Below are 144,179 nucleotides of genomic sequence, written 5' to 3'. Positions count from 1 at the left end.
AAGAATCAGCCCCATAGAGTTCATTACTGCCATACTCTATCATACTATGAAAATATGGCCTATGGAAGGACTTTGCAGATGGTGAGACGGGCAAAGGATGCAGAATTAAGTTTAAGCCTGTGCAGTGTAATGATTTAGCATCAAAGTGACTATATAGTACCCAATAAATGCCGTTAAGATTTCCAGGGGTTCTTATTAAGAGCATATTCAGCAACCCAAGAGTATAGCTAACTGTGTGAGCTCGAAAAACACAACAGCCATGTGTGTCTGGCTGGCTGGCTATCTATCTATAGATATATCATATTGTCTCAGTGAGTGATATTGCCCTATATTTTGTTGTTTCAGTTTTTAATGAGTTAGAATCCTGCCAGCATTATGGGCCTGCATATTTCTAAATAAGTAAATGATTGTTTGACCCAGTCCTTCAGCCTCATAGTCATGGAAGTCAACATGTAAAAGGCGTGGAAGATCAGACTTTTAAGTGAAGGCGATATATGAACAGAACTCTATATTATTTCAGCTCTGATTGACTTTGGATTTAAATGAGCAACCCCCCAGTTGACTTTAACTGAAGTTTCACACAATTCACTATTGTAGAACTGCCCCCCCTTCCTGGCCCCCAGATTACATGTAGTGGATGTGACCCAGCAGTGCTTCCTCTGGTAAAACTCATCATGAACTTCAATGGGAGATTAGTCAGTAAAAGGATAGCAACTGCAGGTCCAGAGTGGGTGAAATTCATCCCTGTGATGATGGCCTACTCAAAGCCTATAGACCAGTTACATCCCACTGAAGTGATGTATAAGCTTTGTATGGGCCCTCTACAGAGGGGGAAACTTCACTCTATGAATAATGATCATTGATAAAATTCATTCCAGCGCAAATGCTCCATAGCCCTAACACTGGTCCTCTGCACAGAGGTGAATTTCACTCCATTTAATCCACTGACATGACCACAGTATAAGTACTGTAACAGAGCGTTCGCCCTGGGATGCACGCGCACATCACTGCTCAGATCTTTAAGACTGAAGGGACTGAGTTCAGGGACCACGTGACAGGGTCAGGTTGCAAGCAGCCTTTGCTGTAAACGGAGACAGCCTACCCTTGAGTAGAGAGAGACCCAGGGAAGTGTCTGTAAATTCAGGTGTCACTTGAAGCCAAATAAACAAGAAATAGAAACAGCATAAATTATGTATTTAGCACAAAATAACGTTTCACAGTGAATTCATATTTTACTAAGTAAAAATATTATGGCTTGATCGTCATACATCTCAATAACGACAGAACCAGTTTGCAGTCACCTGGTTTGTTTTGTTTTTACCAAGCAACTGTAACTAAATTAATTCATTTTCTAATAAAATATTTCAAGATGTTGAGAAAATACAGATAAGTAGACAGAATCCTTCTTACGATCATCAGCATTAACATGAAATCTTTTTCTGCTCATTAAAGAAAATACAGTCAATTTAATTAATACACATTAATCCCTAGTTGACATTAAAATCAGCTAAAAAACAACATTGATATAGATTATTAAAACTGAGGCATAAAAAAGTGTTAAAGGTGGCCACTATGGAGAAAAAAATAATTTCTAAAGATCTATCTGTCTCTCTTTGATTCCATTTTAAATAAGTCTGTAATCACATTTGCCAAACTCCTGTTACCCCAAGGAAAATTTACATATAGAAGAATAGTTTTCCTGTGAGATTCAGTAATGGAAAAGTACTTTCTTCTTCTTCTTCTTCAACACTTAGCCAAATGGTTGGTTGTAGCCATTGTTTGCCATTTGGTCCATTCCTGTGTGGCCACAAGGGCTTGACAGACCAAGAGTCCAATGTCAGAACCCATGTAATAGCAGGTCTTCCTCGAGGCCACCTCCACCCCTCAGTTAGTGGAATTTTATCCCGGATGTTGCAAGCCACCTGGAGAACAGCGTTTGCTGGAACATCATGTGGCATTCTGGCGACGTATCCAAAAAGTGCAAGACACCATCTATGCACAATGGCCCCAGTAGCCTGTAGACTGGAGAATCTGCAAACATCTGCATTACAAATGAAGTCGTTCCAATTTATGCCCAATAAATGACATTAGTATTATGTGTGGAAAGCCTCCAGCTTTGCCCAATCTGAGCAGCATAGGGTCCATGTTTTGCAATTGTACAGCAGTATGGAAAGGATACAGCTCAAATAGATCCTGAACTTGGTTGTCATCTGGAGATGATGTTGATTCCATAGCAGACTCTGTGATGCCAGTGAAGTACTTCCATGTGAGAGTTGGAGAAACAGGTGAGTATAGAACCCAAATAGCAAAAGCTGGAGACTGCTTTGGCAATTTCTTATTCAAAGAGATTGGAGTCATGGGTGGACCTGATCATAGGTTTTGCAGCTTTGTTTTTGACCACAAAACATAGAGTCCAATCTTGGCTGACTCCTCCTCCATTTGCTAGAATGCCTCATGAAACTTGTCGGGGCTGTGTACTGGAAGAACCATGTCATCAGCATAGTCAAGGTCCAAGAGCAAGAGATCATCGATCTTAAATGCCTGTGGATCTGATGGAATACTGTATTATGAAATCTATTGTCCAATGAAAGAGTTCAGGGCCCAAGACACAGCCCTGCCTGATACCAGATACTGATTTAAAAGCTGCCAACATCTGATTCCCAAGACGTACATGGGCAGTGGTTGCATTCTGCAGTATGCTAATCAAGTCCAGCAGTGATTGGGACACCTATACCCTTGGTGGCCTTCCATAATCCGACACAGTCAGCTGAATCAAATGCAGCCTTAAGATCGACATACACTCTGAGCAGGACCTTCTTGAACTTATGGTGTATCTCCAACAACAAGTGGAGGGTCAAACTGGTGTCTAATATGGACCCGTTCCTCGTAAAGCCCGATTGTTAGGGGCGATGCTACTGATGTAGCAGGTGCTCCAAACGCACCAGCAGAACAGGGGCAAACACCTTCCCTGGCCCAGACAACAAGGGGATTGGCCTGTAACTCTTACATTCACGGCGCTGTCCCTTGCCCTTATAAAATGAGATCACAATACCATCCTTCCAGGTGATTGGCAAGGTTCCAGTTCTCCGCACTGGACGAAAGATGGCCAGAAGTAATTCCGCTACAGGGTCAATAGCGCACTTTAGGAGCTCTAGGAGGATGCCATCAGTGCAGGTTGTCCGTCTGTTTTTCAGTTTGCAGATGGCACACTTCACTTCATCCAGCGTTGGTGCGTCAGTGCAAGTGTCTGGGTCCAGAACCCCCGTGGCTGCTAAATCATCCAGCTCTCAGCAAGCAGCAGCTGAAAGATGATTCAGGGCATTGTGATAATGTTCCACCTAGTGTGAAAGTACTTCGGCAGGCTGAAATTTGTGAAACTGAAGGGGGGCCTGTGGAAAGTTCTATGCACCAATCACACTCTTCTATAGTGGACATGAAGGCTTGTGCAGGACTTTGCATAGGACACCTGCACTGGGTGAATTTCACCTAAAGGTATGTATATACTGCAAAAAAATAATAAAATCCTGGAGCAGAAAATGTAGATGTTTGGGCTCAGGCTGGAGCTCAGGCTCCAAGACCCAGCAAGTAAGGAAGTTCTCAGAGCCAGGGATCCACATGGAGCCCAAACATCTGCACTTCTATTTTTAACCTTGTAGCACAAGCCACACAAGTCCACACACAGTGGACCCAGGCTCTGAGGCTTGCTGCCATGGGTCTTCTTTTGCAGTGTAGACATACCCTAGGAGACCTTGGAATATCCAATATATCCCTTTTCTCCTGAAATCAATGGGAATTAGGTGCCTAAATACCTTTGAAGATCTGGTTTCAAGTGACTTAGCAGTCTAAACCCCATTTTCAACTTAGGGCTTGTCTTCACTACCGGGGTAGGTCGACCTAAGTTACGCTACTCCAGCTACATGAATAACATAGCTGGAGTTGACATAGCTTAGGTTGACTTACCCCAGAGTCTTCAGTGTGCCGTATCAATGGGAGATGCTCTCTGGTCGATTTACCTTACTCTTCTTGGGGAGCTGGAGTACCGGAGTCAACCGATACTCGATTTAGCGAGTCTTCACTAGATCCACTAAATCGACACCCGCTGCATTGATTGCAGCAGCATTGGTCTCCCTGGTAATGAAGACAAGCCTTTAGACATTTAAGAGCCTATGTCCCATTGACTTTCAATGAAATTTAGCCTCCTAAGGGTATGTCTACACTGCAAAAAAAATCCATGGCCGGCTGGTACCAGCTGACTTGGGTTCCCGGGACTTGGGCTGCAATGCTGTTTCCTTGCAGTTTAGACTTCTGGGCTCAGGCTACAGTCTGAGTTCTTGGCCCCTCCCAGCTCACAGGGACCCAGCGCCTGGGTCCCACCCTGATCCCAGAAGTCTACACTGCAGTTAAACAGACCCTTAGCATGAGCCTGAGTCAGAGGGCATGGGTCAGCTGTAGGTATCTAATTTCAATGTAGACATACCCCAAATGCCTACATCACGACTGAAAATGAGGCTTAGGCTCCTAAATCATTTATGTGGTTCGGAAAATGTTACTTTAAGTGCTTTGAGGGCATAAATAGTATAATTGTGGGAGATGTGTATTGGCTATAGAGCAACTCATCTTGCACCTGTGACTTAAACAAGACTCCAGCTGAAGCTGACAGGGGTGTTTCCTGGGAAAGGAGATATAGTACGTTTTGGTTTTGCATTCCACTGTGTCTAATAAAACAGAAATATTTTAATGGAATCAGAAATCAATATTCTGTTTTCAATGCTCTACAAGTAGTTAAAAATACTTTTAGCTTACGGTGGGCCAAATTAAACCCAATGAGAGTTTTGCCACTGACTTCTTGGAACCCAGATTTGGCCCTGTATGCAACTTTAGATATGGATTTTCAAAAAATAAAATGAGTGTTCTTATTACACACAGATTTTAATCTGGAGAGTATGGAAAAGCTTAATTTCCCTTTTCCTCCCTGATTTTTTGCTCTCCTTTAAAAACTTAGCCACTCCCTTATCAAAGGGGATTACACTTACAGAATCTTATCTTCAGCTTATAACTTATTTAATTCACTGTTTCAAAGGGTTAGATAAAACATCAAAAGGGGAAAGTGAATTGTGTGATTATCCCATGAACAGCGTGTTTCAAGAACTTACCTTGCTGCTAAGAAAATGGAGAAACATTGATTTTTATTGCTTGACATGTTCCAAACTATGATAAGGTTTTGGGCTAATTAAATAAGATGCAAGATTTGTTCGTGTACTGTTTTGTGATAAATGTAGTGTGCTTCAGTATTTACTTCTGTTTCCCTTAATATTTTAAAGTTTCCTTTTAAGTGCGTGAAAAATGGGTAAAACTGTCAGTTCTTATCATACATGACCTTGCTTTTTGGCTAGCCTCTTTCCTCTTATCTATCAAACGCATTACTCTCTCCATCATCATGTGGCAGTGCAAACAGTGCAGCTAGCCAGCAAACATGACCAAAGCTACTTTTAAACTGCCTCTAGACTCTTTAAACTCAGCTAAAAAGCTGATTAGGTTCCACCTCTTTGGACATTATCTCATTCTGATAGCCACACTACGAAAAAAAAAAGTGATCTAGCAAAAAGCTGCCTCACGGGAAAGTCAAAGTGTGTGCTTACTTAGGAAAGTATACTTAAAGAATAATGAATTGATTAATTAATTCATTAAGACACCTAATTCGTTTGTCATAACCAACTGTGTAAACTAGTCTGTCTATTTGCTGAGGCTTGGAAGGAGCAAAAGTTTTTAAAAAAATATTTTTTGGGGAAGTGGAAGCAACTTAACATTTCCCAAAGCGAGCATCCCAATAACAGAAACTGACAAGCCTGCCTGGTATATTAACCTTTTCATCGTTTTTGTTGGTTTATTTGTTTGTTTCCGTTTTAAGATTCTTTTCCTGTGGTGTGAAATTAACCCAAATCAACGCAGAAGACGGGGATTTCTACCGTAGGCTTGACGCAAAAGTGAAGGGGCAAAGTGAGGGAAAGTGCGTAGGCGTCCCCCCTGCTAGCTTTCCAAAGGATAAAACAATATTTAGGTCTAAAGCTGCAGAAGAACACGAGTATATTTTATTTCCTTTATTGTCGGTAAAACACAGCAGTTAGAGGAGAACATAATTGTGTTCCATTGTTTTCTCATTGATGGTTAGCCACATTTACCCCGGTTGACTAGAAGATGTTTGATCTCTCCGATTGCTCTTTGATCCATACACCTTCACACTGGATATCTTTTTTTCTTTTTAAACCAATTTTAAAAAGAAGAGATTAGAAAGGGGAGGGGAAGACTGGCTACAAGAGAAAAGGGTGTGGTTTGATGTGGGGAGGTTAAAGTCAGCATGTGTAGGAAAACCACAAACCATTGTTGAGGGTTGTTTGCATGATTTACTTTTGCGAGTGAAATACAATGGCCACTATTCAGAAAATAGTCAATAGACTGTAACAAGCCCTAAAAACATATATGCTTCATTATAACAGAGCCTAGGAATCATGTTTTTAAGTGTGATTTGCTTAACTTTGTCAATAAAGCAGCAGGCAATGTGTCAAGTCTCTGGCACACAATAAAACTGTGCACTTTTCCTCCCCTCTAAAACCAAGCAGTTTGGGGCCAGAGACTTATCTTGTTTCCCTTTCTTACCAGCTGCATAGATTGTAGCCGATCGAATGGTTACAACAGCCTGGATTTATCTTTAGCACAAATGCCCCCCAAGACCTGTAAAGAGAGACACGATTAGCGGCAGCTGATAAAAGGATTTAACACCTAGAGTGGGCATCATTTTCCCCACCGATTTCCCAATATCCGGAATACCTTCGACTGATTTGACCAGAACTGCTTTTAAAATCGAGATTAGAATATGGCAGATTAATTTCCAAAGTGTTATAATGAACATCCTCAAGGCTCTGTTTCACCCCTAAACCTACCTTTAGCATCTTCATTAAATTCCCCCTAATTCCAGGTACAAGCGAAAGTGCCTGGAAATGGCCCTTCTCGCTGAGAAAAGGCTAGAAATGGAGAACCATCCTAAATCTTGAGTAGCAACACTTCAGACACGGTCCTGTTATTATGTGGTTAAAAGGATGCGGAGCCCAAACCATTCTACGCAGCTGGATGGTTTACCCAGTGGCCTTTGGGGGGTCTTGATCGCTTTCTCAGGCGCCTTTCAAAACAGAAGGGAAGGGAAATGATTGCAAGGAGAATACAGTCTTGTACTTGTATCATAGGAAAGTGTTGCTGGCCTGGGAATATCCTATTATTGCATGTACACATCTCTGTTAAATAATAGGATTTAAGGCGGGAAATAACTACTGCAATCAGCGTTTTAGAGATCATCCTAATTCACAAATGGATCACAGGCTGCGTGGCTCATCACAGACTGATGCTCTGTTTGTAGTCTGTCAAGAATGACAATCTATCGAGTGAGTATCAGAGCATCTTTATGCTAGGGTCCCTCGCTGGCCCAAGAACATCGAAGAAGAAGGACATCCTACCTAGCTGGGACTTTGCCTCCCCTTCTTTGTCCCCTGGTGACTGAGATTTTTCTATTCGTTTGACTCCAGCCTGTGAGGATGTGGCTTGAACCCCAGGGCCAGCGTTTCTCGGGAGCCCCTTTCTTTTAGCGTGTGTTCCTGGGGCCCAGCTGAAGTGAAGGAGAGTTTCTCCATTGGGTTCAGGGCTAGCAGGAGAGTGTCCCCTTGGGTCGCTGAATCTGGAGTGAAATATTCCTGGGAAATACTAAACCCTCCCTTGAAGGCCAGGGGAAGGGTTCATAGCCAGCGGACAGGAGGATAAACGCATATAAACCTTGGTCCTTTTCCCTCACTAGAAGTCAGGTCCGCAAGTGTAAAAAAAAGATCACAATTAAGTAATTGCTTGGGATGAGGGGGGGATATTTTTTACATATATACCTCGTTGGAAGAAATACGGTGATGAGGGGGTTAAAGAAAGGGCCTCCTCTGAAGACCAGGGACCCACAGATATCTAACAATAGGTAACATTACCGATTAACATGATCTGTCAACACTCCTTTGACCCATGTGACTAGAGCAGGTCTATTAGCTGGCACCTACGCTGCCCTCTCAGTCACCTTGGTAAGACTTTGCACCCCCTGGTTGCGCCTGAGTCACTGGTAAATATTTTCTTACGCCAGGCTGCCCTTTCCCTCTCCCTGATCCCGGTGTGTGTACTTACCTTGATAGCGGCTGTTTTCTTAGCACAAAGATGGCACTTCCTGGAGCCTTGCAAACATTTTTGTTATGGAATTAAGATCTGCAGGGCAGATAGGACGGGTGCTTTCTGGACAGAGGACGGGCCAGCTTTGGGAGGGAGGGGGGGCAGTGGGCAAAGAAAGCGGATGTTAGTATGGACCGTGCAGATGATGGTCTGTATTCAGTGCCACCCAACAGCAAATAACGCTTCCCCTCTTTCTTTGGGGACAGGATCCATTTCTTTCCGTCTCAGGCCAAGTTTGGGGTTTTTATCTGCTCACAGTTATGTGGCTTGTTGATTTCTTCCGATGTTGCTGTATGTATCACTTGAGCCAAAAGTACACTTTTGGGGGACGGGGGCGGGGAGAGGGCTTGTTACTTACAAAACAACCAAGTATTTCATATTAAAAGGGCAAGAAAACTCTACCTTCAAAGATGGGAAAGATCAGAAAGCAGAGGGTCCGGATGGACAGACCTAGGTTTCAAGGTGACTAGTCTAGAGGGTGTTTTAACAGATAAGTCACCGATTTGTAGACAATTTTCTAAAAAAAAATGTTTTTCACCATACCCGCTGGAAAATCGTTTGCTAGTTCGTTTGTTACGATCTCAACCAAGCTGACAGTCTATCTGTGTGCTCGACTTACTAGCCATGACGGTCAGTGGGAAGAAGTCTCTCTTTGACTTTAGTGGGCTTTGGGTCAGAAGCTAAAATGTCAGTTCTCCATATGCAGTAGATTGATAGATAGCCAATTACCTACCTAGCTTATTCCCTTTGAGACCGTGTTAAGAAAGACTCTGTCCTGGGTCCCTACCATTGACAGTTGATCAGGTAAACAGAGGTTGCAGGCTGTATATGAAAACTTTGCAGTGTTGCAGTCGGAGGGTGCTGTCGAAAGTAATGACCTGCCTCAGTGCACATTAGTTCATCACAATTTGCAATGCTGGGATGTTGTGTTTTTCCCTCCTGGGACAATCTACACTTAACAGCCAAAGGACTTTCTGAACTGAATTTAATCTGGGAAAAGCCTCATGAGAAAATTGAAGTCCGACTTTCTATTCCCCCCTAAACTTCTTTGCTGTAACTCAGGGGTTCTCGAACTGGGGGGTCAGGACCCCTCAGGGGATCGTGAGGTTATGGGGGTGGGGGGGGGTGTGGCGAGCTGTCAGCCTCCAACCCAAACCCCGCTTTGCCTCCAGCATTTATAATGGCCTTAAAGTGTTTTTAATTCATAAGGGGGCCGGGGGTGGCACTCAGAGGCTTGCTCTGTGAAAGGCGTCACCAGTACAAAAGTTTGAGAATCACTGCGATAACTGATCAACCGCAATTAACTATTTGCCACGGGTGATTGTGTTGCATACTCGTGTGATTTGCAAGTGCCAGGCAATATGTATGTCCAGGCAGATTTTTTTTTTTAAGGATCTGAATTCATTTAAGGGACTGACGCCATTGGCTTGTGTGAGTTCGAGTCCCATAATAAAAGGAAATATGCTTTAAAGACTATAGATAGTCAGGAAAACCAAGCAGCCCTGCCGTCCTAGTTCACAGAAACCCTTCACTGTATTTCCCGAAAACCTAGTCTGTGCAGTAGGACCTGCTGTGTTAAATTATGATCCAAAGGCTTTGGGGTGGGAACAATCAATCAGAATACCTGGGGTAGTGTGTAATGTGTGTGCTCTTGCCAGCAGGAGCAAGCTGCCCCCGAACACAGTCCCCCAGCAGGTTAAATAAATATCATACTCTAGACAAACCGAGAGGATCTCATGGCAGCATCAATCAGCTGTTGATAAAGTACAATCTTCCTTTAATACACGCTGAGAAAGTTATTTAACACTTACAAAACCTGTATCCACTGCTTTTCCCTTTCCGTAAAGGGGGCCGAGGGGGAGGAAATGTTCTTTGAAAGTATAACTCTTTTAAAGAGACAGGAGGGGTGACGGTTGCACTTTCCTGGGGGATATAATAGAAAGCTTTTAATGAAGCCACAGACAGACACTGTCTAAAGTACATGAGCCACAGTGCTGACAAAAAAAAAAATATGGAAGCGGTTCAACGAACGAGCAAATGCAGAAGTGGCCAGAGCCAATATCATGCTGCATATCAGGGTGTCTTTTCATTCATAACTGCACAAAGCTGGTGTTTGAAAGGCTCAAGGAATTAAGGTAACTGATTTGCCATTAAATAATATAGTGCCAAAAAAGTCTCCTAGTCGCAATATACAAATCTCTCTTTTATTTCCTATTGCAATGTCTGAGAAACTAAACAAGGAATATATAAATAAGTGCTCGCCTAGACAGTATGCCAGAGAAATTGGAAGAAACCTATAGGACTGAATTAATATAGGAGTAATTAATTTCCTCGGGACTGTGTGTGGAACGATTTGATCGTGCGCTGTGAAAAGAACTGGGAATATTTTAATGCGCTGAATTTTCAGTGCCCGCTTTTCAGTCAGGTAGGTGAAAATGGAAGTAGGTTGAATATTCAGGGGCAAAGTAAGAACAAGAGTATCATACAAGTGCGTTTTTGATCCACTGTGTTTGTTACCATTCTGCTTTCAACTTTGCACTTTTAATTAGCATAATACACCCCAAAAGTCCCTTATCCTATTATACATGAGGTGATAGGCCCCGATCCTGCAAATATTTACCCCCCTCCCCCCCCCCCCCCCCCGTGCTTAAATCACGAGAATACTCCCACTGAAATCGGTGGTATTATTCAGGCACATATAAGTTAAGCACCTGCCTAAATATTTGCCTAGGCACCTAGATGTCCCTGCATCTACCCACAAATCCGAGTGCCAGAGAGAAAGTGAGAAGTTTAATAGATAAAGCAAGACACTTTGCAGCTACAAATACAGGGGAAACATGGTTCAGTCACCACGAGTAAATTCTGACAAGTCTGCTCTTAACAAATGAAGATTAATGTCCACTCTAAAGGGAAGCTGTTCTAAGTGCTGTTTATACAAGAGAAATGCTGGAAATGGAAAAGGCAGGCTGATAGCGACAACGCTGCTGCTATACAAAGTGTTGAAATAAATGGCTGCTGATCCAAAAAGTGTTGACATGGATGCTTTCCCCTACCCTGTACACCGCCGGCCATTTCTTGCAATGCTTTAGGAGCTCAGCGGAATACAGGAAAGATCCCGTGTTCACAGAATTGCACCGTTGTGCTGATAGTTTCAGCCAATATCGTTACATGCTAAAGTTGATATCTAACACTGCTCTGCAGACCTCTGTTGGGATATGGTCGGAATATACGAGGTTCCGTCGGTGGTATGGCACACGTCTTATTTACTGCAATTGGGGATGATCACAGACCTCTCAGGATACCCACATACACACGAAAAATCACTTACACCTCCAAACAACATAAGTCAATTGTGTTTGTGTGGCATCAGGCATTCAGCTCTCTATTAATGTTTAATATGACCTTTTGGGGAATATGGAATGTAACTAGATAAGGTGGCAAATTCTGAACTTGTATCAGAAAGATAACAAACAAATCACAGCTAACACACACACACACACACACACAATGTGCAGTTCGTTTATGGTGTCACCAGGTGCTATTGATTATACACAGATCACGTACAGATTAGAACTGCACAAAAAATGCTTTGTATTTTGTAGAGTGTGTGTGAGAGAGGGAGAGAGAGAGAGAGAGAGCCACAAATTTACCATTTAGGTGGGTGTGGGTGTGTGTGATGGGGGGGGGGCTAAATAAGACACCAAAAGTAACCTAACTTTCGGCTAGCTGTCCATTTGCTGTGCTAAAACGGTTTGGCTTAACTCCCTGAGGGTTGCAATTTCGGAGAGAACAAAAGTGGCTTTCAAAAGTCCCTGCCCCCGTAGGTGTGAATAAGAAGCTCCGCACCGTGTCCAGAGCATTCAGTGATTTGTGACGGAGAGCCCTAACTGTAGGTGTAAGGCAGACTCTCTCCACTTTCCCTTGGCCACCAGGACTCCTTCAAAGAAAGGGGAGCCTGCTGGATCTTTTCCCCCACACACGTTCGTTTGCTGTGGGCGTAGCCGGGGGGTTATGGGCTCACTCGATTTGTGTTGACTTCTTGATGTTTGCTTAAAGTTTGGGCTGGGGATGAGGAGTCGGGGGGCTATCTTGTATCCAGGCCACAGAAGAGCGGCCCAGAGCTTTTTAGCCACAGCAGCAGGAGCAAGTCCTGAAGTAGCGTCTCCTTCTCCTGTAATGCGTTTGGAAAGTTGCGCTAAAGATCTCTTTCACCTGTAACAGACACCCTCAAGCTCTCTCCAGGGGCCTGTTGGGCAGATGTAACGGGAGGGCCAGGGGGGCCTTGTTTGGCTAGACATGGGGACATTTGTCATGGGTGACCTGTGCACTTCAGCTTCTGAGCTCAGCACTGTACGGAGGGGCTTGGGCTAATGTAATAAAGCGAGAGAGACAAGAGGAAAGGCCTATCTCGCCCCAGGGCCGCCACATGCTCACTCCGCTTTACTGTCAGTGCTACATGGAGACGGTGGCTTCATTTCATATTCCATTAATATTTACAGCGGCGATTGAATTTCCCATTACAAAGTTCACCATACACACACTGCTAATATGAAATATTAATCCTATTGTGCGCATTATGAAAAGTCTTACTATTAAAAAAAAAAATCCAATCGCCAATTTGCACCAGCAAATTCATTTACTCCATTCACTTGGAATCAGAGGTTTTCATCCAATATAGAGTCTTAAACGCCCTTTCCATGCTCACAGGTTTGATCTGCATTGTGGACGTGTTTACACATCTAACAACTTTGCGCCTGAGTTTTACTAATACGATCAAGCTCGAAAGGGCTATAATTTTCCATCTATATAATTTATAAAACAGAAATGGCAACTTGTCAGATTGTTGTTTGTTTGTTTTTGCTGAGTCGTAAAATAAGATGCCAAAATCATAATAATATATGCATACTAATCACGAGATGTCTTAACCCTGGATGTATATGAGAACTTTGGTTATTTTCTTTTAATAAAAACAAACAAAACAACACAACAACAAAACAGGTTTTGACCAGTTTGAGAATATAATCAAGCCCTGTACGTTTTAAAGACGAGTCATCAACTTTGCAAATTGCAACGGAGTCATTTTTCATTGCTGATTATAGAATGAGCATCAGCACTAACTTCTATGAAAGGATTGTTGTCAGTAAAAAGTCACAAAAGTGCACTGGGAATCAACTGAATTGAAATCAAACTAGTCATTTCACCAGCCGGGGTAACAAAAAGAAGTGTTGAATTAAACTTGTGCAACCATTAAAGTTAGACCAAGAGAATAACTGACAGCGATTCTCCCCCGCCCACTGGAATATGTTATTGCTTTTTGATTTTAGAGGTGGCATACCTACCATCACTCTGCTTTTTGCCCTGAATATATCGTCTTATCTTGGACGAAGTGCAAAGCTGCAAATCCTTGACAAAAAAAAAAACCGTAATGCTTTCAGCCTAACACAGGTATATAATCTAACTATTACTCAGAGAAATGGGGCAATCCTGCACTACGAATAACTGGTTACCTCTTTTTGCTCTTGACCGCTATTGATTCATAGTAATTGCCTTAGAAGTTAAAGAACTGTCAGAAACTCGGTGCATGGAATGTGTGTGTGTTAAAATAGTTGGGAGAAAGTTGTAATTATTTGTAATTTCCTCCCACTGTTTGTAGCAGTCTTTTCCTGGGATCACACTTAAATGACACTGGTGTAACCCGGTTTTTAACCAGCTTTTGTCAGGAGCTGGACTGTGTTGATTTACAACAGTGTTGACTCTCTGTTGTCAGCAATAACTAGGAAGCCTCTGTAGAGACAGTCTCTTCACCTTGAATCCCAGGGATCTCTGCTTAAGGTTGAGCTTGAATTTATCTGGGACAGTTCCACCTTTGGCTCTGCTAAATATAACGGTTTCCTATCGGTCTGGGCCCTTTCTAATCTCAGCTTGTCCCTGGTTTTGATCTTGAAGTATTTTGATCAAGTGGGGCTTATGATTTTTGCTTTTTTTATTTCTTTCTTTGACCAGTGCCTCCTCGACGTACAGAATAAGCAGGAACGCTTTCCTCTATATTTATCATTCTGAATCGACTTGTATTAAGGCCGTTTGGGAATATTTAAGTTAGTTTTTCAGTGCAGGGGAAAGACACAGGCTCTAGAAGGTATGGTTGGGTGACATTTTCACGATGAGATCGGCTCCCTCTTCCCCCCCCACCCCTTTTTTTATACAGCCCTAAATGTGTCATGCTTTGTCACATCCTCTGTGTGTGTGTTTTTAGAGAACATTTGAATAAAAGGCTCGATGCCAGGTATTGGTGACACAGTGGGTGGAATTTTCAGCCTTTCCACAAAGAGTTGGAAGCCTCTATTTGCATAAGGTCAGGGTACAGCTTCTGATAGAACTTTAGCAGCATCTCTGTCTCTTAGCAACACTCTTGCACTCTTGGTCCCTGCATTAAATTGACTGGTCCTTTCCTTTTCTTCCTTTCATAGGGAGGCTTACAATAAAATGTCACCCTTCCAACCTGTGCCTGTCACCCAGTAGGTCATCTGTTTCTCTACACCTCCCCCCTCAGCCCCCCCCCCCCACTCTTCATCTCCAATTAGAGGATGAGATTATTCATTTGGTACCTTCCCAAAACGGCTTCATTTTTTATTTTGTTAATTAATATTAATAACATTTCTCCTTTTGTATGAATAAAAAGGAGCCCTCATAAACAGAGAGGAGATAAGGAGCAAATTGCAGGCACCTGCAAAACAATGGGATTGGAGAGGGGTAATAAGGCGAGTTGAGATAGAGAGAGCAAGGTTTAGGTCATCCTCTCCACCCATTTAGTTGATGCAGGGTTGAGCTCAGCATGGAAGCCTTCAATGTGCTTAGAATATTAGAGTCACCCCTCTTGGCTCCGGGATGGGAATTGGTGACAGAATACAGATGCTGATAGGTGGTGTTAATGGAGGGTCAGATTTGGACAATGGTATCCATCACTTGCCTCATGGCTCTGCTGTCAGATGGAGTCATTTCTGACTGCTCTATCACCAAGATTTGGGAGCGATTCAATTATTACATTCAGCCTGGCAACGGTGTATACAGATCTACGCCCAAAGGACGGAGAAAAAAATCGACTCCATCTTTCTTGGTCTCCCCCCCCCCCCCCCCAAATTATAAAAAGCCTTAACTGTTCAATATGCCCCTTTGCTCCTTGTTTCTAAAAAAAACAGCTGCTGAATTACTCGGTCTCCGAGTAACTTGGCAGCTAAATTAGCACAAAGAAACTTTTGTTGGGAAGATTATTGCAGATCTGCTAAAGTTTGAACCATGGACAGAATGTTTGTATATTTCATCCTAGAACTTCAACGACTGCCGCTGAGCAGGGCTCAGTGAGCCGTTTTCATAGCAAGGCTGATAATGTTTGCACAGTGGCGTACAGAATATATATGTCTGCAGAGAACTGATCCAAATGAGAAGTAATTCCTACCACCCCCACAAAAACTACAAGTGGGCTTCTTCACCCACGCGGGATTGGATTATTATTTATAAAGTTGTAGTGTCCAGAAATTAATTAATTTAAAGCACTGGGCTGAAGGACAAACCTTAAAAACGGAGAAACTTTGCATTGTTTTCTTTATATTGTAAAGGTGTTTAAGTGGTGGCAGCCCTTTTAAATTCAGTCCGGATTTTATTCCCCGGCTCCCTGTGGCGAATTGATCCACTTCTAAGGAGGCATGGCTTGTTTTCGCTAACACGTTATCCATCTCTTGAGTGGTGCAAATGCTGAGGTGAAATCTGGTGCTTTTCTTCAAAACTCTTGTCTTGGGTGTTTTCTTCCTGGCCTCTTCCTTTCCAGGTTTTCAGACACCGTCATTCCTGCAAGATAAATTCTCAGGTAATGGGTTCTGAGAAAAAGCTACAGAGGTTAAAAGTCAACTGCTTCCTCTTTAATAATTCACATGTCATATTTCTTCCACTTTGTCAAGTTGGCTAAAGAAGATGGACAGGGCTGAGACAGGCAGACACTTGAGTTTATTATCCAAGGGCTGGGGAATCCTTGGAAGGGCGATCCCTTCTTTACCTATGTAACAGGGGCAAACCTACTTGTTGACTAGCTCCATCAGATTGCCATCTGTTCGACTCTCCTCCAGCAGTTTTGCAAAGAAACAGCTGTTTACAGTCAGACAGTTGTATGTCGCGTTTTCCTAATTCTCGTAGATTTTCTCAGAAAGTAGCTTTCTCTCCCTTTACTCTCATGGAGGTTAACCAAACTGTTCCTTCGCACCTTTTGCTGTTACAAAAACCCACTGCCCAACTGTCCATCGAGTAATAGTGTTGAATAGAAGCCTAATTTTTCTATTATTATTATTTCCCTGCGTTAGCCAGAGCAATGTGACATTGATCATGCCTCCTACGTGATAACGCACCTTCACGTGGTTTGTTTTGCTGTTCACATTTTTGAGAGTTTGGGACTAACTCAGCAGCCTGCCGTGTAAAAGCAAAAGGTGGTGATGATATAGGCAAAGTCTGAGGAAAGCAAAAAAGGTAGGGACAGGCTCCTGAAATGTGTCTGAACCTGGAAAAAATATCAGAGAGTGCAGCTTCAGGCAAACAACATACTGCCTGCATCCAACATACAAACACTGACTCATCTGGAGCGTGGTATAGTTCCTCACATTTGCCTTCTATCTATTTACCTAAACAGAAACAAAGTTTAATGAAAAAAGAAAAGGAGGACTTGTGGCACCTTAGAGACTAACCAATTTACTTGACCATAAGCTTTCGTGAGCTACAGCTCACTGCATCCGATGAAGTGAGCTGTAGCTCACGAAAGCTTACGCTCAAATAAATTGGTTAGTCTCTAAGGTGCCACAAGTCCTCCTTTTCTTTTTGCGAATACAGACTAACACGGCTGCTACTCTCAAAGTTCAATGAATCACACTTCGACTAGTCCACGCTCATTTGTCTTTCAACATTGCTTGCCTTCGATTTTTAGGAGAACTTTTATGATTAAAACGTTTTATAGAAGATCTCCTCTAGCCCTCCCCTAATCCATAAATTTAGTGGCAGCCTGAAAAATCTAGGCTCTGTTAGTTTGCGGGCGGAATAATATCATTTATTGGTATATCTTTAGTTATATTCTGAAATAAATTTATAACAAAAGGGGGAAAGAAATCGCTTCTTGTAGTATATATATTCACTGGGAAACATACATTCGGGTAAATCAGTGAGTGACAATAGAACGGATAATATCAGTATTATTCTGGTTGCCGTCTAGTTCCTGCTGTATCGCTATGGTAAAGTTTTCCTCTTGATGTGGTTTAAAGGAGTATAATATTTTAGCATTATTTCATTTAAGAAATAACCAATTTTTTTACGTCTTCTTTTTACTGTAGTTTGATGTGGCTTAAGTTTTATCCGAACAATAGATAAATACCTTTATCTGTCAGATTTCCGGAACTTTGTACACGAATGGAACATCAGGCCAACTTTCAATAATTTAGCAAAAGGACTTATCTGTACAAGTGAGAATAGGAGCAGCCCTTCAGGCCGTTGGGAACTTTGCCTGTGTGTGAGTGTAACTCTGTTACCTTTTCGATTAGAACATGGGCTGCCTTGTAAATTTCCCCTTCTCTGTACTGCATCACTTCGGGGGTTTTTTTGTGTTTGTTTGTTTGTTTGTTTTTGCCAGGGGAAACTATTTGCACTAAGGAACAACAGCCCAAGAATGAGAAACCCCAGAGGAAGACCCATCACCCAAGCTGGGCTAGCAAGAAGCAATCAGTTCGTGGTAGCCACACGGCCAGCAGGCAGGCAGGGTCTCTAAGTTTGAAAAGGAGCGTCAGTTTGGGATAGCAAGGTTGAAACTCTAAAGCAATCTGTGCAGAGTGAGTCCTGGGAGCTGCTTCTGACTTCAGCCTTTCTTATTTAAGAACTGATGGCATCGCAGCCTGGCACAAAGAACACCCATAGGGCATGGCAGAAAGACAAGGGGGGTGAGGAGGTATCCTTCATTGGACCAACTTTTCTGCTGGTGAGAGAGAAGCTTTGGAGCATCCACACAGCTTCACAGGGCACGTCCTCATTCTATCTTTGCTTGATAAAGGCTCATTTGTTTGGATTCACACTTGCCAATCTAGCGAGGTGCCCCTTGGGGGTGGCTACTTCTACATTCTTCGTGTACCTTCGTTCATTTGGGATAAAGTTGCCCGGACAGAAGAGTGTAATTTACACCCCAGGCCGTGCGAAGCTTTTTGTTTTGTTTTGTTTCAAACTCAAGCCCTGTGTCCAACTCCTGAGATTTGGATCTCTTTGGAAACGTAGCAAAGTAGAGGCTCTAGTTCCCAGGTTGTTAGGAGAGAGGCGAATGCAAGTGGAGAGCTCAGTTAGGAGGGAGAGATAGAGTCATCTTCCACTGGCAATCAGCAATGAAAGGCATTTGAAAAGCTGCCAGCGAGAATTAGAAAGGGAGCCCTATCCTGCAAAATCAGATGGTTTAAAGTGTCCCTGAGCAGCTGTTAGGCTTGGGTTTTTTTTAACACCTGCGAAGTCTACTTATGTGGATGCTACTAGGGACAGAGCTAGGGAGAGCATGACAGCCTCTGTAAAGTCCTGGGTATAATTCCTTCACTTTCCGGAGACGTGACAGGCACTGCGAGGGGTAGGGATAAAACCACTGCCCAGGGAAAATACATGCAATGATTGATAGATATTCACACACCTATATAAGTCTATACCTATGGTCTGATTCTATACATATGATAACCACACAGGTAGTATACATATGGACCTCTGGATATACCCAGCAGGTGACCTCCTGACCCCCAAATGGAAAAGAGATGGAAGACTGTTGAACTGAAAACTTATTAGTGTTGGTTATACAGAGTCTCTGTGTGTGGGTTGCACACGGTGTGTGTAACTCGAAAGGAGAAAGCCTAGCACACACAAGCAAAAGCCCTAAGAAGTTTTAAAAGCCCATTGAAGAAGAAGAGTCGCCAACTCTAGCGCTCTCGAGTCATTGCTCATTACTGTATGACGAAGGGACGGTATTAATAACGAAGCATGCTCAGGGACACTGATATTAGAGAAAGGGGGGGTCGGGGGGAGAGAGAGGGCAGGCGCCGGACTGCTGGTGAGCAACCCCTCAAGCCCATAAACCCTTCCCGGCGCTTGCTAAAGATGCGGTGTTTGAAATCCTGCTGATTGCATCAAGAATTCTGCTAACACCTGTCATTTGAAGTCATCTGCGCTCTGTCTTCAAAACATCTCGAGTATTTTTTTGATTCCACTTGCTGCTGCTTCTTATTGAGTTCTCCATGTCTCTCTGCAACTTGTCATAACCTGTAATAAAATGCCCTTTTGGTGGGGAGTTAAAGTCCAGAGGGCATCAGATCTATTTCCAACTGACAGCAGAGAAAAGAAGCAGGGCAGCGGTTTGAGGTTCTCTTTTGTCTGCCTCCAGGTTTTTTAACTGTTTCACAACTAAACACCACAGCACACCGGCCGAACACCTTGAGAGCCAGCAGCCTGTCAGAGCATCTCAGAGGGTCATTTGTTAAACAACGAGGCACTGTATAAGGAAAACGTTACAGCTTCAGAGCTGACAAGCTATCGATTACAATATTTAATGGGACACTATTTCCCCCCTTCTAGCCATGTGTTTGGCTTCTTCTTCTTCTTTTAAGCCGACTATCCTGTTTTTATCAGTGTTCACTTTGACAGTGTGAGAAGTGGGGGGGGCAATGAGCCAAATTAGCCTTTTTCATTATACACACAGACAGTTGGACTCTCTTTTTTAACCCCCCGAGTTTCAATCAAAGCTGTAATGAACCTCCTCTGGACAACGCTTTTTTTGTGGCTGTATTAGTGAGAATCCGTCCCAAGGTATTTATTATATTTATTATTAGTAGTAAAGTGCACTGAAAGAAACAAGGACACGCACACACACACACACACACACACACACACACACACAGGATCAAGAAAGGTTAGACGTGACCATGTAGGAGGTTAGTAGACGCATATTTAGTGAATGATCGGGGCATGAGGAGGAGACTGTGAGGCCAAGCAGCATTTGAAGGGCTAAAGGGGCACGTTTCAAGACCAACAACCGCAGATCCAGCTAAACATAAGCCCTGCAAACTGAAATGATCACCCCCCAAACTGTCCTCCCGAAAGGCCAGTCTCTGCGGAGCTCACTGGCTGAGACTGGGCTGCGATTAAGTATTTATGGACGCTGTATTTTTGCAAAACATTTACTCTGCGTCCTGTAGTGTTTTCCCCTGCTTCCTCCTAGCCTATTTCAGAACAGGCTGGATTCAGACACAGCCTCTGTGATGATATCAAGATTTTTTTTTTTTTTTAATGGTCAAGCCAAAGCGAGGTCATTCTAATAATACCCAAGGTCACTGGTGGGAGCCACTGAGTCTCCCAGTCATTTTTCATTTGCTTGCAGCAGTTAATGACAGTTACAGGGGACGGGAACTTGGAGCTGATGGCCATGTGATGTCACCAGCACATGCGAGGGGATTATAAGGGCAGGTAGGGGGCAGAGTTGTGGGTTAAAAACGGTAGGGAAAAAACCCCCAAACTATTAACTGCTTCGCTTCGCAGTGCTGTGAAGAAAAAATAAATAAATAAAATAAACACACAAAACAAAGAGGAGGGGAGTGGAGGTGGATTTTAAAAGCCAATCCTCCAAAATGCCAGATCAGGTGCTAGAATTGTTCCCCAGACTCAGTGACTCAGCAGTGAACTGCAAAATGTGTGTGTGTGTGTGTTGGGGGCGACGATTTACTACACAACCCAGCAGTCCAGAGGTTGCAAGATAAAGGGGATGGGGGTATTTTAATAAGCAAGGATCATTCCTCTCCTTCCTTTCAAAATAAAAGCTTCTCATTCTGCTCCCACAGAATTCAGGAGCAAAACTCCTCTTGACGTCAATGGGATCCGACCTGGACAAATCCATCAGCTGTTCTCTTCTATATTCTAGCCGACCTCTTAAAATGTGCTGTCCCCTCCCACCCCCCCGTCACTATCTCAGTCCCAAGGTCCACCCTGCCGCTTTGCTTGGAGCCCTAACCGAGATGGGTATTGATTTAACCACTTGCACCAACTACAAGAAGGTTCAGGATCCAAGATGCCCCTTACACACACACACAACCACACACACACACATCCCCCTCCTCTGTCACTCCAAAGAGTAAAGCCCTCCCCTGCCCTTACCGACTCTCCTAATAGTTAGGGCTGGAGCAGAACTGAGTTCCACATTTTCTCCAGGCAGGAATATATAGCCCTTCAGTGAAACAGTGTTTATTATACATTCAAGTATTACACATTGGAAAGCCATGAATTTGCATCAAGCATTAGAAGGGAGGGAATTCTAGATCAAGATCATTTTAAGCCATTTGAAATTTAGGCTTTTTTTTTTTTAAATCTATTCCATTTCTCTATGCAATATTTTTGAGATGTAATTATATTCCTTTCTCCAAATGTAGGGCTATAAGAAGTAATATTTAACCACTAGGAGAACTTTAATAGTTACAACCATATATTCTGTCTCCTTGAGAAGTAAACTGAAAGAAAGATAAAATACACTTTTGTCTCAACAACGCCGCACAAATAACCCACTCATTATTATCTAGCACATTTTCTTGTTTTGCTCATTAAAAAAAAAAGTTTACTTCACGCTGTACAGTTGCTTCAAATTCCTCAATCAGTTCCCTTGTTTCCACATTTCTGTTCCCTTCTAAAATATTAACTGCCTTGTCAATTTCATTTTCACTGGATTTTATTATTACTGTCTGTCTATTGTAAAAAAAAAAAATCATTTGCCTGCTCTACTTTTGCAGAAATCATGACACTACAGCTATTGAAAAAGGGTTTCCTAAACAAAGCTGAATACCTGTTTAGAATTCTTATCCAATAACATGGACTTTACCACTATGGCTATCAAAACAAATACCATCTATCCAGATATGGTGGGCCAGAATAAAAGAATTAGGAAAATAATGGAATGATTTAGACCAATAACTGAACTCTGGGTTTCATCCACAGCCCCGTAAAATTGGTGGCAGTCATTCCATTAACTCAGTGGGCTTTGGATCAGGACCGATCTGAGGAAAGGCAGATTAGATGGGAAGAAATGCTAAAAACCAAACTGATAATAATTTGTGTAATACTGATTGTAACTCATAATCCCTCCTCTGTATTCTTCTATCTTTTGAGTCTGTCACACCTTCTTAAGACTTATGTAAGATAACTTTTGCTGTCAAAACTTCCCTTTATCTGAAGCAAAAAGTTAGTCGCTAACCACAGTTAAGGAAAAGGCTGGATCTGGGGCCAAATCCTTTATTGCTATAAACTGGCATAGATGCACTGATGTCATCAGAGTCATGCAGATTTACGACAACTGGAGATCTGTCCCAAAAAGATAGTGTTAAGGATCTTCAGGTAGAGCCTACCATTTTCTTCAGTAGTTCTGTAACAACCAAAAGGAAGATTTTGTGGGGCAGATACAAGCCCTTTCAGTACTCCTTGTAACAAAAGGAAATGGGGCTTCCTTCCTATTTTCCTGTTTTTCCTCAAAAGTGAATAATGTGCCAGTTATAATTAGGCCTGACTTAACTTATCTTAGTTAATAGGATTAGTATCAGCCTCTCTCAACAATATCCAAATGCACAGAAAGACTGTTACCGACTCGCTCATGTCTTTTTTCTCCTTCTGTGATGGCCAGAGTGACGCACCTACAAGCAGAGCAGATTTGTCCAGTGGGAGCAGGAAGATTATCTGTATCTAGTGAAATAAGGCGTGTATGGCAACCTTTGCCAAGGCTCAAAGCCAGAACCTACTCACTATAAAATAATTGTGTCACTATCTTCCCAATGCACTCTTCATGTTTCATTTGTCTTTTGACTGTAATTGAATGGTTGAAAAGCAAAAAATGTAGACAAATTCCAGCTGTATTGAGATCTGTTTCTTTCTCTGCTACCATGGCCCATCATTAGATAGTTTCCCTCTCTGTGCAGAAGGTCAGAGAGTATAAATATAAATTGCATTTTGCATTACTTCTAGATGAGTGAAGCTGTCAAAGCAATAATATAAGCTTTCAGTCCCACATTCTACCACTTCTTTCCCATTTTTTGGCCAGGAGGTCATGTGCAAATTGAACGTGACAGCCCAGACAACATGTCCAACAGACTTATATTGTTAGACTGCTCTGCCCTGGCACTCATCACAGCATTAAACCCTCATTGGACTTAGAGCTCTTAACTAGCTACCAACAGTAGCCCAGACTTCTTGCAAAAAAAGTTCACTCCATACCAAATATACATCACAAAAGCATTTCTTCTTTGAGATCTCACCTAAAAGTATTCAAGGAGAAAAAAATGGAAACAACTGATAATATAATAGCACACTTTACATTCATATCCCTACAGAATACATTTGTACAGGATATGCATAGACCAGTCATATCAGTAAAATCATAGAGTTTTAAAAAGTTAATGATTGTGCCCTTTTACTATAGTAGAAGAAGCAAGCACTTGTCTAGTATATATTCGCTGGAACCATATGCAAATATAAATAAGTAAGTATTCTTCCAAGTGTCTACCTCCTGTTCTATACAAACAAGTTCTGCTTTATGTGCATTGGCTAGATAAGGCACCATGTATGGAAAGGAATAAAAGTGACTGTCTTGGAGCATGCCTGGAAATAAAGATATATTTATTATGTACATACCAATGAGAAGTTTCCCCTAACTAGTATTGGGATGATGTAACTGGAATCTATTGTGCAAATACATTATATTAAACTGGGGGTTTTAGATTAATTTGGCCAATAAGGGTCAAATCTAGAGTCCACTGAAGTCAGTAGGAGTCTTGTCATTCACTTCAAAGGCAGATGCACCAAGCCCTAGAATGGCTTTAAAAAATAAATCTGTCACACTATGTACAATGTTGAAGGAAGGATAATGTTCAACGAGAGAAAGTAAATGTCTATAGAAACATTTAATGGAATATGGAGACTTTCACGTTTAGGTATGTTAAAATGCAGCACAGGCTGGTAATGACTGAAAGGTGTTAGCGTCAGACAGCTGTTGAGTGACCTATGTGAAATGAGTTGATGGTCTTGGTCCAGCTCTCAGTAGAAAGGAGTTCACATTACAAATGGCACTAAGCTAGCAAGCCTTGTTGGTAGGTTGAGCAGAGAGGCCAAGGACTGAATTAGCATGAAAATGATGCTATCCTTTTATCCATAGAAATGGTCTCTCCAGGTGAGGGTTGAGAGGTATGGGTGGGTAGAGAGGAGGCATTGTTGCTGTCCCTGACATCGCTCTTCCATGAATAAACAGAGAATTACATTTTCAAAGGCTGCCAGCCTGTCAATCTGTAGGCTTTATTTATTTAATAAATCAGCATAGTTCCACAGACTTCAGTGGAGCAATGCTGATTTATAGAGGATGGGGATCTGGACCCAAATATTCAACAATAATTGTAAAAGGGTCTTTGATCATGAACGCACAAGTATTATTTATATTTACATTCCAGAGATTTGCATGTCGCACAGTGGGGAGTATTTTATCTCTTCAGAACATTGCACCAGTATAAATAATCCATTGACATTCAAAAGCAAAAATAAAATGCCCTCTATTTACCACCAGATGGACCAGAAAGTTTTTTCTTCAGCATCTTCCTCAAACAAATTTGACAACAATATTGAAATTCAAAGTTCAGTCAAAGGGAAAAGAAAATGTGGGAAGAGAAGAAAAGCAAATGTTCTTGACTAGGTGATTGTATTACAGGCAACTACAAACCCACATGCTTAAATGTGACCTAGAGGCAAACCAGAGAAGAGCTCTATGTAACCTCAAAAATCTGTCTCTCTCACTACAGAAGTTGGGCCAACAGAAGATATTACCTCACCCACCTTGTCTCTCTAATAACCTGGGATGAACACAGCTACAAGAACAATTCTGCACTTCACAAATAAGAAGATAGGATACCACACCAAAGTATGATATAATATACAAAAACAATTCAGTCCCTCATTTGATAGTGCTTTCATAGCATTTGTGTAAACCAGCACAAATCCAGAGTGAACTCTTGAGGCAATTGGACCTAAACTTATCAAAGGTAGAGATGGAAACTATCAACAGAAATTACTAGTAGTGAGGAAATCATGTGAAATTTAAGCTTGCAAGATGGAAAACTTAAAATATGCAGCAATGTGTTTTACCATTGACTCACAAGAGAAAAGGAAGATGAAAGCCAAGATAATATTGCTTTGAGATCAGAACTACATGTGTTGGTCTTTCTCTTCCAGTTCTTTTCATCCTGTTTTCTAATTGTCCCTCCCAGTCTCTTCTAGTGCTGTTTATACACTTGCATATTTCTTAAAGTATCCCATTGCTGCATTACCACCAATAAAGCTCCACCGTTGACAACAATGGTGAGAGTAGCTACTGGCGTTTTAGCTACCATTGTCAGAGAAGGGCTAGATGACAAAGTGGCTAACTTATCAGTGATCTGTCTGTCTACATCTACCCTAGCGTCTTTCTGAAAATTTCCCCTCACTGGCAGCAAGAGCGGGAGTGCTAGTGTAGACTTATGGCCAGAATTTTAACCACCATGTCTTCTAGTGGTACTCATGGCAGAACTGGAAAACACAGTGGTTAAAACTCCAACAGCCACTGCTGAACTGTCTATAGGCCTGACTCAAAGCCCTTTGAAATCCAGAGGAGTCTTTCCAGTTATTTCAATAAGCTTTGGATAACACCCTATTTGAGTGCTTCATTGTTACCACCAGTGAAGTTCCCGTGGTGGTAGTGCAACAATGGGGAATCTTAAAGAAAAATGTTTTTATAGTCAAGGCCTTAGTAGAACCTTTTCTCTCACTCAACACTTTGTTTTATCCATTTCGCAAAGCTTAGCCCAAGCTATTCCACTTTTCATCATCAATATAAGTAGATTTTGCCTGGCATGGAAAAGCACAGCTTCCTGAAGATGTCCTAGAAATACCCAGGGAGAAACTGTCATGCTTACAACCTTAAAGTGCCAGGTGGTCATGTGGTGAATCAGACAAAGGTATAAAGTTTTATCCTTATTTTAAAGTTAAATTTCATGAGAGAGAGAAATAAACCTTTAGGAGACTAGGGCCATTTACAGATTACAAGGAGACCTTCTAATAATGAGTGGAAAACAGTTGAAGACCAGTCACGTAGCAAGAGAAGCCACCCTGCCTAATTCTTTGAGCTTTATGGCCCAAGCACATTCAGCATAAGAATAAAAGCCATGCACAAAGCATGTTCTCACAGCAAAGAGAGTGAGAGACCTTAGCTAAATTTTTAAGTCAAGCAGTCTGCACTATGGTGATACTGTATAGCAGAAGCTATAAAAGCCAAATTCTGGCCGGGGGTATGTGTATGTATATGTCTGTGTGTGGGGGGGGGTAGATAGATAGATATATATACACACACACTTGAATAACCCTATTTTTAAGGCTAATATTATCTGACAGAAGAACTGTTGCAATATTTTCAAAATCCTGAATTTAATCCTTACAGGTAGCCAAACCTCTAGGCAAACTTCTTGGCAGACTTCTTAGTACAAGATGAACCTATCTTTGTAGTAGAACCATATTGGCTACATTTTCAAAGATGCTTCTGATATGATACCCACAAATCTGGAAGTCAGCCATAAACCACTTTGTATGTGTGGTTTGCATTTCAGCCTTCTCTTACTGTGCTGGCTTAATTTCTTAATGTTCATAAAACTCCTTAACACCTTTAAGGGGAAGATTTATGGCAATGCAGAGTGGATCTATCCTACAAGTCTGCTACATAAAACCCACCCATTTGGCAACATGGACAGACAAAATGGAGATGTTGTCTTTACCGTAGAATCTGTTTTAATGGAGGACCTTGACCAAAATCAACTGAAGTCCATGTAAAGACCCAGAATGTGAATCTAATATGTCTTTGATGTGAAAGGCCCAATTATATGAGGACTTAATTCACTTGAGATTCAGGTTTCCAACCTGATTTTGATAAAGTTAAAGTATACCAAACAATTGGCATGCTCAGAGTGTCCTACCATGGCTTTAGGTTTTTGAATAAATGTTTCTCCTAACATTCTTCCACTCTGAGAAATGTTTTACAGGTATCATGAATGAAGATCTGTTATAGCCATTTCACCTAAGACCATTGATTCTATATACATAACTCTCATCACTTTTAATGGGATCTTTGCACAAAGATTAAGGATACACTATAGTCCTTCAAAATCTTCTCATTCATTATATAAAATGAGGAGAACCATAATCCATGCAAGATCTTTAACTAACAGTCAAAGTGTAGCCCTCACAATAGACTCTTATTTGTGGCCTATCAAATCTTTCTCAGTTGTCCTGTCTTTATTTTTCCTTTTGTTAACCAGTTTATGGTCTTGTAGCTCACAACCTGGACCTCGAATTTGTAACTTACTTTAAAAAAATTGTTTGACATAATTGATGACAAGGTAATTTTCTAACAAGTAAGGTTTGGGGTCCGTGATCTAAGTCCAAGGATCCTTCACAAATAGTAACTATAAAAAACTGTAAAACATCTCTTCCCTTTGGTTTATGCTATCTGCCATGTTCCTGCTCAATTCACAAGCATTGACAAGGCAATGCTGTTGTACGGTTTCAGTTTAGCTGTGGATTGATCTCTCTTAGCAACACCAGATCTCCAAGGCTGCCAGAACAGAGTGAATGTGGTTATAAATGTGGTGGTTATTTGTCTCTAGATCTCACTCTCCAAGGTGCTGTAGCAACCTGGGTAATGATATTTCTCATTCCAATGCTTCTTCTGCAATATTTGCTGTGCCTCTTTTTCCCTCCAACTTACACATTCTCTATTTGATGGCAGTTTTAGTGAAGTTTGTAGATTTAACCACTTTTCCACAGACTATCATCCATCATGGCATGTATTTAATGTTCTCTCCACTGAAGTGTTCCATTCACACCGTTTTCTGATGTCAATATATTTTGTCTTTTCCCAGTCCCCACAAGAGATGCAGGATGTATCCACGTAAATTATGTTGAATTATCCATTCAATATTATTTCCTAGATTGACACATTTCTTGACTCTGCAATGCAATTTCAAAACAGTGTCTATTTATGTGATTATTAGAATTACATGAATGTTTCGGGTCAGATCCTCAACTGGTGTCACTTGGAAGTCAAATGGAGCTACCCGGATTTAAAGCATCTGAGGATTAGGCCCAAACTTTAAAGATTGCTTTCCTAGTTGGTATTGTTTGAACTTGAAAAAAGGCATATGTGTGAGTGCGTGTGCATATCAATATTGATATATACATATATATACACCATATGGCATGGTATAATAACACTGGAAACAGTTGTACCTTCTGATGAAAAGTGCTATATAAGAGTTAGGTATTATTATTAATTATTATTAATATTATTATTAACTCTATTTAATCCTGAAACTTCAAAACAAGCAAGTCCTACTAATCACATCAAATCATTATTTTTCACATGAGCTTCTTTATTGTAATGTCCACTCCTACTGGAAATCAGGCTTGCTTTTGCCCAGTTTCACCTCTTGTAGCAGAAGGAAGAAAAAGTCAAATCTCATCATGCTTAGAAGACCCCAGTTCCTGCAGATGATAAGATGAGAAATATCCAAGATCAGCCATGACTCCAGGTTACAACCTATTTTATGAGGTAGCAGCCGACAATGATATGCCTCTTACATGGTGTCCATCGCAACAGAAGCTTGTGGCACTCAGCATCTCCAATATAACCTTATTTTGCCTTTTGCAATAATAATTTCATTTTATTGCTAATTTTTCCTCCGTGCTTACCATGTTGTGAACTAGGGCTTTATAATGAAGTTTTACAGGGGAAAACCATCACTTCAGTCAAAAAATCTGTGAGAAGAAACTCGTCTGTGTTTCTTGAGAGTAACAGAATTGTGACCAAATGATGCCCCTGTTTTTATACATCTGGAAAAGCTGTTCTAAATTAGCAGTTCTAAACTTGTTCAGTGTTTTATCTACATGGGCCAGATCCTCCACTGGTATAAATTAACATGGTTGCATTTGAAGTCAATGAAGCTGGATAAAGTGATTATCTGAAGTCAATGGAGATGAGCTGATTTACTCCAGCTGAGGATGTGGGTATGCATAGTTGAATAAATACCATGTTCTTTGTTATGACTGATCAATCTGGATAAATCACCTGATCATTTATTTCCTTATACAATATGAAAAAGCACAGTAAAGGCAATTCATTTTTAAAATATTGTGTATCTATGTCGACATCTATTACTAAGAGTGTCTTTCTACATCTTTATAATATAATTGTATAATATATATGCACATGTAGAGCTCAACCCAGGGCCCCAGCTCAGCAGGGCAAAGCAGCCAGAGGGACACCCCCATCTCAGAGGAGTCCTGGGATGATGCAAAGTTGGTACCGTTGATCCTATGTGATGCTCTACTTCCCCCATCACCACCAGAACTACTTTCAATGTAGGGCATGTGTCAGAGGTGGGAGGGGGTATGGCCAGTGAGGCTAGTCTAACGTAGAGCATCCCTGTAGCCAGCTCACAACCACCTTTCCCTGCCCAAACATCCTCAGCTGTGTCAAGCGTGAAGTGGGCATAGCTGCGCATTGAGCCCAGACAGTACATAAATGTTTGTGTTGATAGAGAAATAGTTCTATATGTATATAAGAGATACAGTTCTACCTATATATAATTGGGAAGCCAGAGAGCTGAGATCCTAAGCATTACCCTCAGCAGAAATAGCTCTGAGATTGGCGCTTCCTTTAGTTCTTCCCTGGTGTCTTTGTTTTCTGATTTTCGTTGTTAGGGACAGTGTAATAAGCTAGTGTTGGCTAAATGAATTATTGCAAGAGTGGGTCAAATATTGGTAAAATATTTTTGTGAATAAATTACTTCCTGAGAACCCCATGTGGTGCACAGACATCGTAGTGGCTCTTAAGCCATCTGCCCTCCAGGCCACTAGCACGGGGATCTCATGTGTGCCAGTGATTTTTGGCTGCCAGAATAATCCCTTAGCACCATTGACAACTAGTGTAGGGGACAGAACTAAAGCCCAGCTGGCCCCAGGTTTTGAGAATTGCTATGATGGCTGAAAGCCACCTTTCAATACCCTCCTGCTTTCTAAAGATGCACCAAGCACTCATCAGCCACAGCTGAGGATTGATGGCTTGCTTTTTTTCTCCCCAAATCCTCATCCCTGTTCCTTGTTTGAAGTGGCAATACCATCGTCCTCCCTGTCCCTTAGGCTTCTTAGCTAGGAGTCATCTTTGACTCCTCTGCTGACTTACACATCCAACCTGCATCCAAATTTTGCCATTTCTTCCTGCCTAACATTTCCAAGATCCAACCTTTTCTTTTTGTCGACACTGCTAAAACTTTGCAAGCCCTCTTCATCTCCCAGTCACTGCAACTTCTCCATTGTGTCCTTCCTGACACATCACCCCATTCAATAGGATTGTAAATGCTCTTCTCTCTCTTTTTGAATGACTCTCCTCACCTCAACCCCTTCTCCACCAGAGACATTAATCTTGATTGCCCAGATATCCATTTCTCCATAGCTGTCTTTGCACCTCTTTCCATTCTCTTACTGTGGAACTCCTTCTATAAAATGATCCACTAAGCCACTAATCTCTCCTCCAAATCCCTCCTAATGAGCCAATACTTCCATGGTCTCTCCAAGAAATTGGCCAACTACTAAACGATAGGTTGCAAGGTAGCTGGGTTCGGTATAGTAGATGTGTAAAAATCTAACACTTCCCACTAGCTAATCTCTCAGGTCAAGAAAATGTGAGCTCCATTTTTTTTTCAACACTGTTCATTTGCCTAGCTCCCAAGCAGACGCATAATCTCCTACCTGCTATCTCTCAGTCCCCCTCCTCATTTGCATTCATGTCACCAATGATGGTGATTAATCAGATGTCCTGGAATATCTTGACCTGTCTCCTGAAATTTCTAATAAGCCAATTTCTTTTTGTTCATGTCACTCTTTGTTGTAGGTGCATCACACTAGATGATCATCAGTTCAGCTTGCCTTCACGTAAAGCTTGCTTAAAGTAGTGTCTTGTTGATTGGATTACATTTGAACATCACTTTAGCTGTTTTCATATCAAGAAGTTGATTTTGACCAATGCCTCTCTTACTTAAAGAGCACTGAGACTGTGTTTCTTTAGAGGTGCAGAAAACGACTTACCAGAACTTTGAACTCTGATCAACAAACCCTCCAACATTTGCAAGATTTCCATCATGTGCCTTATATTTTTCACTCTGAGCTAGTCTAAAACTCCATGGAAACAGCTGCCACTGAGCCAGAGGGAAAAGGAAATAGCCCTAAGCACAGGAGCCAGCGAAGTAGTTCAACTTTGAGTTATCTTCAGAAGGAGGTGATTATATGCTGGCCTCATTTTTAACATGCCCCTTTTCTGGAGGGGTGAAATGAGAAAGGAGGGATTTGAAGATTGACTGGTAAGTGTTTGCAAATGTCATATCAATGAGCAGAGAGAAGAGAGAAGAGAAGCTTGACTCAAAAGACTTCAGCCCTTAAATATCTGTATAAGATATAAGAGATAGGAAGGTGGTTATATCTTATACAGATATTTAAGGGCTGAAGTCTAACCAGTGGTTAGAGTGCTAGCCTGGGCTGTAGGATCCCTGAGTTTCCATTCCTTTTCAGATACGAACATCCTGTGTGACCATAGGCAAGTCACTTAGCCTCTCCGTGCCTCAGTTCCCCATCTGTAAAATGGGGATACTAAATCCTATCTACCTCCTTGGGTGTTGTGATGATAAATACATTAGAGATTGTGAGGTGCTCAGATACTATGGTGAGGAAGCCTATCGAAGTACCTACGATAGACAGATAAAGGAGTGTATTGAGAATGTGAGGGTATAAAGCAGAAATGGAGCCAGACATCATAATAATTTCTTACCTGCATAGTAAGAAGCAGGTTCGCTAGTCACAACAGCACAAGAATATTGAATTCAGGAAAGCCAGTTTTCAAAAATTAAGCATTCTGATGAGTAAGGGAGCAAATATGAAAATCTGCCATCATGGAAGAGGATGGGAATTATTAATATGTATTCTTTAATTATAAGGCAATCATACTTACAGTATCTAGATTTTGGGCCCTGCTATATAAATTAAGTTCATCAGCATCTCTTCAACTGATTAAACCCTGCAATGGGTTGGCAGTAAAAGCCATGTCCCAAGGGTGGACTATGTACTAGTAACCTCTGGCTGCAACAAGTCAGCAAAAACTGGCACAAAAGATGCAACAACAACAACAATAGTTGAAAAGAAAGATGTGACAATCTGCACGGAGCTTGTAGGGAGAAGAACAGGTTGCAGGAGGGAAGAGTTTGAAGGAGGCACCAGGAAGTCAGTCTGTGTTCACATTGGTAGAATGCTAGCTTGAATTGCAGTTTCTCTGTAAATAGTTTTCTTAAGAAAGAGCCAGTTTAGTTTTAGAAGCATGGAGTCCTTTCATGTTATTACCCAGCACATGGTATACCAGGGATCTGCAACCTTTGACATGACACGTGGCCTACCAGGGTAAGCCCCCTGGCAGGCCAGGCCGGTTTGTTTACCAGCCGCGTCCGCAGGTTCGGCCGATCGCGGCTCCCACTGGCTGCGATTCACTGTTCCAGGGCAATGGGGGCTGCAGGAAGTGGCGCGGGCTGAGAGACGTGCTGGCCGCTGCTTCTCCCAGCCCCCATTGGCCTGGAGCGGCAAACCGCGGCCAGTGGGAGCCGCGATCGGCTGAACTTGTGGATGCGGCAGGTAAACAAACTGGCCCAGCCCCCCGAGGGGGCTTATCGTGGCGGGCCACGTGCCAAAGGTTGCCGATCCCTGTGGTACACGAAACACCACGCAGGCAGGTAGACTCCAACGTTTTCAAGAAAGTGTGCATAGTCGTCAGGCTTTCTGACCCTTCAGACAAGTCTGCTGTATCTTTGTATACAGCTGCAAAGTTAAGATGTTTTCAAATTTAACTGCACCAACCTCCTTTTCAGTCAAAAATCACATACGTTTCCTGGTGGTGCTGGAGGTGTCAATTTTGCCTATTCAAAGATTCCACTATTCTAGATGTGTTGTGTAGAACAGACACAAACCATGCCTCACGAATGTGTTCAAACTGAGGGCCCTGGATTCTGGATTATGTGGAGATTTTTTTTTTTTTGTCTTTTTAACTCTAAATCTGTCAGACAGTTATTAAATCTATGAGCACCATAAAACTGTTCCAAGAGAAAGACTCAAATTGACAAACTCTACAGATTATGCTAGCAAAACCTAGGACTAAACTGGGAGGAGAGGTAGATATGCTACAGGGTAGAGATAGGATACAGAGGGACCTAGACAAATTAGAGGATTGGGCCAAAAGAAATCTGGTGAGGTTCAACAAGGACAAGTGCAGAGTCCTGTACTTAGGACAGAAGAATCCATGCACTGCTACAGACTAGGGACCGAATGGCTAGGCAGCAGTTCTGCAGAAAAGGACCCGGGGTTACAGTGGACAAGAACCTGGATATGAGTCAACAGTGTGCCCTTGTTGCCAAGAAGGCATTTTGGGCTGTATAAGTAGGGGCATTGCCAGCAGATCGAGGGACGTGATCATTCCCCTCTATTCGACATTGGTGAGGCCTCATCTGGAGTACTGTCTCCAATTTTGGGCCCCACTCTACAAGAAGGATGTGGAAAAATTGGAAAGTGTCCCGCGGAGGGCAACACAAATGATTAGGGGACTGGAACACATGACCTATGAGGAGAGGCTGAGGAAACTGAGATTATTTAGTCTGCAGAACAGAAGAATGAGGGGGGATTTGATAGCTGCTTTCAACTACCTGAAAGGGGTTCCAAAGAGGATGGATCTAGACTGTTCTCAGTGGTAGCTGATGACAGAACAAGGAGTAATGGTCTCAAGTTGCAGTGGGGGAGGTTTAGGTTGGATATTAGGAAAAGCTTTTTCACTAGGAGGGTGATGAAGCACTGGAATGGGATACCTAGGGAGGTGGTGGAATCTCCTTCCTCAGAGGTTTTTAAGGTCAGGTGTGACAAAGTCCTGGCTGGGATGATTTAGTTGGGGTTTGGTCCTGCTTTGAGGAGGGGGTTGGACTAGATGATCTCCTGAGGTCCCTTCCAACCCTGATATTCTATGATTCTATGACTTCTTTGAAGCCTAAGCACCTAAATATGCTTCTGTCTCACCAAACACAAAGCTTGTAACCCTCTCTGAGAACCACATGTGAAACTTCCCAGAAATCCTAAACTTCAGCAGCATAGTCTTTGTAGCACCCATGCTCATCACTGATGAAATACAAGTCTCACTAAAGTTTCAAACAAATTATTTTCAGCTGTGCTGGAGTTATCTGAGCATGAAACCCCCCCCACACCTTTTAATATATTTCATGAAAACTAAAGAAATTCCAAACCAAAAATCTTCATTAAAATAGATCCATATGTTTGAAGGCCAGGAGGGACCTGCAAGGGGAACACAATCAAATTTTATCCAGTAATTCCTGCAGTGGAGAGATTTTTACCTAACACATAAGTTGGTCCCAATAACTTGTGGTTGAATTCCTTTTTGAAAGAAATGCAGACTTGATATAAAGACCTCAAATTATGATAAATTTGTCAGTTAGAAGTAACAATTCGGAACATATTTCCCTTTAAAATATTGTTAATGATGTTGTAGTTATAGTTTTAAAACTAAATGCTAGAAACCCAGGGGATCCATTTGGGGTTCTTATATCTACCATGAATTCTGCTCTCACATCCCACTCACCCATCACCTTTAAACCAGAGACACACCTACCCATTTCCCCTATGATCAGACTTGATCTACATTTTCCATATCAATGAATTAAATAGCCACAACGTCTGTAGTTGTTTAAGGAATGCAGGATAGCTCCCAAATCATCATTTTTAAAGTGGCAAAGCAGTTCTACACTGTTCTTAAGATTTCATATTTTATTTATTTCATATTTATTTATTCATATTTAAACTAGTTGTGTTTAAAATACCAGTTTGCTCATCTTGGTGTTAATAAACATTCTTAAAGGCGCATTAGGGCCTTAATTCTACTCTTTTGGAGGACAATTCCTGATTGCAGAGGAATAACACCAGATTTACAATAGTTTAAATGAGAATACAATTTGACATTTGATGGGAAAGAAAAAGCCTCAGATAATTATTTACAAGTATCCAGGCCTGATCCCATTTTGGATTTTTTAAAAAAAAACAACGAACACAAAGATTTAATAAAAATCAGCTTTATTTTTTGCTGATTGTTTCATACTAGATCTATTGTATATAAATCTCAGCAGGTCAATGGCACCAGAGAGTACTTTTCTGTTAAAAAATGTACTTTGAACAGTTGCTGTCTCTGAGAGATGGCGTAAGGATGTGCTAAACCCTGCTCATGAGTGGAAAAGTTGGTATCAGGTTGACACGTCCATATGGAAGTGAGCAGTAAAGTGTGTCAAAATTGCATATATAAGAGACAAGGTGAGGAAATATATTTTATTGGACCAGCTTCTGTTGGTGAGACAAGCTTTGGAGCGCCACAGAGTTCTTCTTCAGCAGGGTGTACATACCAATGTAAAACGTAAGGCGTTACTACATCCTGGGAACTTGTATTCAAATACACCGAGGAATCAAGAGTCCAGTCCAGAGTGCACTCAAAAACTAAACAAAAAACCTCCAGGCAAAACAATAGTAGCATGCCCACAGAGTGTAACTAGACTGCGCTCTCTCTTTCTCACTCTCTAAACGTCCATTAGCCCCTAGAAAGAAAAGAATAAAGTTACTCTCCCTCCCTTTGATACCTCTACCTGCTTTTCTCACTGTTCTTCAGAGGAGTGCCTTGAAGTAAACTATCACCAGCACGCCTGGACTATAGCCCAGCATGGGAAGCTACTTGTTCTGTCTCTCTCGAGTTATGCCGATATGTAGATTCCTACACAGAGAGAGCATGAATGAATTTCCTCGCTCTCCGGTTTATTTCAAGCGCAGTTTCAAAGTCAATGAAATATAGGAGCGGAAGAAGGACAATTGTGCCCCAAATTCCTTTGATCAGGATAGAGAAGGGACAGACCCTGCCAAGAGCGCTCAGCTACAAGGGTGATGCAGACTTTATAGATCCGATTTGTTCTTTCCCAGCACGGATTGCTTTAAAGTAAAGGTACGTCCGTGGTGAGTGTGCCAAAGTGTGTCACGGCATGAGAGCCCACTTACAGACACGGCTTGCTGGGCACAGAAAACGACCCGATTATTCCTCACGAAAAGAAATCCCCTCTCCCTGGTGCCTATGATGCTCTGTCACATAATGTGGCATGGGAAGGATTTCACTCTAGAGAGAGTTCAGACGATGTCAGTCGGAGTTATGTCTTCCCGCCGCATTTAACGATAGAAGTAATAAGAAAAAGTAACAACACTGGGTATTGACAGACCCCCAAACAACGTTAGTTCTACGAGCAAATCTGCTGCGGGAACGTAATAGACCGTAGCCAACCCTTTGGTGTATCATGGATTGTTTTTAATGTGCAGGGCATCATCACCCATTCACAGACACGAGGGCTGATCCTGCTGATTACTGGGGATCTTGTCCCTAAGAGCTGTAAGTACAGGGGCCTACCAGCGCAATTTTAGCATGGTCTTGGTGAAATTGTAGATTGCCGATCTCTCTGAAGCAGAGCCGCAAAAGCTGCAGGACAGGCTCTCCCCAGCTTTTCCCCTGTGTCTTATTGTTATTGATGGTTGTTGTTTTACAGGTTTAAAATAGTCATCGCTGACCGGAGATACCTTCTTGGCAAAAAGTGTCAATCAGAAATTCTGCTCAGCCCTCCCCTCGTCGCTATTCCAACGCTTCTCAATCCCCCCAGCGGCACTGGGAAGATGTTCTTAGCCAAATACATGATTCGATTAATGAGCACTTCTGTGTGCTAAGGAATGCAAATTCTGTCTCTCCCTGTATTATTAGCTGTATCAGAGTGTTTGTCCTTTCAGTCCTCTTTGAAGTTGATGAAGGGAAGGCTGTGAGCTGGCACTGAAGGGGTGGCTGGGGGGGACACTTCTGATTCCTCGGGTTTTTTATTTGTTCTCTTGCCAAAAACGCCAAAGGTAGCTAAAGTTACAGAAATTATTTAAAAATGTGTGTGTGTGTTTGTTTGTTTGTTTGTTTTCAAATGCGACAGATTTTTTTCCCCCTCCTGGTCCTCCCTTGTAATAATAATGGGATCTGATGAGCAGTCTGCTTTGAATTTATTTTACAGAATACTCACGCCCATGCCCTAAAGAATCTGTTACTGTTTGGAAGGCGTATAGGAAGTACATTCAGTTGCCCATCCCAAACATGTGAAGACTTATTTTTTATTGCTTCAAGGTATACATTGATTTCCCCCTTCTTCTCCTCTCCCCCCCCCCCAAGTCCTCCCCACCCACACTGGTCAGAGTATGTAGAGTATGGAAGGCACTCTATATCACTTGTAAGTTACCTAAAAGGTTTAATCGAAGCAGCAACTGGATATTGGCATTTTAAGGCATCTACCCAAATATCAATTTCAGTGTCAGGTTTTTAATGGGAGGCGTTTTGATTCGAGATGTATTTTTGAAGTTTGCAATCCGCTCTGAACTTCTTACGAACGCTGAGATCTTGCATTTATCAGGGGTGGTGTCAGGTGATCACTTTAGGGAGCTTTTGATGATGAGGCTGAGAACTAGGTAAGCTAGTTCAGGGAGCAATGGAAACCATCTGCAGTGGTATGGACGGTGGCAGGTTGCCCTGGTTCTGTGTTGTTTGTGGACTCCGCTGGTCGTACCGATTGGCTGTAAATTCTAGGGCGATTTTGTGTTTATCGCATCGGAAATTCAAGCAGTTGTGCAAACCTCAGAGGAAGGAGATCAAGATAGATCTTTGCACCACACAGTGCGTTGGATGCAACACAACTTGGCTTTAAAATGTACCCCAATGCCACGAACATGTTTCTATGAAATGTCATTGCTTTCATTATAATTCTCAGACATCTTATTTGCCTTTTAGGTACGTTTTCCAGTGTGCATTCGCCGTCACTAGGGGAGATTTATTGCTTCGATTGGTTTAGCTATTCCACCTGCACTTCCCATCGCAGTACTGCTGTTACCTAGGGATGCTCTAACATTCACTCTCCCCTGGTGACATTACAAAGGAAATCAAACAGCACACCCAACTTTAAAGACAAACATAAATGGACAGTATTAGGACCCTTTCTGAGTGTGATGACTCAAGTGAAGTTTTTATTCCAGATAAGACCCCAGCGTCAGTTAAACTTTTGGCGTGTATCGCTTTTCCTCTTGAAAGGTGTTAAAACAGCAATTCAATTACAGTAAATAGTGTACATCATCTTCACAGCTGGAAAATTCTGTAACTAACTGTGACCAAACGTTGTAAAGGAATATAGCTTAACCAGTATTACTTTTTTTTTTTTTTTTTGGCTGACCACAGGTTAATTAATTTCAAGGAGCTTAGTATATCTAAACAGGAACATACTGAGATGCTGGCAAGAAGTCATAGAATATAAAACGTGGAATTAGAAAGATCATATGAAATCTACATAGCAATATTTTTGCCTGGGAATAATTCTTACAGTTTTTCCCACCCTAAAGTATAATAATAATAATAAAATAATAATTATTAGTAGTACTAATAGAAATAATAATAATTAATATCAAATAGGGTAAATCCAGTCCGCTCATATATATAGTCTGTGTCTATATGACACACACACCAGACATATACATAGCATGTATCCATTGACATATACATACATATGCATATTCCAATATATACATACATATATGACGCTACCTTGAACAATATATACATCATAGACCACACGATTTTTATGCAACATCCATTGATACCCCAGCATTAACGGCATCCAGCAAATGTGAAGAATCGCGGAATCAGTACTGTAAGTTGTACACAGAGAAATGATTGCTTCTGAGTGCAGTCCTAAATCATACATGTAAAAAGCTCAAGGAAAACTCCCAATAACTCAGACACCGTTATCATTTCAATTAATGGTAATATTAATATTAGCTGCTGTCTCTAGTTGCACTTGAGAAGATTTAAGGAGGATTTAATTTACTTGAGGGTATATGAAAAAAGCATTATAAACCCTTGGAGGTGTTTTTTTAGTGCAACAAATGTATCTGTGGGTTTTTTTGTAACCCCGTCAGTTTATAGAAACACTGTATTGCCCGATCTTCCAAATTTGCACAGCCAAAACTTTCCTTAGGAGTAAAATAACTTGTTTGACTCCAGTGGAGTTACTGAGGATTTATTCTGATGTAAATGACAGCAGAAGTAAGACTTCAGGGGGAGCTTGGGGAGCCTAAGTGATAGGGCCTCAGGGTTTGAGTCCACGGTCAGCAAAAGAACTTGTAAGGGGGAATACTGACCACTCTCTCCTAAGTACCCTTAGGTCGGTCATTGGCTCTGTGCATGGACCATTGCAGAGGGGGCAGGTTACACCTGTAGGAATCCACAGGATGCTTGCTGGGAGCAGAGTCAAGAAGGGGCTCTTAAGCATTTATTCTGTGTTTCTAATCTGAAAATCATCCGAAAACATTCAGCATCAAAGACCAGCCTTCTTCTTATTATTATTATGAGTTATTATTAATTATTAGTATTGCTTTTACATATAACGTGATGGGAGCAGGATGGTCAGCAACTCCAACTGGTAGAAGAGCAGCAGTGAAGAGGAAATCCCGGACTGGGATATTAACAACAATAAAAACAATAAATAAAAAGCTAGGGGTAGATCCAGACGTATTTTCTGACCAAGGAAAGCAGAATCGGGCCCCTTGCTGTTATCATTGACCTGGACTGTAGCTGCTCATGGGAATCAACTTCTTTACAAATCTATTAGCGAGATGATTTTGACTTCTTGGTTGTCGTTTTTGTTTCTAATGGTAGCATAATTTGTAAACCTTGTTGTTCAAAACATCTATATCTAAACAATAAAAAAAATCCTGGTTTCGCAGATAACCCAAGTTTAAAACCTCAGCTGCCCTTTTGCAAGTGATAAAAGGTGAATATTTAAAAAAATAAAAAAAGAAAGAAAAACAAACTCTTTGAGTCCCATCTTCCATATCGCCATTAAAAAACCTGAAGGAGGGATAAAACAATAACAAAGTAAATACACCAACTAAGATTCTGTTAAAGAGACAGTTGTGTGTTCAATATTCCATTTTAAAATAGTCCCAGATATTCCCCAGTGCATCGTAAAAACGTGAGCATTAAACTTTCTCGTAATTTATTTGTCAGGAAGCAAAATTATTTGCGTTTTGGAAAGTTCGTTTTGATTAATTTTTGTTTGCGTCTCGGATTTCTGATTGCATATTAACTTCCCTTTCTATTTTAACCCAGAGCCCCAAACCTGTTATTTCCTTTTATTTCACTTTGACTTGATTGTTTCATAGACAACGATTTTACAGAGAGGCGCACAATCACCCACATATATATGAAACTTGTATAGACTATTTATATCTATCTAAAACTTAAAGAAACTTTTGTGATTTATCCCCCAAAATATAGTTTTGTTCAGTTAAAAAACTTCAGGAAACAAGAAAGTGAGATAAAGCCTGAAATTAATTTTTGTGACCAAAATTACACTTTATTTTTTCCTCCAGCAAGGGAATTTCGTTCCTCCAAACCTGTCTTCTTATATTTTTCCTGCAGAACCCAAAATACTCTCAATATTACTAGTTTCTTTCTCCTTCGTTATTCCATCCTGTTCTTTCTTCTCAACTTAGAAAGGTGTTCCCGAAGAATTTAACCTAATTATTGATACAATATCTTGAAAACTCTGACATATCTGAACGAAAATGTAGGCATAACCCCCCTCCTCCCAAAATACAAATCTTCCTTATATTGTCTAATCTTTTGAAGAACGGGTTTCTGAAATTCTGGTAAGGGAACTCATCACTGAAGATTTGTATTATTTTCTTGAAAGTCCTTCAGATGCTTAATATCTTAAATACAATTTCTGTAAAATTATGTTTGTGTCATTGGCATAAATATTCACACCAAAGGACAATGCACATCAAACACGTCTTTCAAAAGTTTTTTTAATGTTTGTTTTGGTTTTTTTGCAAGTTGTGTGTTCGATTTTATTTTTCTTCTTAAAATGTCAATCCTCATTTAGGAAAGGTGAGATCTGTAGATAATTATGGGTTATTTGTTAATTATCTAGTTACTTTTGATGGTAAAAAAAATACACACATTTTCTATTGTGTTAATTACTAGGATGTCATTCTACTGAAGGTATCTTTGTCAACTGCAAGGAGCGGAAGGGGCGTGGGGGGGAGGGAGAAGAGCGAGATTAGAAAGCTTTTTAAAAATAAAATCTTAATAGGTTTTCTAATGGTAATTTAAGAAATTAAAACCTTACCATGTTACATATTTTGCCTGAGATCGTTTCTCCTCTCAGAGGGACCTGGCATTTATTTATTTCTGGAGATTTTTTTTTAATACATCGTTTTCTCTACAGTTTGGTCCAAATCTTTTTTGTTCATCCTTCTTATACAAGCAACCGTCTTTTCTTTTAATAATTGTTTCCATCCCGTAAAACTGTTAAAACTAAATGTATTCTATTTTCTTGCCTTTTTCTCACCTAAGAAAGAACATCCAACTACAAAAGCGAATCAGCTAAATAAATAAATAAACAAAAATCAAGCAGGGAGGCGGAACACAACGTATTTTATGCTATTTCTTAATTTTTATTGCTTACGTGGCACCTAACGGATCCTAATGTGCAACTGAGATAACCTGGACATAATTCGAGCTCTCTAAACCTTTGGCCTTGAGCTAATTAAGAAAAAATATACTCCAAATTGCTATTTCCAAAAACACCTTGTTCATTTGTCAAAGTTACCCATGTAATTTTTTTAAACCCGCACAGTAATTATAAATCACTGCATTTAACTCCTCTTCATTATCCTCAGAAAATCAATATCAATTCATTTAAAATGATTCAGATTATAATAAACTTGCTATTGCACTGACTTCTCCAAATGCGTTGCCCATGGAGTATATCGAACATTTTTTTGCCTACAGTCCATCCCTTTCTTACCTATATAGCCTTCTTTTACCATCCCAAAGTTCTTGGCAGGACACTTTTTCGAATAGATAGCGACTGTATTATTTCCACCCAGCTAGTCTGCGTGTCTCACACTGTTAACTACACTCCAGGCAGCACTGACTTTTAAAAATGTTTTCCTATGTACGAAACAATAATAATCTGACATACTTGTCGCAAACCCCCTGAATATGGAGCTCAACTCAAAATGAAAACCAAAGTCAAATATATTTTTAAAGAATTTAATGTAGGCAAAATCATGTGGAAATTATTTGGAGGGGATATAAATTGATCAGGGATGGAAACTATGAGGCACTCATTCTGATGGTTTGGGGCCAATGAAAAGGAAAGCTTAGAAAAATGTCTAGGTGTGGAACATTAATTATAAAACACAGAAGTCTTCACTTTTGTTCGCTTGGTAGGAAAGCGTCATCTCTCTCTCTCTCTCTCTCTTTTCTCCTCTGTCTTTTAAAGAAAGAGGATCCTAAATTCCTTTTGACTGATAGGAAGTTACAAGACAAGATGCAATTTTCTCTTTCTTTTCTGACAACTCTGTCATCCCAGGGATCATAGTCATGTCAGGGTGTCTGTCTCGGGGAAAAAAAAAAATCACTGATGCCTGTGGCCATCTTTGCATCAAAATTTTCCAGACCTCTATTTTTCATTGTGATCTCACTGATCTGAGTTTGAAATGCGAACGCAGTAAAGCCCCTAAGCCTTCAATCGTGTGGAATTTTCAAAAGATCTCTAGAAGCAATCTCAGGCTGTCTGACCCCTGACAGACGTAGATCCCTTTATACCTCTCTCTGCCAGCACTTCATTTGCTGGAATAGCTTTCAGATTTGCACCTCCAGATGACAACCTGAGTGTTTATTATGTATATGAATCCGAAATCTTCACTACATTACAAAGGAGGCTTCTTAAACATGATATTTAATTTCAGATCATAATTACCTGAGCTTTTTTTGCTTCTAATTATCGATTCCACCTTCCTCTCTGTGTCATGTTGATATTTTGTTTATTCTCCCTTTTAATCAGTCTTTACAAAAATCGTATTACTTGATTCCACAGGGGAATTAAACATGTCACACCGGACACACATCATGACTATGTGGAGATATACACTGGACTCCCATCATGTGGCGATGTATAGTTATAACTATATCTTATTTGCTCTTTATTGCTAGCTAGCTGTGTGTGTGTGTGTGCTTTGGAAACAGTACAATCCAATAACTGTTACTGCCATTGCAGTCCCAGTTGTTAGTATACTTCATCTCTTATTAATCTATAACAGGCCATTTACAGCGGTGTTTAAGTTCTGTCTTGTGACGTAATAAATTGCCATTTGGTATGAACCAGAGAAGCTCAAAGCCTTTATATTTTCCTTGCAAACTTCGCTAACTTTCTAGAATCCCAGGTGTCAGTCCCTTCCCATTCACCTGTTTAACTGAACATTCTACCGCGCCTAGATTGTTTATCTTTCAAAAGAGACGGATGTGGTAACTCTGGACCCCGGCATTTAATTTATCAGTCGAAATGCTGTATCTCAAACATCAGGATCGTTGTCATTCAGAATGTTAGGTTTATTTTGACTGACCTGGTTAGGTGAGAGTTCTAATTGGAAGTAACGATCACAAATTCTATTTTCAGTTTTAAAATCCGAAAGTGATTAAATGTTTAAGATCTTACAAAGTAGGTGCTGTTCAAGTGTGTACATGCCTCTCCAACGCAGCCCTGCCCTCCAAACTTCTAGCCACATGCGACATAGGGGTCTATTTAAATGGTAATCTTTAAATATTTGCAAAGGTGTCTTTTATGTGGCAGATATTTTTATAGATTTCACATTACTTCCCCCCCTCCCTTTGGACATAGGTTCGTTCTGTTGCTACGATTAACTTATTAAAATAACTCATCATTAGTTTAATTTGCTTAGCAAACGCCTGCCTGTGTGTTCACATGTTTCTGTATTTATCCATTTTTTCCCATAAAACTTGTATTAAAACAAAATGTTACTTTTCTTTCTCTCAGGAGCTGTATATACATAGACCCTCCCTTTTTGAAATAGACCGCAGGGACTGTCATTAGATCAGATGGCAAGCCTTTATAGAAAGTGTTTTGCATAATTACATACCAAAGCCAGAATAGTCACCCTCACATTTTATGGGTCACAAACCATCAACAATTGGCACATTATTGTCCAAGAAACCCCAGTCCATTCACTGATAGAGAAAACTAGACTGCCTAATCTAGAACTGAAGAAGATTGAAATTTCTTCTAATAAGAACCCAGAGAAGATTATTTTCAAACTGACAACGTGTTTACATATAGTTATAAAGTTCAGAGGACCGATGAGGAGAGAGAAAGGGTAAAACCACTAAACATGATTAAGAATTGCACAGTGGCCTAATATAGATGGTTCATCAAAAAGGAACAGACTGAAAAGCCCCCCCACACCCCCTCTCCTTTTCAGATCTGTTCCCTTTTCTACCGTTGTGATTCAGTAATTAAGATATTCTTATTTAGACAGACAGCTCCTCTGGTAACTGAATAATATTAGTTCCCTTTGATGTCAAACTTTTGACAGTTATCACACTCGCGTTGGGCAATTTAGCACAAATGCCCTCTTTTCTTTCTTTTTCTTTCTTTTTTTTTAAGGGGGGGAAAAAGACTTTGAAGAAAAGTAATAAGTGTGATCGCTATCAGCAAATGATGGAAATCGCAGTGGACAGCCATCCCTGGGTATAAATTACATTTTGTTCTATATAATGAAGCGGAGTTTTGTTTTTACCTCATTGGGCTATCATTGTCCAAAATTAGGGCAATAATCCCACTCACTTCACACCAATTCACCACTCTCTCCCCCGGATCTCCCGCCACCACCACCGGGAAAAGGGGAGATTTTCCATTCCCTTCCCCCCTCCAACCCACCCACCCAGTAAACCTGCGAAGCCATCAGGAATCGCCCTACTACAAAATAAAGTAACAGCTGAACGCTGAGTAGGGCTGATGACTCAGGGAGGGTGTTTCACCTGAGTCTGGATTGACATAAATCCACTCTTGTGGACGCCAGAACTTTGGATCTGCCAGATGGCAGGATGATGAACCACGTCTGTTGTATGATATTAATAAAAAACCGTACATATGAACGCGTTGCTTTTTTTGACCCCCGGTTTGCTTTATTTCAAAGGAGCGTGCTGACGTCTTCTCCCAAACCGCCTCTAAATCAGTTACCTGTTCTCTCGAGGGGGTGAGCTTTCAGTCTAGCAAGCACTGCAGCATCCCAGAGCCTGCGTCAGGAAGAGCATCTCTCTCCTAGGGGCTTCTTGTCTCTTTCAGAGGGAGTATATGAGGATGGGGGACCTTCCTGGTAACTTTGGGGAATGCGCTTTAACCCTGGCCCTGGCGTTGCCCCCCCCGAGGAAAATTCGGAAGAGCTCGATTTAGGAGGGACAAGTGAAAACTCCGGTGCAACGTGGTAACATGATCCAGGAGTAGGGGAAATAACTTGTGGTTGGTTCCCCCCCCCCCATCCCGATTCTTTCAGCAAAACTTTGTCTGGGGGATGAGGGCGTGGGGGTGGGGGGGTGGGGGGAGAGAAGTCAAACTCTCGCAGGTTTCTCGCGAGATCCAAGCAATTAAGAAAAGAAAAAAACCCAGCCCTTTGCTTTCAGCTCCCATTCCCACACTGTGTCTAGATGTACATGGAAATCAATAAAACAACCTTAATGATTTTTATGATCTAATTATCCCCTGAACGGTGCGTTTTTTAGGGGGTGGGCAGGCATGGGTCAGGCCACTTTGGAAGGCAAGAATGCCTTCGGTTTCGTGGACTGTGGCAGTCTTTCATAAGTCAAAAGAATTGATGTGACCCTTCCCGCATGCCAACACAACCTCCCTGTTTGGTGGCTTGCTGGAAGTGAAAGTCTTCCCTTAAACACTTGCCCACCGGCTTTGAAGTGAGAAAATACTGAAGGCCAAGAAAACACCCCTCATTTCCCTCCAGCCTCAGTGTATTTCCATCAAACAAACAACCCAATACTCTCTCTGTGTGTGTCTGTGTGTGTGACCTACTTACCTACACAGTCCTCATTGATACCTACCAAGCACTGTCTTTTTAGCTTCCTAGTGACGAGTCTCATTAGCAGCGGTAAGGCTCGGACTAATTAATTTAAATGCTTTTGGTAACATTATAGGAAGAGAGAATAGTTTATGTCCACAAATGGGTTATATTATTTTCGGGCTCGCCTTACCACACCACTCCACGTGCCATCAAAGGAAGGATCTCTCTCTGTCTGTGGGTGTGTCCCCGGGGTACCACCTCCATCAGGCTTTCCTGGAAACTTTTGCCCAAAAGGGCACAGGGCTATGTAACATTTTCCGAGGATTTGCATTACACCTTCACTCAACGGTAACAGGTTAATACAGTGGAAGTTCTCCTCCCCCCTTCTTGATCTGACACGGCAGACAAACCCACTCAGATGGCCAACCTCAAAATCCGGTTGCGTACTCCAACTAAAAATTAGATTTTAATTTGGCGGGGCAGAGAAATAAAGGGGACTTCTTGACGATTGGTTCCTTTTTCTCTTTAAGATCTTAAAATAAATCTTCGCCTTTCCTCTCCCCTTCAGCCGGGAGAAGATATAATAGAATAAAGCCAAACGGTTCGAATCACCATAAAGTATTTGCAAACTGAAGCTCTCATTTCTGTCCCTACTTGTTATGGAGGGTTGGGGAGATATCTTAAAACCCTTCAAAGCTTTTGGGCTTGCATCTCACAGGGCGGTGTTGTAATGGGGTTTGACAGCTTTCTCAAACAGCTCTGAGACTACGTCCAAAATTAAAGTGAGGACCATCCGCCGACCACTTATTTAAAGATTATCCAATAATTCATTTGCAGACTTCCCATGGAAATTTTTCAGAGTAGCAGCCGTGTTAGACTGTATTCGCAAAAAGAAAAGGAGGACTTGTGGCACCTTAGAGACTAACCAATTTATTTGAGCATAAGCTTTCGTGAGCTACAGCTCACTTTATCGGATGCATCCGATGAAGTGAGCTGTAGCTCACGAAAGCTTATGCTCAAATAAATTGGTTAGTCTCTAAGGTGCCACAAGTCCTCCTTTTCTTCATGGAAGGTTTGCAGATCAAAATTCGGATTCCCTATGAGGTGCTTCGGCATACAGAATATGTGTTTCTGTCCATCGGCGTGTGGTCACGATGTGAATTCCCATTTAACAGTTAATACCTCAGCCATTTTCATAACACCATTGCAATTGATCAAGGGGAAAGGGAAGCAGCAATCATATGCAGACTAAAGAAAATACTATATTAGAAAGAAAAGGCAGAGTACAGAGTGGTGACATAACAATGGATCATCACTCTGATAGAACTATGCAAGAGATTCCGTTCACATGTTTATAGTTAGATTCCTGGGGGGGGCAAATGTGGAGAAAATATCCTCAAATACTTGCAACAGGTATGGGGATATTGCACCTGTCTCCAAAGGTCCTAGCAAAAGAAAGAGGCTATTTTTGAAAGCTTCCTATACAGGGATCAATTGTTTTAAAAGTGGGTGGGTGGGTGGGGAAATGCATTTTCCTCAGAATATTTCAAGGAGAAAGCAACTTGTGAGGGGCAATGTAATAGACGGGTTCAGTTGGGAGAGATAATGTAGTCAGCTGGGTAAAGTCAAATGAAGTTCTTCCGTGGTAAAAAGAAAACTGAAAAGCATTAAAATGGGTCACCTTTAAAGTATTAGGCAAACTTCTCCCTGGGTTCTCTGTTCCTAGTTTTCTCTAGAAGTAAGAACGCCCAGACATGCATAAAATCGATAACAATCGATAGAAGAATCCCAAGCAAAAATGCATTTCACATTATAGACATTTATTCATGTTTAACAGCTGCATTTCATAAACACTGCCTTAGTAACAATATTGGTACAGCTTACAGACAGAGAGAAAGGCACATTTCTCTACACACAAACGTATTTAAGGGTCTGAGATTTTATAACACTGTTTAAAAATGAAAAAAAAAAACAAAAAAAAAAACCGCGGGAAGGGTAAGAGTGATAAGGAACGGACGTAAATCCATTGACTTTTCTTATCTTTTCTTTAAAAAAGGACAGAAAATACATCATATAACTGCATGACATACTGAACGTCAGTTCAATTATTTCCCCCTATAACTCATTTCTAAAATCATTTTACATACTGAAGTTAACAACCGTAAAACACAACAAAAATACTGGAAATATCTGAATATCTGTGTTTTCAGTTAGCAAAGGAAGTTTTGTGTGTTTGCTTCTTTTAAGCCCGGAATGTGACACTTAGAATCGACTGCTCGCATTTTTCATAATAGGGTCTGCTTTGCTTAAAACAGGGTGAAATATGATTACAGAATAGCACAGGGTGGAGCTGCAAAAGGAACCTATCGGCAAATGGGATCACAACACACGATCCATTCTAACGTAGTATTAATTGCTTTCTTTGCAATATTTTTAGGGTTGCGTACGATCCCATCAACGGAGGTGAAGAATCGCAGAATATATCCCGGTTTCGAACACACCGTCAGTTGCTACAATGAAAGACTCTCTTTGCTACACCTGAGAATATGTTCCCTTAAAAGAATCGTCCTTTTTCTTAGACTTTTTAAACGTGGCGTACTAATAGTCTGGTAACAGGTTAATCAGATCAGAGATACGCAATGGCCCACATTTATTTTGAAAATGTTACTAAGTGCGTGTCTTACAGAGGTGGAATGATTAGTCAGATCAGATTGGCCTTACGACATATATAAACCAGGCAATAGCTGCTTTCAAAGGCCCCTAAAAATCAAAGAGAAAATATAAACGTTCCTCCATTTCTCAGCTTTACACAGTGGACCACAAAAATACGTATTTTCCTCCGAGGATCCGTAATAAAAGCAGTGGAAACGAGACTGGTTTCCTCTGTATTAACTACTAGTTAAACTGGCAAATAATATTGTTCATTCATCTTTTTCAACGTTGATTTATAGCAATCGACAGGTTAAAGCGTCATCTGACTTCATTACTTTTAAAAGCTGTCTATTTCAGAACTGTCACTTTTCATCACTGAAACCAAATAAAGCACTTGAAGAAATGAATTGAGAAAGACTTTTAGATCATGTTTATAATTCTTTGTCTCGACGTTAACATTCCTAATGACCTGACCTGCTTTAGTTACCTCTACGTCTAATGTTAGGAGTAAAATAAAATCACCAGTTCAGGCTGCAAAAGTTACAGAAAAGGGAGAAAGTGTGAGGAAAACAGAGGAAAAGCAGTGCACAGACCAAACACACACAATTATAAGGCAGCATGTGTAATATACACATGTGGTTCACGCACACACAAAGGCTTAGCTATGCGTAACTTTTTTCCTCTGTTTAAAATGTGCAATGAAACAAACAAGCATGGCTTTAATATATGTTTACTCCAGTGATATTTTCCGTGCATTATTAGAACATTCATGTTAACTGACTGTGAAACTAAAAATTTTGAAAGCGTGTTAAACAATATTGTAAATATTCTACTGCAAAGGACATACATATAAAGGTAACCTATCTTTACTGGCTTAGATCTGCCAAAAATATAAACAAACAGATACATTAGAGAGAAATTCGGAATAAGAAGACTAATCAGATAATACAGAAACTTAGCTGACCACATTAAAATAGTTTAGTTTTGTGTGTACATGAGATCATTGGACTGTATATTTGCATGGCTTTTCATTTTATTTTTTAAATATCATCTTATCTTCAAGCTATTATATTTTGCATATGTATATTAATATAAATGCGCCCAATCTGAAATGGCAGGAATGCAGCTTTTGGAAAAATAGCAATAACTCAGAAATGAATTTCTACCAAAATATAGAGATTACTTGGCTTGATTTTTTTTTCTGTCTTTGAAATAATAGTCACCAATGCAAAAATAAAAAATAGATTTCGAACTTCGTTCAAATAAGTGGAAATATAAATTTGCATTTAACTAGCTAAAAATAGGAGCCTATGTTGCTTTGGTTTTGGTTTCAGTCCATCACTATATAGATATAGATATACACATCCACATAACACGGCTTTAATAAGCAACACTTCAGTTCCCAATTAGTAATACAGTGTCATTCCAATATCAGTAATCGATTTTAATGTCTAGATTGCAATGGACCAAATATTGCAAATGTTAACTGGGTATTTATGAGCTATATAAGGCTGAAATATTTCTAGAGGCAAATTCTTAGCAACACACTTTACTGTGATTTGTTCTAACTATTGAATATTGATAGCCTCAACTTGCTGGGCTTTACTGGTATAAGACTGTTTTAACATTTGTTTGATTTATTATGGCTTTTCTTTTGAAATGCCTAGTTTAATTGTATTCTTCTACAAACTCCATTACCACTGCAGAAGTCGTGCTAATGGGCTTCTGTATAATTCAGCCACACTTCCGTACCTTAGAGCGCCACCGTGCTGCTTAAACTATAACTGCACGGCAGAAAATACATAGTGATATTTGAATACACTTGCTTTTCATAATCAGAAACCTAATAGACCAGGACACTCGAAAGTACTTGCTACTAATAGTTTACGAGACATTATATCTTTGCTCAGTATCTTCTATAGTATCCCAATGTGCGTGAAAAAGAAAGAGAGAAAGACAAAACCAGAGTGTACAATTTCACAAAGACTGAAGTTGTAACACAAGCTGCAATGTTTAACATGAGATATAAAATAACAGATAGTTTTTCTCACCGTGCCTACAATTTAAGACCCAATTTTTATTTTGTAGGTAACTAACCTCAGAGGTATGTTGAATGCAACGTTATCTGGTAACACAAACAGCTATACGAGACTTGCATATTCAATTAAGACGTGCAAAATCAAATAATTACAATCAGTCATGCAATGGCATACGAAGTATCTTTGATATTTTAAGATCAGGCTCCAATGGTGGTCTTTAACTATTTCACACTTAAATATCAGCACAAAAATATTGAGTTCGTTATATAAAGTACAAAATATTACATTTCCTCTTTTCCCATTCCCTCTCCTCCCCCCCCCCCCAAAAAAATCTGTTTATCCAGCTGAATGAAAGTAAATTCTAGCAAATAAATCAGACCTAATTGGTACCATTCCATTTTTTTCCTGTGGCCAAAGGAGAATGTTTTAGAAGCAAAGGTAAGAAAGAAAACGCCAACGCAAAAGGGACACATTTTCGCCTCTTCAGTGAAGATTTCGTAAACTATTAAAAACTCATCTCTAGCAAGGGAGCCAAGGTCACGGGCACATTTGCCAAGGACTTCATGGGACTGTATTTTTGACCTATCACAGGTCGTTGTTGCAGGGACGTGGTTGTGTGGTCCCGTTAAGATTTGTATTGAATCTGAGATGCGGAGCGCTCCTCTGCAGGTACCAGCTTCGGAAACGGGGAACACGTGTGGAAGACACAGGAAAGTGGAGCCAGAAAGCAACTTTTCCCTGGGTTTTTTTTTGTTGTTGTTTGGTTTTGTTTTTTTTTTTTTTTTTTTGACCGCCGCAACACTTGGTTTGGCTAGCAATAAATGGCCAACTTTTCGCCTGGTTCTCAAACGCACGGCAGCGCCCGCCTTCATTTGCAGACAAGCCCGGTGGGCTCACTTTGTACACGTCAGTTGTTTAGCGTGAAACATGCTATTAAGTATTGATTAAGAACATCCCCGGGTTATTCCGAGAATACGGAGAGCTATTCAGGGCTATTTGACTTTACCAGAAACTAGAGAATATTAGCTCATGAGCAAGAGGCAAGGTACAATTCCTATTCGGGGTGTCCTCTCCCCAGCATTAATACCGGGGAACTAGTTCAAAGACAACAGAACAGGAGGGGGGAGGGGAATATCCAGCCAGAATTTATACTCGAAACAATATGACCAAAGAGCTGCGACAGGTGGAAGAGACACAATTGCGCAATGGTTCCGGTCTACAATTAACATAGAGAGATAACATGCAAAGTCCAGTTATGTTAATAGCAGAGGATTCAAAGGCACCGTGGCCGGGTTTATTGAATGCTAATTGCAAATTAATTGAAAACCTTTAATGCTAATTGCAAAAAAAAAAAAAAAAAAAAGAGGAGGAAAAATACTTGAAAACTCTATTTTATTTCACTCCATTTGATTTCCTATGTCACCTGGAGTTCGCAGAAGTTTGGGAACTTGTCTGGGTTTTTTTCCCCTTTCTTTTTGGTTAAGAGGTCGGGTTTTCTGTTAGACAATTTAATGCCTGCAGACTTTAAAAAAACCCATGATTTTATTGCTGTTGCACTTCCTACCGCAAGATGCAAAGCAAGTCAGTGGAGTTTGTATTACAACTATGTCATAATGTTTCGCTGATGCAAAACATGTAGCCAGAGGGGGTTGCTAATGATTCCTGGATTAGAGAGAGAGAGAGAGAGGCTGGTTCCATATAATAAAAAGCAATGTAAAAACGAACCATTAATATCGGGCATCGGAATATCTGTCTCAGTCCCCCACATGCACGCAGAGATCTGTCATGAGCCTTTTAAGCACCGCAAACGTTTTGCATATTCTCCCTATTAATTATGTTTACATCCTATTCATTTGCGTAGTCTCTTTGAGAGAGTCAGCATCAAACTTTTTTTTTTTTTGGGGGGGGGGGGAAGAGAGGGAATGTACTGGGATCTAGCGGCTTTTCCCTTCGAGGGGATGACTATCGGCAAGTAACTTGTCACAGCCAAAAAAATTAAAATCAAATCAAATAAAAAAAGATGAAGAGCTGCTCAGGGTCTAAGAAATTGTGGTGGAAACTGGGAGCGAGATGATACCAGGAAAAGGGGGGGGAGGCGGGCTGGGTCCCTTTTCTTCTCTTATTGTCTCTTCCTTCCAACAACATGCTTTTGGGGAACGATCAGGGATGATTCAAAGCGAAAGAGGGCAGAAGTACGTGGTCAGAAGTTACCAGTCTGAAATTCACGCGCCTGTCTCTGCTAAAAGGCGCAGGCCTGAATCCTTCTTCTGTTTCTGCTCCACTGGAATATTGAGAGGGCTTGGGGGGGAGGCGGGGGAGGGAGGGAGTTCTATATATATAGTATTTGTCTTATATATGTATATACTTAGACGGGGGGGGGGGGAATACAAGAGGAGGGAATTGAGATCTTCCCTTTGGACTCTCCCCTCACATTATGTCCTCCAAGGCCTGGGAGGGAAGATGCATCCACACTCTCTTCATTCATAAATAAATAGGAATGGAGACTTAAGGGCTGCGGTCGTGAAGGGGGCAGGAGGGCTGCTTGATCCGGGTTCAGTGACCTGGGCCTCTGAGGACGCCAGCCACAGGGAAGAGTCACGGCGGCCCGTAGCCAAATAATAAAAAGAGGTGGGGCGGGGGGGGGGGTTCGAGAAATGGAGCTGGTTTGTGGCGGGCGGCTGTCTGCTCCCTGGAAATGAACGTGGGGGTCCTTAAGAGCTGAGATCCTCAGGGTGACGCCACCCCTCTAATGCTCGGAGTGGGGCATCCGTCCCACGAGAGATCGCAATGACTGGCTTGTGGGCGTCTCCACTCCCCGCAGGGCTGGATTCCGCTCCCCACCGGTCAGCTGCCCATTAGCCCGGCGTCTGGCTATTGCCTTGCAAACGGCTCAGGGCGGGCACACGGGCGCGTCCTCTCCAGCGGCAGCTTTTCTACCTTGGACAAGACGTGTGTCCTTTTTAAAAGGAGCACAAACCCGAGCACTGCAGGTCCTGCTTACTCCCGGGAGGTGGGTGGGTCGGGAGGCTGGGGCTTTAGAGGTGACTAGCCATGCCAGGGCTATTTCACACAGCTGCGGCAGCGGGGTTGCTCCGAGGGAATATAAATGGGGCAGGTTGGATAAGGAAGGCAGGAGTCAGTTTGCATATTCACGCCGTAAAGTAACCAGGATTAGAAGGCAGGTTCATTTGTTGGGTGTGGCCGCCGATCATTTACTCCGCGGCGCCTCACCCCTGCGGGTCCTTAACTAAGAGAATAATGGCACCCAGGGAAACCTGGAGCGTTTCGGTCACCCTGGTTTAGGTGCTGCATGTCCTCTACCTTTTACACTGAAATGTCCTCTCTGGTGTAACCCAAACCCCCTGATCGGATCCAGGTGAGTGACTCAGGCATACGATTCTATCCCACTCGCCTGGCCTTTGTTTGTGGACAGCCATCTCTGGAACACTCATTTAACATCTCTATATTTTGCTTCCTTAGAGGGGAATGATATTATAGATACAACTGCAGGTTCCACCTAGTTTTAATGCCTTCAGTTTGTATCCCCTCCTCCCCCAACATCGCTTCCTCTCCAATATTGTAATTAATGTCCTTGTTTAGGATCACAGGCTGGTTTCAAAAGATTCAAGATCAGGCCTCACTGATATTGATCCTTGGCCCGATAGCCACTTTAATCGTTGGATCTGCGGGTGGAATATGAACAAAATATGGTTTTCAGCAAAGCCATCGAGTGCGTGTGTGCGGAGAGAGAGAGAGAGAGAGACGAATCAGTGTGCTTGTAAAAGATCAACCTTAGAGGGAGAGCGGAGCATGGCAGGTACTGGATGAGTCAGCCTGGTGGCTTTACAGATACAAGGTACTGACCAAAGGACACGAACCCTGGTGCAATCATAGGAGAGGGAGGGGAGTGGAAGACACGTAGGTATCTTTTGCAGTCTTTGGCGTTCATCTGAGACGTTTAAGGGGCCCGGCGCTTTGCATCCTCCCCCAGTGCGCCAACCAACAGTCACACCGAAGGCGGTGTTTGTTGCAATACCCCACACCGAAATGGGAACGCGACTGGCGGGCTGTGCCTGCTGCCCAAGCCTGAAAAGCAAACTTCTCAACTTGAACTGCGCAGTGCCGAGAAATAGCAGTCAGGGACGATCAAGATAGGGTAGGGAGAGGGGTCCAAACGATCTTTCCTAGCCAGAGCTATTATGAAGAGAAGGAAGAATAAAAGTTTTAAATATACCCTAATTACATCTGCTTTCTTCCCGCCCTCTGGCCATATTTACGCCATCCCTTTAAAAAAGCTACATTTATGAGGTCTGGTGGGCTTCTGGGGTCTCGGTGCATAGGAAACAGGTGTTGTCAGATTGCTAGTGTGGCAGTAAAGTTTTAAAAATCAAGTAATAAAGAGTTAGTCTGGTTGGAGCAATCTGCTGGCTTTAATCTGGGTTAATTTATACGGGGGGGGGGAGAAAATCCCCTCACACTCACTTAGAGATACTGAAGGGCACAAACATAACGAGAACAGATTCACACTCCCACACTTGGAAGTAACATCCTGTGAAAAAAGGATGCCTTTTGCAGAGCCTTATCGATGGGATGTGGGAGCTTGTTCGATGTAAACAACCCCCAGTAAGAAGAAATGCAATTGAATGAAAGATTAAAAGCCCCTCGAGTTGTGTGTGTGTGTGTTTGTTTTTTAACACCCCTGGCTACATTTAGCATCAGGACTCCAGCGAGGCTGGAAAGGATTTTATTTAAACTCCTATTTCTTTTAGGAATAATCATAACAATAGCTCTCTCAGGGCTGTTTAATCCGGACAAGTTCTTCTTCCTTACGCCGGCGTGTAAATTGAACGCTGGTGACATTGGAGTGCCAAGTAGGCAGCATTTCGGATCCATCTGTAAGTTCCCAAAGCCCCCGTGAACACCTTAGCCCGCCGCGCGCTAGAGCCAGGACCAGGGGACCACAGCAGCTCTCCTGGGAGCATCTTTGTTCTGGAGAAAGGGCCAGGAGGCTGTTCCATTACAACCGGCTTGCTAATGTTACTGCAGACAGGTGCTCTGTGTGAAATGCTGGCGGAAGCTTGACCCCATGTTATTTATAAACGTTAACCCCCTTGCCCCGCAAAGAAAGGCACACACTTGCCCCCGAAAGAAGCATGCGAAAGGTAGGTTTCTTTCCAGCCAATCCAGTTCACCGTTACTCTTTGCTTCCTTCCATCAGTGCGGTGCCCTCGCTTGGGCTCCTAGTTTCCTAACCTCGACCCAGTACTGGAGCTTGGTGATAGCGGGCTCGCTTTCAAGGCTCACCCTGGCCTGCCATCCCCCCCCCCCCCCCCCCCCCCCCCACACACACACACCTTTATACCCCTGGGGCTGGAAATTACCAGTGACCCTGAACTGTGTCTTGGCTATGTTTGAAAAGGCAGGAGATCCGAAGGCCAAGACAAAAGGTTCCACGTGCACAAATACAATCTACTTTAGGCCTAGGGATCTGATTCCACATTATATAGGGAGCCCCTAAGAAGGCTGCAGGTCTACTTTAATTTTGGGGGGTAAAGGGGTAGCAATATCGAAATTGGGTGTCACAGCCAAGCATGGGCGTGGACTGCAGATCTGCCTGCTAAGCAGCCATCATGACATATTATTTTGCTTCAAAGGGGAAGCAGGAATGATCATCAGATATGATTCTCTCCCCCTTTTAGGGCTTTATGACAAATCACCTTCGTTGTATCAACCACTTGTTTCTTTTAGTATTGCCAGGAAAGATTTCATTAAGGCTCCTTCCCCACCCACCCCTCCAAATCTATTCTCTGTCTCAGAGTGCGTCTCCTAATCATAATTAAAATCGTCTCATATACATCGGCGTCTCTGGTGTGCACACTGAATTGCAGGTGACTGGACGAAATGTTATTTCACTGTAGTCTATCATTTTTACATTAAAAAGTGGCGCAACGTTGCCAGCGTGAGATAAGACATATTGTGAATATTGAGAGATGCGATAGGAGCGATATTAACAATCGATCGTTTAATAGGCAGACGTCATGCATCATGTTCAATTCTATGACAGCCCGGTACTTCAGTTAATATAATTAAGATTACAACTCAAGTGGTATTGGAGGGAACATATATTGATGGCTTGCAAGAATAACATTCTGAATATTCTGGACGTCTCTCTGTGTGTGTGTGTTTTCTTAAACTGCCCTCTGATAAACAACAACGTATTACTTCATATATGGAGAAGAAAACTGATAGATTATTTGCAGACAGATAATTAAGTCATTATGATGCCCTTGCCCAAGAAATTCAGTTACATTCAGAGAAATAGTAAGAGCAGGAAGCCAAGTTTGTCTGTTATTTAACGGTGTGCTTGTTTTATATTGTGTTCTTATCCCTGTACATAAACCGAAGTCCTAACTGTTTGTTTGTGGCATTCTGGAAGCAAAGCAATACGAAACATTGGGTTAGAATTCACATTGGGTTATATGTCATTTATAATTTCTTTTGAAGAATTGTTAATTTTTTCAATAAACGGACCCACATGGTTCATTTTATTTCAGGACACAAATTGCAGCGTATCTGTCTTAATGACCTTTTAGAGATAGTTCCACTCTTGCCTTCTCTGTTGCAAATAGAAAATACACTTCGGTTTAAAGGTTGTAGGAATTCCCTTCCGAAAGCAGAAGCTGTGTACTTAGCAGCATTGGTATGGCTGATAATAAAGTACAGCTTGAAATGATCTCAACTAGTGGAATATTAATCAAATCAATCAAGGTTGACAAATGAGAAATATTCGAGAGAAGGTGGTAATTTACAACTTTGTTATTAGTTAAGAATCTCTCGCCTTGTAAGAGTAATTAATAATTCTTGGATGGGAACAATTTGGAAACGAAAAACACACTGTCTTTACATACAAATGGAATAAAGAAAGGGGTTGAAAGTGAGTTATGTGTCAGGGCCAGAAAACATAAAAATGATTATTTTAAAAGACAGCTACATGGGGATGTAAATATGAACACATACACAGAGACAGATAAAAGCCACACAGGAAATAAGTACAGAAAAAAAATAATTCAGAGCATTGATTACAGAAGTCACATCTATCGTCCAAAGACTAAACGCAGTGTTGGACTGCAAAGTGTTTTAGAGAAATTACACCCAGTAGGAACAGTGCATGGCAGATATCAAGAAGTAACTGATTTGAGAAATGTGTGTGTCTCTTTCTCTCTCTCTCTCTCTCTCTCTCTCTCTCTTTTTTTTTTATGTGACGAAAGACCCCTTCTCCCAAACTCCCGCTCCGAGAGGGAAACTCAATTGTCTTTAATGTTTATAGTGTTAACCCTACCTATCTTTACATCTACTACAACACTCCTCCCTTTTCCTTCCCCACAGACACACATTGATTATTACACTGTATGGACCATCCCACCCTCTTTTTCTTTACCCCCACCCTAAAAAAAACTGCCCCAAAGAATGACTTGTTGGGAAAACTATAAATCATTTTCCTGGTTGAAACCTTGAAGACTCTATTTAAGTAAATACGCTTACTGTGAAACAATGCATAGATCCAAGTCCTTCTCCGGATTGCTTCCCAAGTGCTGCCATCTCCAAAACTTTATTTACAAGAGAAGAAGAAGGGGGGGGGGGGGACTTTGGCAAACTTTATCTCTTCTTTATTATAAGCTGCAGCCTTGCCTTGGTAAGCCCCAGCCTGTTCTACAAAAGGTGGCTAGAGATTGAGATTTATTGGTTTCCAAATGAAAAGATTCATTCGATATAAGAGGTTAACTCAAAGTTCCTTAAACCGTGACTAGCATTGGCAAGAAGCTTTGCCTAGTCAGCACAAAGGCAGTTCAAAGAACCCTTTAAAAATACACACAGATACACATACACACAAACACACTCTCACACTTTAGTCTCAACGGCAATTTTCTTTTCATTTTTGTTTCTTTCTGCCCTTACAAAGCCCTGAGCCTCTTTGTAGGTAGCGGGAGGATTTTTTTTTTCCAAGCTGAACTTTGCCATTTTGGTGTTGACCAACCCCCTCTTCTTTTGCAACCAGTGAATGAAAAGACTCTAGGGAAGGGGTGGGGGGAGCAAACGGGGTGAGCAAAAAAAAAATCCCCCCAACCTTCTAATTTATAGTGATCAGAAGAACGTTTTTAAATATAATAGGAACCCCTCCTCCCCCCCTCCCCCCAAAAAAAGCAAGAAAGATCCATGCAAAGAAAAAAAATAAGGAAAGGGATAAATGATAGGCAAGGAAACAAACGCATCTGAAGCTAATAGATTGGTTTAGATTGTTTAAAGTATGCACCCTGTCCCCCCAGTCCTCCCAACAGGGTGTGAGGTGTAGAATGTTGTCATGACACACACATGTGTCGGTCTGTCTTTCTGTGCGAGTGTGTGTATGTGAGAGAGACACACACACAGAGAGAGAGAGACAGACAAACACTCTGAAGCTATGGGGCAGAATCCTGTGTGTGGAGCCTGAACTATGGAAATGCTAATGAAGGAAAATTAACCCGGCCGTTTGTTACATTGCAGAGAGATCAATGCCTGACCCAGGGGCTGAAGGGATAGCTTACTTCTGTAGGAAAGATATGAGATAATCGCCCTGAAACACACTGGTGCCGAGACACACAGGGAGAAATATGAAAATAATCATTTAAAATGAAGAAAAAAAAAGCAGCCCTTTAAATAAAGTGCCAGGAGATAAACCGCTAAAAGGTGTTTACATGGGTTGCCATTCGCACTTCGGGGCATTCATGCAAAAAGGATATGCCTTGAAATTAGGAATGTCTTCATGTCGCTTTCTTCTCTCTGTCCCGAACAGAGACAGCACCGCAAACCTCATTGCAATCCTCTGATTTTATCACCAGAAATTCCTCTCATGACTGAAGAAATTATTCTTTTGTTTAGAGCGGGAAGAAAGGGAGCATCCCATCTATGGGTGGAAAGCAATGGGAAACCTGGACTTTGGGGCAGCTTTTGGATTCGGAGTAGAGAAAATAAGTGATTTATTCGGCGTGCAAACTTTCAGGCCCATCAGCTTTTTAACAACAGACCCAGGGGAAAGGGAGCGTTGAAGAAGCTTAGAGTTATAAGTGGGGAAGTATTTTCAGAGACAGTTTGGTTCAGCAAAGAGATTGACCTTTCTGGTTTGAATGTTTTCAGTGAAACCTCGAAATAAAACATATGGGAAGATGAATGGCTTAGAAGGGGAGAAATGCTGCCTTAAAAGCAATCCGCATAGGACAATGATACCATTGGCGTGGGACTGTTGCAGTTGTTCCTCTATTTCTTTGTCTTTAAATAAGACATCAGAAAACCCTCCATATTAGTAACAGTGACCACGCAAAATGAATTATGATGTTGGAGAAGGAGCAGGAAATAGAAAATAAGGGGGAAAGAAGAGCCTAGATCTTAATAAAGAAGAGATCAACAGAGTAGCATTGTTATCTGTATGTTCCAAGAAGCAATATGGACTGTATATGGGCTCTGACCTGACTGCTATTGCAGAAATTTTTCACTGACCACAGTGACAGCATGCTCGAGTTTCTGTCTGAATCAACTATACCAAACTTGCTATCTGGCAATTGTTTCTTTCTCCTGCTGTTTGAATTTCATCCCTACTAGAAGGAAAACTAGGATTGTTCTAAAATATCTCTTTTGTTTTTGGGAAGTCTTTCTTGGAAAGCCAGTCTGCATATTCTTAGAGAGAGCAACGGAGAAAGGCAGGCTAAGTCTTGCTGTCTAGTGAGAGAATGAATTTTTAGGCCAGGGTACAGTTAATTTCCAAAGAATCGTTAATTAGTAATGTTGCTGGAGTTAAGGCACTAACTTGTTGGGTGAGATTAGATTATGTAGGAAGGAAAAACCTGTGTGCGGAATCCATTAGTCTACAAAATCGAGAACGCCTTTCTTGTCAAGAAAAATAAACCTTCTATAAAATAGAGACAGACAATGAGCTCAGTGAAATAAACAACAAGAAATATGACCACTTCATATGCCAGGAGTACAGCAGGTTTGGGTTGAAATGCATAATATCTCTTCAAATGACTAACTTGACCCCCCCCCCCCATTACTACTGCACTTGCATCTAGTTAAATATATCCAAATTTTTAATCCTGATCCAAAAGCAAATTGAGTCCCATTAAGTATGTAGAATTATTTGTCTGAAAAGGGGGAAGATCATGCTTTATAGGAGCAAACAGTTTGCATTCAGTGTGAGAGATATTGCTTAGTAAAATCTGCGTTTTAAAAACATTAGGTTAATTCTTTAGTGTTGGGGTTAATAGAAGATTAATTTACCTTTGCATGTGACGCTCTAGGTAGTGGTTAATAAAGAACAAAGGTTTAACCTTAGTATGTGACATTTTTTTTAAAAAAAATGGAAGAATGAAAGGGGAAAAATAAATTAGAACTAAACCACAAAACGATGAAGAAAGAGTCAAGTGTGAACATAGATAGAAATAATAGGGAAAAATGAATCTATGAAAACTGGGCATCCAAATAGGAATAAATGCAAAGTTAGGGACATCCGAGAAATAACTCTCTGAATCCTGCATAGTTTCTATAGCAAGAACTTTAAAAAAAATACATCTGGAGGAAAACTGACGTTTTTGCAGTTTGATTTTTTGCAACAAGTATCCAAAGATCTAAACTAATTGATTCTGGAGTTTCTTGGAATTTATCCAAAGAGCAATATAGTTTTAATTGTATGTTGCTTAAAACTCCATTTCTTGAACAGTGTGAAACAAGTCATAAAAGTCATAAAGCGTATCACTGTTTTTCTCCCCCCAACCATAAATACTCAACCGACACTTGGAAATCTTTCTTAATACTCCTAAGGGGTACAAAATAATTTCAAAGACATGTAACTACATCATAAAATTGGAAACCGTTAATCCGTTTTAACTGATTTAGAAGGCAGTTATGATTTTTTTTTTTGGAGGGGTGGAGATAAACCTATTTCTAGTCTCCCACGACCAAGCGAGATTTCGAAATGTATTTGAAAACAGGCATTCTTTTCAGATTCTCGCCTGCTGAAAAGGAAACAACAGATCCCCTCTTTACAAACCATCCAAGAGGCTCTAAAAAGTATTTGGATGGAGTTAAATAAGTTTTTAAAGTTTATATACATGTTTCTGATCCCTGACTTACTAACCCCAGCCAGCAGCGATAATCGCTAACCAGCCAAAACCAACCTTAGCAAGCCAACTTTTCCAATTAAGAAGAATATATTTTGATCATTAGAGGCAATGGTTATAAATAACAGAGTATTTCTTTTAAAAACACGGTAGAGGATTCATTCCCTTTTCCCCCTAGCCGCCCACGCTTTTCGTGTCTAAAAGTAGCAGGACAACTATGCACTGGATAGAAAGTGAAATGTGGCTAGCACAGAGGATTCATTAATTATTGTAAAGGGCTTGGTTTGGGCAGAGGAGGGAGAAGCAGCAAGCAGAGACCTATTGCATCTTTGTAGATCTCTTTGGCGTTTCAGAGAACGATTCAAGCTGGAAATCTGTAAAATCCACGTAAACCTTTCTCTTCTCAATACTAACCCACCCTTTGACACCGCTGTATTGAAGTCGGGGCTTGAAGGTCCTTGGAGGTCTCTGAGTGTGACAGTACTTAGAATAGCGGGTAGATGGCACAATTTTCTAACATTTAGAAAGAAGAACCCACGCTGGGAGCAATAAGTCCATTTAAAAGCCCTTTATTTAAAAGGAACAAAGATAACTGACAAGCAAAGTACAGAGACATCTCAATGAAATTTCTAGAGAAGAATAAAAACTCTCTGCAAAGGAAAATACAAGATCTCGGCTTTTTTTTAAAAAATGTACAATAAAAATAAAATAAAATAAAATAAGTACTCTCCTAACAAGTCGATGTGGTTCATTGAATGATGTATACTTAATTCGGGTGTCCAGCATAATTAAATATGAGCAGCTATGGTCAGGAAAGAAAGTAAGAAATTAAGGTTAAATGTTTCAGAATGAAGACAGCTGTTACAATTCCGTTGTTCAAACTCCACCAAATCAGCACAAACATCTTTCAGGGGAATCGGAGAAATAGGGACACGGGGACAGAAGGGAACATCTGAGTTTATGATACAGCTTCTAGAAAGCGAAAATAATCTGAAGTTTTATAACGATGGAGAAAATTTTTCAGGATTTGACAGTTCTGGAATTAAGGTGGCTCTCTTTCTTTCTCTCGTTCACATTTGCAGGAATAGAGGAGTTCAAATAAAAGGTGAGGGGGGACTAATACAAGAGTTAAGCACATTAAAGTTGAAATTTAAACAGGGGTACACGAAATCATTTGGGGGAGATCGGTTTCCTAAGAGCGGATCGCAAATATTTAGGGAGACATAGAAATTCGAAGGTTATCTTTGCCCTTTTATCGTCCGTCTTGTACTCGGAAACTTAACGACTTGCGATACCAAAAACACACGTCATCGTCATTTTTGCTAAAGCAAAGGAAACAAGCAAAAGGGGGCGGGGGGGGGGAGAGAAAGTGTAAAGCAAAGCAAAGTGCACAATTACCCGTCGAGATACAGTTTATTATAGGCTGCGAAACACCCCTAACCACAGGCAGCGAAACATCTCCAAAAGCAGAGAAACAGAAGATACACTCGTGGCTCCGTTTAGAATGAAGAAAGAAAGAAAGAAAGCGAATTTGGTTCAGAATATATGGCGCTGTAAGAACTCCGTTCCCGTATAAATAATTGTATTTGGGTGGGTGCTTTTCCGACTTATTTGTTGAGTAAATCTCTCTCACTGCGCTGAAGGCGAATCCCTGTTGATAAATCCATCATTATCGTTTGGATACAGGGAGACAGCAGCGCCACTAAATTTATCTTACATTTGTAGCGCTTTAATAGACATTTATTAAATGCTTTTAGAGAGAGACATGGGGCGCCTGATTACATCCTAGTTATAGACAGAACATAAAGACACACGTTAACACCAATTTACTAGAAAAAGAAAGGAAAGGAAAAGAGAAAAAGACAAAGTTTTGGAGTAAAACTACTACATAAGCATGTTCCCATATGACCTAAATACTATATTTTCCTGGCACGCCTTAGGATTCTAATAGTGACATTTATTCGTCTGTATCAGACAAACCTCTATATATTTTTTGTTTCTTTCTATAACATCAAAAGATATGACCATTTGCAATAGACTCATCACACTCTTTCACACAAGCCCCCACCCGCCTTCCAGCTTTTAACTCTAATTTCAATCTTCTTCAATTGAAGAATCTCCAGGGACCTGGGCAAACTTGTGTAAAATAGTTAAACCAAGCGGGGTTCAAAGAGGATTGCTGAGTTCCTCTCACTGCCTTAATAAACCGAAGGGCCCACTTCAAAGAAAACACACTGGAATCCAAAGTCAAAATATTGCAAGGCTCGCATATATGGCAGGGTTGAGACGATTTATTCCGTTTCACGCGTTGGTTGGGACGGAGTTGTAAAGACTTCGCCCTTCTTTTTGTGGGAATCCTTCATTTTGCCTTGTGCCTTTACATTTCTTACTAGAAGATCCTTGTTTTACTAGCGTTCAGGTAGGTTTTAAAAGTCACCTCTTCGGTCTACAAAGTCAACTGTCCCCAGCTGAGATCTAATCAAATTCCGTTGGCATTGCTACCTTTCCACCGCTCTGATCCCACGTATATTTCCTGATTTTTTTTTATTAGAATGATTACTACGGGTACTAACTCTCTCTCTTTCTGTGTATGTGTAGAATATGGACTGATAGGGATTCTAAATTCGATTCCCAACAATTGAACGCTCAGGTGTAGAACAAGTGGCTATATTGACTAAAATTCACGCACTAGATTGGAGTTTATCCTTCTTAACACACTGTGGGCTTCCTTTAACCAAAGACCTGAAGCCTAAAACACACAGCCGGTATCCGAATTTTAAGAAAATGCTCAAAAACCGTCCCTCCTTCACATTCCCCCCACACACCCTTTAAAGAACACTTCCGCTACCTAAAAGTTTCCATAAGAAAATTAATACAAGTGACACTGTGCTGGGGGAAAGCTCATTAGTTCGTTGTCCAACCCTAATAAAAGAACAGAAGTGCAAATTATGGAGTTCAGCTTCATACTCTCTGTCAACTAAAATCAACCCAGTGCAAGCTTGATTCAGATTGCTGCTAACTTGGCCCGCAATTCTAACTCCCTTCTTCCCCCTACCTCCTCCTAGTAGAAAGGATATTCAGTGGAAAAATCTTGTTCCAAGGAGGGTAATGATCAAGCTTTACATTAGGAAGACTGCGCAAACTCATTTCCCCAGCAGTAATCCCAATAATTTTAACTTGCCGCCGCAATGGAAGGGCTTGGAAAGGGGGTGGGGGAATGGACAAGAGGACTCCTGAAATAACATATTCTTTCCAGCAAGGTAAAAGAAAAGTGGGCCCTTTGTTTTGATAATTAACTCAGCCCAAACTAGGAAAGCAGATGTGTTTGCTTAGCTAATCATAAGACAAGTTTTTGTCAGAAAGAACTCCTTTTGGAGCTTGCAACTGGGGAGGAAAGAGAAGGATTCCATTATTGTCCTCACCCGTCCTAATATCATATAAACGCTTCCGAATACCTCGATGGGGAGAGTCAACAATAATTTTAGTAACAATCAATAAATAATAAAAAAAATTGGAATCTCTCTCAAAACCAAGCCAGGTCCCTGAGCAATCGGTCCTCCGAGCTACCACGCTAGAGCTGTTGACGTTTTACTTATGGGGGGGCAGGCGGGAGTGAGGAAAAAAAACACAAAGTTTTAATGACACCTATGACATATTAAATTAGGCAGTTTTACAATTGGGTTTGAATACGATGCTAACTGATTACAAGTGCCTTATCAAAAGGGCGATAAGATTTATAACTTCGTGAGCACAAACCTCTTGCTGTAATGACAGTAGACGTTCAATGGGAGAAATAGGAAGCGATTGTGTTGTCCCTGTATTTACATTGACTGTAGCATCCACAATAGCTGGGGCTTGGAAATCCATAGGCCAAAAATATCTTTATGGTCACCTATTAACTAGTGTGTTATTTACACTTTTTCTGGTGCGTCTTATTCAACCCCCCTGTCGCCTACGATTTAAAGCACGTTTCTCCCCCTCGCTAGGTATTTTTGTATTTTTTTTTTGCATATCTGCGCTACACAAAAGGCTGCTCTCCCACCCTCCCTAAACCAACACATTAAGCAAACTTAAAAAAAAAAAACAAAAACAACAAAAAAAACCTAGGGTCCTATTACAAACCAACGCCCAGGACTAACTGCTTTAAAATTACTGCATAATTAGATTTAGCTGAATTTCACCATTAATTAGGCAGCCGCACTGCGGGGAGCCTTTGAAATCTGAGAAAATGGGAAAAATCATCTGAAGCACGTTTTTTTAAACCCAACTTCAATAAATCCTGACCAGGCCTGAATTTCTCCGAATCTCTCTTTCCCCTGTACAAAGCGAAGTGAAGCAAAGGATGATTCGCAGGACCCAATAAAGTTTTAATTTTTAAAAAAAAATCCATGTATATTTTTAAATCCTGCTTGCGGTCCGTGCATATGACACGGGTTAGGAAGTGTCTTGACATTTTTTTTCCCCCCAAATGAACCTTCTCGAGAACCCCTTTCTCTATGAAGAACAAGCCCTGATGTAACACTCTGAATAGATCTTATTTGATTTCAATGGCCATTGAGCTGAAGAGGAGGCAAAAGCTTGTTTGGGAGAGATTCTTCCACAGGTAATTTATATTCAGACTGTATACCATCTCTGGATGGGAGATCTCTCTGCAGATGTATAAATTTACCTACACGTGTCTGGCTATAAGTCTTCTAATGTTCTGACCCCACCTATACTAAAGGATCTCTTTTAACTCCTTCACCAAACGCCTGGGTATGCAAATATCCTACTACCTACAGCACATACAAATACCAAACACAGCTCGTGGATGAATGAGAATTGATAGGGGACTGTCTTCGGTGGTGGGTTGTTGTTGTTTTTAAATTATTCTGCACCTCCCCGAAAACACACACACACACTTTCAATACACCATCCAGGCAGAGAGATCGGTTTCTGATACCGGCTTTTCAAACCTGTTTGTTAGGAGGGGAGGGAGGGGGAAAAAAGCGTTCATTCAAATCCACTGGATGGGGTGGGGGGGGGGGCTGACTGGAGAGGGACGTCGTTAATGTTTTCTCTGATTAGATCCCTGCTTGGTTAATTACAGAATCACTTCGGACCTGCGTTTACTTGCTTCGCCTGGAGTTTTCCAGGGCGGTTTTCTGGTTACAGACGGACCGGCCCTTCGCTTTTCCTTTTGTTTCTCTGCTGTCTCTTATATTTTGCACCCAATGTGTTTCCTATTACTAAAGCGCTGCCTTTGCTTCGCAGCTCAGCCCAGGCGCTTGTAGTGCACTACTGGGAGACGCCATGTTGGCTGAGCTAATAGGACACCAAGTCAAAAGCAGGCTCCAAGGGATACTTCCACGCGCTTCGTCTCCCCTACCACGCACCCCCGAAATCCCACTGAGCGCGCACATCCCGGCTTCGAGGAACCAGAACCCCCGCGCTATTTGGGGAGGGTTAAAGGGGGAATTCAGCGCCGCGCCAGCGGCGCAGGGCACTTTGCAGCCAGCGTTTTAAACTAAAGTGCAAGCCCCCCCTCTCGCCCCCGGCTCGGTCTGGTCCGATCCTCGATGCCCGTCCTTTAACCCGCTTTGTGTTAACTTTTGAGATAAACCTCCCCCTGCCCAGACATGGGGAGTGAAACTAACTGGGAAAGGTTTGGAGGTAAGGGGTGGGGTGGGGGGAGTCCTTCTCGAGACATGTTTTAAAGTGTCTTAAAAGCAAGCGATCGCCTCTTTGCTTTTGCTATTGTTGTGGTTCGCGTTGGGCTGTTTGTTTCCCTTCCATCCCAAGCACTGGTGGAGGTGGCAGAAACAGCGAATTCAGATCAGATAAAAAACCCCGCAAAGAGGGGTGGGGGGGAATAGACACTTAAGAGGAAAGAGTCGCCATGTTTAACAGCTTTTTTTTTTTAAAAAAAGATCTCGTCAATTTCACATAGAACAAGCCTCTCATTCCCAGCCCTCCTCTTTTGTCCAACTCAGTCGTTGGATAGGTCTTTTGTTCTAACTCAGCATGAAAAGAAAAACTTTCTTTAAATGCTATAAACTTAAACCTAATGCAAGTACCTAAACAAATCCTCCTCTGAGCATTCCAAACATATATACATGGGTTTTTTTGTTTAACCCTATGCATTTTCTGTTTACTCTTATTTTTTGTGAACCAAAGCTAGCTGCAAAAACAGAGATCTCTATAGATAGCTTACAGGTTTTCAAACATAAAAAAACAACAACCAGGGAATGTCTTTTGATTTGAAAATCATAAATTATAATTTAATGCCAATAACAATGTACAGCAAACGGTTGCTTACAATAAACTAACACAAAACAAACAAGTAAAGATCCTGTGGTCTTAGCTGGAATAAAAACTTCACACACACTCACTCACATGGAGAGCACTTGCAATAGAAAAAGCTAAATCCAGAGGTCAGCAATCCCCTTCAGTAACACACGCACACACACGCAATTTATATATATAAATATATATATAAAATCAGCCGTGGTTCGGGTGTAAAACTGCTCAAATTCACAATTATATATATCATTCCCCCCCACCCCTCCACAGATGGGTCTAACTGGTCGGAAGATCAGGGTTTAATCGACTTTACAGAATTATCTCTCTTGCTTTTTTTTTTTTTTTTTTAAACCACAACATGGTGTAGTAACTTGTGGTAGAGGGGGTGGGAAGCCTCACACAAGGACAGAATTGCAAGCTTTCACATACAAAGCATCTGCTATAGACCATAGGTGGGGGACGGGACACACACACTCACACATGCACAGAAAAAGAAAGCAACCGCTTTCAAAATCAGATCACCCTGCTTCGTGTCTTTCCTTCCTTCAAATTTTATTTGCGATGACAAGGGATAGTAAGTATTAAATACACAAATTGTGTATCCGATCCTGCAGCACTTACGCAGACAAAATTCCCACTGACCTGAATGGGACCTTTGCCTGCGGGAGGATTGCAATATAGGGCCCTGCAGATGTATGTGTGTAAGCAGAGGTACATATACATTCACATATCCCAAATGTAAAATATGTTGCGGACCTCTGGCCATGCTTTCACTGACCAATTTTTTTTAAACCCACTTGCTATTATATATACACATTAAAAACAGTCTCCTCAGTCCTACAAGCTAAGTCACTCCATTTGAAGACCTCTCAATGACAACGATAGATGGCAGTTACAGAGTATTATAAAAAATCACACATGCTTAAAGAAAACTCATTGCAAACAACTGACCTGTATTTACAATACTGCTATTACCTTGCTCCAGTGATCTTGTGCGTGTATGTCAGAAATTTACAAAAGATTTTTCCTCCCATTCTGATCATAAAATAGATACTGATCTTCAGAATTCTAATACTTTTTCACAACAATACCTTTCCTATGCAGGCACTTAAGTGTGACAAAAATAAGGGCCTTCTCTAGAAAATCCATTTTTAATTAACAGGAGGATTAGATGAATGGGGGGCAATGGTTTACCATTTCAATATAGTACTTCCTAAACCAAAGATAAACCATGAATTTAAGTCCCCCAACCCCACTCCCGAATTAAACAGGTAAATACACTACTATAAGTCTGCTACAAACTTATTGTGACAAGTAAACAAATCAATTGCCTATGGATTTATATGACTACAAACTATAGAGAAGTAATGTGGTTTCTGAAAGACATTTATGACAGCCAAACAAGTTTCAGATATCAAATAATATTTTAATTTCTGAATACTTTCAATTTTCCTTGGAATATAACACACAAAGACTCGACCAAACAGTTCAGTTATTATAACTTTTACAGTATACAGAAATGTTGCACTTAAAAAAAAAACCTTCAGTTTTTTTAAACACAAAACTGTAAACTCTAAGATACTGAATCAATCACGTTATCTATAAGTGCCAACAGTGTTATTTTGTCATGCTGATTTCAATGATATTTTTTTAAAAAGGGAAAATATCAACAATTATTATAATACAAAGGGCTTGCAAATATACAAACAGATAGAGGAGTTTAATAACAATTCATGAAGAACTATGTGGAACCCAATCCAAATTACAAAAGTTCACTTTGTTTTTTTTTGTTTTTTTTTTTTTGTTTTTAGTTTTTAGTTTTTGTTTTTTTAATCAAAACCATAATGTGTCTTGGACACAATTCATTCTACCTACAATAAATCCCCACAGTTCATTTTCTGTCTGAAAATATCAAAAACCTAGTTTTTTGGGGTAGTTAAGTGACATGTGGTTCATTCGGGCCTATATAATTATAGCTCTCTCTCTCAGCTTCAAGCTAAATTTTGGGTCACCACCTCTAAGTGCGCTTCCATCATTGTGTTGTTGAGGGGTTTTTTCCTTTTCTTTTCCTTTCTTCCTATGATACTTTCATGGACTCAGTTTTAATTCTTTCAGAACATATATTTTAAGGATACACTTTTTTTTTAAAGAAGCCAAGATTATATCAAAAATTATTATAGAACCACAGAATAACCTGGTTTGAAACCAGAAAAATACAAAAAAGAACAACTATAGGTACATAGACACATAGGACAATTAATAATTTGGAAAAAAAAAGACTTACTTTTTTCCATTGCTAATTTTCTCCAAATTTCCTTTAAAAGCACTTTCAGAGAGATATTTTTCTTTAAAAAGTTTACCCCACAAAAGAAAAGAAAAAGAAAAGAAAAAAGAAAAACCCACCCTAATGTATTTCCTTCCTTCTTTCTTTTTTTCTTTTACTTTTCTTTCCCCTTTATTTTTTAAACAAAAGAAATGACAAGTAGCAAGTTTTTTTCTCTTAATGACACGGGAGTTTTTAATGCATTCTGTAAAAGTTCATTTGAGAGTCTTTTTTTTTTTTAAATTCACAGTCCATTATTTTTCCCCTGTCTTCTTTTAGCAAACTTGTAACATCCTTAGCAGAAGGAAATATAAGCAACCACCAGAACCCAAATGTCATTTGCTTTCCTTTCCCTCTCTTTCATCTCCCTTCTCAATATATATATATTTTAATTTTTTTCTCCAATATTTTATTGAATGGACATATAAGGCCAGTTAAAACTGCTGCCAGACAGTAACATATCCCTGATTAGGGTTTCTATTGGGGTTTTACCTACCAAACGGACGAAAAACAATTGCTCTATGACAGAAGATGAGACAGTGCGCAGGGAGGGAAGACGTAGTAGTAACTTCCCGAATCGCGTTGGTTGGTTGGGATACTGGCTCCTAACGTATTCTTCCAAAGCACACTGTGACTTCTCCTGTAAACTTTCAACATGGGCTACATCAGAGAGACCACAGGCATCTGGAAGAAAGGTTAAAAAAAAGAAAAAAAGAAAAAAAAGAAAACAATCAGTTTAAAGAAGATTGTTTTTTTTAAAAAAAAAAACCTGGTAAAATTAGGCGTAGATAGTGGTTGATCATGTCGCCCTCAGAGCTAAGCACGTTTTTAGCAAAAGGTGAATATATATATTCCACCCTCCGGAGGGGTCTGCTCTAGAATTAAACACAGCTTCAAGATCTGAGGGTTTGATTGCACTACTGACCTAGGTGTTGATACTGAGATGCTGGGAAAGTGTCATTTTTTTATTATTATTTATTATTAAGTTGCAAAGGTTGAAAAGCGTGCGGGGGATAAGCCACTATTTCTTTCCCACTCGGAAAATAATTGGGAAGAGTCTCATCATATGGCTAGAAGGAATGATAATTATTAGCAATAATAATTAATAATAAAAACTGGCCCAGCAAAGCATAATGGCGCCCCGGATCCAGCAACAGATTCTCCCCCAAAGAAGACAACGCGTTTTTCTTCAGTCTTTGAAACTGATTTAAGTGGCCCTTTAAAACTGATCTTGTCAGTTTAGCCTATTCAGAGGCAGCCATGCAAACTGTGATCTCTCTGTTCGTTTGAGCTGTCCTCCCCACTTTCTTTTTCTTTTTCTCACTTTTTCTTTTTCTTTTCTTTTACACCCAAATCCTCTACAAGACGAAAACTCACTGATATGGTCTGGACATTTTTCTGATACGCTAAAATACAATCAGTTCCCTTTAAATCAGAGACGTCTGTTCTGAAAGAGCACAGGGTGTGACCTGACCTCTCTGTGGCTTCTTAGGCATAGGGCTAACACATGCATATTCTGCGAGTCATTAGGACCCAGATTTTCAATAAAGAAAAAAAAAGGGGGGGAACAAATAAAAACGCAAACATCATATACATCTATGTGAGTGTCTGTTTTACATCATTGAGCGTTATTGGGGCATCTGAGAAGCTGCATGCATAACCCTATATTTGCATGTGTGTATTTCCACAAAATCAGATAACAGAAACCTTTATCTAGTTGGGAGGCAATTTGCATGCCAGGCCTCACGTTTTGCAAATAGTAATAAATTTAACAGTTACGACAGTGTCGGACGATTGTTTTCTTGAAAGGCTAAAAAAGTGCTCTTTAGAAATCCAGCATCTGAAATAAACTCATCAGGGTTGTTTTGGGGAGTGTGTGTGCGGGGGGTGGGGGAAATCCGAGCTGAAAATTTGAGCGAGGAATAAAATGCATCCTTGAAAAATGACAGGAAAATAAAATAACCATCCCACAAACAAACGGTACATTCTGCTTTTCCTACGGCTAGATGCTCCCTGCTAATTGATCACCTTAGGACTTTAGCACAAGTAATTTCTTTTTTTTAAAAAAGTTTTACTTGCAAAGCAATAATATATAAAAGGAAGTTTAGGTCACGACCCAGAACCTGGACAAAGTCCAGAAAATGACTTGGTTCCCCAGACCCCCTTTAACACAACAAGGAATGGATTGTGAGTCCTCCTCCCCCCACTCCACAGAAACGACATTTTTTTTCTTCTGTTTCCTGATATCAGGCTTTAAAAAACTTGGATGAGTAATTATTTTACAAGTCCTGCTTCCATTCATATGTTTATCACGTGGCCACTTTCCCAAGCTTTCAAATTAGTTACAAAAGAAATCATTTAAGAAAACAAAACCACCTTAATCCAAAACTTCTAGAGGTCCAAGACAGTGGGTCACCGGCTGCGCCTTAAAGTTAGCAGCCTCGACTAATGTAGTGCCCAAATTAGAAAGCATGTATTTAAATATATATACATATACATACATCTCTCTCTCTCTCTCTATAGCCTCCAGAGTTAAAATCAAGTCTATTACTCACACAGGTTAAACTACGGTGCAAGTTAATTAGATTTCACAATGCATTCAATGATTGTTTTATAACTCATATACTATTTATATGCAGGAAAAGTTGGCAAGTATTTTCCACTTTTAATTATCTAAGAAACACCTTACTGCTTTGATTATTTCCTTCCAGAGAGAAGCATAGCTGTGTAACCATAGAATTAAATTTGTATTTCCCAGCTAAGATCCTTTCCTGTTACTTTTCATATTATTACGACGTATGTACTGGAGAATTATCTTTTACAAACCGCTACTTACTTTGGACCATACCACTCCTGCTGTGTGTAACTACAAACTTCCCCCCTTCCATTAAACGACACAGCACTGCTCGTTGCCACATTCTATTTCACGCAGAGACAGCTCTTTGGGAAATTTGATTTATTTTATTTCATGGGATGGAAGCGAATGTATTTTAAATTCAGCTTTTCACCGCTTAACTTTTTTTTTAAATTCACTTTTTAAATCGCAGGGCTGCTTTTGTTGTTGTTGTTTTGTGGTTGCCCATAAAATGATCCTTTTTTTTCAGGGATGGGAAGACTTGCTTTTAACAACATCAGACAGCTTTTGCTGCTGTTCGGATTGGTGTCGTTAAATGCCAGAGCTATACTGTTAAATCAAATATTCTTTTCACTGGGGAAGGCAGAGGCTCACATGCCTTATTGGTGCTTAAAAGTCCCCCCCCCCCCGCCCCCCATCATTGTTAAAACTATTTGAAGGCTCCCTCTAAGGGTGCTTATAGGCCAGGCCTTCCTTCCAGAAACACATACCATTTTTCTAAAAGGACACATGTAGCAATGATTCTGGTGGAGTTTCCAGCCTCTTACACTTTGCCAGAGTGAACCGATTTCATAGGGGGAGGCTGGGGGTGGGAAGAGTGCAAATAAATGCTGCCTACCTGAGGTGAAGAGGACTATGGCCTTTAAACAGCTATATTCTGCAGAGTCGACATGCAATGCTTTCAGTTTTTCTACTTGCTCTTGGAAGATTCGTATGTGGTCCATAAAGGCGACCACTCGGTCAGCAGACATCGGCGAAGCGTGGAGGCCAGCAGCGGCCAGGAGAGGAGCTACGTGGAGGGGCATGGAGCACTGGGCGGCATTGAGGACAAATAACTCGCTCCAGGTCAGCCTGAGGAGGGCCACCTGGTCTGTGATCTGGAGGTCTGGGAAGAAGGGGATATTCCTGGCCCACTCCACCGCACTGAAGAGCATCCTGGCTGCCAGTTCACAAATGTTCTCGATGCCCATGATGTTGTTGGGTTGCATGCATTGACTGCCAAAGCGGGAGGTTGGGTAAGGTTCTGCTCGCAGGAGAAGGGAGATATATCCGGATAGGTAGGAATGGCAGTTGAGAGGGTCCCCATTTGTCAAGGCGAACTGACCATGAGTTGGCTGTGTGGGTGGCATTCTGCCCCTCTGGACGGCTGCAGTAAATAAAGAAGAAACTACAGCAATTAATATCTGAATTGCTACGATCCTTTTCCAACCAAGTTCTACTTTGTGTGTGACCCTGGGTAAAGGCAGCTTCGGGGTGGGGAGGGGGGGACGACATGCATTTTCCAGACAGAGTTCAGCCTGCGTCTGGTTCAGGGCTCTGCAGTTCCTGATTAAAGTAAAAGCAGCAATAAAAGCTAAGCAACGCTGGGTACATGCCTCAAGGCTGCTGCTCTGAACTGCTTTAAGGACACTACGGATCCTCAGTTCCTAAACACACAAGAATTCACCCCCCCACCCCCTCATATGTACCGAACGTCTGTGTGTGTGTGTGTGTGTGTGGTGGTGGGGGGGGGGGTTTCCTCTTCATTACAGCTGATATTGCTTATTGATTTAGGGCTGCAGCGTGGGGAGGGCGCAGGCACCTTTCGAAATACAAAGTGCTCGCCCCAGACAGCATTTATTGACTATTCTACAATCCTTTAAAAAGGTAAAATTCCCCTGCAACACATAGACGGGTAGCTACAGCCAGGCGACGGGCGAGGGTTATTACTGAAAAGCACCTTTATCAGCTGCTCATGGAAAGTGGGCCTTTCATTTTGTTAATAAATTTACATGGTGACAGCGAGAGGGAAAGGGAATAATAGCCAGAGATGCAGAAGGAAGGGAGAGTGGCTGAAATGTGCGTGGCTTAGATTTGTTATTTAGCATATGCCAAGGTTAGTTACTCCTGTAGACACACAAAAGACAAGCCAGGCAGTCCAGAGCCCCCTAACCCTTAACCTACATAGCAGCGTCCAGACACAGAACACGCCATTGCAAGACTGGAGGCTCATATTTCTCGTCTAATTTTATATCACAAAGACTCGATTTGCACGGATCAGGAACCCCTCAGCTACTTATCTCTTTCCTCCCTCTCCCGTCCCTTTTACCACATTCTCGCTGTCTCTCCTGGGGGTGGGTGGGGAAGAAAATAATAATAAAATAAAATAATAATAATAATAATAAGACGGGTTTATTTTTAAAAAGCAGACTGCGAATCCATAGTGGAATGCAGAAGAGCCCTGCAGGGATGCGAGCTACAGTAATTCGAACCTCCTGTGTAAGGATGGGTGATGGGGGTAGGTATTCATCTCTCTATCTATAAATTCATACACACACGAATTGGGGAGGGGGGGTGTAATGCTGAACATGCAGGAGGAAACATTAAAAAAGTAACCACGCCTCAGACTATCCATCTCCCTCCTTAAACAGCTGAACCTAAACTATCCACTTCCAATGAACCTCCATCAGCCAAATCACACACATCAATGAGGAGGGCCGGAGAATAGCAGGCAAGACCCCCCGCCCCCCACACCTCTTTCTGAATTAAGGGAAAGTTTCTCTCACTCGCTGTTTATTGTTGATTTGGCTTTTTTTTTTCTTTCTTAAAAAGAAACTGATTTGTTTGAAGGGGTGGGGGGAGAATAACAGAAAAGCAAAATGCAGTGACTGAAAATTGGAAAACAAATGAAATCCCAATACCTTCCCGTCTCATGCCAACTTTGAGGCATTTTTTGAGCCGGCAGTACTGACACTGATTGCGGTGGTGCTGGTCAATGGGACAGTTCCTGTTGGCACGGCAAGTATAGCTCAGGTTCCTCCTGACACTCCGCTTGAAGAAACTCTTGCAACCCTCGCAGGTAAATTGGCCATAATGTTTGCCACTAGACTTGTCCCCACAAACCACACACTCAATGTGCTGTTGTTGCTGCTGCTTGTCTCCTCCTTGGCTCTGCTGGCTTGGCTGGTTGGTCTGGGCTGGAGTGCTGGGGGGCCCTCCTTGTCCCGGGGTTTGTGGTGTGTGAGGGGCCCCAGCGGGTGGTCCTTGCACCGGTGGGGCTTGAGCAGGCTGAGTTCCCTGAGCTCCGGGTACATCGTCCTGGGGGTCTCGCCACGCACCAACTACCATTGCCATATCTATTGGACACCGTTTCCAAACTGCCTGTCCCCCCTTTATTTTTAAAGTTTGTTTGCTTGGTTTTCAGATCAGCTTTGCAGCAGTTTCTCTCTCTCTCTCTCTCTCTCTTTTTTTTCCCTTAAAAAAAAGGAGAAAAGGGGGGATGGGGGGGACAGAAAAAAATGCCAGCGAAGGCGGAGAACGAGGGGTGTTGGGGGGGGGCAGATTGCGAGTCGATTGTCTGGCGTAAAGACAGAAAAGTAAGGGGGTGGTAGGGGTAGGGGAGAGAGAGAGAGAGAGAGGAAAAAAAATCTCTTCAAAGATCTCCCTCTCTCCCTCTCTTAGAGCTGATCTGCTGCAGAGGAGTTGAAGGAGGAGAGGCGAGTGTCGGGGGGCCAGGTCCAGGGAAGCTCACAGTTAGCCATTCAGGAAAGCCATCAAAATAAGAATGGAGAAAAGGTTACAGATGACACACAGGCTGCGAAGGGGGGAAAAAAAATTGCACAACTGAAAAGACTTTTCTGGGCGCAGAAAGCGGAGGGCTTCGCTGTAGTTTTTTGAAGTCCAGGTTGTGGAAACATCAACCGAGATCAGCTTGGCTTCCCCCCCCCCGCCCCTTTCTTTCCGCTGCTTCTTTCTCCTGCTCTCTCTTTCTCTCTTTTCTTTTCTTTTCTTTATTTTGCTGCCGCTTCTCCTCCTCCTGCTGCCGCTGCTGCCGCTGCCGCTGCTCGCTGCCTTGTGCCGCGTCTCCTTCTTTGCAAGTGGGGCTCTTAGCGCAGTTGGTTCACACAACACATGGGGTGGAGGGGAGGGGGGGGGGGAGGGGGAAGGGGGAGGTGAAGGGAAAGAGTCAACTCTCCAGCTTAGAGCCCAGCCAGTGATAATGATAAAAGAGGAGAGCAAGGAGGAGGAGGAAGAGGAGGAGGGAAAAGACGGATCACAACCTAGAAAACTGCATCGTTCTTCATGCAAAAAAAAAAAAAAAAAAAAAAAGGCAAGACGAGAAGAGGCACAGGAGGGACAATCACCCCCCCCCCACCAAAAAAAAAAAAAAAAAAAAACCCAAAAAAAAAAAAAAGCAAAAGCAAAAGAACTGAGAATCAAAGTGATCAAATATGCTAAGAAGGGGGGCTAGGGAGTGACTGCGGTGTATAGGAGCGGGGCTGGCAGAGTGGTGAGTGCTTTCTCTGCGATCAGCTCGCCGAGCTCTCTATATAGTGAACTTTGACACGACTGCTGCAACTTAGCACACGTTACCATGGCGACCGCTCGCCTTATAAGGCAGCAGACGGTGTTTGACTGGTCAAAAGCGCCCGGACCTCCCCTCGCCTCTCATTGGGCCGCTCTGCCTTGCGCTGGCTGGCATGGCTGCCAAAGCGCGCTGCCCGGTCCTAAAGGGAGAACGCTTCGCGGACAGCTTACAACGGAGGCCGGGGGGGGGGGGGGGGGGAGGGGGGTGATTTTTTAAAAAAATATGATTATTATTATATCTTTGCACTTTCACTTTGTCTTAGTTGCAGGATCTTTCATAAGAATGGGGGAGGGGAGGGAAATAAGGCTGGAGACCCAGATAAATATCCATGGCAAAGTGAGACTGAAATAGTCTTTGTAGCGCTCAGACTTTATTAACTCTTTGATCAGGCACGAGGAAAAAAAATCTGATCATATCATCACCTGTAAGCAAGAGAGTTAAATTACATTTTCCTGTTCCCCATTGTGGTGATAATGTCATAAAAATAAATTCCTGATGGATTTTTTTTCCCAAGGGGGGGGGGAGGGTAAAAATAACAGCTACTGTGCTAAATAAGGTGATCGGATGCGATTCTTATAAATCAAAAATTAGGGAAGGAGGGCTTTCAGAATTGATATTCTTCAGTGACTACCTTCTCCCTTTTAGGGTTAAAGTTTCACAGGTATGTAGATTTAACTTTTTAATTGCTCAATCCGCGGAGAGGATGCTGACAAAAAGATAACTGTGTCACTCGGATGCTGCAGTTAAAAGACATGATCATGACCCTTATTCAGCATCATTTTAAAAAAACCCTCTAAAATGGAGTTAGCTGTAAACTATAATTTCAGTATCTGCAGCCCTAGCTAACTATTGTGAGTGATTATTTGCAAAGGTAGAGATACCTGTATTCATACCATACACATTAGTGTAATGTCTGTATGTATGCTACATATATATTAGATATACATCTATCAATGTATATAGACAGAGACATCAGTGAATATGGTGCTTGATCACAGAATAGTTGAGTATAGACTTCATTGTTTCTTGACTGCTCTGGCATTTCGAGAACCATTCTTTTCCTCAAACACCCAAACATACATTGGAAATAATTAGCATACAAATACACACCACACATGTCTGAATATCTATATATGTGAACGCATACCCACACATTTATTCTGAGTTGCACAGTGTTTACAGAAATAGCAATGATTTAATCAAGAACAGCATATCTTACATTCATTATGTTGGAAAAATTCAATGCTGCTTTCCAGAATATGAATTTCTTTTCTTTTATCAGAAACCGAGGCGGTTTGGTCATAACGCAATACATTTCTAGCTATTCAACTTTATTCTTTTTGTTTTAGGCTAAGCAGAAATTCACGGATAACACACAGGGATTCGGTGGCATTGTGACTCGGTAGCACAACCTCTGTACTATATATGGAGCAACTCTAAATAGGTAACCGATCTAAGTACATAGGGGCAATTGTTTATATCCTATTGAACCTGGGTACTAAGCACCATAACAGAGATAGTTAGTTAATTTCCTATTGAATATCTGCAGCAAGCACCAGAACAGACAAACGCATGGATAGATAGAAATCAATTTTAAAATACATAGATAAATGGACAGGGAGACAGTTGCTTCTATACAAATATACACATACATATAAACGCATGTGTGAGATGGGGACTTATACACATACAGTCAAACTAAGTAGAAACATGGGGACACAGATGCATACAAAACTATATTCAGGATTAATTGCAGCAGCTTTCCCCCTCCACACACACTTTTTCATGTTGCCACATGCACACCCCTTCTGCCGCAGAAATAATATATGTCTCTAAAGCCGCAGGTGCTGAGATGATTGGAAAGTTGTAAAAAGCACCTAGACTTGACACTGTCCTGTTTATAAACCTGGAATATAATAAGATTCCACCAACAAAGATGCGCGCCTGGTCAATTTCAAAGGCAGGCTGTAGAATTCCAATTGATCATGATGTAGCAATATAAACCCTTAACTTAAATAGTAATCGAGGGGGAGACAGAAAGAAAGGGGTTGGGGGAAGGGACCTTTTACAGTTAAAATGTGGAGAGCTGCCTTATGATTTCCAAATAACGCAGACATTAGGGGTCACACCTTTTGGTTGAGAATATAAAACATAGTTGTTGAATGTAGTTTATGTGGCATGTCTTGGAAAAGGTTTCCTCTCTCAAACCTTATAAAGTACACAGGGATAATTCATCATCTAAAAACATTAACATCTTCTTAACAAGTGCAGAAAGGGCGTTTATTTTTTTTAACAGCGTCCACATTATGAATAGTTTGAATATGTGATCTACCTATGTATGCTTAAAAGCTCCAGTATATTCGGATTACTCACACCATAATGAAGAATACCCCCGATTAACTATTTGCTCTTCGAGGGATACAAGAATACAACTATTTATTAGCTAGTTTGCTATTTATTTGAAAACACCCCTGCGATGTAGGCTGATGTGGAATAGATGAATATAATGATGAACTGCAGCTAATTTTGCTGAATAATATTTGAAAAATGAGTGTATCGCTGATAGAGGAAGATTCTAAAATGTCCTTATCAGAGCTAAGTCATAATAGCACAGTTATATTTCGAAAGTAGGATGGTATTATTAATCATTATTATTCTATTATTTATTATTGTTTACAAAATAGAATAAATCCCTCCTGCCATTTTACTGCAGATGTAAATTTATTTTAATGAGCGGAGGGCGGAAAGATTTATGTTTACTAAAATAAAGTTTGGGATAGCCTCCGTGTAAATCGTTAGAAAAGAGGGGGAGATCTGTTTTTCTGGCAGAAACTTGCCTAATAGTCCTCTAATTCTTTATAGATTAAATCGCAATAGGAATACAGCACCGAACAAATACCGAGTTTCACTCTGAACTCAGTGGAAAGCAGTTACGTCTAACAGAATGCAATGAATTCCTCTTCTCCCTGAATATAGTATGTGTGTGTTTTTCTCTTCCACCACACTGAAGTTCCATGAATAGGGAAAGTGGCTCCTATTGTGTGCCTCTGAACTTCCAAGTCAATGCAATTTTTAACCACTGGCTTGTGGTACTTTGAAAATCACCAGGGGCTGTCAGAGTTGGGTCCTCTGAAAAATTTACAGTGCTAAATCAGAGCATATGCTGTGAGAGAGGGGAAAAAAATTGCTTAAGATTGGAGCAAGTACAGTATCTGTCTGCCCCCTAGTGTAAGTCTCTTATCTGCCTAAAATTCAACTTTAAAAGAAAAGGATCTCTTAAAGGGAAACGACTTTTGGCTCACGTATGCATACGAGAATGAAACTTCTGTGCATTTTAATCTGATTAATTCCTAAGGATTTAAAATTAATTGGCTTGGACACTCCTAGATCGGACAGTAAGATTTCTGCATCAGGGTTTCTCCCAAGCCCTGTGTTGAATAGGTATTTTTAAGCGGGGGGGGGGGGGTGATTGGTTTGTGATTTTTTTTTTTTAAAATGAGAAGCCATGCCTCTCACGCTTTTGTCAGAACAGAGCAGTTTTGCTGCTTAAAGTCAGATCTGCACCTTTTGCCATAAAGAAGGATAAATATTTGCCTTAAAGCTGCAGACCAGCTGCCAACCGCACCTTCCGATGGTGAGTATATATTCCTGCTTCTTCTCATTGTACTTGCTTAAAACAGAAATTGTTTCTGGTGGGAGAGACGGGTTCTCAGCGCTAACATATTCAACACCGACCTTTCTCAAAATAATAATAAATAATAATAGTAATAATAAGGATTAATAAAAAACGCTGCCAGCTTCACACGATTACAAAAGTCCGTGCAGAATCCCTAGCACTGAAGTTAGAGACTTAGTTCCCCCCATCCCTAATAGTCAGTTACTATAACAAAGTAGAATTAGTCAGTTACTATAACCAAGTACCCTTTCAGAAGGGCTATTCGTTCTTCACTCTTGTTTGAAATGACTTTGATGCACGTTTGTATATTAGCTTTTGAATCTGATTTGGGGTCGTTTTGTTTATTTTTACTAAAGGACGTGATAACTGATGGTGCTGTAATTGCAGACACTGGGTCTCTTCCCTCTTCCCCCCCCCCCCCCCCGCCACCCTTTCGAGCAACCCACGTAACCTTAGAAACGCTAGTTTAATACGCAAGTTATCTAACAATTGTTTTCTTAAGAGAAACACAAGATCACAACACATTTTTTTAAAAAAAAGAGTGAGAAAGAAGAAGAAACTATAAGTAAACATACCAAAACCATATTTGCCTTGTTCAAGGTCCCAAATCGCTTGCATCTTCTTTTTCTACCTCTCCTTTAGTTTGGCAGGTGAAACAAACAAACCCAAAAAACCGCTGTTTGCCCCCCTGAAAAGAGGTGCGTTGGGTAATTAACGAGAATCTCCTTCTGGGTGTTTATCTAAGCGATTGTGCAAACTGATAAAAAAAAAGAAAGTAAATCAATAAATAAAAGAAAAGGACGCTACAGCCTTCGGGGGGTGGGGGGAGAAAGAAGGAAGGTGAAGGGAATAGATCTCCCCCAACCTAAAGGGAAGTGATTTCCGTGTGTTATTAGCGTTCAGCCTTGGGGGGGAAAAACAACAACTGAACACTCACTCTAACTTTGCCCAGACAGGGTTTGAGGGAGAGCTTTGTACATAGCTGTTAGGAATGTGCGCCTCGCCTTTAAGAGAGAGAAAAAAAAAAAAAAACCCACCCAAACCCAAGGTAGGAGAGATGTCTTTGAGTGATCCTTGTCTCTCATCTCATTCCTTAGAAGGAAGAGCGTCTTGCTACACCTTGTTTGGAGCTGAAAAGACCCGAGACTTAAAAACCAAACCAAAACAAAGGGGGGGGGGGGGACAACAACAACCCCACAGCCCCCCCCCCCCAGTCCAGCCGGAAACAATATAGATAAATAAGAGTGAAATCTCCTAACTTCGTGAGTGTTGTGGTCGGATGTATGCCCCCGATTTCAAACCCGCCAAGAGAAAAACCGCAAACAGCTGCAGGCGAGCGATCAGCACATGCACAGAGAGGGAATTAGGGGGGTGGGTGGGTGGGTGGTGAAGGGATAGTGTCCTGGGAAGGGTCGGTAGGGAACGCAAGCACATGCTAAAGCAAGCTGGAAAAGAATCGGAGCTAACCGGGGAATCTCTCTCTCTCTCTCTGCCCCTGAAATCCCAGCTAGAAGGACTTACTCCACATGTCTTTTTTCCCCATTTTAAAATAAATAAGTCCATCCATAAAACCCGCTGTTGCTCATTAAAACCTCTAGAAAGACATTTCCCCAGCCCTTCACAAACATGGCAACTTTAGAAATGCAAAGCGCGGCTTTGGGGTTTTACTTTGTTAATTTTTTTTAAAAAAATTGAGGATCCTGTTGCAAACCTGAGATTACTCCCATTTTCTACCCCCCCCCCAAAAAAAAAAAAACAGTCCTTCCTCCTTTCCTAATGAACGAGACGCTAGCGCAGGGAGAGTTTGGGACAATTTGGAATACATTATGCTGCATTTGGCAGTCTAGTACAGTTTTAAACTTAATGGATTCCTGCTTCTTCCTTTTTGTTTTAAGAAAAGAATGGGACACACACACACACACACACACACACACGGATCTTTTATTTTAGGAAGCTGTTATGGTAAGAAGTGTGTCAAACTTGACAAATGGAACAAACCTTCTTCCACTCTTACTTGTCTTTGCCTTAAAACAGGAATTAAGTTCACCACAGTTCTGAATGTTAATTGCATGTTTACTGAGCTAATGAAAATTACAAATGGGTTTTAGCTCCTCAAACAAGGATGAAAAAACGATGAAGGCAACTATCATCACAGCCTGGGGGGAGGAATAAACGCACAATATTGCCCAGAATGGTAAATTTTTTAACTGTTCATGAATACCCTAACTATTGTGGACACAAGTTTCCACTCCTGTGAAGTCTGATCAGTACATGGGAGATGGAGACACAGTCCTGTTGAATGAATTTTTATTATTGCCAGAGGGACATTCAGACTTCCCTTACCCCCATGCAGTCCTCCCCACTCTGCAAAATAAACCCCTTACGGGTGAGAATTCTTAAGGTGTGCTGACAAGCATATGATACGTAGTAAAGTAATTTCCTCCCTTAGCCCAGCCTCCCCCTCCCCATACACCATCTTTCCCAAATGTTCATTTTCTATCAATCCCAAGGGTTGGGAGGGAGGGGGGCAGAGGACGGGAGAATTAACCCTCCCCCCAGGTTTATCCTTGCAATCCAAGGATGAAAGGATGACCTAATAATTCAGTTTTATGATAACAATTTTCGTGCTTGAAAACAAACTGCCCATAAGGAAACAAGGAAGAGAGATAGAGAGAGATTGTGGACTATACCTTTAAGGATTCTCCCCCCCCGCTCCCGCCCCCCCTCCAAGGTGCTGCATGGAGGGGATTTAATTAAACCGCCTAAAGATGTTTTAAATCTAAAATAAAAAATAATTCCAGGGAGACGTTTTCCCTCTGCTGTGCAGCTCAGCGTTTGAAAACTTTGGCCCAAGTTGTAGCGACAGCCGCAACTCTGCTCTTCAGGGGTCAGAGGTGAGGGCTATTTTAACCCTAAAAGCCTGCGAAAGACCAAGGTTGAAACTAGACTTGCAATACTAATAGCCATAATTACCTCCACCCATTCCAGGGGCATTCCTGCAGAAGAAATGTTAGACGCCGGGTAAGAATATCTTGGGGTGGATCATTTAAAAAAAAAAAAATAACAGCAATATCAAGGAATTTCTCAAAGTGCTCCCTTTGCCTGTGGGATTGGAGTTTTTTTTTTTTTTTTTGCAAGCATTCCCAAGGCGCTAGGTCTTTGTCTTAGAAGGAATGGAGTGTCTGAATGGTGTGAAAGGGACAGAGAGGGTCGCTTCAAATCGATTTTACTTGTCCTCTCTGTCTTTTCGGATCAACGCCCTTCAATGGTCACATAGGTGCTCTTTCAACCAAAACCTTGTGCAACATTTTCTGCCTGTATTGGTGCTAAATACAATAAATGCTGGGCAGATTTTTTTCTTCTTCTTTCCAAAGCAGAAAGCACCCTAATTAAATTGTTTTATATGGACAGTCAAGACAGACCAATTAAGTATGCATTAGTATAAAGATATATTCTGGAGATAATCGCTCTATACAAGATGTGCAAAGTTCCTCCGGCAGAGAGGGTGTAACACCTTTTGATATGGATCCCCCTCCTTCCTCCCCCAGTCGTCTCCTTTACCTGAATAAGGCACTGGATAAATTAGTTAAAAGCCATTAGTTAAAGTGCTTTATAAACAAAGTTAACATGTGGATGTAGTTGTTTGTATAGTAGAATATTTCATTGTAGTACACATACATAATTACGGCTATATATATAACATGGCTATATAGCTGTAAATTATATATGTACTTCAATTATATATATAAATGCAAGTAATATTCAGCTAATATAGAGACAGATGACTAAATACAGACATATAATGAAATATATAGCTGTGTATAAAATATGGATCATATAAACACACATGCTAAATCTAAAATATGGTTGTGTATTCATGTATTATATTTTATACACACGTGTATACACATACACCTATCTCTGCACCAGTATAAACACATACACATATTATATACTGATTTAATCATTTACAATAGAAAATATTTCACATTCCAGGCACGGGCTTTCCCTGGGATGAAATAACAGATCAGAAGAAGCACTCATGAACTCCTCTTTCTGGCCATTTTAGTACCTTAGAGAAAGCTCTCTAACGTGGGTAGCTATAGAAAATGGGATTTAAGATCTAGTCTGTTGTTAATTGTTTTAAAGGCAGTTTCCATATCCCAGCCCTGACTCATTTTAACCTATTAAAGGGGGTTGGGGGAACATAGCCTCAGATTGCAAAGAGAAGAAGCGTATGGATGGATGTGAAGTTCCTGAGGCACCTTGTATTCCCAGGCACTTCCGAAGAAAGACGCTGAGCATGACTTTGCTAGGGAGTGAAACCCTTACAGCGAGAGATCCTGATTCCTGCACAAGTGGGACTGAGGAAACAGACCCCTCACCCACGTCCCCCCCTCACTCGACAGTGAATTGTTAAGCGAGGAGAGAGAAAAAAGAGGGGGTACAGAATGGCAAATGGAGTGTGTCTGGTGGCTTGATCGAGATTCATTTTGCAGCTGCAGTTGGAAAGAGTTTAGAACATTACAGGGAGATGGGAGATATGGTGATGCGTAGGTGGTTTAATGTCAAAGTAAACAGGTTGAGAACAGACCATTTAAAACCCTATATTTCTCTCTTTACTGGGTACATTCAAGAAGAAATCATAACATAACTGTAGGAGAGGCAAAGAACTCATCTAAAGGAGCTCTCAGCAAGTCTCCTCCCGGACAAAAGTCCACCTCCTGTTGGGCTGGGTATTGATCAGGAGAGGAGCCAAAGATGTCACCACACTAAATATTTACTGATCACACACAAATAGCCGGGACTTGAACGATTTTCTCCTGTGAGGAGAGTAGAGAGAGAAGGGTAAATCATTTTATTAGTGTGTATAAAGCAAAGAGCACACTCTGGCTTGGAGTGTTTTAAGATGTGTCTTCAGCTGGATGAAAAGAGTTAGGGAAATCGATATCAAGTGATTAGGCGACCCAGTAGAGAGAGGCTGTGAATTTCATGGATTTGACTATACCGGGATGGGGAAAAGAAAAGAAAAATATATCGGGAGATTAAAGGGAGGAACCCATTGTAGCAGAACCAATGAAAAATAATACCCAATCAGCCCGAAGAAGGTAGGAAGAATAAGACCCACATTTCTAAAATGATCCCATCAGCTAAGTAGAGGAATCAGGAGCACACATGAAATAGACAAATAGGAGGCGAATAGGAATTCTATAAGGAAAATACAACTAGGAGAAGGAGATAAAAGTTTGCCCCACCCACATGTAAAGCAATGACTGAAACACTGAGAAAATGGTGACAAAAGACATAACAGCGAGAATAAAAAGGAGAGGGCTGGAGTACATGATGGTCAGACTTTGAGATCATGTTGAAGGGACTTCAGTTATCTATCTCCATCAGGCAGGAATGTCTTTAATAACAGCAGCTACAGTCAATTCATCTCAGTGGTGGGATTTTGTTCCCACCCCCTAAAATAAACGTGGTGAATAAAATAGATTTTAGTGTTTAACCACAGCGCGTTATACTGTAATAACAGCTCCTCTAGTCTGTAATCTAGAGATTACTGCATTTCTAAGGTAACCACGAATGGCACTTCTGAAAAAGACAACATGATTAAACTCTGCTCTACACGTAGGAGTATTTTAATTCGGATGGGGATTCTAAAGCAGGGTCTTCAATCCCAGCAGTTTTTAAAGGACTATTCAATTCTGTCTCAGGTACAATGATATCAGTTGATGTGTGGTGGTAGGTTATGTACAACTCTGCTTCAGACAGTCATGGCAAGTAGCAAAGTATACAAAGCTAGAACTCGACAATGACTCTGCCAATCAACCCTAAGGTAGACTATTTAAAGAGTCTGGTGAATTTTTGCATAGAGTAAGTGTTATTGTCTCCCTATTAAAGGGACTAGCTGCAGCGGATATCTTTTCTTTGGGGGAAAAACCCAAACAGGGTGTCACTGAATAGAACTAAGTCAATACGACCGAGAGAAAGTTTTTAGAAGCAGCTCGAATGATGCTATTTTCTGAGAAGGATGGAGGCACCTTAAACTAGGAGTCTCAGAGCAGAACTGATGGGAAAATGGCTTTTCACTTCTCCAAGTGCTAATTTTGCTACCGGGAACAAGCACTGGAGTTAGCAACAGCTACGAACAGGCAACTGGTTACTTAATATCTAAGAAGTGGCCGAAAAAATGGCTTTTCATTCCTTTGTGTGCCCTTAATCCAAACGCTATTTTCTCCCTAAATTAAGGCTACGGGGTTCATACTGCCCTGTTGGATCACTAATGCAACAGGAAACCCCAGGATAGACACAGACTAATTAACAGTTTTCCATAGCTGAAGCGATTTTTAAGAATCCCAGTGGATTAGACCAATATGTTCAGGTGTGAGGCCAGCAGGGCCTGTAACGCCTCCCACTATAATCTTATAACCTCTTTACCTAATTCCTTAGATTGCAGATAGGAAGAGTCTGACCCTCGAGGTCGTAAAGAGCTTGGTTTCATTAACCCTTCCCGCTCCAGCACAGAACCAAGGTTAACTACGCTAATCTAAAGGGTGTGTATGTGTGTGTGTGTGTGAGAGAGAGAGATGCTAGGGAAGAAAGGAGATTGCAGTAGTGTGAGATTCAGTGTGGCTGCAAGGTTTAAGAACTCTGATCCTTCTTATTCCTTTTTTCTCTAGTACGAAGGAAAATGGAAATGGAAAGAAAACTGTTTTGCCTGCCTGCGTATACATATATAACATCCATGCATAAACCTTATAAATATATGCACACTTCGGTAAAACAATATTTTTGATTTACTTCATTGCAAATTTTCTTTTTCCCTACTTTTAAAACGTGGAGTAAATGAAGTATTCTAAAAATGTCAGATATTGCAAAAAGAAAAGTATATTTACCAGCTCCAAAACAATCGCTTTAGATTGCTCTCCATAGTCAAATTATAACTTTTAAAGAAGAAATCTAGAAATAATTCTCAAAGTATATTTGCCTGCTAGCACACCTGGCTGATATATTAATAGGTAGTTGCAGTGTATTGATTCAAGATTAATATTGATGTTGAAAGTTAATAACTCTCAGATTGTATCTACATGCCGATATATGTATTTACACACACAGAATAACACTGTAGAAATTTGCATTTTTGCTTCATATTCTCCGTTCTTAAATCTTTTAACACGATATTGAATTGTATCTTTGAATGCTATCAAACTACTTTTTAAGCAAAGAAATTGTTTGCAGGTTTCTATGTATTTCACACAATATTTGTCATATACAAATCTTAACCTATACATTTGAATTGGGTTTTTTTTGTTTGCTTGTTTGCTTTTTCCCAGTATGAAGATAGAAATATGTTAACTGCTGAGGCAGGTGGGTACATTTTTGGTGAGTATGTTTAAATATGATCTCTGCTTACTTTTACTTTATTTTCAAATTAACAAGATAACTGGAATAGCAAAGAATAGGAATGATAACTGTAATATGTTCCTGTCTATTTAACACACTCTGATTTGAGAATATAACTAGATTTTAATCCATCATTCTGCTAAACAAAAATTTAAAAAAAAAAGTAAACCGCCCCAATAATAGTAATCATTACCTTCTATTTTTACTTGTCTTCCTTTCAACAGACCTAATAATGAAGTCTTTCTAGTGGCTTGTGATTTTTAAGAGACAAGTCCAAAATAATTAGCAGAATCTTAGGCAGTATGGAATCATATACTTATTAAATATTCAGCTTTAAAATAACATTATCAAATATAAAAAGGAAAACTGAGCTACTTTAGTTTTATTTATAAAAAATTCTAAGGTTTTTTTAGGTTTTTGTTTTTTTTAAAAAAACAGAAACAGATTATTTAGGGAAGCAGTTACTACATTCTAGGGCCTGCATTAGGCATTACATAAATAGAAATACAGCTATCAGAAATATCCAATAAGCCTAGACAGGGACAGACAGAAGTACACACATAACCACAGCTGAACCACATGACATGAATTTAGGAGATTTTTTTTATCAATTACCTATTTATAGCCTCTTAATTAAAACTTCCCTTCCTCTTAAAGGCTGAAGCTTTCTTGGAAATATTTTAAATGCATATTTTAGACTCTGTGTTCTGAACTGAATTAAGATGAGCTATTTTACACAATAGTGAAATCCTTCTCTGTACTGAGTGTTTAAGAATCAACTGCCTATCAATCTAGTTATACGTTTCTTCACGTTTCCTCCCTTATTTTCGCAGACACCATTTAAAATGGTGCTAGTTTTGTATGAAAGTCTAATTTCTATTTATAAGGAATTAATCAGTCTTATAAAAAAATCCTATGTGTTTGAGATAAATTGAATGAGATTTTATCATGTTAAAGAATTAAACTAAACTGAAAACATTAAAGCAAGGGGATACCAGCAAACAGTGAAAAATGGCAGGTGTGGCCTTTCGTGACAAGCTTGCCTTATATCAAGTGCCAGGAAGAACAAATTTTAAAAACTAGGACCAGTTTTAGGTTTTAATAGCAAACAATTACATAGAACTTTATTTCCAGCTACAGTATTTAATTTGATCTAAGTATTATCTGATAATGAAATAACCCTATTTTGGATTTTAAATATATTAGTGCTTATAAAAATGTTACGGTTTTAATCATATCCTAATCTTATGTATACTTAAGTATTCAGCCTCCTTCGGACACAGACCAGGTAGCTGAAGTCAGTGGAGTCATTTCAGTCCCTATATTTACCCCTTTATATTATAGTATATTTTGTTACTAAATCTAAGAAATCTTGCTACAAGAGGGAAAATAAATTCACAAATCGAGTGAGATCATTTTCGACACTAGCAATTTAGTGTTATGCAGAATACAGTTATTTACTTCAGCCATTCTTTACACTTATATTCAGCAAACATCTCTGACAGTGACTTGCAAATGTCATTTTGGCACTTTTAAACCTTGCAAAGTTCTTCACCTAAAAATGAATCATTTTGACCGACACTGAGCAGTTAACCTGCCCTACGTGTTTCAGATCCAGTTGCAGTGCTTCATAGGGAGATGAAATTGTCATCCAAATAGTAGAACCTGAGAACTGGGTTGCTTTAGAATGGGAGGGGATCCCTAAAAAAAAAAAAAAAAAAACCCAAAAAACCCACCCGCAATAGTACAGCATGTCATACACCAATAAAACAGTATTGATAACATTGCTCATGGGCTTCTCTACCACATAAAGTTTTCTTAATAATAAACAAGAAACTTTATACCAGCTAAATTAAAATAGGGCAGATGTTGGGTATGGTTCAGATTATCCAGCCTTTCACCTCTTTGCCTTTGGCACAAAGGTGCCTGACTTTTTCTTCATACTATGTCAGTTTCTAACTCTAAGGTATTATTCCTTCCCGAGCTTTCTACTTTTATTTTATGTTATTTTACTGTCTAAAATTCAAAGTATTAATTCAATAACAAACATTCTACTCTTTGGATTGCTAGACCCAGTTAGTGAGGAGAAGCTTTGGATAGAAGTTACGGATCTGTTAGCTTAAAAGAAAAGTAGGAGCAGTAGAAGCTGTTCTTAGATAACTTTATATGATGATGATAGCGGCTTCAGTACAACTGGCTTCCAAGGCCAGAGACCTTTAAATTGTTCCCTTGTAGCATGTGTTCTAAAGGTTAAAAATGCAAAAGGTCCCATCACTAGAGATATTTAAAACTAGATTAGACAAAGCCCAAGGAAATATAGTTTAGTGGACAATCCTGTACAGACAGGGGTGGGGACTAGATTATCAAACAAGCCTTTTCCATCAACTGTTTACAGATCAAGACTGTTAAATTTTGATGCCAGTACAACGTTATGAAGAAAGAGCACAGTTTTGTCCATTTGGAATAACTAAGTTTAGGCTGATATAAGGCACAAATGGAGAGAATTGCCAAAGTTGATGTTTGGTATAGTTTTGCATGGTAGAGTTGATAAAGGCTGGCCACTATATGAAAAACACTCCCTGCTTTGCAGCTGATGATGACTTGACACTCAGCTTAGTAAACAACTGTTGAAGGTTAATCAGGATTCTTTTCTGAACTGGATATTTAGGAGGAAAAGTGAAAGCTGTTTCTTCCCCCCAGCCCCCCCTTCTCTTTTCCAAGGCATTGCTAACTTTTATGATTTTTTTCCCTCCTCTTTTACTATCTGTCTTTGTGCCTCAGGGCCAGTGAAAGAACACTGCAGATTCTAGATTGCTTTCAGAGTTTGCCTTTGCTGATGATGGATTACCATGTCAATTTAAACGGCATAGGATTAATTTGTTTCAATGATTTCTCTTTAGGCTGAATGCCAGCCTTTTTTCTATCTCTCCCCTTGCTCTTCAGAATGATAATAATAATAAAACCTTTAAAACAAAACAAAACAAAAAACCCTATCCATATCCCACTTTAAGAGACAATAATAGAAATAGACAAGTTAGGTGTAATGTTGCAACAGAGTTATAGGTTTGAGTGTTTTTATCTCATTCTAAAAGGCTGAAGCATACAGTCAGTCACATTAAAATGAAATTGGATCCAACGTTTATTCAATAAATACTTGTCTTGTAGGTAATCCAGAGCAGAGTGCTTTTGACACATAAGGACTTAATTTGTCTTGGATAACAAGTTATTAATATGGCACATTTAAACTTGCCACCTACAATAAGGTCATTTAGATCTATAACATGACTCACAGGATGGTTTTAGAGAACTTCATAGAAGCGAGAAACAACGTCTGAGACTCTGTCCTAGTTCTAGAATGCTGCTACATATTTATGCATTTTACTCATTGTTTGGATCTTTTAAGGAGAAAGTTCACGACAAGATTTTTGTGGGAACTGAAGCAGCTACTCAGAGATCAAAATTAGGAAAGCATCTCCAGCTTTTCTTTTAAAACATAACTGAAATGTCCATGTGGAGTAAGTGACTGGGTTTTTTGAAATAAATAATCTTTAAAGCTATGCTGTCTCTGCTAACAAACTCATTGCAGGTTTGAAAGTGAAGCTAACAACGTTCAGCTCTGGGGTGAAATTCACATACACTTTACATATACTTTGTCCATGTGGTTTGCAAATTACTTTTCTTTCAGTAACAAGCAAGGAAGAGTGAGCATAATCCACCCATAAATGTTACTGCTCTAATTTGACTGCGCAATGTTTGCTCATGCATTAGCTGCACATGTAAAGAGAGGTGTGTTATATGGTGGTGATCTGTACATAGCTGAGCACACATGGATGCTTTTGGGATTGTATTGGACTTCAAAACCAAAGTGGTGTGCAATGAACTGTTTAAAAAATTGGTAACCTGGAAAAAGAATAAACTCAATTTCAGTCCTTCCTCTATCCAGGCCTAATAATGCCTGTAAGAGTTGCATTATGACAGATATATTTTACCTTGTGGGCATGCTATACAGACGACACTTTTGCAGCCAGTATCTCTAGTTCTACAGTAACTGTGAACTGTATTATGCTGTTTTAAAAGTTAAAGTTTTTGGTTGCTCTCAACATAGTATATTTTGTTTCTATAAGAAATAAAATCTCCATATGAGCTCTTTCTGGGAAAAAGGATATTACACATAAGTTGAAAAATGCAGGCAAGAAAGGCTAATTGAATGAAAAGAGAGAATTAGGTTAAAAAATAGAGTGCAATCTAGTATCACATTTTTACTAGCGTAACCTGAAATGAAGGTGTCTCAAAGTCCCTAGTGATGCCAGAGTGTTTAGATGTTGGGCACAGATGGAGACACCTATTGAAATGTGTCTGAAGAAGATTAATAGGACTTGTCAGTGTTGGGAAAGCACTGCTTTGCTGTAAATTTCTACTAGCACAAGATGAATTACCGATGAATGCTCAGTTATCAACCCCATCACTATCATTCGACACTAAATCAAATTGAGCCGTTATCTACAATCAGAAAATTTCTTTTAAAAATAGGCATACACCTTTAGGCTGGAACTCTTGAATAAAAGCACCCAGAAGACAATACTTTCTGTGTTTTGTGTGTCTCTTCACTAATGGATATATTTTAAAGTTCTCACACAAAAGGCTTCTTTTCAATAATGAACTCCAAGTGCAGTGTACAATTGGGCTTGTCAAATAATAGAAGAAGTTATTCATAAAATATCAGCTTCATCATATAACATCTTTACTAAAAGCCTGATCCAAAATCTACTAAAGTTAATGGGAGTCTTTCTATTAAGTTCAGTAGGCTTTGGATCAGGTCCTGTATCTCTGACACAAGGATTTTTGCCCCCCTGGTGATAATGCATAGGTTCCCCTACTTTGGAAGACCATGTATCCTAACCACACTTTAATGCTGAATAGTGGTCAAGACTCATGATGTAATAAATAAATAATAATAAATAATAATTATAATTAATAAGATAAGTACTGATCATAAATAACATATTTAGGAAATGGCAGCTTAATACAATGAAATGTGTGTTGACTGACTGAAAAGCATGTTGAGCAAGAATTTTTCCTTCCATCCTTTACTGAAGACTTGCATAACTATAATGAAAATTTACCAGCAAAGGGACCAAATCTACTAGATCTTCCTTTACCATCTTGATTATTATAATTAAACAATATATTTTTCATTCAGTTCTGAGAAATTTCTTCTCTTTACCCAGGGATAGTAATAATTTTGCCCGGCTGATTTATTCTTACATGTTTCTAAAAAGTCAGCTCCCCCTGGCACCTTTTCATTGTTATTATAGCTAAGAAGAGTCACTTATGTTTAGGGTGGAATGCCAAGGAATTTTCCCTCATCTGATCTATGTTCCCAAGCAAGGGCATAATTCCCATTATGCAGAATCAGGACCTAGCTATGCAAATTTTAATAATCGTTCAATAACTTCTCAGCCAAGGAATATATCCATCTTTACCCTGCCACCTTATCTTACCTGTAGTTTACATCACCTTTTACTAAACATGTTACATGCTGTTTACCATGGGCTGCAGCTGGAAAGCCTTTGTGTTTCCCACCCCAGAGCCCCTCATTGACCACCTACAAAATTAATTGGATAAGTAGTAATAGTGGTTTACTTGTTTATGTTCAAATTCTGATTTTCATGAACTTAAGGCCAGATCCACAGTTGGTGTAAATTGGTGACTTTTAATGGAGTTAGTAGCTGATTTACAGCATCTGTTTCTTCTAATTAAACCCTTTAAAAACCATTCCCTGAAATTAGTTGTAGGGGAAGATCCTTTAAATATGTTGGTATTATGTAGAGTATGAATGCAATCTTTAACTTTTCAGCAGGAAACAAGCAAAGAGAATATTAATAAAGTTCAGTGCAGTGAGAAGCTAGCTAGAGTGCAGCATTGGAGAATTATGAACTACTGAGCATAATCCATAAACTCCATTTGGTTACTATAATACTCCAATCTGTATTTATTACCAACCCACTCTGATGCTTATACAACTAAATTTGCTAGATTTATACACTCTAATGGTTCCACAATGGGAAAAACCTGTGTTCTTTATCTCTCCTTTCCTGTACCAAATAACCCCTTCCATATACACTCTAGGCTTTTCTAGACCTTGTCTGGGTTTAATCACAGGCTGCGGGACAAAATGTGCATTATTAAGAAATATAAATATTTTCAGAAGCAATCAAAGGGTTGAAAGATTGATTCGGCATGTAGATTGGATTTAATTCGAAGCAGCTTTGTTCTAATGAGGACTACTGGGATACAAAGACAGCAGCCGGTTATGGCCACCAGTTGGGAACTTTGATTCATTACAATAACCTGTCAAGAATTTCAGCTAATCGCTAGGTACTAAGAAACACAGTGCTGGGGTAGCTGGAGGTCTATTGTTTTCAACCTCTCCCTCCAGAGAACAGATTTACATTTCATATTATCTGTTTTACAGCAATGACAATTATGTCTAATTTCTTGCTGCATATGGGGCCAAATCCTGCAGTCTCTTACTCAGGCAAAACTCCTGTTGATTTCAGTCTGAGTTTTGCCTAAGTATGGAAAGACTTGGCCATCGATGAGACCTGAGTCAGTCATAAATCAGCATAACTACATTGAATTAAATGGATCTGCACCAATTTAGACGGCCTGAGGATCGGGCCTGGTTAGTTTAACAGTGACTTTCATAGCAACCCTTTGGGCCAAATTTTGCTACCCTTACTCATGTAAGCAAATGGGACTATTCAAGAAGGAAGGTGCTACTCAATGTGAGTAAGAGTGGAGAGATCTTGCTCTTTGTTGTCCTGGAGGCTTGTGTATTTTTATTATTGTCCCAACAGAAATTAAACACCATGCCTATAGAATAGGGGCAACATAGAAAACCCAGTAAGAATTGATAAGAACCATCATTAACAAATTTATTGCTTTCCCTTTAGACTGTAAAATATATTAGGAAAACTCCTTTGGTGCACAGGGGTAATATGTCACAGGTACTATTAACTTGGGGAATGCAGGACTCCGACAGCTTTACTAAATGTAATGCATACAGTTAGAATCACAATACATACAGGATCAAACACTGACTAGTTCTTCCCCCCACCATCACTTTGTCCATGCAGGCTGAGAAACCCTGATTTCTCTGAACTGTTTCACCCATCCACAGCTGGAATTCCAAAGTGAAATGAAAATGGCTTTAAAATCAACACTACATGGGAGCCTGAGAGAACAAGTTTTCCTTTGTTGTAGGGTATAGTATTATTTGCTGTAGGTTTTTGATATACATTCTAAATTAGGCCTGCAAAGGCATGCTTCATCTTTAATTCATCACTCTCAGCTGAAAGAGATTAGCAATGTCTAGCACGCACCCTTCGCATGGTGCTGACCTCATCAAGTATGGCCTGAAATTAATTAGCCTCATTCATTCCAAATGGAAAAGGATAATGGAACTGCATTTTAGAGATGACCATCACAAATTGTTTGCAGCATATTTAAAAGCCCCCTCTCTTTTAAAACTATGTAGATTAAAATTCTTTCCAGCACTTGCAAATCAGAGTTATCAAGGGACCAGGAGCAGAAACGGCTCAGTCTTATTTGTGGAACTGGAAGTCACATGGTGAGTGTGTGCGTGTGGTGTGGCTGTAAAATAAAGAAGTTTGTCATTGGCAGAACATCTGGAATTAAGTTGATATTTCCAGGTGCTCTGGCATAGCTGGGCATCAAGCACATGATGTTTAAACATTCTTTTGCTGGATCATTTAAATCAATATGAAATCAGTGTTCCTTTGTCATTCATACATGCAAAGTGCTTACACAAATTCCAGGTTGGCTTTAGAGTCCTACATCATTCATTATCTAATTAGAAATCAGAGCAGACCTGAAACAGCATTCCTTTGAAGCATCCTGGGCAGCAGCTTGGGATACTTTTATTGTGTGACCCACATCATGTTGCATCCTCCAAAAGTCTACGGGCTAGATTTTAAAGGTAGTTAGGTACCTAAAGATGGAGATAGGCACCCAAGTGTTTTTGAAAACCCTATTAGGTGTTTACCCTCATATTTAGGTGCCTAAATACTTTTAAACATCTGGCCCTGTGTCCCTTTCCAGACACTCCACTAGTATTTTAAACTATTTCTGCTGATTCTGTTTAATCACTGAAACATACCATTTCCCCTGTAAGGGTAGTTCCCACACCACCAACGGGGGATGAATCAAGACAGGCCAAGGTTCTGAATATTAAATTTGCTCTCTTACCTAGCCAAATATTCATTAGGAGACTCAGGGCTCCGAGACTGATTGTGTAAAATGGTTTTTTAAGGATAAGAGCTCGGTGCCCATGATTTTAATCAGGCCTGGTCTAAATTTTATAATTCCTGCCCCTCACAGTAACAGTAAGGGAAGAATAAATCCCTAAATGCAGAACTGGAACTAGATAAATACTGATCTGGTACATCAGGGTGAACTATAAGTCCATTAATTTCAGTATTCTGGCTCCAGCAGTGTCCTGTGCCCGATACACCAGAGGAAGAATATATTCATAATGCACATGGCCAGTGCTGAACATGGGGGAAAAACACTTTGTGACATCCGCTATGACCACCTAATGCCCCAAAACAAGAGATTTAATTACTGATCCTTTAGCACATATAATACAAATATTTGTCCTGCTAATGTTCCCACTGAAGTTCTAGTGACTTCAAGATCAGACCCATTATTATTGGTCATAAATGAACTTGTATATTGGCTAGCTGTACCCAGAATGAAACCACTCAGCTCCTTAAGCTTCCAAGTTAAGGTTAGCCCAGTAAAATAAAAATAGATGTCAGAAACAGAAGAAGAAGAAATCAGACCGTAGGTATAAAGCAAGGGGAAGCACAGGCTAGATTAAATTGTTATGTTAGCCTGTGTAGTGATTTAGTGATTTTTTTTTTGTAGTTTTTATCTCAGCTCAGAACTGTTTCCTCCTAAATTAAACAAAATGTTGACGACATGAGACGTGAACTGACCCAAAGGTGCACCAATCTGGTTCCCCAGTCGTCTCATCCCTAATCCACCGACTGCAACAACCTATCATTTTGGAATATTAAATGTTCCTCATATCTTTCATCTTTCCAAAGTTCATGTCACATCCTCTGAGCTGGACACTTGGGATTTACTTTCCTTTTTGGTTTCTTTGTTAAGATCAAGAGACTTCTGATTCTGCAATGAGGTCAGCTTGAGTGGACGCAGGCACTCAAATGAAGTCCCAGAGGCTGGACAGATTTGATGATGAATTTTAGCAGACAGAATCCCTGCCCACTGCAGGTACCTTCTCTCTCGCTCTCCCCTCTCCCAACTCTCCAGGGACCAAAAAGAAAATGGTGTTTTTTTTAGTTTTTATCATTTGCAGACCTTTCATTGGCATCCAGTTATGTGATGTGGCCCATGGGGGACAAGAGATCCAACTTAAAAATGATCTGGATACATGCTTTTAGGAATAAGTACGTTTCCAAATAAACCCAGCTTTTTAATCCAGCCTTTACTATATTAGTACTGCAAATTAATATATGCTACACTCAGAGATTCAGATGTTTGATTTGTCATAATTAAATATTGTTTTATTTCTTGCATAACAGTTAAACAAAAAGGCCTACTTGCAACCTACTAGTTTTTGAATCCAATCATTCAAGATACAAGTTAGCCAGTGATTTTAAAAAACTAACTCATGATGGTTATTACTATGGATGGCCCATTTTATCTCTGGTGTAATGCCACAGACGACTATGGAAGTGCACTAGAGATAAATTTCACTTGTTCTTTTTAATATAGACATCTTGTAATAATCAGATTACTTTTAAGTAATACAATTGGATTATACAGCTGGATTAAAAAAACAGTTTTGTGTGTACACAGAACATTTGATTCACAAATACAGGAAAACTCAACAACTGTTTTACAGTGGATATCAACACTAGACTACAATTTAGAATCGTAAGAAAGGAAGGAATCTCCCCCCTCTTCCCCACACACATATTCTGCAGTTAGGCAGAATGTAATTACCAACACTGGAATTTGGCCACAACTCTATGAGTACACCAAGAAAATTTTTGCCCATTGAAGCAACAATTTACTCACTTTCAATAACGGCATTCATGAGGCATTGCAACAGATGGCTTACATCAGTGGGTAACCTTATGTACTCCTGCTGGCTGCCCTATTCGAGGCACAATGTTGTGAGTTCAAGATGGAGGATCATCCTTAACTCTGAATGCTCTTTTGTGGGTTTAAGTCAGATCTTTAGCCTAGGCAAGTATTTTTGTTGTCATTCTTTTTGAGAGTAGGGGAAAATTTTGTTAATGCATACGGATAGAAAAAAAATGTTTATACTGTATCAGGATCAAAGAGTTATTTGTACTCTTGCTGCAAGTCCCTGAAGCAAAGCTTATGGGGGACTTTTTAAAGGTCCAAAGAGCAGTTAGTCATCCAAATCCCAATGAAAGTTGGTGAGAGTTTGGAGCCTAATGACCATGAGTGTGGAAATATCCCTTTATGGTGATGTAGTGCTATGTCGGGCCTTTTTGGGCTTTGACTCATGGCCTGTATGTACTTGGCACTAAAATCACTGACATGCTGTGGGTTCTCCTTCATCACTTGTGGCATTACTGAGCCACTCATATCTAGCAAGCATGCACACTGACATAGAAAATATGTTGATTAAGAGTAGCCATTGTGTGAAGCAGTCCTTTACCACACTTAATTTTCTTTTCTTTTCTTCTTTTCTTTTCTTAATAACACCAACTATTACTCCTTGGGAGTAATTACCAACATTTCTATCAGTGACAGTGCTAGAAGACCACAGCCAGTACTTGCTCTCTTCTATCCTGAAATTAGGCAAACTATTTCAAATGCTTCTAAGTCAAAGATTTGGGCTTGAAAGCTAACTTTATATATGACGCCTCTCTTGCCAGTTAGAGCCCTGCTTATACAGAGTCTTCACACATAGCCTAGGGAATTGAAATTAGAGGGGCTATTTGAATTTAGGGGTGGTGGTAGGGGAAGAGTTGGAAAATGACTAAACTGGCAACACTGCAACTGTTGACTGATGGGGGAGTTCGGGTGTGGGTGTGTGTAGGGAAATCCCTGGCCCTGGCAACAGTTGTTGCGCCATAAGACTAGTTGTACATGGGGCTTCATGTGTTACTTCATGTCGGACTCTATAAGACCTAGGACCTAAATCCTTAGCAAACACAGTACTAGTGAGCCCCCATGTAATAAAAAGATGGCGGAATTCTGCCCATGCAGTCCCTTTGAAGTCAAGGGGACAGATCCCTGGCCTACCCTAAGTTCTCCTTTGCACTGCTCCAACAGAAGCCCAGCGTCAAGCTGTGCCAATAGGGCAGTTAAGGGTTCCCTTGGCATAGGAGAATCCCTCTGCATTATGAAGCTGGTTTAGCAGTCTTTACACCATCTGTTCCCCTACTGTAGGATGGGAGTGTTCAGGTTTGGGCTGGTGATGAGAAGGGACTGTGACAGGGACTGGCGGGTGTGGGACCAAGGCATACAAGGCCAAAGGAACTGTCATTCCAGCTACTGCTATAACTTGTGACAGGTGATGATTCAGCTCCCAGCGGACACAAAAGACCGGGGTGGCACAAATGTACCTTTGCCTCCTCCCCTCATCTGCCCTTAGTGTGAACCCAGTGAAGCTCAGGGAGAAGTTGCTCCATTGACTGGATATAAGTTGGGTCTTGATAAGGTACAGTATGAACCAAATACTTCCTGCAAAAATTACTGCACTGTGCAGGCTACATCTAACAAATAGGTTTAATATTAGAGATGAGCAAGACATTTCAGATAAAATAAGTCTCCACCTGAACCTACACCTGCTTCTCAAACTAAACTCAATCTGTTCCTTTTCTATCCATTTTCTGGATGAAGAAAGCAATGTAGTGGTGTTGCACCATAATGAATCCTGCTTCAAAACCTGAAAAGTGCAATGGGCGCATGCTTAATACACTGAAAAATAAACAAATACCATAAATGGAAAGCCCATATTTTACACTGAGTGTTAATGGATGTGCATGTGCGTGGAAGACTATTGTGGTCAGAGACTGCTGGAATAAAACTGAAATAAGTCATCAGATAAAATAAAATGTTCCCAGTGACACTCTTAGGGGACCATGCTCCTACCTAAAAATAACACTGGAATTACACACAGAAACACTCCCTGGGATCTGGCAAGCACTTCTAAGTGGGCTGTGCAGTCTGCTCAGTTCTTACAGTAACTGTGCATGTTAAGTAAACACACAGCAGTCACAGAATGTCATCACAAAGAATGGACTGATTAACAGCACAAAATTATGTGGAATAATTTAAACTTTATATCCTCACATGAATATAGGTCTATATATATTAATGGACTTCCCCTCTGCCACAAGCTGAGTTGTACATGGGTGCGGTTTGAAAGAGAGGCTGGGAGAATGAGAATTGAAACACAGGGCCACCCGTGGCTAGCTCTAGAGGATGCTGGTATTGCTGTGTAATAGCTATAGATGAATGATTGTTTGTTGTGTTTTCTGACAATGTGGTGTCATCTCATTCCTTCAGATATCCATGATGCTACAATATATATACAGTGTAGTCTGAAAGTTTAAATATATAAAGAGAAGTCTAAGAATAAAATCCCCTAGTTAATGAGTATTGGCAAAGGCTGGTGTAAACTGATGTAGCTCCCATGGAATCCAATGGAGCTATGCTGGCTTACACCAGTTAAGGATCTGGTCCTGCTTTTGCTTCTTTTACTCTGTCAGAACACTGCACTGAAATTGGTGGAATAAGAACGGCAGGATTGGACCATGAATGAGTGGCTGAGTTAGAAAGCAAATGAATTCCTGCCAAAAAGTTCAGCAATGATTCAGAAGTATGTAAAGTGTCTGCTTTGAAAAGTGTCAAGTAGCATTTGTGACCAATTATCCAAAATGAAGAGGGGCAGACTTATGTTTACACATACTAATCTGCAGACAAAGTTTGAAAATTGCAATTCATGAACTTGTAACATTTTTTCCCCCAGTCCTGGCATTTATGCATGTGCACATTTCCTTGTGATTAACAGGAAAACATTGTTACAAAAGTGCACACATGCACGCACGCACACACAGAGAAAAGAAGAGTAAAGGAAACTGCCATGTAGCAGCAAAATAATTAAATATTCCATGATACAAAAAAGATCATGGATCATTATATGAGTAAAATAGCTTTATCAGTTGGGCTGAAAAATTATGCATAATGTGTCTGGATTTGTTATTTTCCCCCTAGCTGTGAAGCCCTGGGAAATAATCTACACAAAAGAATTTCGGAAATGAAAGCTGTCTCTGCTATCTCATATTTAATTAACACAGGTATACCAATTTTACCCCATTTATCAAGATATCACAGATGAAACTGTGACTAACAGATGAGAATGTTACCATTAGGGCCGCAAAGCATGGTTCGAAACGAATCCTGGTGACTGTTGCATTGTGGGCAAGATCAAGCTTGTTGACTTTTTGGCCAGGTCTCACAGGTTTGAATGAGTTTGTGATTCAAATTTAGGCAAGGTTTATTTTTCAATTGATAAAGGTTTATTGGGCCTTATCCCCTCTCCAAACTTAACCCTAAGAATGGCAACAGCTTTAAAAACGATCCATCTTTCTTTCTAACAGGTTCCTGATGTTAAGGGCCTGACCTTAAAAAGAGTGGTGCACAGGTCAGGCTACAAGGGAGGATATGGGAGTAAGCTACCCCTGACCTGCAACCCTACCAAAAGCAGCTATTTTAATAGCCCGTGCAGTGTTTTCCTGATCAGCACCTGAAGAGATGCCTTCGAGCTAATTCCCAACATATTAACTCTATGAGGGCTGAATGATATACTGTATCAGTATGTATATTTCATTTCCAGCCTGGCTGGAAATACTTGATACCGTAAGAGCTAAATGTGCCTTTTAAAGCACCCAAATAAAAGTTCACAGATGCTGCATCTCTTCAGCTCCCACTGACTTCACTGACATTTATGGGTGCTCTGCACATTTGAAAACCAGGCCACTTACATCTAGGTGTCTAAATATAGATTTAGGAGCCTAATATCAGCCAGCCCGGTTTGCAAACTTCTGATTTTAAATTCCCTATTAAGAGAAAAGGAACAGCATGGTTTGCAGGCGTGCAAGCTTCTTTGTCCATGTGCCTCAAATCTTGACCTAACAAGACTCATCACTGTGGATGAGTGGGTGGCTACGTCTTCATGGCCCACCCATGTCCTTAGCCTCTCTCCTAAGAAAGTCAAAAATGGGTGATCATTAGTACTAACTGTGTCACTTTTTATGGTGAAGCTGGCACTTGCCTATCAGTAAACAGACAGGGTTGGCCTAACTCATTTCACACTAAGAAAAGGAGGACTTGTGGCACCTTAGAGACTAACACATTTATTTGAGCATAAGCTTTCGTTAGCTACAGCTCACTTCATCGGATGAGCTGTAGCTCACGAAAGCTTATGCTCAGATAAATTTGTTAGTCTCTAAGGTGCCACAAGTCCTCCTTTTCTTTTTGCGGATACAGACTAACACGGCTGCTACTCTGAAACCTGTCATTTCACTCTGGTCACCAAACAGCCTCTGGATAGTAATGGCCTTTGGACCCTTCCCAGCTGTGCTAGATTTGAACTCGTGAGCTAGAGATGAAAGGCAATATATTGCATTACAAAGCCATTGGGCTATCCAGTCCCCTGAACAGACACTTCATTAAGATAAATAAACAAACACTTCCAGCCAGTGTTAAGCAAGGAGTTAAAAAAAAGAGGAAACATCTGCAATTGTGAATGCTTATTTGTAGCAGCTGCCTTAAAGCAACACTGAAGTTGGCTGCACCAATGTTGCAATGGCTGCTATAGAACACTTAAAAACCAGCATGATTTTCTGATAATTAAAAAACACCAGCAATATCCATTACATTACCTTTGGCGTTCCCTTCTCGGCACCATTCTGTTCCCTCATATCTCCTCGAGGAGGCATATCTGTAAAGCATGCAAACCTTCAGAGTACTCTAACTAGTGAATTATAAGTAGCTAGGTGTTCTAACAGGTTCACAGGGACCCTGCAGGGTGTGCCATACCCATTTCCCAGGATGAGATGAGCAATGTGCCGTTGCATTACAACACACGGCCTCATGCCTGGAAAATAATGGCAATCAGTGCTCCAGTTTCCAGACAAGCTCAATGTTTTATAGGGAGGAGAGGCAAGACTATGTAAGATGTTCTCAAAATAGTATCCATTATTCTTCTACTTATGTCTGATGAAGCTGTGCTTGGGGCATGATTTGAGTGATGGGTACCAGGAGAAGATGGATCTAAGTCCATTTTACCTTCCCTCAGGGCATCTCAAGGTCAGTTTAGCCTGTGGAGTAATTTAGAGCAGCCTCAGAGATACTCTAAAGTACACCAGAAACAACATCTTTCTAGGGGTCACTGTGCTGGGCAGGATTACTAAAGCACAATGTGCTCTGGATATGCTCTCTCAGTCCCTACCATGTACATGACACCAACATAGATGACACCTGTTGGACAAAGAGTAATTGGCTTAATCTGCAGCAAAGGAGATTTAGGTTAGATATTAGGAAAAATGTTTATAAGGATAGTTGAGTACTGGAAAGGGTTACCAAGGGAGATTATGTAATACCCATCATTGGAGGTATTTATGAACAGGCTAGACAAACTCCTGTCAGGAATGATCTACGTATACTTGGTCCTGCCGCAGCAAGAGGGGATGACCTCTCTAGGTCACTTCCAGCCCTATATTTAGATGATTCTATGACATATACATTGTGAAGAGAGAGCTCTGCCAGCTATGATGCCCAAAGATTCTCCCTATGCAAAGAGAATCCCCAGCTCTCCACTTCCTGAGCAGCACAAGGCGCTTTTGGGGGATGAGGGAGACTGAAAATTTCTTTAAGACACCGCTTTGTTCTTGTTGTCTAACCTTTAGGAAAAGAAAAACACCACAAATTGCCAGTGTGCAGTTCTCTTATATGTATGTTATGCATTTAATGCAATACAGTCTGGAAAGCAACTTCGTACCAGTTATTGGGGAGGAGGAGCACTCTTGCATCCTACCCTCCATTGAAAGGGAGAGAAGTGGAGATACAATGGAAATGTGTATGTCTTTGATGTGCATTCATGTTGTATACACCAGTGCCTATGCCTGAGTCATTTAACAACAAAAAACTTGCAGTCAAAAATACCTTGAAATGCTGATATGATCCTTGTCTAGATGTTCACAATCAGGCATTGTCACAAGGGATCAAGGGATAACACAACAAAAATCCAGATGAGGTATCCATACAAATGGGTGGACAGTAAACAGCATTCAAAGTTCCTTTACTTTACTGAGGAAGAAGGTGGGGGATAAGAAAACAGCAACATAAAAATCTTTGCAATATATTATAGAAGCAATGAGAAACCTATGCAATGTTTGTATTTTTATATTGAAGAGAATCCACTTCTGTTGCTTGAATGTACTAAGAACTGGAAAAGGATGGGCCTAACCAGGACGCATCCGTTAATTTTCCTACAGTTTCACAAACCAACACTGATCCTAATTAACTGGAATTGGTCTGGCTTGAATGAACCTGTATTCTCAGACTGAGCCAGAAAGACTCCCCTTCACTTTTTCTCTTTGCTGTTTCTGACTGAGAGACATGAGACTCTCTTTGAAGTTTGCATTTGCTCTTTGCATGATATGTTTGTAACACTATGATAGCAACAGCTTTTGAATCACAAATACTCTTGCTTTCCATTTTCAGCCAATAAGGTGCAAGTTCTTGTTGCCCAATCCCCACCTTCAGTCAAGGAACAGGTATGAGTAATGCATTGAAAGGAGAAAATTAAAGACTAGAAGGTAAGCAAGGACTGAAGTAAAACAGGCATATTCACGTGGCAGGAAATGATTCATTTTTATACCAAAAGAAGATTTCAGATGGGAGTTCTCACCGTCTTGGAATTATCACAATGGCTGGGGCTTGATTCACTGCAAAGACAAATACATAATTTATTCACTGTTTAGTATTATTATTATTTCACTCTGGGATCAAGAGGGAAATAAAGTTGGGTTCTGAAGGAAAAAGCTCCAAATTTAGGCACAATTAGAACAAGAGTAAAATGTCAGGGCAAGTGGATTCATGTTGAAGTTGCAGTTTCCCCAGTGCCAAAGTCTATCTTTAATCCCCAGCCCAGCCATAACGCTTTGCTTGACCATTTCTTGTTCTATTCAATAAAGCATATATTGTTACCATAGCAACAGCTGCATCATTTATACATCAAATTATTTTATCAGTTCAGCCCCTTGGGATTTAGCATTTTACTTGTAAGGGATCCTATAATACACATTAGTTATGCAAACTCTACCTTCTGATGGGTTGAGTAATTTTGTTATGCTATTTGTATTTTACAGTGCATTGAAACATTTCCTTGCATTTTATTTGAATATCTTAGGATGTTGCAAGGAAATAATACAAAGATGAAAAAAATAACTCTTAGCATATAATATGGACACAACTTACATGAATTACAGTCTCTTCTTTGGCAGCTGTCATTCCAGTCTAGATTGTGAGACCCGCACTCATGTTGGCCTCATACCTTTGCTGTCCCATCAAAATCAAGAAGCAAGAAATGGCATAACTAATGTGTACTGTCGAAATCAATGGAACTCCTTGGGAGCACAGTTCTACTCAATGTGAGTTAAGGTTGCACAATTTAGCCCTCTAGTAACTGTTATTACTGTTGCTACTTGTAACAAACTTTATTAAGTAGTTTTGACTTATTTAAATATTTAAATGCATTATTTGAAACGTCAAAACTACTACAACTACTAATATAATTCATTCTTTCTTTGACTATGTGATTTGTCCTATCCTGGGTATCATGAAGGGTTATTCTTGCCCCAGCTAACATTCATTCTATCGACCCATCTAAATCTTCCAATGGAGAGCCTCAGATTTCACTTTGTGTGTCTGCAGGTAATACACAGAGGGCTGCCCAGGCAATGACAAGGTTGTATGTAGGAGGTAGAGATAGCAACACAACTAGATCTAGTATCAAGACTCAAAGCCTTTCTAACTTCTGGAGGGTTTGATGCATTCACTGAAGTCTGGCCAACATGACCTGAGGGTATTTGCATTGTTGAGAAGCTTCCAAACATTCTGCCTCCCTTTCTTCCTCTCTCTATCCTCAACAAGTCCTGGAACTATCTCTGAAGACATTTAAAGTAAGAAAGGGAGCGTTAATTTTTGTTGTGGGCAAGAAGTTAATCTATTTAGTTATATCTAGGATGTAGTATCTAGTATTGTAGCACCCGGAGCACAAAACACAGTAATTCTGCAAAGAGATTTCTATAGGAACTCTGCCTCTTCCTTAGGAAGCTTTGCCCCTGCCTCTTTCTCTTTTTCTTTCATTTTTGCTGTTCTCATTCCTTGTCTTTGGTTATTGCTAAAAAGCTTTTGTAAAACCTGAATATGGAGAATGTTTTGTTTGGATTCAGTCTTATCCCTTCCAGTACTTTTGTTCCACAGTTGAAGACACAGAAACCAAGAACATCTTAGCTCTGGCTCCTGTGAGTTTTGTCTAGCTGCCTGTAGGTGCATCATCCCAGAGAAACACAGCTGTCACTAGAGGACACTCTCTGGTGTAACCGAGCGTCAGCCCATTTGAATGTCATATGATTTTTTCTCTCTGTCTTTTCCTGCTCAGGAGGAAAGCTGCTGCATTCTGCATAAGTGAGTTTAGTAACCTCCATCTTCAACTCTGGATACTGAGAACTGCTAAGGCCCAGCCTAGAAATGATGAACACATAGATCATTGTGGTCAGATCCTCATCTAAGAGTAAGTAGTGTAGTTTCCTGTCAAACTATCCGAGGAGGAAATAATTTCTTGCCCCTGTTGCTGTCTTGATATCCAGGATCAGTGGTGAGTCCAACAAGACCCCAAGGCTTTGTGACTGATGGTCAAGTTCAGTGAAACACAAATACAGGGTTTAGTTAGTAAATTTCTTCACAGATTCAGACATGCAGGGTTTGTACTGCCTAAAACCACACGGAACTCACCTGTCCCCAGATTTCATCACAAATCCCAAACTCAGTGTAGGTTCAGTGAAATATTCACTGAAGTTCATAAATCTTTCAAATGAACCTAAGCCAAACCATCACCCATGGTAGATTCTTATGGTTTTGACATTAAGATCAGGCCAAATACCCAGGAGAATTTAGAATGAGTTAGGCTCTGACATATTGAGTCCATTCTAAACATGAAACTTGGAGTAAAATGGGGGAGAGTGTGATCTTCATGCATTGAAACCAAAGATAATGTGTTTCAGAAATTTGAAGGCCAGAAGGCCAATGTGTTTCAGAAATTTGAAGTCCCATTATGATCATCTAGTCTGAATTCCAGCATATCTTGGAACATAGAAATACACCCAATAATTTCTGCATCAAGCACATAATTTCTGGTGGAGTTGTTAGCTCATATCTCTTAGAAAGATATTTATTCTTGAGTCATAGATCCCTGTGAACATCAAGTTTCACATTTTTCCAGGTTCAAGTAAGTATGTTTGGGGGCTAATCTTAGAGATTTAAATGTCTTTAATGTCAATGTGGGAAATCTGTCCTTGCATATGGCAGATGTAGGTATGCAGCTGAGGAAAAAGCCAACAGCAGATTGAGACAGAGAAAATCGTATGGCATCCTCAGCAAAATGTCTCTCCTTTGTGTCTGGGGCTTTCACGGGGATTCTTTTTACTGTTGTTTTTGGAGCCACTATTTGGTTTATCCGAAGGCTCAGTTAACTGGTGCAGATTCCAGAGGGAAAGACTTTAGGGGCAGATCCTTCACTGGGGATGACTAGGCTGGTGAGCCTGTGACTACTGAGACCACTGTTGTGTCTAATTTGTGTACACACACCTGATCCATTGAAGTGAATGTTACTTATGCTCTTAATGAAAATTATACTCTTAGAAACCTAACTGTGAATTTAGGAGAGACTAACTGTAGGCTCCTATTTTTGACAATTTTGGCTTGCGAGTTTTCTGGGGCAGGGACTGTCTTATTTGTTGGTACCGTGCCTAGCCCGGTGGGCCCTGATCCCTGACTGGGGTCCTTAGGCACTACCGCAATAGAAATAGTAAATAATAATGGAGCTAATTGGCAGAGCTTTGTTGACTTCAGATGCCAATTCACATCAGTTGAGATTCTGGCCCTGTGTCTTTATTCATCACCTGGCATGACGGTCTCCCTAAAACTAGTAGATATGAAGTGTAGGAATGAAATGTGACTTTGGAGATAGTGTTCCCTAGTGGACAGAGCACTGGAGTGGGATTCAGCAGATCTGAGGTCTATTCCTGGCTTTGCCACTTGTGTGTTGGCTGACCTTAGACCAGTCACTTTAATCTCTCTGTGCCTCAGTTTCCACATCTGTAAAGTGGGGATAAATGATACTTACCTCTTTGGTAAAGGGTTTTGAGATTGACTGATGAAAAGTGCTGTAAAAGAGGTAGATATCATTATTGCAGTCCTTAAAGCATGAAGAGGATGGACTTCTGATGGAGATGATGCATTTAAACAATGGGGATATACATGCGTGTGTGAACACAGACATGGATCTCTCTGCTTTTGGTTCCAGAGGCTGAAGGTTGGCTGTCGTGGAGACCAGAGAAAAAGTAACCAAAAGAAAGGAAAAGAAACACTGGAGAATAAAAGTACATTTGAAATGGAAGAAATCTACATTTCAATGAAAATACTTTTAAGCCATTTCAAATGACTGAGTGAAATAATTACAAAGTTTGGAAATAGAGAACAGTAGCTTTGATATCTTTTTCTTCTGTGAAGCAATTAAAATAAGCAATTTTTCAAATACTAAGCAGAAAATTGCTAATGGCTGAACCCAAAAGCTTTCATTTCATTCTTGGGGTCTTTTTTCTTCTAAAAAAAGACCAAAAAATATTAAGGTGGTTTTCTAGATAGATTAGTGCATAAAGCAGTTGTTAGTTGGATGTCATAAAAACTACAGCAGCACAGAATAGCTGAGATTAAGAGCCAGATTTAAATCATGCAACAGTCCAGTTAATATCAATGTATAATTAAGAAAAGCATAAGAAGTCTGTAATGGTGGTTTGATGGAAAAAAACTCTAATAGGGTTTCTTTCGGAATTTTCCATTTCAGTCGCTCTTGTAGATATATAATGGATTTCCTACCCTGTCTTTGGCATTCGCGGGAATCATCCAAAAGTTAAAATCAAGCCCTAAAATGGAACACATGTAGACAAATTAGCCTATCTGGAGAGCGGTCTTTATAGAATGACAACTTGAGCTTACGCTCAAAATTTAGTACAAATGTCTCAGATCTGGTGGGAAAACCCTATTTGCCATATAATCTTAAGCAATGTAATACTAACCCATTTCCTCACCTTTCTAATCCTGCTGAAATTCCTAACAATTCAGAAATATGAAACTATGGGCGATTAAACTTAACTAATTAGTCTATTTAAATGGCAAGGTTTTCTCTAGTCATGTATATTAGTAGTACATTGAGGTGGGTTCTTCCATTGCTGGCAGAGAGATTTAGAGTCCACGGTTCCCCATTAATGTCATGGAATTTCATGAATCTCCCACTCTTCACAGGATAACTAGATCCCTTGAATGAAACTAAAGGGGTGGCATCTGCCGTACCATACAAATCATCAAGGAAGTTTGGCCAACTACCCCGTAGGACAGATGCTGCTTTTATGGTTGTGCCTTGAATGTCTAGGGTGCACTGAAGTTGTAAAATTAAGGACAGCGTGTAGCTATTTTAGCATGTACACAACTGCCTAGCGGAGAGGAGAAAAGGACTGGCACTGGATTAAAGCACAATATATTTGTTGCCATCACTTTGTTTTTGGCCCTATGAAAGCTGGGGGAATTATCTCCAGAGTCCAGGAAGATTGCAAACTCAAAATAACCTGGTACCTCAGGAGCAAGCACAGAAGGGAATCATTTTATAAGTCATTAGAACATATTAGCCTATAATACACTGACTAGAGTAAAACAGAGTGCATTATTCCATCTGTCTATATATTCCTTTCCAATACTAAATCTGTCTGGAGACCTTTCAACATTATATTATTAAACACTGAAAGTTCTACAGTCACATTCACCATTACTACTTGAGTCATCGTGGTCCAGATCTTTTTAAATGGTTGCTCAAGACAGAGCACTGGTGATTCTGAGCGCAGCTTTCAATATATTTATGCAATTCTTTGAAACAAAGTCAGTTAACTGAGTCTTTTCGAGCAACTGTTCATAACAGAGGTAAGCTACACTGATAAAACATGAAAAAAGGGCTTTCAAACTTGTCCGACACATGCACAGCAGATAGACCCCAAATGGGTGAGGAAACTTTCTCCACTCCTGCACAAAAGCCATTCATCTTTAGAGCTCACTTTAATTGTGTTCCAGCCCCCTCACATGGAACCCAACTGAGAAGACTGAAATAAACCAATACACCAGTTACCTAGTTACAGTAAGTCTAACATATACACAGAAAAGATAGCATTTCCTTTACTAAAGTCCATTGCAATTGAAATTGCTCGAAGACGAGTAGGTGGACCAGGGGATAGATAATGGGATACAGATCTTCTCATTTCTAGGTCTCTAATCAAGTGCAGCTAGACAGTGACGCAACAAGTAATTATCTATCTGATGAAAGGGAGAGGTAATACTGTGGGACATATGGGTATATGCCTTTGGATATGAAATCTGAGAGTTGAATGGAAATATCTAGTTTGTACAATCTGTCAGGAGACCTGCAAAGCCTAGTTTGGGTATAAGAGGGAAGAAAAAGCATTTTAACACTAGGTAAATTTAGTTCTATGAAGGATCCTAGAGGGACAATGGGAATGAAGTCCCGTATCTTGTGATAAACTATTTAGATCTTTCCTATCTGACTGCCTCCTCCTATCATCCTCCCATTATCCCTCCCCACCTCTTCCCTTTATCTATATCGTCCTTGCCTCTTCTGCTCCCATGCCTGCAATTCCTTTTAGCATCATATACCCTCCCACACTCAAATATATACAATATTTTTGCAACACGTCTCCATTTCCATCTTTGTATACACATATATGCAGTAGACTGCAAAAAGGCACTGAAGAATCAGACCCAATATATATCTATGCATCGTCTCTTGATATACAAACACAGACACACACACACATATATATATATTATATATATTATATATATATTCATCTTGAAAGTTCCACTACATATATGTATTATGTGTGTATATATACAAATATATATATATATATATATATTTAGTGGAACTTTCAAGATGAGTGTAACAACAACTAAGTATCCATGCTCACCATATTCCCAGCTCATCATTTGTTTTTGCCTCTCATTGCATCATTTGTTTGTATTTCAGACTCCTCAGGGCAAGGACTGTCTCTTACAATGTGTTTGTATAGCACTTCGCACAATGGGGTCCTGGTCCATGAAATGGGGCTCCGATCCTGACTGGGGGCTTTGAGTGACCTCATAATAGAAATAAATAATATGATTGGTAGAGGATCTCTCAGTTTTCTTTGGAGGGAGAGCCTATAGACTGGTGTTTGTGTAATTGGAAATTTGAATAAAAATATCAATACACTGTACATTTTTTAAAAGCACATGTTGAAATTTTGGGAGGCACCTGCTAAATTGAAAACCAAAATAAATAAAACCCGAATATCTACAGAATAAGATCAGCAATATAACCTTCCCGCTTCACCCCACCAATGCACCTCTATGTTGTCCTGGAGTAACCAATTTAAGGGATGAAAGTAAAATTCCATTTCCACATCCAGGGTAAACTTATCCCCATCATCAAAATTGGCAACCTGGCTGGTTCTCTTGGCAGAGATGTTAGGGTCACCTACGTCACTTTACCTTTTAAAAAAAGGATAGAATAGCCCTACCAGTTCCAGCTGGGAATATTCCTATGCAACTTCTACTCCACAGTCCCAGGCTGGCTGGAGTGATTGCCATCACATGATCACTGTACAGCTGGCAGGAAGAGATGAAACTGCTCATTTCCATCTGTGACATTTCTCAGCCAGGAAGAAAGCTACAAGGCATCAAGCTGTAGGCTGAGAAGCATCAGTGCGGCCACCTGTTAGAGATACTGATAAAGAGAAAACTTGGTAAAATGTAGAGCTGTGGAGAACTGCTGGGAATAAAATAAACTTATAAAGAGGAAGTGATGGTGCCTTCTTACCACCAACCACCATTTACAGCTCCCATCTGAGGTCAGAACCCAGGAGGCCAGAAACAAATACAAGCCTCTATGTGAAACAGATTACAAGAGACACACTGGAGGTGTGGAAAGCACAGATCAGCTGCTAGAGGCATAGGACACAATATCTTGTACTGTTAAAAATGGCTGGGGAAAATGGAAGTCCATATGGCCCAATTAGCAATGCACAATGCTTTTGCTGTAAACCAGAAAATAGCACCTGAAAGGCTGTTGTCATTTCTGGACTTGCAAACATATGTTATTTGCAGCCTTATATTTGTAAGTGCAGACCTCCCTGACTTTGAGGGGGGAAGTCACAGAACATTGAGTCTGCTACAAGGAAACCACATTTCCCTCCACATAATGTAGTAAATAGCAAGAGTCTGCCAAACCCAGATTCAAAGAGAAGGGGGAAAAATTCTTAGTTGATATAAGCCATCATAGCAATATTGACTAGGGGCCGGGGGAAAGAACAATTTCCAGCAGCTGAAGATCTGCCCCTGGAACTTAGACTAGTGTTCTGTGGAACTCCATGAAATTGAATCAAATATTTGCCAACATAGATTAAATTTGAATAGGTGCCCAGTTTTTCCCTCAGCAACATATTTGCCAGAGGAAAAGAAACTCCAGGAGGTAAGTTCCTCTTCTAATGTGCATATATAACTTACAGGAATGGGAACTGTATCAAGTGGAGAACCTATTCCTTGGGTATTTATTTCTTCCAGATTAAAGCAGAATTGTGGCTAATAAATTGTTGAAGTATGAAGTGGATTTGCACCTCTCAGAAGATATAGCTGGTCCAAGTGCCAGGGTATCACTTTTCCTTTTAAGATTCAATAAAATTTTCACAGGCCTGGCATTAGCTATAGGTACGAAATTCAAATTTGTTTCACAGTTCTCTTGCTGCCTGCATGGAAGTTAAATAAACATATAAAGGGCCTGATTTTCAACCCTGATGTCATTGCATATGTGTGGGTGTGTCCATCTGCTCACCTATGTTCTCCACACAGAACCACATATATGTGTGCAAGTCTCTAATGTGTGCACACATAAGGCTAGATGACTGGGCATCCAACCACATGTCTAGGAAACTGTGGAATTTGTGGTCATGCACAGATATGCACCAATGCCATGCCGGACCTCAGACCAGATTACTCAGAATCTTGACACTTTCAGAAGAAACTGATGGTTCAAGCAATATTCAGGTTATTCTATGGTGCTGGATAGAGCTTTGATGATTCTCACAAATCATGATACATTTGAGAGACAGCATGATTAGTATCCAGGGCACAAGACTGGGACATGGGATACATGGATGCTATTCCCAGCTCTGCCACTGCCCTGCTGTACGCCCAGGGTAAATCACTTTATCTCTCTGTGCCTCTGATTCTCCTCCTACCCTTTGCCTGTTTTATCTATTGAGGGTGAGCTTTTCAAAAGCACTTGAGTGAGTTAAGAGTCAGTGCGGCTTGTGCTCCTAATTCATCCAGGCACTTTTACCCCACTCTTTGTGTGTCACATCTATTTAAATGGCAAGTTCCTTAGTACAAGGACGTGTTTGACTTCGTACAGTGTCTAGCACAATGGCCATTCTGAGATGGGACCTCTAGGTGCTAGTGTAATACAAATAATACATATATTACTTTTTAAAAAAATCATTTATATTTGGGTAGAATTTTATGACATAGGAACATCTACCATAATGACAGCTAAGGAATTTAATTCTTCATGCCTATATGCAGTACTTTATTATTCCATAACATGGACTGTTTTGCCAGTTTTTATTCTGGTGGTGTGTGTACACTACAATCTTAAAAAGGGTTAAGGTGTCTCATATTATAGCATAATAATGGAGTTATACATTCAAATTCCTTATATTTTAAAAAGCATACAGTAGGAAGAGCTACCCCTGAAAAGGCGACTGATGGATCTAATTTGTTAACCTGACTCTGGAAGTTGCCAATACTTGTGCCTCATTACTGGTAACACCTAGATTAATAGAGTTTAAGGTCTGAAGAGACTATCAGCTCATCTAGTCTGACATATTTAACACAGGCCAGAGCATTGCATCATGATTGGAGCATATCCTTCCAGCAAAGCATCCAATTTTGATTTGAAGACTTCATAAGGTGGAGAATCCACCACTTCCCTTGGTAGTTTCTTCCCTCACTGGTAAAAAATTGTGCCTTATTTCTAATATGCATTTGTCTGGATATAACTTCTAGCCATTGGTTCTTATTATGACTGTCTCCACTAGATTAAATACCCCTTAAAACCCAGTATTTTCTCCCTGGGAAGGCACATATGCCTTGTACACGACATAATGTAGTAGGACAAATTACGCAATTCTACTGCACCGAGGAACACATTTAGTGCTAACCCAATGCTGGAAAAACTTACACTCCAAATGATGGGATTTGATATCCATGTAATTTTTAAATCTAGACAGTGATATAGTACTCATATAAGTAGGTAACCCTTCCTTGAACATCTCTAAACTACAATTCTCTTCAATAATCTCCCACAGCAGTGAATCCCGTAGGTTGTTTTCCTGCTGATATGGCTTTTTAAAATATTCTTGTCTATCCATTTTAAATATATGCCCTTATAATTTCTCAACTTTCCAGCTTGTCTGAAATGGTAGGATATTTTGAAGAGATACATCCAATCAGTGTTCACCACACTATCATGTTACATAGCTCTATTAACTCTCCTCTTTGTTCAGGACTAAATCATTTTAGGCTTCTTAATTTCTATATACATAGGATATCAACCCCTAGCCACAAAGCCTTAAGTCATTTCAGTTGTTCATCTGTGGCTCTTTCCTATATCTTATATGTTGTTTTGGGGCTGTAGGGATAAAATGATCAAAACTGAAAGAGAATTTGAAGTGCAGATTCCGATCAACATTTTTGGGCCAAGTCAGTGGAACTATGCTGATTTATTCCTTCTGAGGATCAGGTCCCATAATGCCATCAATGTTTTTGGTATTATCCAAATATCCCAAAGCAGCATCCTTTCCACCCTTTTTAATTGAGACTTTACTGGTGCTTTTCTTGAGACCAAACAGGAATGTCCATCCAATATGTTTACCGTTAACGCTAATAATGTTTTTAATTCAATTTATTGAAGATAAATATTCTGATATATCCTAAAATTTTCAGCTTGAGATGCTGCAGTTTTGTTTGAATGTAATTCAGACCTAGCATCTTATGCGGTGAGTTCATTCCAGACAAATGGTTAAAAAAATCCAGTGTCAGAACTTCAGACATTACACACTGGGGAAAGTCATTGGCAGAATGCATACTTTGGAGCATTTTTCCATTATCACATGGGATTCTTAGCCCTGGGATTGTTCTGCTTGAAACACGCATCTCCTTGGAGAATCTGTTAAAGATATGGCATAAGAGAGAGATCAGATTTCCAGTACTCTTAGGAATGACTTTCACAAGGGTAGGAAGAAACATATTTCCCATTTTGGGAAACAGAAGCAGCCACTCTCAACAGAAAGAAAAGTTTAAGATTGCAAAAGAAACATCAGGTTGGAATGTTATGGGAGTTATATATCTCTGTAGCAATCAATGTGGTTTGTACAGGATATCAGTGTAAGTGGCTATTGAATTAAGAGGTGTCTTTTCCCTGTAATTTACACTACAAATTCAGTGTAAAAATTTCTGATGTTTCATCAGACTAATTTCATTACCTTACTGAGTGATAGAAATTACATTTGTTTTCTTTAGGCTCTGAAATACAGACATAGTAAATCAATAGAAAGATAAGGAAAAAAATAAAAGAGTGATACTGATTCTTTTAGGGATGAGATAACCCAGAATATTTGGGTTAGGAAATCAGCTGAATATTTGTTATGGCATTTTGAAGAAAGCCAAACTTTTTGAAGTCTGTGTTCTGTTTAGACTTCTGTTTTCAGTTCTGGTTTGTATAATTAAAAGAAACATATAGAGAACTCACATGAATTTTAGCTTCTGCTGAAAGATGCATTATTCATGATTGTTCTACTAATTTTTGCTTTAACCCATAAGATATTAATATTTTCCAGTCTGACAGCCAAACTAATGCTTAGGAAAGGTGTGTGTTTGTGGGTGTACATACATGCATTATGTCTGCCACATCTATCCCCAGTGAGACAATATGAGTAGTTGCTCAGATCTGGTCTTTCTTTGAAGCCATGCATTAAAATCATCACACTTATATAGTACTCAGGTTACTAAATATTGAGAGAGAGTAGATTTTTCTATTAAATTGCTATTTAATATCTATCTGAAGTTTGAATTATTTGAATCTCTCATTTAAAATGAAATTTATCCCAGATAAACTGTTTTTACTTCTATCTAAACGTTCTTCATATCCATTTAAGTCATTGTCCTTTGTCCATACCAAGAGTGGTTTTTCATGATGAAATACAAGTTTAAGGTTGATCGTCCACTGAAGAAAATGAAACATACATCTCGGTCTCTCTCTTTTTCCTGGTTGTGATGCTTTGGGGTTCAACCCAGATCAGCATGGGGCTCTGTCACTCTGGGTACCTTAAATGCTATGATGCAGGGCTCAAGGCCCTGACACCAACAGCCAGCATACAAGCATGCAGGTCATCCCTTGGCTTTCACCACCTGGCTACTTTTTTTGCAGAGTGACCCCAACACCTTCCCCATCCCAATTTTCCCCCAAATTGTCTGCCAATGTGAAAATCGGCTGAGGTTCCCAAAATTGTAAGTTACTGTGTGATCTCTCTCAGCCTTGGCTGAGAGCTTTGCTACTGCTAAGCTTTGTGGCAATTTCCTGACACATCAGCTTGTCTGCCTTGTCAGCAAACTCTCCAGGGCTCTGCCAGTTCACACCTTACCTTGCAGGTAACAAATAGTGAACCCCAACTCCCGAGTTCCCCCAAGATGTCTCCCTGCAGCCCTCTCCTGGAACACTCACTGAAGTTCTAAAGTTTGTTTCTCCTTTAAAGAGACAATACACCGCAGCTCATTAATTTAATTGGGGTTTGACAAACACTCTTATTTCAATCACAGCACTTAATTGATTTGTAGCAAAATCAAAACAAGTGTATTTAACAAAAGGACGTAGGAAGGACCAAGTATAAGGAATACAGATAGAAAGGGTTACAAGCCAATACAAATAAAAAAAAATGCTTCTAAGACTAAAACTTAATTGTAGCAAGTTACAGTTTGTGCCTAAGCAGGTTTCTCACTTCAACTCAGTTTTCAGAAACTTCAACCCTCTTGGCTGAAGGGTCCGATGTTCTGTGATTTCAGAAGCTCTGTGCCCTTTAATCCCCCAAGCAATGGACAACTCAAATGTCTTCCCCCACCCCTTTATCACCCCAAAATTCATTGTCTTTGTTTCAAGAGCCAGGAAGGCTTCCTGCTCTTCTTCCCTTCCTGTAACTGTCCCATCCCTTTGCTGATTCGTATGTAAATGGGACTTCCATTCTTTTGCTTCTATAATGCACAATTTGCATTGAAGACAGGTAGACAGCCACTTTCCCTCCTGTCTGGGACAAAACCCGTTTCTCCCTGTGTTTGGTCACAGACTTTAAAGTATAATGTCAGTTAGAATCCATAATTCCTCACATAGTGTTAATACATACATTTCACAATGATGTGAATCACCAGTGTTACAAGCTTTCATAAAAGACCGTACTTGATTCACTTTTATGATTCAGTAATATTGCAAAGTATCAGAGGAGTAGCCGTGTTAGTCTGTATCCACAAAAACAATGAGGAGTCCGGTGGCACCTTAAAGACTAAAAGATTTATTTGGGCATGAACTTTCATGGGTAAAACCCCCCACTTTTTCAGATGTAGTAATATTGTATACAAACAGGTGATTCAATTGCTTATCTTCTGAGGGTCAGACCCCCTGTCTTTATAGCCTAGCAAACCTTTGAAATGTATTCTTTGAGACGTAAGCCCAGACCAAGATAGTCTTTCTGAGAGATGCCATGCTGTCTTCTCCCCAGCTTGTTAGCTTGTTTACCATGTATTTAGATGTACCTTCATTGTCTCTTCCTGATGATTAGGTTGGTCAGACAAGCAAATACACATTCCTTTGTCTCAGGCAGATTGTGCTTATGCATTGCTTGCCAAACACTTTTAAAGAACATAACTACAGTACATAACTCTTTGTGGCCACTCCACATATTACAGGAGAATATTAATGATCAGTGAGTTATTAGTTTTACAATGATATATTACATGACACCTTTTGGGTTTACATCATGACAACCATGTGTTAGGTGTAATGAGTATGACAGGCCTGACAAGTGTTGCTGACACATAGTAGAGAACCACCCATGGTCCTCTGAGTCACCTTGGTCATTATCTTTTAATTACTAGCAAAAATCATTTAGTGAAGGGTGTAAATTGCCACAGCACCATTGTGATGCTGATTTCCATCATTTGAGGACCTGCCCCTTGATCATTAAAACAAGAAAAAGGATCACATAAATGTAAGATATTTTATGTTAATTGGCTATAGAATATTTTCTCTGTCTCTAATAGACATCCTTGATTAAATTGCTATTTTAAATACAAATAATATGGTTGTTTTGACTTCTGGCACATGTTTCTTCTGCATAATATTGATTTGCGGAACATGTAAAGACACCATGTCTAATCTTCTCAATTAACCTGAAAAATTTAAGGCACAATCCAACGCCCACTGAAATCAGTGGTAGTCTTTCCATCAATTTCAATAACAGTTGGGCCAGGTCAATAGTTCTGATGTATATACAGACATTTTAAAGAAAATGAAATTTAAAATATCCCAGTAGAATAACAGTGTACCTTTCATTCAATCCATTACATGCTTGTTAAAATCCATTTTCAGTGGTTTCTTATCGAAAGCCCATTGAAGTCAACAGCAGTTTTTCCATTGATTACAGTAGACTTTGGATCATGCCATCTATCTTTTGTGACCTACTACGTTGTGTTAGCCAGTTTCTTATTCTCTTGGATGAGCAATTTACTTCTTTGTATTTGAGTAAAGATCTTCACGAGCCACCTTTCTCAAGAGGACCAGCCACTGAGACTTAGTTTTAAGTCATTTTTATAGGAACAGCAATGGGGGTTAATGCCCAATAGAAACAAAGTCAGCTAAAGAGCTAAAATATGCAGCCTATGTTTTACTAGTAACATTGACCCAGAAATGAGAAATGAATTACGGAATGTTTGCTAATGAGTCACTGATTTCTTTATAATTGTTTCCACATTTGGGATAGCTCTCTTTCTAAAGCATCTAGAGAACCACTGTAGTCACTGGGAGTTTCGATCAGGACTATAACATCTGATATGTCCTATAACAACTGCATGTGTTATAAAGGATTTTGTTTGGTTTATTGAGTTACATTTATGGGTTTATTTTATGGGTCATTTAATTTTTTCCCCCCTAAGCTATTCTCTCCTCCTCCACTACTCTTTAAGGTAAAATATTTAAGAAATGAACAAGGACTCTCTATCCACATCAGACCAGAAATATAGTCAGAAAGGTCAAGTAAAGTCTACTTTAGATCCTGACTCAAGTCTCAGAGAATTGCAAACACTATTAAACTGTATATCTGTGTAGCTGCATAGCTTTCATGAAGTCAGCTGTCCATAACATATTCAGTGTCATGTAAATGCAAATTAAATACAAATTTTAAAAATTGCTCCCATTAAAGTGATCTGTTAACATTTTAAGCCTTTAATGCTTATGGGGCATGACTCTAATTGCATGACTCTGTCACTGGCAGATCTTAAAGAGCTTCTTGAGCTTCAGGATATTCACACCTTTGGGATTATTTTTCGGGAAAGGTTTATTTCAACCACTAGAAAAGTTGGCAGCAATGGTTGGGTTTTGGCTGTTTATTTTTAACATTCCTGATAAAACCAGAACAAAACAAATCGCATTTTTTATCTGACCTGCAAACCAAAAAGTAAAACATATGGCTATGTGGAAGACTCATTCATTTCTCTGACCAGGGACTCTATGCAAAACCTAGGCTTAGTGTTGACATTCTGAATGATAGCATGAAGGAAACAGGAGAACGAATCTATCTATGATAGTGGTTTTCAATCTTTTTTTCATTTGGAGACCCCTAAAAAATTTCAAATGGAGGTGTGGACCCCTTTGGAAATCTTAGACGAACTCTGCAGACCCCCTAGTGTCCATGGGCCATAGGTTGAAAACCACTGATCTATAATATTTCTTACTGGGGTGGTATTTCCATGTGGTCCAAGTTTCCTTCCCTAGTGTTGACCCACATGTACTGTTAGTGTCCATGACATGTGAAATGGGCCACTTATTTTTTTTGTACTTGCATGGTGCATTACCTTTGCCCATGTCACCATAGATCACCATAGAACACCATAGATCAGGTACCAGGATTTTGTATCAGTTTGGATTAAAAAGCAAAGGGGAGTAAGGGTGAGCGTAATGGAATTTAGACCAGGTGGGCAAGGCAAAAAGATCTGCTATAACAATATGATTAAAACAGCAGGCAGTTTGTATACGGGAATGTTTATGTCCAACTGCATAGAGGGTAAAGTATATGCCCCACTGCACACACACAACCAGACATAGCAGGAGTGGTTAGAACACCAAGACTTATCCCCTGGCACAATCCCACTGTAGTGAATGTAAGAACTTCTCAGTCTGACCTGTGCAAAAGCTTGCACACAAGTTACATGGTTGCAGATGACCACATCTCCCCCCTCCTCTGCCAACTGATGTCACAGTGTCAGCAGCGATGACAGAACAGTAGAAAACAAAAAAGGAGCTACAGTGGATGCAAAAACAGTTTGCTCTTTGTGACTTTACAGCAGGTAATGGAGGCTCTTGTCTTTGCAGTACGTGAGAGAAAGTGAGTTTCATCTCTACTTGCAGCCTTCTGGCCACTGATATGTTCCCACTCATCACTGGAACCTTTCTGCTCTTCTTCTTTAACATCACTCATAGACCCCTGGTTCACCTAACTCAAAACAACCTGGATAAAGTGGAGAATTGGGTCTGAAGTCAACAAGATGAAATTCAAGAAAGACAAGTGCAAAGTACTTCACCTGGGAAGTAAAAATTAAATGTGTAACTAAACAATGGGGCTAGGTGGAGTACTACTGAAAAGGATCGGGGGAGACGGAGGTAATAGTGGATCAGAAATTGAATAGGAGTTAACAATGTGATGCAATTGTGAAAAAGGCAAATAATATTCTGAGGTACATTAACAGGAGTATCATATGAAAGACACTGAAGGTAACCGTCTAGCTCTACTGGGCACTGGTTAGATCTTAGCTGGAGTACTGCCTAGTTCTGGGTGCCACAATCTAGGAAAGATGTGGATAAAGTGGAGCAAGCCCAGAAGAGAATAACAAAAATGACAAAAGGCTTAGAAAACTTGGCCTATGAGGAAAGATTAAAAAGACTGGGCCTGTTTTCTTTTAGAGAAAAGAAGACTGAGGGAGGACCTGATGACAGTCTTCAGCTATGGTAAGGGCTGTTATAGAGGATGGCGATCAGTTGTTCTCCATGTCTGCTAGAGGTAGGACAAGAAGTAATAGGCTTAATCTGCAGCAAGGGAGATTTAAAATAGTTATTAGGGAAAACGTTCCCACTATTAGGGCAGTTAATTTCTGCCATAGGCTTCTAAGGCAGGTTGTGGGATACCCGTCACCGGAGGTTTTTAAGAACAGGTTGAACAAACACCTGTCAGGGATGGTCTAGGTTTACATAGTCCTGCCTCAGTGCAGGGTCTAAACATGCTGGCCTCTTGAGGACCCTTCTAGCCCTACATTTCTCTGATTCTCTAATTTCCAAATGAAGTTACGTATCAAAGGAATTCTCCTCTCCAAATTCAACATCTTCCTCTGTAGTTATTCTGCCCTATACTTTGTTTCTGACAAATACCTACATGACTGTCTTGTTCAAATGATAAATTACCCTTACATGTATGGGCAGCAGTTCTGTGAAGTATGAAGGTAGAACTGTCTATCTGTGAGATAGTACTGAACAAATTATACTTTGGCTGTGCATCCTGACTCTTCACTGCCATGTCTGATTATTGACCTTGATAATTGGTGCCTCTTCTAGAGAAAATAATACTATTTTCTTTGCTGAACATAGACCCACCTCTCCTGGGTTTCTTTCTTTCTTTATTGATGAATGTCTTTGATGCTATGACAAAACAGAAGAAAGTCATCTGGGAAAGATCAGCGCTGTGTTCTCCTTGTAACATGCTACACTACTAATGAAAGTGAAGCTTATTAAGAATTTCACACCCTGGAAAAGAAATAGTTCTCATGCTGTGCAAGGCCTGATGCAAAAGCCACTTGGAGTCAATGCAAAGGCTGTTGTTGACCTCAATGGGCTTTAGATCATCCCTCTTTGAGTACTGGCCTCATAAGTACTCCGCTCATATGAGTGCAGACCTCCAGGAACATAAGACACTAAGACCATAACACAACACAATAGATGTTCAGAAGCTCAGGAGGCCACAGCAAGAAGATATCATGATAATCAATGTGAAGTTTAGTTAGTGTCAAATACTGGAAAAAATCAGTTCCAAGGTTGGGTACTTGTAGAAGTATTTCAAATTAAACATTGGAAAGGAGACACTAGATTTTGTCTGACTTGCTCAAACAACATATTTCCCACTAAGAGAGTCACATGGAGTAGACTTAATCCACCGTGGAAGCACGAGGAGCAATATAACTTCAACCATGTGACAAATCTCAACTAATCCATCTCCAGCACTGTGAAATGCTGCATTGCATTATTGATCTGTATGATAGAAGAGGGGAAATTAAGGTAAAATATGATGGCATTTTCACTAATAAAAATATTGGAAAAAATGGCATTTTCATGGAAACACCACAAACCTGAAAAAGGGGACATCTGGAGTCCTTCTAGTCTTGAACTGAATGTGTTGTATACTTCTAGTGACGAGGCTTCTTACTTATAAGTGTCACATATAGTTAGTAAGATCACTGGAGGGACTCAGAAGGTAGTTTTACAGGAGAAAAATGTGCCAGTTTTTGCGGGTGATATTGGTGAAAATTGGGCCTGCTTCACAAATTGTCCCGGAAAAAATTCACAAAGCACAAACAGGGACTTACACACGGCTCTAGCCATGAAGGGGTGTGTTTAAAATTGCTGATAATATTTACCTCCCCAATAAATTAAAAGTCACTGAACTGTGGACTTTCTCTTCTGTCCTATTACCTCCGGCTTCGTCCAGAAGAGCCACCCTCTTTGTGTCTACAAACCATCTAAAAGTTCACACTCGACTGAACCATGCTAGTAATACAATAATTTCCTTCAAACATTCTTATTGGTTTTATGTCCCTATCTTAGGTTGCTGGCCCCTTTGAGGGGAATCCAGGGCCAGGCTACCCATGACAAGTTAATTTAAAGGGAGAGAGTCTATCTAGGCAGCTAACTGACTAAGGAATATCTGGGCCTGATAAAAGGCCATCAAGGCTTGGTTATAGAAAGGTGCTGAGGGAGACACAATTTCTCCTAAGAGAGGGGAATTCCAGAGTCCACAGACCCCAGGAAGGAAGGCTGTGTCACATCTACGCCCAAGGGGAGAGACTTTATTTCAAATTTATTTTAGGATTTAATTAAGTAGAGTTCCAGCAAGGGAATTTTGTCTTATGGAGTTCTTAAGGGGCCCTGAGGAAAGGGAAACTGAGTCAGAGAGTGCCTACAGTCCTATGCTAGGTCAGTATGGGGCACCATAGGGTAGACATATCCTGCAACAGTCCCTCTTAACTATTAACATACAGTTTTTAAAAAATGAAGTGTGCCTGTGAGAATAAATTTTTGCTTATAACTGTAAAAGAGTAGCTATTACACTGAGTAGAGTCAAAGCACTGCATAAAGCATTTCAGACTTCATTGCAAGTTTTCCCTCCCTTCCCCACTACACCATGACCGATGTCCATCAATCATTATTTGCAACATCACCTGCTGTTCCGATATGAGGCTTCTCCTGAACAGAAACTGGAGCAAAAAACAGGGAAAAAATGTTTGTCATTGAACTGAACTGAGAAGAAGGAAGAGGAGAATGATAAGATCATAGCCTGCAGCACTTTGTTTATGAGAACATCCTTCCAGTGATATATGTCTGCACCCGGTGAAAGGATTGTGTCACCCCTAACATATTTTAAATGCCGGGACTGTCATGCAAGAAGACAATGATTAACAAGTTTAAACAAAATATGGTGTCCATGTACAGTCATTTTTTTAAAGGTTTGCACTTGGTAATATTGTGTGATAAAATTGTGTTTTGGTCTTCTCTAATGGAACCTCTTCTCACACAACCTTAAGCTTAATAACCTAGTTTGGACTATAGATAAATCAATAGTGTTGCACATATGCCCATACGTATCTGCCACAGGTTTTTCAGCTTGTCTATCTTATATGGCCCCAATTACCATAATACTTGAGTTTGTCAAATCTGTAATGTACTTATCCTCACAATACTCCCAGAAAATTGGGAAGTGCTATTATCCCCATTTTACAGATGAGCAACCAAGACACAGGAAAGAGATTAAGCAACTTGCCCAAGGTCTTACAAGAAGTCTGTGATAGTGCTAGGTATTGAACCCAGGTCTTCAGCTATCACCAGCTGAACCATCCTTCCTCTCCCTTGTCTACATCACCTTTCTAGATAGCATCTCCATTGCTATTTCACAGAAAGGAATGGAGAGTTTCCCTCCATTGGTATTAAGTCCCCTGCAATGCAAAGTCAGTATTTGAATCCAAGGCATTATTGCATTTACTTGAAATCACTCCCAGATTTTCTTTCTTCACTCATGACTGTATAGACCAGTGGTTCTCAACCAGGGTTATGTGTGCCCCAGGGGGTACACAGAGGTTTCCAGGGGGTAAATCAATTCATCTCAATATTTGCTTAGTTTTACAACAGGGTACATAAAAAAGCACTAGCAAAGTCAGTACAAACTAAAATTTCATACAGACAAAATGAGAATGTAAGCAATTTTTCAGTAATAGTGTGTTGTGACACTTGTATTTTTATGTCTGATTTTGTAAGCAAGTAGGTTTTAAGTGAGGTGTAACTTAAGGGTACACAAGACAAATCTGACTTCTAGAAGGGGTATAGTAGTCTGGAAAAATTGAGACCCACTGGTATAGATTACTTGGATTAGAGAATTAAGCAGGCATCTATGGAACCACCCGCTGGACATTCTTTAATTTTCTGCTAGTTTTCAAAGAGGATGTGATATCTTAAAGTTGCTACAATGGTTTCCATGGATTGAGAGTGGGCCACTGATGCTTTTCAATCGTATCAGTGCCTTTTCTGAAAATTGGCAAAAAAATGACATCATTGAATTTTGCCCGGTTTCTGAGCATTCACATGATTTATGGGAAATACAGGTAGCCTGGGAATGTACATATTTTTATATAAGCTGGAAATAGAGCCACAAATGGTCTTGGTTGAAGAGATTTAACTCCTCCAGTAACGGAACCTGTGACTTGCCAGTTTCAAATGTGGTACTGGACTGCCAATGGAGCTGCCTTTATTGTCACAAACAAGGTATCCTGCTCTGTAGCTATCACCTCTATGGCACTTTTTATCACAGTCATTCACCTGATGAACAAAGGCGCGAATGCCGACATCACTGGTGATGTGGTTCTATAACATGACTCAGTGTCTCAGACTAACAGCCTCAGCTGACTCTTTGGAGGGACAGTGTACTCCAAGTGACACTGACTAGGGGAGCAATACCAGGACCCAAGTCAATAGCCTGCTACTGCAGTTCAGGGGAAAGATTTTTGGAGATAAGGAAAAAAAGCAAATGAGTAAAGCGGTAGCCATGCATGCTACATGGCACTCAATGCTAAAATGACATCACAGAACTTGCAGAGAAAGGAAAACAGCAGCATTGTCCTCTATGAGTGACACTATGACCAGAACCAATGGAACCATCATCCAGTGCTATATTGGGGGGAGGGGGGGACATTATAAGTGGGGGAGAAGGCAATTTTGGATGTTCTGAGCATAGGACTTAAGAGCCAGCAATTCCTGAGTCCTAATCCCTGTTCTGCTTTTGACATCCTGTGTGGCCTAGGGTAGACATTTGATTTGCTCTGCCTCGACTTCCTACCTGTAAAATGGAGATAATACCTGCCTTACCGACCGCACAGGGATATTATTTAAGGAAGTATCAGATGGGTAGCCGTGTTAGTCTGGATCTTTAAAAGCGGCAAAGAGTTCTGTGGCACCTGATAGACTAACAGACATATTGGAGCATAAGCTTTCGTGGGTGAATACCCACTTCTTCAGATGCATTTAAAGAGGGTTATTTAATTAATGGCTGTAAAGTTCATTGCAAATGGAAACACCATGTAAGTATTAAGCGTTATTTAATCTTGTAACCAAACATGGTCTCCAATCTTTTTTAAGCAGAACATTAGTTTTTGTAGGGGGCTCAGTCACGCACATGAACGCTCACCTTCACTTAAGTCATCAGGAACCATACACTGCCTCTTTAAGAAATAGTTTACTTCTGAACAAGTAAATTTACTACACAAAGCAGCCATTATTTATGCATTCCTGCATATATGGCAAGGTGAAAATAATAGAATAAACATCATATCCTTCATTATGATATCGGTTTACACTTCCAGGGTACACAAAAAGAGGCCATTTCATCAAGCTAATTGCCTGAAAGTAAAAGAGAGAGAACTTTAGCTATTAGTCTATTATGGGGCTTTTTTCTTAATCACAAATAGGGGCCGTGTTTCCCTAGGGGGATGTGTATTCTAATTTACAATTGAACTACAGATCAGAGCAATCAATCTTGTGCAGCACTTTTACAGTGTAATTGCTGCAACATAACAAATAAAAAAAAAAAAAGCAGCGTAAGCTGAGTTTTTCAGCTTGAGGTGGAGATATTTACCAGGCATTGGTTCATGGTGGGAGGGAAAGAGAGAGAGAGATGCCACAGCCATGAATATGCAATGAGGACTCATTAGTGCCCCAGTGTTGCCATGACGAATGGCATTATCCCCAGACTGGTGCAGCCTAAACATGAATTTTATAACGACCCATTTATCATGACTTGCCACTTTTTTTTTTTTACTGTACTTTCCACCGGCTTGCACACCTTTCACCATTATTACTTTAGAATCCCTTTCTTTCGCTATTATTTTATTTGGGATTGAGTCCCGTCTCCTAAAGAGAAAGTGCTTACAAACATGAACAAGCCAGTGGTGGCTTAAGATCAACTAGTAGCTTCCAAAGTTGAAGAACCAGTGCAAAATACATAGGTGGTCTCTGTCCACTTCCTAGTGGACAAGTGTCCTTATTGTCATGAATATCAGCGCAGGTTAGACAACCTTGTCAGTTGGCTCTGCAGAGCGGTCCAGTATTGAATGAGCAGGGAGACAAATATCTTCTCATTCTGTTGGGTGTGACGCATTGATCTGTTTGGTTGCTCTGAGCATCAACTAAAAATGTTCCTCCTCAACCCACTCCACCAATGTGCATGGTATAAAAATCTGGACCTCATCTGTAGGATGACTAAGCACTAAATCTGGCAAACAGATAAAACTTCTGGTGTATGCAGGTATGCACTGGACACAGTGGCCATGTAATGACAATAGCATCCAGTGACCTAGAGCAAGATACATGAGTGAAAACTACAGAAAAAAGGTATGTTTAAAAATTAAAAGCAACCTGTGCTCTTCTCCCACTGCCCCCCCTTCTCTCTTTTGACTGTTGCCCACATTTTACTATTGTCTCACACTTTGGCCCAGCTAACCTATAGTTAATACATTACTGCCTAAAAAGAAATCAATGTAAATCAGAAGCTTGCACTGTTACTGCCTGGGCTGTATATGTTCAGCGGTACATAAAGGTCTTCATTCTCCGGAGATGTGAATCTGGCACTTTCATGGGCATTAAAATTCACTCTTTTTTAAAGTTGAGAAGTGCATGATTATTATTATCCCAGTGTCTCTGAACTTTCACACAAGGTTTCAGGGATATCTACCAGCATCAAATCTATCTTTGTTGGGTTTTATAATCTTGCTATTTTACAAGGGTTACAATAACAAAGCAAATTATTTCACTTATTTCTGGGATGAAACTTCATTTTCTCAAACAAGTTGTGGTTTTCCATGGTATCTGAAAACAACACTCCTGAAATTTTATGGTGGGATAGTCCAAGGGACACAGGTTCTTTTGTCATAACTCTACAAGATATCTGAAAATGTTAAAAGTCATTGAATATACCAGTCCAGCAATTTTTAGACTCAGAAATTGGGGATCTAGTTGTCAAAGCCCCTATTCCTTCTGAAAAATCCAACTTTGTTGTCATGACACCCACGTGCTTCACTAAAACTTTAGTTTGTCAAGGCACAGTCCATTATCCAAAGATTCATTACAGGTTTCCATCTAGCATTCAACAGTCTAGGATCTGGCTGTGAGAAAGTGACAGGAATGGAAAGCTCACCTTTGAAAAGGTATGTTAGACATGTGGCACTCCCTGATATGTTAGACATGTCTCACGGTTAACTTGTGCTCCCCTAGTCTGTTTCCTGTATCCACCTGTGGCCCTTCATCATATAGACATATATTGTAAGCTCTTTACCGCAGGGACTATATTTTCTCTATGTGTGCACAGTGCCTACCACAATGGGACCCCAGACCTTGACTGAGAGCCCTAGGTCCCACCATAATGCAAATGACGATGATGATAATGACTGCATTAGCTTAGCTTAAAGAGACTCAGCAAAGAGCAAGGAGAACTTAAAATGATTTTTTAATTAAAAAACAAAACAAAAACCAAACCAAAAGCAAACCCACAAATGAAGTTTAGTATTGTAAAAGGTGCTCATGAACATAACAGGATTTGAGACAGCAGAAGAGAACATTTTAATGTTACTGTATTTTGTTTGTATTACGGATGCATTTTCAGTTTTTGTCATAGGTGTCCAAGTAGGCTTTTGCAAGTCTAAATATTACCAATTATTTACTCAGTGTCAGTGCTGATGGTACTTTACAGGTACAAAACAAGACAAAGGCTCTAGCACCTGGAAGCTTTATGATATTAAAAAGCAGATAATTCGGTGAATATCGGCAACTGACTATTGCTTGGTCTGGATCATCTATTGGGGAGCTAAGAGGAGAGAACATTGTTATAAAAGGTGGGGAAGGAATACAATATATCCTAATATGTTTTTTTCCTACATTTATTGTTTGGTTCTTTCTTCTTTTTTTAAAACTGATCATAAATTATATTTAATAATCATGATCCATCACCAAGGTGGTGGTGGGTATCTCTGGAGTGGAGATTAATATTGGAAAGGTTTGTTACTGCTTTTAGGACCAATACAGCCATATTACGAACCTATTGCTGATCTCCCCACAGCATTTGCTATGATCAATTGTAGAACCCTGCTGCCCTGTTCCAGAGGTGTGGCAGAGCAAGTCCTTGCTGAGATGGTTTTAATCATTCCTCATAGACTACATTCAGAGAGTTGTGATGGGCACCTGCTGTTTCACTTTTGTAGCCCTCACTTGCAGAGTCCCTCAGGAATTCAGCCTTTCTCTCTCCTTCTGCTCATTGTCTATATGAAGACAGATTTTGGAACATCATGGACTAAAAGGCCAGCTCTGTGCAGATAACACCTAGCTCTATGTCACCTTAACGTCACACACAGACAGCACCGTCTCTCCAGGCTGAGGTGAGCAACCATCTGGAAGAGCAGGTGGGTGAAGATGGATCCAGAAAAGCCTGAAATGAGGCTTGCAGTGAGAGGGAAGTGTTTAGAAGAACTTGCCACCTCTGGAACATTACCTTTCAATGAGTGTTCACCCTCAGATCATTAGGACTTACACAGACTCACTATTTCTAGATCCTCAAATAGCTGCAGCTGAGAAAAGTGCCCCTTTCCATCTAGGGCCGCCGAATTTGACTCCTGTCAGTTTTGGACTTAGCCCCAGGGACCTATGTATTTGCGACTTCCAGGCATCATTATTGTAAATCTTTGTACCTAGAAATGAAACCATTCTTCTCAGTGGTTCTGAACACAGCAGCCTTTCTGACTGGCAACACAAGAGAACCCATCACCCCAGTGCTCCACTCTCTATAGTGGTTCCATGGGGAATACTGGGTCAAATTCAAGGCTTTGGTCTTCATCTTCAAAGATCCCTATGGAACCAGCCCAAGCTGCCTCATTACCCTACAAGATCATGACCTCCCACAACAGTTATGTTCCACTGGGACCATGGAGCTGTCAGCCTCAAGAGTGAAACTTGTGCTGGTAGGAAAAAGAGGTTTTTGAGTGACTGGTCTGCAGATCTGGAACTCGCTCCCAGAAGAGATAAGGATGACTGTGAACCTCAGAGTTTTCAGTCCAAAATGCAAAATGAATTCTTCAGTCTATCTACCCATACTGACGCTATGCATACCAACACACCTGTCCAGTCCCTTTTGATGGGGGAAGTAGGAGACAGAAAGAAAGGGATGTATTTTTGTGTATATACTTAACTATTTTGGGTAAGAGGCATTTAGGTATCCTACTGATGGCTACCATATAAGAAATTAGAAAGACAGATAAAGCCAATTTTAAAAGACCATCTTAGTTTAGAAGCTAGGTACCTATTTTTTTCTGTTTCAGGTTCACATCTGTGGGTAGCCAAATATTTTACTGCAAATGCTGCAATATTTGCTAATTTTAATGCTTCTTTTGAAAAGGGGTATAATTATTATTGCAAACTGTTCACCAGCACTTATCTGATCTGGAAATGGCAATCATTAAAATAAAATAAAATAAAATAATTATGTTCTTTAATCTATTTGAAGTGCCAGTTCTAAAAATCAGTGTATGTATATATATATATATATTTTCAAGTCAATCCTCTAACTTTATAATAAACATACTCAAATTTGAGGAGTAGGAGAATGAAACTTTCTTTGTTCTGTGAATATTAGTTTCCAGCAAACTGTCAGTCTATGCGCTTGTCTCAAACAGGACTTGGGAAATATGAGTGGGATTTTTTTTTAAATGCACAGTATTGACCTAACTCTATGCCCATGGAAATCAGTGGAGTTTTATTATTGATTTCAATGGGAACAGTATTAGGCCAAAGCTGAGCACATTCAAAAATTCCACCCCAAAAGTATATCTTAATAAAATTATGTACAGATTTAACTCCCACCTGCCACAAAACCCTGGAATCAAATAAATGAACATTAAAAATAAACAAATTAGTGATTCATTTACATACATCGGCAAATAGGATCTGAGTTTTAAAAAAAGCGAAAATCAGAGTAAAAATAATTTTATGGCTTTATATAATGGTGTTCAATACTCACTGTCTATATTTATTAAAAAGAGAAAAAAATTAAAAGAAGAGAATTTTCTATGCATAAAAATAATTTGAAATTTTAAGACTTACAAAAGAATTATTCACGGAGAACAAGTGTGAATTCAGGGTTAAGTAACAGTTGGCTATTTAAGCACCTTTACAAAAAAGAAAACCTTTTTGTACTTGTAAAACATGCCAGACTTTCAGTGGAAATCTCTGATTTAGATATCGTTGATGTTTCATTTTATATACAGATCTATCTCCGCTTTTAAAAATGCTTCACAAACAGCTTAGCATTTTTCACAGTTGTTCACCCGCACCCCAAACTCAATGCCCGCCAGTCAGATTGGTAATTTTAATAAACTAATTATCTTCTCCTCTTAATGCAGTTTGGTTGTATTTTAAATCCCCCCAATCCCTTTCCCCCCCCACACACCTTTTCCCGATTTGGAACCAGTCACATGTTTATTCCCACTTCAAAAACAAACAATTCCCTCCCTCTTGCCCCCACTTTTTAAATGACATCTTCAGTCATTCATGAGTTAATAAAATCTCCAAGTCATCTGGGGATAGATAAGGAGAAAGAAAGAAGAGTATTGTACACATAATGACAGGCTCCCTGCTGCCCCTAAGATGTCACGGGTCAGCCATGTTAAGAATGTGTGCGCCCAATCATCTGCTGATTTTTATCAGCAAGGCCTCAAGCAGAATCTGACACGGGCCAGTTTGGGAGTTACAATGAATAAACAATGACTTCTTGGATTGTTGGCGGCTGTGTGATAGAGTGAGGGGGTTTATATATACTAAAACATGATGACATTAGCAATCAATACACCCATTACTGGACAAGTTATTGGACGAAGAATGCACGTCTCAAGCTTTGTGCACTTTGAACATATGACCAACAGTGGAAATCCACGGTAATAATGTTACTTAACCCCTCATGGGCCTGGTATGCTAAATCTTATGTTGCCTGGAAGTATCTGAGACCATGTGATAAAGGAAAGCTTGATCTGGTCTAGAATGTTAAAAAAGAAACAATCAAACAAAAAACCCCACTGTTGGAAGGTTATCATTTTCTATTGTGTTCCAAAGGACTTTTCTATAAAAGGGAAAGGAAAACAGATGCATAAATGTATTTTTTGTGTGTGTTACTTTGCTATTATAGAAACATCTCCTCTTCCTCTCAGTCCAGTCCGTGTTATCATTCTGCTGGATGCTTTTGTGAAGTCAGAATATCCTGTGTTTATGGGTTGTCCTCTGTTAGTGCGGAAGTGGTTGCAAAGATGCAAAATTGGTGTTACAATTCATGCCTGAATCAAATAGAGTAAAAATGAGTGTCTGTGAAAGATCCAATAGTTATTTAAAGCAGAGATATCCTTGGGGCTTCACTATGCAAGTTGCACAGAGCTCTGTGGTGGTTATGGTGGTGTGCTGCAGAGGTTTACTCCCTCTTGGGGAGCAAGGAAAAACACAATCCCTCCTGAGGCTGCTAGGTGCACCCTTGGTGTGTTATCCGTTAGGAGGGAACTGATAGCTCTGCACTGGCCCTTCCTATGGGCTGATGATGAGCAGGGACAGAGTTATGGTTCCACCTCTTTCCTGGTGTTTTGCTTCCCCAGAGGCAGTGAAGACAGAGAGGCTCATGCTTGCAGTGTCTTCTATTATGCATGGCCCTTGGACAGGCCATGTGAGTGGGTGTGGGAGGGAAGAGTGGGTGTGGCCTTCCCTATTTTCTGTGCATCCTCATAAAGGAAGATCTCTAACTAGCCCCTGATAATTAACTCAGGGCCTGCATGCTTTAAAATCATTGATAAACCACGTTATGATCTGCAAAGAGACTAACAGGGCATAAGGAACTCCTTGACTGCTGTATGAGGGAGGGAAAGCAGCTGCTCCAAGGCCACTACTTCGCCTCCTGCACTAGTGAGTGGAGAGTGGGCAGGGAAAGACATGGATGGAGACTCGGCTTTGTCCTTCCATGTGCCAACCCATGCAGCTGAGCTGGTGCTGAAGGGGGAAGTAAGCTGCTTCGAGGGCTGGCAGTTTACTTCTCCCCTGGATCAAGGGGGAAGCAGGTATTAGGAGCTGCACGTTAAGACTATCACTGTTACAGAGCTCTCTCGTAAGAGCAGGGACCAAAGTGTGACTCGGGCCCAGATCCTCAAAGGTATTTAGGCACCTAACTCCCATTGAAATCTGTTGGGAGTTAGGTACCTTACTACCTAGGACGAGCTGAGGCTCTGAGTCACACTGGTCTAACCCACTCAGGGTTTGTGGTAATGTCGTAATCTGGCCTTTAGAGTTCTGTCTTTGGCTTCGGTGGGAGAGGGATCTGGCCTAAACACAGTGAGAAAAATAACGAAAACCCATTTCCTCTTAGCTAAAATATTTTTAAAGCTTTTAGTGGGTACATTTGAATGTTCTCCCCTACCTGGGAAGAAAGTTCTTCAAAAGTCTGAAGGTGAATTTGACTAGCATATTCCTGAACTACACCGCTTCTAAATGGAAATGCTTCATAAAATGGCACTGTTACCTTACATTACAGTAAGTACTGTTTTGTCATGTTTATTTTAAACCCTCAATAAGCCTCCCTCTGTAATTTACAATTAACTTTTTGCCTCAAGGTAACAGCTACATTCACAAAAATAATGGTAATAGACTGACCTTGTTATGAATGGATAACAAGCTGGAAACAATATACTTTGTCACACAGCATTAACTGTTACTGCTGAAATTGTAAATAATGTGTATAGAACCTACATGTAAGTGGCTCCCCTTAAAAATATTGTGTCAATTAAACACTTGATACGTAATGTATTATTATGAAATCCATTTAAGTCCACGTATTCTGAGATTACACTCACAGGCAGCGTTCACTTCTGGGCTGTCCAAAAAATTTGCAAAGATGGTCTTACATGTTCAGTGGTGCATTTCTACAGCTACATTGTGAGGCTGGCTGTGGAATCTGGTCCTGAATGATTACAAGCTACATGGCCACTGCTGTTATTTGGACTGGTTAATTTTCTTTTTACCTGTCATTATTACACATAGAACTACAATGTTCTACAGTAATGGCTTGAAACATTTTGGGCCCTGTTTTCTGATGCTTTGGGGCTGTTCTCTGCTGATCAAAAGCAGTCTTAAACCAAGATTAGCTGGCCACTGGAGGGTTACCCCTAGGATCTCTGGGAGATATAAGACACCATAGTGGCTCTCATTCCATTCCTCCCTCCCAATCACTGGTGTACAGAGTATGACTCAGAAAAAGGGGGCATAGCTAGGTTTTTTTGACACCTGGCTGATCCCTCACTGCCCCTTGGGACTATTTGCTTATGCTTGGAGGAGTACAAAGTGCTTTGGAGTCACTGTCCTGCTCTCCCACCTGCAATGAATGTTCGTAAACTGTAGCTTCAGTCTTGGGACTGCATTTCACAATTGCAGAACGGCAGTGTTCTGGCTGATTACTGCTGGGCATTTACTATTTATAAAGGGAGGGATGACACTTTAGACTGATGCCCACAAATAAAGGGCAGCATTAAAACTTCAAGTGCCAAGGCATTAAAATATCTGGTTGCCAGTAGTTAGGGTTACTAACTTCTGACGAAACAATCTCTGACTAGCTAGCATATATCACAGAAAAATAATTTGATTGGAGTAACTATTGCTTTCCCTTAACACAGTGTAAATCCATTGCTTTGGGCTTTTAGTTAAGCCACCAGATTGTCACTTGGGAAATCTGGTTTCAGCTCCCAGCTCTGTCCCAGACTTTCTGTGTAACTGTGGGCAAGTGTCTTTTTGCCTCAGTTCAATACCTGGAAAAATGGGGATCACAATCCTTCATTTTTCTGCCTTGTCTAGTTAGGCTCTTTGGGGCAGGGACTGGGTCTTACGGTGTGTTTGTACAGCCGGGCACAGTGGGGCCTAATAGCAGTTGGGGCCCGTATGCACAGCTGTAATAGAAGCTAATATATAATAACTACCTGGACAAAAGAATGCCCTCCCATCCATGAAGAAACAGATGCATTGCATGTGTAGGACAGGGCAAAAATCTTTTCTGTCCATATTGGAGCCAAAATTTAATGCATTGCTAGTTGTTAAGGAACCCTTATATGTCATTCCATCTGGTATTTTTTCTCCGGGTAGCTCTGGTTTCACCTCTGAAGTCTAGCCATATTATTTGCTGTGTATTTTGGTGCCATCCCTGTAAAGATGTGCATTTCTACTGGCAAGAAAGTGAAGGATTAGCAATGGGCAGAGGTCAAGTCAGTCAAGACTTTAAACACGTAGTCGGTTGTAAAAAAGCTTACATTACTGGGAGCTCTTTGCCAGATCAGTACTTTGATGCCAAACGTTAATCCTTGCTGGGGACATGGTGGCTTGTGAATGTTATAAGAAAATATCGTTTTTCCTGTAGAAAACATGCATTTATAGTTAAAAAAGGGGATTATTTTCCCATGCTCACATTTGCATTTCATACATACCTACCCTGCTTGAGCTCTGCTTCAGTGGTAATATTGAATCACATCTCTTATTTATTTCTATAACTAAAGGAAAAAAGCATGAGTTAGTGCTTAAAGCACTGGGAGAGCTAGGGTCTAATTCCTGGCTGTGCTGGAGATTAACAAATGACCTTGGGCAAATCATTTTCACTTGTGTATTTCATTTTTCCTATCTATAAAATGGGGATAACTACACAAAAGGGGTCCTGTGAGGCTGAACATGTTTGTGACTGTCAGAAGGAAGATGCTACTGGATGCACAAGCATTAGACCTCTACTTGCTGCTAGGAAATCCCTGGAAAGAGCTATCTGTCCACCTACCCCTGTCAAAGTTTTCAAATAAACAAGTCAATATAAGATTCATAAATAAGTTGAGGCTAGATTGTCACAGTCCATACTCAACCACACAGGGGACTAATTCCCTGCCTCACTCCTCTGCTTGGCTCTGCTAAGATTGTGGCTCTGGCCACAGGGGAGAAAGCAGGGCCTATTTTTGTGAGACTCTCCCTTGCAAGAAAGTAGGGAGGGAGGAGCAGAGAAGGGCAAAAGTGACTTGCAAGCCAGATTAACGTCTTCGGTACCCAGTGTGGAGTGAGGTGCTCCACAGAATGTAGTGAAATAAATGACTCCCCACAAAATTAGAGCCAGTGGGGAGCGGGGCAGGAATTGTGACTATTTGATTTGCTGCTTTGTCTGCTCCTGGGGTGGTGCATCTATGCACTGCTTCTTACTCATTTTAGATTGGGAAGTTCTAGTCTGTAGGAAAGGATGGTCTTTTGCACTGGACTGGGACTTGGGAGATCTGGGATCATTTCTTGGCTCTGCCAGAATTCCCATGTGACCTTGAAAAAGTCACTTAGTTTCTCTGTGCCTCAGTTCCCCATCTGTATTTTACTTTTATTTTACTTTACTCTCTGGCTTTATACACCTCACAGATCCTTTGCCACTGTCACAATTTGCCCCCATGTCTTTCTGTCACCTCTTTTCCCTTTGAGGGTAATTCACATCAAGAGTTTTTAGGTCTTGCTCAATATTATTCCTCCATCTTCTCCTTGGTAAGCCACCATAAGGAGGTCTTTCCAAGAGATGCTTACCGGTCTGTCTTCTGTCATCCTGGCCACAATCCCTGCCTACTGAAGTTGTTGGGATTTCACTAAATTTACTCTACTTGGCTCTCCATAGGCCTCCTGCAGTTCTCTCTTAGATCTTCTTCTCCACACTTTCTGTATTTGGGGATAATAATACTTCCTCACCTCCCAGTGAGTTTGTGAGGATAAGTCCATTAGCATTTATGAGGTCCTATGGTGACAGGAACCATATAAGTCCCTAGACAGATAAATCTGATGACACAGAGTCCACAAAAATAATAGAACCAATTCAGCTTGGGGAAACCTGAGCTCCTAGGATTCACACCACATGCAGTTGGCAGCTATAAAGTTATAATACCCAAGTACAAGAAGGATTCAATATGCTTTTCTATGGCAGCGAATAAGTCTGGTATGCTGCATGGTACTAAGTTCTAAACAGTGTGGGTTTGGTTTTGTTATGCAGATGGATTTGTTCCCCTCTTCTCCCTTTGAAATGTTTTGAATTAAAATAGCTTACTCAAGGTCAGCGAAGGCATATGGTCCTGCTCAAAACTTTAAACAAAACATTAGTTTTTACAACCTTTTGTAATTTGGTATTGTATACAACATGGTTATAGACGGAGTTTCTGTAATCTTTGCAGTGGGTGACAGAAATATGAGAGCCAAATTTATAAGCCATTTAGTGAAGCATTTAATCAATTTCATGCATAGGAAATAACTCCGATTGCTTTGCTTTATCAATCTTCCTTTCCCTCAGCCCTGCAGTCACCCCAACCTCCAAACACTTAAAGGCAAAAAAAATATATATATATGCAAAAATCTAACGATGTACACAAAATGTCAGAAACTTCTGAGGGCTGTTTCAACTTAGTTGCCAGCATCAATAATCCCTCTTGAGGCTGTTAATATATTTCAGAAGGAAGGCAGAAAGCCTAATATTTATAGGACGTTGCAAGGCCTCTTGCTGCAAAGTTATTCATTAAACACCCTTTGCCTAGATTGACTCCCGGACAGGGTGTAGAGCTATGCAGATTAAGCTTGTGTCTAGTACTGAAGTGTTTGTGTGTGGTGCCTTTACAAACATTTCCACACCCCACATCACACAAGTCCCCTACAAACATATTTTTTAAAAAAATTCCCTGCATCACACCAGTCCTCATATCTCTGTGGAGTATGAACGGCGGGAAAACTACTTGACAATCTCAGAGAGACACACACTGTAATAGGTGCTTAGGATAGCTTTTCTTTTTAAAAATATACTAAGGGTTAGATTGTGACTTAGACTGTAAGCCTGCTCAGGAATCTAAGAACCTCTCTTACTCAACGCAGGAATCCCTGAGTGAGATTCTCAGGCCTGTGTTATGCAGGAGGTCAGACTCAATGGTCATAACAGTCCCTCTTCTTGCCTTAGAACCTATCAATCTATATGGACCTTGGATCAGGCACTTGGAGGTAAATGGGGAGACTTGCCTACTTAATCCCTATATAGAACAGGTGGCTAGGGAAAAGAAAGAGCTTTGGCTTTGGTAGCGATAGTAATTGAGTGATGGTGGTGGTCAGTAGTAAGTTTTTACTCCCTTCTCCTTTCCATTGAAAATAGGGAAGAATGCCACCTGAGTCAACTCTTGAGTTGATGCATTTATGCCCAATTGCTGTACCTGAAGTCCCTACCTTGACCAAGAGGCAGGTCCTAAATGATTAACCCCGCTGGCATGTTTTCCTTTTGATCGTGTACTATGACATCTTGCATGACTCTCTGTTCAGAACAATAAATGGTGATTTTTTTTTTAAAGTGAAAAACTCCTGAGGGAGCAAAAAAGACAATCTCTCTCTGCTAATCGTCAGCTGCTCAACTATATTAAAATTAGACAAGGCTATGATTGTGCCAGAATGGCTCCTTGCCCTCTAAAATTAGAACTGATAGAATGGTGGGCATAGTACTAAATATATACCTCATTTAAAAATAATGTGCTCTCAGGCTTTCCTAACATTTGAAAAAGTGATCAGTGTAAATTCTCAAAATAAGATCTCCACCTGCCCCAAACATATTACAGGTGTCATATTCTATACTTTCATTTAATTTCAGGAAAGAGGAGGACAGTCAACAGCTATGGAACCAAGCACTCATCTTCTAAATTATAGATTGCCTTTAAGTATTTCTTTGTCCTTTGAAAAGAGCTAGATCCAGGGACAAAAACTCAACCAGGCATCAGCTATCCTCCTGCAATGTAGACAAGAAAGGGAAGGAGAAGTGCAGCGTTGCAATCTCACCATAACTCTCATTATATTTGGTGTTTTTCTTTAAGCTCTAACTCCTGAAGTCACAAGGTTAGGAATCTCAGCTTTCATTTCCTTTTAAAATAAGTTTCTAGCTATTATAGCTGAAGATAAAAGCTTAAAAAGCTAAATCCTAACCCCCCCAACTTGATGGCAAAATAAAAAGAATCCAAATAAGAAAACAAAACAAAACAACCTCATGGTTTTGGAAAGCCTATGTCATGATTTTTGAATCACTGGGGTTAGCAATCTTAGAGCTGTTTGGCTTTGGGTGGGATCCTAGATTTGAGCATAAAAGAGAAACTCAGACAAAAGCCCATCACTGTTTAAACATCCTTGATTTGAAGCAGTTTCTATTACAAAGGGATTTGTTTTCCTGTTTTGAAAACATAATCTGCAGGAACAACACACACTTTAGCAGCAGTTGGAATTTCTAGCAGAGCCAGTGGGTGTGGCTGAGTACTCCACTCACACACCCCTCCCTCAGGCTTTGCCTGCCACAGAACTGGGCTAGATAATCACAAAGGAATGCTGGGATCTTGGAGGACTTGGAAGTCTCCATGTGGGAAAAGCAGGGTTGCTGAGAAGGGAGAGATTTTATATTTTATCTCTGTATGTGTTGGTTGGTTGGGCTTTTAGAGGATTTGTATCATTTTGCAGGGTCTTCAAGAAAAGTGCCCTGATCAGCTGAAAATAATTAATTTGGGCTGACTGGATGTATAAACACAAAAAACTACCCTGTGATCAGTGTGGTTCCTTCCTTAGGGGTGGAGCAAAGAAAGGGTTGGCTCCTATAAAAGCCCAAACCCCAAGCAGGAAGTTGTAGAGGGTGTTTTTGGTGGTGTGTTAGGGAAAGAGTTGGTTAGTAAGCCTATAGAGTGCAATAAACTTTTAGTAGGGTTAGAGTTTATATCTTGTTTAGACTGCTTGTTTATTTTGTTTTTAATTTGGGCAGGGGGAGGATTTGTTTGCAGGGGTGTGAAAGAAAAGTCAGGGTTACCCACCACAAATGGTGACTGATCCACTTACTGTGAGTCTGTGCTTTCTCTACTGTGATTATGCAAGTTTATTAGTGAAACATGGATTCTATCAAGTTACTGTGGTAAAGAAATATAATCTATTTGGACCTTTCTTCATTTCTCCCCTTAAAAGTTAGTTTCTTTCCTTCTTTCTCTTTCTCTCTGAATTTGAGCAACACTGGGCCATTAAAGGGACTTTCTATAAATACTGATATACAAAAAGCATTAGAATGATAAGGAAAGTCTGTTCCTGGGATGATGGACTAAAGAGTGTTGGGCTGGGCTCTTTTGGAAGAGGATCCTCTTGTTGAGGAAGTGGAGAGGCTAGGTTCCCTACAAAACAAACTTAGTGCAGGATGAGGAGTAGGGGGAAGATCTGGTGTAATCTGAGCTGTAACCTAGCATGCTGGTTGACTAGTTTAGCTCCTATACCATCCCATAACTCTCTGATCGCTGCTTCTGTCCTTAGTTACAGCTATAGCTGTGTCCTTATTACACTCCAATAGTCCCTGGTCCTTCCAGTGAACCTCTAATAAGGCCTCATCTTCCTCTGAGATTCTCCTTTAGGGCAGAACTAATAAACTTATCGTGACCTCTTTTAGAGGAGACATTCTGTTGAAAATGTCATGAGAACAGGCTTTCCCGAGAGACTGCTGCTATATTAATTCTACAGTTTAGTTTGTAATATTAGAGCTATCTTTGTATGTTTGTTTCACTGCTTGATGCCTGTACAATCTGAATATTTAATCTTTTCTTTAAAAAAAAACCAACACATTTGGTGGCCTCCACTGGACAAATGTCCATCATAAAAACACCCCATAACAATAATTAGAACCTAGTGAGTCAGTAAAAGGGGATAAGGACTGAGCATTGACCTACAGACTCAACTTCCCTCTTGACCCTAGGGAATGGTTCTGCAGGTCAGGGTAAGATGGCCTGGAGGAATCCTGTGTTCCCTCTCTCTTAGGGACTTGTATGCCCCCCCCCCCCCCCCACCCCCTCAAGACACTCACAATCTTTAATGTATTTATCCTTGCAATGGCCCCATGTGGTAAGGAAGTGCTATTATTCTCATGTTACAGATGGGGAACTGAGGCACAGAGAGATTAAGGCCCAGATTCACATCTGCCCTTCACGTATTGCTAAAAGGGATAGGGTACACCCTGTATGAGAGAAGAGTCCTAGGTGGCTTTGGTGTAGAACAGGGTGTTTCAGTATGGAAAAGGTTGAGAACCACTTCCCTAATTCAACCACAAGTTAGTGGGCCTAGACATACGAGTCATTGGTGAAATTCTCTGGCCTGTGCTATTCAGAAGGCCAAACTACATGGCCTTCTTGCCTTAAAATCTGGGAATATGGTTTAAGTCCATTTCAGTTCTAGTAGGGAGCCAAAACCAAAAGGATTAAGGCAGACTCCTTAGGAGCTGGGCCCCACAGTGAGTGTGGGCACAGAAACAAAACTGGATCATGAAACAGAAGTCAGCAAGAGCACATAGCTGATTGTTGCCAATCAAATTGCTTTTTACTAGATGCTCTGGGAAACAAGAAAATGCACCCTGGGTCATGCTGCTTCTCTGTCAACCCATCAAGTGACAGTGTAGAGTGGCGAGAGAGGGGAAGGCTAACGGCAACTGGGAGTTATGCTGCTCTACTCACCTATTGCTGTGCACCATTGATTATCTGACTTTTTTTTTGTGGGAGCGGGGTTAAGAGTTGTAAGTTTTTATTTATTCAGACTCAAGTTCTCTGGTGCATCCAGATCCGGTACACTCTTAATGCACCTGTGGTGAGTTCTGATTCTCTCTGGGTGGGATTTTTAAAAGGGGGATAAGAGAATGAGGCTCTCATTGACTGACTTTCAATGGCATTGGGGCACCTAAATACTACAGGGGTGCTTGATAATTCCTCCCCCTTAAAATGGTTCCTCCACCCTTACTCACAACTACTGCAACCTGGATTTTGCCATTTTACTGGTTTCTGTGGACTCGGTCTATTTTGTTCATTTCTTGCTAGCAGAAATAAACAGGAAATATGTCTTAACAGGAACCACAGACTTTCTAGAGGTGGTATTTTCTCCAACCAAAAGAGATACTTGATGGAGGCTTTCAAATTATTGTATTTTTTTTTACTGTTTACAAAACACGGTATTTTATGGATGTAATTTATATGTGGAAAAGAACAGGGCTATTCCCATTTTATCTTTATCTTCTACGCATAAATAACAAACAACTCCAGTAATCAAAATTTACTACAATTGTAATAGATTTTGGCATCGTTTATGTATTGCAAGGAATGTTAACATAATGTTGACTTTCAGGACTGAGGCCAGGTTTTTTTTTAAACACTTTTTTAGGTTGGAGTCATTATAAAAAAAAACTCACAGTAGTTGTGGCTCTTATGACGTTCAAGAGATTAATTCTCATAAATAAAATGGTTTCTACCTCCTTC

General features: G+C 40.5%; 1 protein-coding gene and 3 long non-coding RNA genes across 16 annotated transcripts; 1 reads left to right on the top strand and 3 right to left on the bottom strand.

Annotated features, from left to right (window-relative positions):
* Positions 1 to 6,067: 6,067 nt before the first annotated feature.
* Positions 6,068 to 9,051, bottom strand: LOC119567241. Its single transcript, XR_005227168.2, has 2 exons — positions 8,206 to 9,051; positions 6,068 to 7,174 (listed from the first exon to the last, which is right to left on the bottom strand). It is a non-coding gene; the product is annotated as an uncharacterized LOC119567241 (long non-coding RNA).
* Positions 9,052 to 38,528: 29,477 nt separating this feature from the next.
* Positions 38,529 to 45,837, bottom strand: LOC122462152. The gene is made up of 2 exons (XR_006284532.1): positions 45,630 to 45,837; positions 38,529 to 40,426 (listed from the first exon to the last, which is right to left on the bottom strand). It is a non-coding gene; the product is annotated as an uncharacterized LOC122462152 (long non-coding RNA).
* Positions 45,838 to 71,013: 25,176 nt separating this feature from the next.
* NR2F2 (nuclear receptor subfamily 2 group F member 2) lies at positions 71,014 to 83,094 on the bottom strand. 5 transcript variants are annotated; one of them, XM_043523326.1, is made up of 4 exons: positions 83,039 to 83,094; positions 82,355 to 82,536; positions 74,375 to 74,902; positions 71,014 to 71,585 (listed from the first exon to the last, which is right to left on the bottom strand). In XM_043523326.1, exons 2-4 carry the CDS (start codon positions 82,395 to 82,397, stop codon positions 71,311 to 71,313), a joined length of 846 nt encoding a protein of 281 aa, XP_043379261.1. In that variant the 5' UTR covers positions 82,398 to 82,536; positions 83,039 to 83,094; the 3' UTR covers positions 71,014 to 71,310. The 5 variants fall into 5 exon arrangements, with proteins under 5 accessions (XP_043379261.1, XP_043379260.1, XP_007060433.1 ...); XM_043523325.1 differs by lacking the exon at positions 83,039 to 83,094 and adding an exon at positions 82,817 to 82,923; XM_007060371.4 differs by lacking the exon at positions 83,039 to 83,094 and having other exon boundaries at positions 82,355 to 82,879.
* On the top strand, positions 78,346 to 112,354 carry LOC114019609. Of its 9 annotated transcripts, none has more exons than XR_006284127.1 (10): positions 78,346 to 78,527; positions 79,453 to 81,737; positions 89,114 to 89,162; positions 98,382 to 98,504; positions 100,789 to 100,935; positions 102,495 to 102,577; positions 106,008 to 106,102; positions 106,790 to 106,936; positions 107,950 to 108,081; positions 109,873 to 112,354. It is a non-coding gene; the product is annotated as an uncharacterized LOC114019609 (long non-coding RNA). The 9 variants fall into 9 exon arrangements; XR_006284126.1 differs by lacking the exon at positions 100,789 to 100,935 and adding an exon at positions 88,460 to 88,557 and having other exon boundaries at positions 89,114 to 89,147; XR_006284123.1 differs by lacking the exon at positions 100,789 to 100,935 and adding an exon at positions 88,460 to 88,557.
* Positions 112,355 to 144,179: the final 31,825 nt, after the last annotated feature.

This window comes from Chelonia mydas, chromosome 10 (genome assembly GCF_015237465.2).
Source record: "Chelonia mydas isolate rCheMyd1 chromosome 10, rCheMyd1.pri.v2, whole genome shotgun sequence".
Lineage (NCBI taxonomy): Eukaryota > Metazoa > Chordata > Testudines > Cheloniidae > Chelonia > Chelonia mydas.
The sequence above is the reverse complement of the archived record's forward strand: the minus strand, read 5'-3'. Positions and strand labels throughout refer to the sequence as shown.

Bases quoted from the DNA above. Each gene is read 5' to 3' on its own strand.
- NR2F2 (XM_007060368.4), bottom strand. From the start codon at position 76,869: ATGGCAATGGTAGTTGGTGCGTGGCGAGACCCCCAGGACGATGTACCC. The intron at 74,924-76,436 runs GTATTGGGATTT...TAATTGCTGTAG, and splicing joins AGTTGGCATGAGACGGGAAG to TTTCTTCTTTATTTACTGCA. The intron at 71,586-74,374 runs GTAGGCAGCATT...CCTTTCTTCCAG, and splicing joins CATAGTCCTCTTCACCTCAG to ATGCCTGTGGTCTCTCTGAT.